The sequence below is a fragment of the Tachypleus tridentatus genome, chromosome 7 (genome assembly GCF_004210375.1).
Source record: "Tachypleus tridentatus isolate NWPU-2018 chromosome 7, ASM421037v1, whole genome shotgun sequence".
Taxonomy (NCBI): domain Eukaryota; kingdom Metazoa; phylum Arthropoda; class Merostomata; order Xiphosura; family Limulidae; genus Tachypleus; species Tachypleus tridentatus.
The window spans coordinates 17,741,619-17,885,797 of record NC_134831.1 but is presented as its reverse complement, the minus strand read 5'-3'; the positions used below and the strand labels follow the sequence as shown (position 1 = coordinate 17,885,797).

Here is a 144,179-nt window from a genome sequence, read left to right as displayed (position 1 = left end):
GTTTGACTAATAAAAACATGTTTTGCGCATATTTCGAAACACAACTTCTCTATACTATTACTTCTGTAGGAGAGACAATACATTTAATTACTGCTCATATTTTATGAAAATGAAAAAACAAGAACGAAATAACATTATCAAAGTATGTTGGTTTTTTTCACCAGTTATTGAAGTTTGTCACTAAGGAAATCAATTCTCTTTTAAATGGCACCATTCATGATCAAACTGAAATGTTCGAAAAAAATCTTCAGTTGCTAAACTGTCTTTCAAGTTTTAAGCCTATTCACAGTAATTTTGTTGACATAGTGGGGGATACCGACGAACAAAGATGAAACGTGGTTTGTCTTTGTTCGGTAACGTTGCTTGAGCTCATGGAAAGTGCCTCAAAGCTCATAAATACCTCTTACCAGTTCATGGGGGAGGATCTAAAAATAAAATCCCATATACCTGAAAGCTGTAGTACACAGAAGGAGAAAGAAATCTTACTCGTACACGTGACAGCCACACTGAATGCGTTAACCTTATTCTTAAGTATGCTGACAATCTATTTTGTCACTGTTGATGATTCTGAACAGGTACATCAGTTTGTGGTGTAATTCAGTAACGGTTTGTTTGTTCGTTGTTAGTGTTATCTGCTATAGCGACAGAGGGAATCGAACCTTATATTCTAGCGTTATAAGTCTATAGAGTTCCCACTTTAAACCTAAATAAACTCTACAATCGTGTAAAGTTTATTGGAGAACATTAGCAGGGTCATGAGCTTGTCTTTTTGGATGAACCAGTACTCAATAATGAAGACGGATGTAAATGTGAAGTGTATCATAAAAACATTCACCAGTTTGTACTTACATGTTGCAAGTTTTACGTTGTTGCTACAAGGAAAAAAACTGTTTAAAAACTCGACTCATCGTTTTTACAAGATGGCGAGCACATAGCAGTGCTTAAATAAGGAACTTTAAGATATTAGCATTGTATAAAAAAATTACTTGCCTACATATATCTTAGACAAATCATACATAGTTATCTAAAGATAGTCAATGTGATTGTAGCTTATTTAGGTTTAAAGTGGTAACTCTGCGGACGTATAACGCAAAAATTTGGGGTCCGATTCTCGCGGTGGCCACAGCGAATAGCCCAATGTAGTTTTGCACAAAAAACAAACCGTTACTGAATCCCTCCACAAACTAACGTAGCTGTTCAGAATTACCAACAATGACAAAAATGTATGTACACAACTGAATTAAAATGTTCCAAAATATATTGTATCAATGTTACAGGCCCGGCATGGCCAAGCGTGTTAAGGCGTGCGACTCGTAATCTGAGGGTCGCGGGTTCGCATCCCCGTCGCGCCAAACATGCTTGCCCTTTCAGCCGTGGGAGCGTTATAATGTGACGGTCAATCCCACTATTCGTTGGTAAAAGAGTAGCCCAAGAGTTGGCGGTGGGTGTGATGACTAGCTGCCTTCCCTCTAGTCTTACACTGCTAAATTAGGACGGCTAGCAAATAGCCCTCGAGTAGCTTTGCGCGAAATTCAAAAAACAAACAAACAATCAATGTTACTATTATACAAACACTGGAAAATATTCTTTGTTAGTGAAATGGTAACTAAATACATTTCTCTGTAGAGTTCATCCATAAACAGATTTACATGTTATTTTTAAACCTGGAAGTAGAATTTAAGATTTCTTAAGATTTAAAAGTAACATGTAATGTTGTTTATGAATTTAAACCTTAGATGCGGTTCTAGTTGTATTATGAATACCGCTAGATGGCTTCAAAATCAAACCTAAAAGGTCGTGCTACTCATGAATGTGACAAGGTAAATACATCAGATAGCGTTTAAAAGTTTTCAATGAATAATGACAAGAGACCTTACTAATCAGTATATGAACTCTATGATCGAATTTTCCCTGGGATTCTTATGCAGATAAATAGACACAAAGTTAACCAAGAGAGCAATTATAACTAGAAAATTCTTTTGAACTCAAACTCAGTGTGGAGATTTTCTAGCATAAACCCTTATTAGTCGATCACAAAGCACGAAATGCAAAGCGAGGCTAGATCACAAACGAACTATTTCAACCAGACGCAGTATTTATATCTTAAACATTTTACAAAACTTATAAAAACAAACGTTACTTTAGCATGAATGATTAATGAGATGGCTTATCTATTGTGTACTCTTTTATAGCTCGTGCCTCGTGCAAACAGTGAAATATGGTGTATTAGTTCTATTGCCTTTTTATCTTTCTCTTCTACTTGTTTCTACGCTCGATTGGTAAAAGATGAGTTGGTTGTAGAAACAGGATTTACTTCAGAGATGATGAAGAATACTGGTTGTAATAATCTAGAATCTCCTTTGTTCCAGATCACCCTACTGTAAAGACAATGAATGTACGAACACGCGTTGCTAGGACATATTGAACTTTAAATAACTCTTAAAAGGAGATATACAATCTTATTCACAGAAGATATTCTATGAAACAAATGTGACTTCTTAGAGACAAAAAGTACTATTATTCATTTAAATATACCATAAGCAGAAACATATATCAACATTGGCGGTATCGACTGATAACGAAATGTTTCTCATTACCTCTTAATTTTTTCATTTTTTTATTAAATATCCTAATGAAAGACGTCGTGATTTGCTTGTTTGTTTCGAATATTCGCGCAAAGCTACAAAGTGTTACCTCCGCTAAGTGTCCCGAATGTTCAGCTGATCAACAATAGTGTGATCCAGAGAGTAATTTTGCGGCAACGAGTCGCAAACCAGGGACTCTCAATTTTATTGCCTGGTGCGCCAAACGTTATAAAATAATCATCTTAGAAATGACAATCAGTTATAAATTCATTACTAAAACAAATAACAACATTCAATTCAAAATTAGAGACGGTTATGTACGAACAGCTATTTGTATAACTATGCGCGAAATTATCCTAACCACTTCACTTCTGTCGTTAGACACTGACATAAACGCCTGCTACAACATTAAGAGATCAAATTTTCCACGTATTTAATTTTGGAGAGGTTTTCGTCACAAAATAATGTATTTAACTGAAAACCTTGCATCTTTCTAACAAATGACTGAAGGGCGATTTTGAAAACAACAGTCGATATAATAATATGATCACATTAAAGACACAGTCACACACAAACACATATATGATTATCTCTTGACCTGGTGGTTGGGGTGCTCGAATCGTAATCTCCGGCTTGAGGGTTAGAGTTCCATCACTGAACATCCGTGTGAGCGTTATAAAGTAATGCTCAATCCCACTTATCGTTTGTAAAATAATAGTTCAAGAGTTTCCTACGACTGCAAAATTATAGACAGTTAAAATCCTTGAGTACATGTATTCTGCAACTAATATTTGCTTTACTTTAGAATGCTTGTTTGTTTTTTGAATTTCGTACAAAGCGATAGCTACCCCTAATGTATAACTGTAACACCAGAAAGAATGCAGCTAGTCATCACCACACACAACCAACTCTTGAGTGGGAATTGATCGTAGTATTATAAAGCCCCCCGCAACTCTCAAATTGCGAGCCCAGAACCATAACCACACGATCATGTCGGGCTTACATTAGAGTGTCGACTCTAGACCATAACCACACAATCGTGTCGGGCCTACATTAGAGTGTCGACTCTAGACCATAACCACACGATCATGTCGGGCCTACATTAGAGTGTCGACTCTAATGTATTCTATAAAAAAAAAATTATTTAACTGAAAAAGCAATCTCAATTTTCGAAAATTTGTTTGATTTCTTTTGAATTTCGCGCAAAGCTACACGAGGGATATCTGTGCTAGCCGTCCATAATTTAACAGTGTAAGACCAGAGGGAAGGCAGCTAGTCATCACCACCCACCGCCAAGACTTAGGCTACTCTTTTACCAACGAATAGTGGGATTGACTGTTACATTATAACGTCCCCATGGCTAAAGGGGCGAGCATGTTTGATGTGACAGGGATTTTAACTCGTGTTAACTCCAGAATATGAGTCGAGCGCCTTAACCATCTGACCATGCCGAGTTTAGCACAAACTCGAAATATATTTCATGAATTAGGTAGAAACGTACGTTCGTGCGTTTTTCGTATAGCAAAGCCACAAAGGGCTATCTGCTCAGCCCACCGAGGGGAATCGAACCCCTGATTTTAGCGTTGTAAATCCGGAGACATACCGCTGTACTAGGTAGAAACACATTCCAAAGTACAACATTAGAAGTAGCAGCTAGTGGTTATGATTATTAGCGCCGAACAGAACTGTGAGAGAAAGCAGGAAGTGAATGAATATGCGATATTAATCAAGTTATATCCATACTTTCCGAAATAGTTGACTCAGAAGTCTACATCCATGTCGACAGACAACTTACAGAAATAATTCAACATAAACTAATTAAAAAGTAGTTATGGTTTATGGTTTGATAACAGGCCGCAAGAGTGCCAGTCTAATTTTAAAAATCTCGTGCACAATTCAGCAAACTGAACTTCATGATGAGTCGTAATTAAACTAATGAAATAGTTTAAATGCTATGATTTTGGCTCTGGGAACAGCAACTCGCCAGTTTCTGACTTGTTCAGCTATCGTGTGGCTTCCCAACTGATCCAGTATTGCCCTGGATCTCCACTACACCTCCGGATCCAGAATAGCCATAATATAAATTTGTACATATTTTCCACGCAAACTTCAACTTAATATTACTGTTATCTCTCATCTAGTCTAATGATAAATTACAATATCATAAAAAACAAACAGGTTATAAACATTAATTTTTGCACGAAGATTTAGCTACGCTGAAATAAGAAGTATTAGAGTTATTATAAACATGTTAAAATAAAATGTTATTACAATTATATAAGCACAATTATGTCCAAAATATTATCTCAGGGTAAATTGGTAGATAACATTTTACTGTAGTTTTAGTGTTAATGAAGCTAATAAAAATGTTCACACGCTAGTACAGCAGTAAGTCTACGACTTTAAAAGTCTAAAATCACGTGTTCGATTCCCCTCAGTAAACTCCGAAGATAACTTAATGTGGCTTTGTTATAAGAAAACGCACACATACTTTAATAAAAGGACTAATTAATTAGTATATTCCCGTTAATAATGAATAATTTAATAAATCTAATATCAAAATGTTTAAATACATTTTCGGGAACTATGGTGTTGAATATATTGTATTAAAATTATTCTGTGTCTGTTTTAAGTCTTCGAGTGCATTTCTTTATTCCAAACGTAAAATTTCTCGAGTTGGTAACTTGTGTGGTTAACCTACGGCTTCATAGGCTGTAATTAAACAAATTTATTTATAAATAATATAGAATCGAACCCAAGCATTAACCTCACGGCTGCCCGTTAGATGTCTTACCTCAATCACAACACACTCCTATAATTACTATATGTAATTTGGCGTTTTCAACCATAATAGCCTTAGAGAACACAGCAGATAAGTGATCAGATTGGAGAACCCACGGATCACGCAAACAATCCTTAATTTTGAAATTCTAACCAGAGAAAATTTTTCAAAGACATATCGCGTATATAAAACCTGAACCTCCGACATGCATCCCAGTACGCTGTTCTCTAGACCACGCCTGGTCCTACAAAAGAGAGAAAATCCTAAACCTTAGTATCACACTATGCTTCTCATAAAATTAAAAAAAGTTAGCCATAGGTCGGTACACAACTTACAAAGCCTCTAAACTAACCCAACAATCACGTTTAATTAAGAGTGGTTCCATTACTGCTGTGTCTTAATGAGTTTATTTATATATATAAAATAATAAAAGGGTCTGACTATGTGGGTGTAAACGCCGTAACTTCAAGAAGACAAAACCTAGAAATCTGACATTTTACACACATACTAAGTGAACCCTAAGAGTTGCACCTTGGTGATGTTACTTAATCATGTGCGCGCGCATCTTTTTATGAGGTAATCAAGCGATAAACCATATAAAAAACAATACGTGACCACTATAGTTCCAAGAACACAGTTTGTTTGTTTGACGTTAAGCACAACTCTAAACAATAGACTATGTGTGCTCTGCCCATCACGGGTATTTTTAGTGTTGTAAGTCCGCAGGCATACCATCGTATCACTGGAAGACGCCGAAGAGCAAAGAACCCAGAATCCAAGTAAAAGACCCTGAGGTTGCGCATCTAATTATTACTTATGTTATTCATTCGCGTGCGCATCTTTTTAATGAGGCAAAGTAGCAAAAAATACATAAAAAAACAGTGATTCCATATATTTTTAAATCACAGACAGACAAGCACGTGGTGGCGTTTGCGCATACACGTGCAAATCTTTTTAATGCAGCAAACTAGCGAAACAACCATATAGAAAACAAGTGATTCTTTATATAATAACCTCCAACGTATAATAAGTCAGTGCGTTCCCAGTGCGTGTCATGTTGCTTAGCAACAAAAGTGTATAAGTTATTCTTTTATACTAAAATTGGTTCAGGTTACACAGAATGACATAGTCAACTAGAATACATCAACCTAATCACCCAAGCGAAGCAGGTTAACTTTGCTGGTATATATGTATACACATACATATATATATATATATATATAATCAATTTTTTTTTAAAACAAGGATTTTTCTGTGAGCGAGAAAACAAAAAAAAAATGAAAAGGTATTAGCACCAGTTCTGTACGTAAGATCACCTTTATTGTCTGAAGATAGATTCCTTGGACCAAAAATATATCTGATTACGGTCTTACTCTACTGTGTTATAACAAGAGATATCAATGGACACAATGATCAAATCTATGATCCAACTAGCACGTGTATTAACCGCTAGGATTTTAGAACAACGTGAAAATCTGTACTTAATGGAAACCTCATTTAACTAGAAATATTGCAAAACTTTCTTAAGACATTATTTTTTTTACAAGTGACATTATATTTTACGAATCCAATGATATATGTACGACGTTCAGACGTTCTTGAGAAATTTAAATCTTTAAATTTTATGTACCTGAGAATGATCGAAACGTTATATGTGATTTTAAAACATTCTTCCTTACTGCAGTGGGAAGACAGTCAACAGCATCCCCTGCAGTGGGAAGACAGTCAACAGCATCCCTCTTTCTGCAATAAGAGCATTTCCCAGCTCTTTGAAGCTAATAATGGAATTAATTGTCATTCTTATCACGCGCCCAAAGTTGAAAATCCACGTTTCTCAGTATCTAAGTTTACAGAGCGATAATGTCTATATACAAAAGTGGAGAGAAAAGTGTACATGCTTAATCTGAGAATTCTTCAAATCATGTTATATTTTAAATGCTAATTTCGATACACAGAGATGCACTAAGCTATGCAAAAATCCGCTGCGTTTAAAAGTGGCAGACACAGCTAATCTGTGGACTGTAGCATAACAGTTATACTCATAGCCAGAATATTTTTTTGTTCTTTGTATTTATAGATATATCAGGGGTGGCCAAACCGCGGCTCATATAATGTGCGGCTCGTGGAAATATGTTGGTTGAGCTTATTTTTGCATCACAGTTGATATAAAAGGTAAATAAAATATTTTCAAGCTTTATAATTATTTACCGGGTATAAACTGAGAGTCCACTGGATTGAAACGTAAGCGTAATGTTCATGGTGAGTGAATATATTTAATCATTTAAATCCTACGGTCATCCAATTCTTGAACCTCTGGTTACAGAATCATCTGCTGTAGAAATGGAACTAATAGAACTACAGGAGAACCTGGGTTTAAAGATGATCCATAAATCCCATTCTACAATTGAGTTCTGGAAGCAAGTTCCAGAAATAAAATATCCTGAACTGAAGAAAACCACTGTGCGACTCATTTCAATTTTCAGCACAACATACTGCTGTGAATCACTGTACTCTGTAATAAAGTTTGTGAAGTCAAAGCATCGTGCAATCCTTACAAATTAACACATGATGGAGCTAATTCGTACAGCCTTGACAACATATCAGCCGGAATTTCAACGACTCACAACCATGATGGAAACTCACAAGACCTCTATTAGCAGTAAATAGCCTGATAATCGTATCAATGTCTCTTTGTGTCAGAAAAGTATTATGATAAGACTAACATTTTGTAAGGTGGTATCTGATTAACATATCTCTAATGTTATTGTTTTACGTATTTTCCTCCATGTTTTGACCAGATATTTACAAAAACAAATAAATACCATTGAAAATATAATTTTTTACCCCTTTTATTTTTATTTTTGGCTGTCACATTTAATATTAATAAAATGCAAATTTGCGTATTTTTCTCAGGTGTTTCCGTAGTTTATTACCGTATGAAATATACTTAATGTAGTTATAACAATAATCAGTCAGGATTATTAAAACATTTGGTATGTATATGTGTACTTTGTGATTATTAAAACTAATACAAATTAACAGTTTAAAAACCACATCATGAATAAATATTATTACGTACATGTATTTCTTAATATTTATATAAAACTTATGTAACAAAATGTACATGTAACAATAAAACGTGTGTAATATTTATTCATGTCTTGTTGCTCTCAAACATCTGAAGTTTATCGTATGTGGCTCTTACGTTAAGCAAGTTTGGCCATCCCTGACATATATCAGAGATGAGACATATAAGTATTCTTTAATAACAAAAACAACCTAGATGTAAGAAATTATTATCGTTTCTCTGCTTAGAAGTTTTGCGATGGTTATCTACCATTCCCGGTCTTGTGTGCACGAAAAGTGTGTTTTCTTATACCAAAGCCACATCGGACTATCTGCTGAGCCCACCGAGAGGAATCGAACCCCTGATTTTATCGTTGTAAATTCGTAGACTTACCGCTGTACTAGCGGGGACCTGCACGAAAAAGTTAAAAGCGTGTTATTACTGTTATAATCTATAGTGTGTAGCGCGTTTTTATAGCAACGGAAGCGAATTCATAATATAAGTTTGATAGTCAGAGCACCCTAACCACTAAACCAATCATAGCCTATGAAAATAATTTTGTGGTTTGTTAGTGAATTTTGCGCAAAGATACATGAAAATAAGGTGCACTAGTCGTCCCTAATTTAGCAGTGTAAGACTAGAGGGAAAGCAGCTTGTCATCACCACTCACCGCCATATCTTGGACTACTCTTTTTAGTGACGAATAGTGGGATTCACCGTTACATAACAACATCTTCATGGCTTCAAGGGCGAGTTGTGACGGGGAATCGAATCACCATCCCGCAAATTGCCAGTCGAACGTACAAACTATCTGGCTTGCCCCCAGTAGCACAGCAGTATGTCTGCAGTCTTACACCGCTAGAAACCGGATTTCGATACCCGTGACGAACAGAACACAGCTAGCTCAATGTGTAGCTTTATGCTTAACTATAAACAAAAAACAAACAGACCACTTGGCCATGCCGGGCGTAACATAGCTTTTTTTCATGTAATAGTGAAACGTTATAAGCCAAATATTCGGTCCGGAATGGCCAGGTAGTTAAGTAAGGCACCAGACTCGTAATCCGAAGGTCGCGGGTTCGAAACCCCATCACACCAAACATGCTCACCCTTTAAGCGGTAGGGACGTTATAATGTAACAGTCAATCCCACTATTCGTTGGTAAAAGAGTAGTCCAACAGTTGGCGGTGGGTGGTGATGACTAGATGCATTTCCCCTAATCTTACACTGCTAAATTAGGGACGGCTAGCGCAGGTAGCTCTCGAGTAACTTTGTACGAGATCGAAAACAAATAAGCCAAATAATAGAATGCGTTGTAAAAAAATTCAGTTAAAAACATGAGCTGTAACAGAAAAAAACAGTGAAATAATATTCAGAATATTTCTTATAACTATTCTGCTGTACATCGTTGATAAATAAAAAAACAAATATATATGTACAATTTTTCAATAATTATTTGTTTTAAGTATAATAGAATATCTTTCTCTGACTAATTATTTTTGGATAAAATTCTGCATTACATCCTTTCCTGACCGTCCCTCCGGTTAAACAGCATTAATTTTATGAACTTTCACCGCTCACACCCGAGTTTCGATTCCCAGAAGATAACCCCTTATAACTTTGCTTTAAGACAAACAAATCTTTTTTATCATATTCTTTTTACAACAATCAGAAAAAAAAGAGAAAGTTTAAAATGTTTAAGAAACGGAGAATACTAAACTAGAAAACTCGAAATTAAGAACTAATAATAGAGGGTTCCATAAAATAACACTTTGTGCGTTTCGTGGATAACTCCTAAAAAATCAGCGAAAAAAACGTCTGTCATTAAACAAATCTTGCTCCAAAATCGTTAAGAGAAGTGAAGACAAATAAAAAAACTTATCGTCTACTTATTTATTATTGATATTTCATTGGAGGCGATTTATTTCTCGTCACAAAATTCGCCTAGTTCAAGTACAAGCTTTACGTAAGATAAAATATGAGTTAGCGTGAGAAAAGAAATTTTTAGAATACATTATTAAGCGCGTTATGTCTATTTCTGCAAATATTTGTGAACACTATCGTATCCACCCACGATGTTGTTTTTCTTACAAGCTGATTTTGGAGGAACATTTTCCCACGACGCAGTTATTTTGATGTGGTGCTCGTAATAGCGTACAGTAACTTCCTAAATCTCTAACATGCACAGTTGTAACGAATTAACTTATATTTTTTTTCTTACAGGTTTTGATCTTGTATTATAGGCCTGATCACATCTTACTCACCTTAATTCAAGTCTTATTTTCAATTTTGAGATGTACCTTAAAGCTTCACCGCCCCCTTTGTGTATTCCAGTTTCTAGTGACCTTTCAAAGAAATTCACCTTTATATGTACGTCAGCGAAAAAATAAATACAAATCAAACAATGCTTTGATCTCAAGTTGAATGTGCGTCATCGAGAGGCATTCAACCTAATGTTAGTCAGTTGCACTATGATATTCAGTTTCTTTCTTACCTCTTAGGTGTTGCGATGTGCTGTTTTGTAGTATTATCGATGTTTTCTTTTATTCGAAGAATGAACAATTCTCAAATGTACTGTCTTTAAATACAAACAAAAATGTGTGGATTTATTTATCCTTTCAATTGCGATTTGTTTTATTTTTTATTTTTATTCTTTCTTTGTATCAATGAAAGAGCCAATGATCTTCAGAAAACCTCTGAAAATGACGTAGTGAAACAGCAGAAAATTGTATCATTTCTTAATTAACTTGAATAAGAGAAATGTCAATAATCAGTATTTAAAAGTTTGATTATATAATTAAAAAATAAAGTTAAACAAACTTCACCTTTCACAGTTATATTTGAAACATCTGAATTACTTAACATATAAGGACGAACTAAATAAACTTTGAATTTATATATTTTTACTGAAAAAAATTCTTTTGTTTGTTTCGAATTTTCGAACAAAATCACACAAGAACTAACTACCTTATATTTCCAACTACTACACTAGAGGGAAGACAGTGGGTCAACAGCACTCACCATCAAGTCTTGGCTTATTTTAATAGAATAATGATATTTAATTATCACTCTTACAACGCATCCAGGGACCTAAATTGTAGAATTCAATTCTTCGATGATAGGATAAGAACCATATATTTACAGATTATATTCGAATGTTACAAACCACTAGGTCAGAACACAATGATAGAAATAATTTCTCAAAAAGTTCGAATATTCCAGTTTGAACATTTTATTTTTACTTTACGCAAAACTATTAAATCAAAATATCGAGACTTATTTGTTCTATTTTTATCCGACTTTATGGTGTAGCAATGAGCGTTCTAACAGTTTATTTATCATTGTGTGAAATATATTTCGTTACGCGACACCTATGTACATTACGAAACATTAAGAAAGAGTTCAATTCACACGAGGGCCTTCGTTGGTACAGAGGTAAGTCTACAAGTTTACAACGCTAAAATCAGGGGTTCGACTCCTCTCAGTAGACACAACAGATAGCCCAGTAGGCCTTTGATATAAGAAAACACACACACACACACTGTTTGAATTTTTTTTTTTGAATTTCGCGCAAAGCTACTCGAGGGTTATCTGCGTTAGCCGTCCCTAATTTAGAAGTGTAAGACCAGAGGGAAGGCAGCTAGTCATCACCACCCACCACCAACTGTTCGGCTACTCTTTTACCAACGAATAGTGGGATTGACCGTCACATTATAACGCCCCACGGCTGAAAGGGCGAGCATGTTTTGCGACCGAGATTCGAATCCGCGACCCTCGGATTACGAGTCGAACGCCTTAACACGCTTGGCCATGCCGGGCCCACACACACACTTCACACGACTGTATACTACAACTATCGCACACAAATACACTCATATACACTGAGGTTTTATAACGCTAAATTTCAGGCTCAATATCTGCCGTTGACAGAGCAATGATAGACCATTCTGCACTTGAACAAAAACAAACAAATAACATTTCGTTAGGTGAAGTTATCTTCATCCACACTGTACGCCTTTCCACAACCATAACGTAAGATGTCAGTATCCATACGAAGGCTTGGCATGGCTTGGTGGTTAAGGTACTCGACTTGTATTCTACGAGACGCGCATTCGAAATTGTCACCGAACAAACTCAACTTTCCAGTCGTGGAAGCATTAAAGTGAGATTGTCTATCTCACTCATCGTTGATGCATTTCGTGCAATAGTTGTTGGTAGATGGTGTTGATTAGTTTCCTTCTGTCTAATACACAACACCTTCAGAATTAGGTTTGCTTGTTTTTTTAATTTCGTACAAAGCTACACGAGGGCTATCTGCGCTAGCTGTCCCTAATTTAGCAGTGTAAAATAGAGGGAAACAGCTAATCATCGCCACCCACCGCCTACTCTTTTACCAACGAATAGTGGGATTAACCATTACATTATAACACTCTTATGGCTGAAGAGGCGAGCATATTTGGTGTGACGGGGATCCGAACTCTTGACCCTCGGATTACGAGTCGCGTGTCTTAATCACTTAGCCATGCCCGGCCATGATCTAAAAACCGTACATGTGTGTGTTTTACTTATAGCAAAGCCATATCGGGCTATCTGCTGAGCCCACTGAGGGGAATTGAACCCCTGATTTTAGCGTTGTAAATTCATAGGCTTACCGCTATGCTAGCGGGGGGTGCATGCCTGTGAGTGTTTTTCATATAGCAAAGCCATAGCGGGCCATTTGTTGTATTTACCGAGGGGAATCGAACCCCTGATTTCAGCGTTATAAATTTTAAGACTTACCGCTGTCCCAAAGGGGCCCCTCCAGAATTAGGATATGCTAGCGAAATTCAGGCTAATGAACAAATAAAATAGTTTATTTTCAAATAAGCCCCTTGTGTGCTCCCCGCTAGTACAGCGGTATGTCTACGGATTTACAACACTAAAATCAAGGGTTCGATTCCCCTTGGTGGGCTCAGCTGATAGCCCGATGTGGCTTTGCTGTAAGAAAACAGACACACACACAGCCCCCTAGTGGAGCAGCGATATCAATGCGGACTTACAACGTTAGAAACCGGGTTTAGATAGCCGTGGTGAGCATAGCACAGATAGCCCATCGTATAGGCTTGTGCTTATCGTAAAACAAACTATTCTCGAATAAATTAGCATTATTGAAATCTTCGCTTTTGACGTGTAACAAAAGTTACTTTGGCGGCTTCGTGATGAGTTTGAGCTTCTACGACGCTAAACTTCTGGTTCGATACCTAGGGTTTCCTCAGAATTTATAAAGTTAAATATGAAGTATTGTCCCAAAACAAAAGTTACCATCTAAAGAAACGAGTGTATTTATACTTGTTCGTTTAAACTTTCAAATTTTACACTTCATGACTCAATTCTAACATTTTTGAAAGCAATTACTTTAGTTCAATGTAATTATATTACGCCAAACATCCAGTTAAGATACTCTTGGTGGGCAGATTGCTAACAGAATAGACATCCCGAAATGAGGTAATGAGGGCATTCCCCCTCCCAGGAAATTTTTAAGAAAATTTATTTGGATAATTTATTTTTTTAAAATGCATTTAAAAATGATATTATTTGAATATAAATGACGAAATTAAATACGTAACCTAGAACATCGCATTCAAGCTTCAAGGCAGTGGCCTGCGCTTCGGGTTAGTTTACTTTCCTACATGATGAAATAACTTATGCTGATACTCACCATTCAAAGAACAGTGTATTTGTTTTGAAGTCTGCGCAAAGCTACGTGTAATATCTGTACTAACTATCCCTCATTTAACAGGGAAAGACAAGAAAGAAGGCAGCTATTCATCACCGCCTATGGATGAAAAGGCGATAATGTATAGGGGGGATTCGAACGATCGACCCTCAGATTGGAGTAAAGCACCCCTAACCACCTTGCCATACGAGGTCTATCATTGCATAAACATTATAATCCTAAAGTTAAAGTGCTTAAAAGGACTACAAACTTTATTTATTAAAATTATAATCAATTCCATAATACTATTTTTTGACTTTCGAAATAAATATTATTTTTTTATATGCAGAGCCCCTCAAGAAAGTAAAATTATTGTAGACATTATGTTTATTTTTTTTATTCCTCAGTTAAATTAGGTATCACAATTTTATCAAATGTAAATTGCCAAATACCTAAGATGACGAAGAATCCTGTATCACAGAAATTATGTTCAAAACACGGTACTGCTCGCGGATATTAATTTTTTGAAATTCAACTGAATATGAAAATTTTTAAAAAAGACAATATTTGTATTACTGGTAGAGTGTAGAAAACATTATTATGCATACAATGCATGCAGATTAAATATGTACATCAAGAGAAGTTATTATATGTTCCCATAGTTGTAGCCCCCCGCTAGTACAGCGGTATGTCTCCGGATTTAAAACACTAAAATCAGGGGTTCGATTCCCCTCGGTGGGCTGAGCAGATAGCACTTTGTGGCTTTGCTATACGAAACACACACACCCATGATTGTAATGGAGTCCACGCTCAAACAGTTTCCAGTAATGTATGTATAAAGATATGTAATTGCTAGTATATGCCTACAAACTTCCAGTGATCCATATATAAAGAAGGGCAATGGTTATTATATCCCTGTGTATAACCGGGTTTTAACTACGTGTTTTTTCATTCATTTGAGTTTAATGTTAACTTTGTTATTTCTTTTCACTATCATTTCAAGAAGTTTTATAACTTTAATGTTTTACAGGGGATAATTGGGTTAAGTTGAGATTAGAAGCCTTTTTATCTGAGCTCCTGACAGGAGTAACAGAGTACTCCTTAATTAGCATGCTAAATATTTTTGTCAGAAGACAGGGCATTAGTTGTGGAGTATTCACCCATTATCTCAGCAGCTCTTTGGCCAACCAATCTATCAGGCACCAATGTAACGGATGTATATTAATTCCCCTAGGCTTAACAAGAATTTTACAGGATTTTCTTACCTTGACACTAAGATTTCTGTAACGTTCACCTTTACACAAGAACTCAATAAAGTTATCATTTTCGATTACAGGTAACAGATTTGTATTTTTTTTTCCGAAAATTCTTCAAGTTCTCACGTAACATTACAGTTGACTTTCATTTTTGTTTGTGGTGTTACCATTTCGCCTATAATTTAGTGAAATATTTGTTTATGTCTGCCAGTGAGTGAATAATGCATAACTTGTTACAAATAATGGTAGAGGAAGGTTTTGTTTAAAGTACTAATTTTGTACATTTTTTTAATAAAGTACTAATAATACTAATTTTGATTTTCTACAACTCTACAAACAAACATATGGGATGGCGCAGCCATATGTTTTCTGCACAAAACAGTTTTAAAATTTATATTTTATTAAACAGACACATACTACATATAGAGCAAAAATTATCTTATGAAGAGTTATATACACCAAAATTCTAGAGCATTTCTTTTATAATTAAAAAATCGTTATATATATTTTTCTATAAATATGAAAATTTTGGACTCATTTCAATTTTGTACAAACTTTTAATGACTCATATATTTAGTGATAATAATCGTTAAAGAAATCGATTTACTATAACTGAATTTTTTCGTGTTTTTTATCAATAAATTAATTGAAATATTCGCTATTTAAACTAAATGCTAATAAAAGTAAAAGACATTTATAAATTCATTCAAAAATATAGTGGAATTTTCAACCTCAACTGTAACTTATATTCATCTTCTCTATAAACCTCAGTCCGAGACTTCTACAGTTCTAATTTAAGCATTCATAATTTTGGACTATTGACCATAGGATATCACCTACCACTAAAGGAGTTTCCGAGTCGAGTAAAGAGATTGGCTTTCGCTTTCATAATGTTGCTCTAGGAAGCAAGTTTTGAGAGATCATACCATTGGCACAACTTAACAACATGACACGGGCACACGATGTGTGCAAAACACTACCATTATGAAAAGTATGCCATATCTGGAGGAGTCTGAGGCATTTGCCCCAACGAAATTGTTTGAAAATTTAATGTTAAAAAGTTGAATCTTTAACCATTTTAACTACAAATACTACATACACACAACATAATACATTATATTAAAAGAAGCGAGTTTTAATACAAAAGTTATAGCTATACGTGCCATGAAAAAGTAATCAGGTCTAATCTACTTCAAATGTTATGGAAAGTGTGAAGCGAACCATGACTCCTTCGATCAGCAAGCCAACTATTATGCCACTCATGATGTCTGCTAATACTTAACCATGAAAGAAATTAGTGTTTGATACTTTTTTTAAAACCTTCACCTTTGTGTGTACATTATTTTGGATATACTAAATTTATCTGTGAGGATTAATAAATTGTGATTATTAAAATAAATCAATTATGATAATGTATTACACCTCTAGAAGCAACTCACTTTTATTCCGTAGCCACATTAAAAAAGTACTAAAAAAGCGACTAGAATTTGTAAGAATTTTAAACATTCCAAGTAAAAACAATAATTTTGTCAAATTAAAATTCACATAATCGTCCCGAGAAGATCGTATTTAAAGATAGTTTCTTCTGTCACTTCGTATTCAAGCTTTGCCTGTACTTCTCGGTGGGCACTCGATTAATTGATTGTTTGGAATTAAGCACAAAACTATACAATGGGCTGTCTGTGCTCTGCCCAACACGGGTATCGAAACCTGGTTTCTAGCGGTGTGTGTCTGTAGACGTACCGCAATGCCATTGGAGAGCCATTGGGCGCTCAAAGCGCATTTCCAGATCGTGGGTTCGAATCTCCGTCACTGAACACGTTCGACCTTTCAGCCGTGTGGGCGTCATTATGTGAAGGTAAATCCTATTTTTATTTAGTGAAAGATTAACCCAAGAGTCGGCGGCAGATGGTGTTGTGGAGTTGTTAAGTTGAGGTTAGTCATCGATAGTCATACGCGCAATTAGAACAAACCAAAAACACTTTATCATACGTCATTTCCCGTTTTCCATTTAATGTGGAAACAAGTTTTTAAAAAGAAGGAAATTTCTTTTAGATACTTGTTCTTTACATAATTTATCTTCCTCGATTGTAAATCCAACCTGATTATACAGTGTAGCATTTGAATTTCTGCCAGTTATATGTCTATACATGGTTATCATATTACAAAACAAGATTCAACAAGTTAACTAATATTTATAGGGGTTTCACACCCTTTTGAACCCCAGGAATATAACCCAAAGCTATTTTGGGTTACTTTATTGGTTATTGCATTAAATTATATACAAATCACTGTTATAAGATGCCAAACTGTATTTCTTTGGTTTGATAGCCCAAGCTTTGCTCATGAGCCTTCAATAGACGAAACTGCAGTACACAGAATACCAATCAAAGTTAGCATTAGACATCTACGTCACAGATTTTCTATTCAGTTTTACCTTTGGTGAGAAAGAAGAGAAATATGTAATAAATATATATATATTAAAAAATAGTTTATCAAAATTACTCTAGCGTGAAATGCTGCAAACATACATTGAAATTAATCTAACTCCTTTTGTTTTCTATTTATATACTAACTGGTGGTCTATATAATGCATGGAGTAAACATTGTAGTTCTCAATCAATGATATAGGAGGAATGAATCCGAACGCCGACCCTCAATGTCATTCTACTTGGAACCCCAAAGGATACATTCCAGATCTGGTGACAGTCAGTTCGCCAGTTACTTGCGAACATAAACACGCAGAATTTCATTAAATGAATATTGTAGTATAATTCATTAAATTTACATTATTAACAAAAGTGAAAACAGCTAGTCAGAGAACCCACGGCTGAAATGGTGAGCATGTTTGGTGTGACGAAGATTCGAACCCTCGGATCGAGTGCCTTAACCACTTGGTCATGCCGGGCCGGCGGGTTCTCTGACTAGCTGCTTTCACTTTTGTTAATAATGTAAATTTAATGAATTATACTACAATATTCCTTTAATGTTTATAATGTTACGGTCAATCCCATCATTTGTTGGTAAAAGAGTAGCCCAAGAGTTGGCGGTGGGTGATTATGACTAGCTGCCGTCCCTAATTTAGCAATGTAAGACTAGAGGGAAGAACTAAAAGCTTTGAGCGAAATTCAAAACAAATAGAACCCGCACTATTTGAATTTCAATCCACAAATGAAAGAGACGGACTTTTTATTAAGTAGCATATTTGTTTCTTTGAAATGTTGCATGTTATATACAACAATTAAAACTAGAATTTTACTGCCACTCCTATGACGCACACAACACACTGTAAATGTAGAACACATTTTTACGTGTCAAAAGAGCTAAGAAGCCTCAGATTCACAATCCGAGCATGCTAATTATCAGGTCACATCCGGCTCAATTGAAAAAAGTAGACAAGCCTCATAAAATAATATAACCTAAAGGCTTCAGTATTTACAAAATATTCACGCTTTTCTGAACTTTTCTAAACAGTTCTTTCAGTTAGTTATCGTGTTTTCCTAGTAAAATTCAGATCAATTTCTTTAAATAAGTTTAGAACAAATTAATGATTGTTAAGAGGGCTATTTGCGCTAGCCGTCCCTAATTTAACAATGATAGATTAAAGAGAAGACAGTTATTCAACGCCACTCACCGCCAACTCTTAGGATACTCTTTTTACCAACGAATAGTGAGATTGCTCATTACATTATACAAAGCAAAATATGACAAAAATATTTTCGATTTCCATTTATTTATCCTTTCACTGATAGAACTTAAGATATATGAAGTATTTTACTCTTTTATATCGGTTTTTCTTTATTATAATAAAAATGTATGTTTTGGAGAGTTCTAGTCTTGTGTCTAGTCAGTTTAGAATCAAGACCAAATCATGTATTGAACTTAGTCCCTGATGTTAATATTAATGACTTGAGTCTGTTGAGATCACGAAATATTTGTATTGTATCAATATTACTCTGAAATTAAGGCTACTCTACAAGCAGCAGAGATAATTCCAGATTCTTATGGTCAAAATTGTAGTTTCTCAGCTATGGAGAGAGAAAGTAAACTGTAGGAACAGCTTTCACCGTATCAGTAGAAAGATTAATTCCAGGTTTAAGAAAATCGAAACTGATCAGAGCTGCACTGCGTGTTTCTATCCATTGATCTTTTTTGTCGTCGTTTGTTTTTTTCATCTCGTCCACTATTGAAATAATACACGTTTGTTTTGGCCGATAAGAACTCAATCACGTTGTCTTTCATCGATTAAGTCCTCGAAGCCCTCGTTAAAGTATTGATCAAACATCTACGAGTTCTGTATTCAGAGTCACGAACGCGAAAACTGTTATTTGATTTCTTTGATAGATTTTTTTTGTTCTGTGTGAAGAAATCTTTTGTCTTGCATAAAAAAACTGTTGCACCGCTGTAAGTAGGGCTTTCATCCAGATGTAAATATCATTAATGAAACATTGAGTGCAAGTCATTGAACTTTTACAAAACCTAAAGTTAATTGCATTTTTTAAAACAACATAAAATGATAGTAATACCGCAAACTTTCAGACACAAACCAAAATACGAAACGATCAACTTAATCACGGACTTGAATTCTAAGAAAGTGTGAAGCGAAAACTGACCACTTGAAACTTATATACTTACTAGTTTAATGAAGATACAACTAGTGAAGTAGTAACTGAGTGACCGTTAATAAAATTATTAAATAATATTTTATGTATTAACTATTACAACAGCTTACATAGATTGTTAAAACGGTTGCTTCTTTGTTATGAAGCAAAAAGCCACTCAAAGAGATATCTGTGCTCTACCCATCACGAGTATCGAAACTCCGTTGCTAGTGGTATAACTCTATAGACGTATCACTGTGTGATTGAGGTGCCAGTGTTAAAGCAAACAACATGAAACATAGATAGCTGTTAATGTTACAATTTCGTAGCAAATAATATGTTATAGTTTTTAACGTGATAAACGTCATAGTATATAACATAGTAAAGGGCTTTTGGTGTGGTAAATACAGTGGAACGCCGTTAAGCCGCGGTATTAGTCAAAAGTGGTCCGCGGCTTAAACCTTGTGACTGAAAAGCCGAAGTCGACGAGGAGCCTCATCCGGGCCATTACGTGATCATTATATCGGATTATCGAATTAAAAATAATACTTTAATTATTGATCACTTTTTTCACGAATTTACCGCGGATTAACTTTAATGTATGGAGAGGTGTGATTCGGTAACAATGGCGGCCTCCATAAAACTGACATAGAGAGCGGATAAGGTAGATTAACGGTCGATTTCTATTGTAATATATTTTATTTATTTCCCAAATTAAAGCAACTCTCCTTTTTTAATTATCCCTTCAAGTTATAAAGCCAGGATTAAATTCGTAAGCCGCGTTTTTACACGTTCTTAAATTAGCGGTAAGCCGCGATAATCCTCGCTTACAAGACTTGCTACAGCGGCTTAAGCGATTTCGCGGTTTACTGGTCCGCTATGTAAATATGGCGCTCACTGTACTACATTAGACAATGTGATAAAGGAAAATTGTTAGCATGGTAAATGTTACAACTGTAATCAGTTCGTAAAACCCTAATTAAAACACATTTGTGTCAATATATAAGCCGTGCGTGTGTGTGTTTTCTTACAGCAAAGCCATAGAGGGCTGTGTCCACCGAGGGAAATCGAACCCTGATTTCAATGTTGTAAATTCGAAAACTTACCGTTGTCCCAAAGGGGTTGTATGTAAACTGTACTTTTGTTGAAAATTAGTAATCAAGTAAATATTTTATAATGGTTATTTATTTTGTTTTTAGGTAACGCGATATACAAATAAACAAAACGTTTACGATATGAAGAGCTTACTTGTTTGGAGAATAGGTGAAGCCATTTAAATTCTATAATACGTTTGAATACAATTATAACACTTCACCTTATATGAAAATTTCAAAACTGAAAGATAAATATTCTGTTCTAATATCAATATTTTTGTCCTTCGCTGGAACAGCGGTAAATCTCCGGATTTACAACGCTAAAGCCAGAGGTGTTTTTTTTAGTTAACGTTAACTCAGAGATAATAAATAAGATAATCAATGATAATAAATGTTCAATAACAGTAATAATGTAGATCGATGGGGTTGTTGACCCACTAATAACATGCCCCATGTTCCAAATTATCATCCCACTAAATTTAGTTGAGATTGGTCAAGCGACCTAGAACTAGTTTAATAACAGACAGACAGACAGACAGATTTTTTGTGATTTATTGATTATTGCAAAATATGCATATACATGCGTGACAGATTAAAGGTTTTGGTTTGATTATTAATGGAACTTAATGCGTGTTATGTTTTTGCCAAAACGTGTCCATACATGTTTTTATAAACCTCGATGCATATTACGTTTCTTATTCATTTATAACCATGGAGTAAAAAGAATAGATACTCAATACTAATGTAAACAAAACAATCTTTTTACCAGGGATTCACCGGTATTTAAAATGCTAAGAACACCTTCAAATTAGTTGAAGTCACGATTGACATCTTATAAAAGAAAAAGTATGAAATGCTATTTTTGTCTAAATAAAATAATCCTTGGTTATTTCAATAAAAAATAGGCCTGAAAACTTTATAAGTGAACATGTTAAAGGTATAAGAAAATCACTGAACAATAATATCGCACATAAACTACAGCTATTACCCGCTAAAAGTCTTCGATGTGCGACCAACAAGTTTGTTAGATATGTTTATGACGCTGTAAAATACATAACTATTTCCTGTTTCTCTCTGAATTGATCAAAGGTTTCATTCGCGAGCGTTTAGAGGAAATCGTTAGCTACACATTTATCACATCAATAACTACTATTCCTAGTATAATCCCGTTAATGCTTTAGCAACGCCTTTTTAATTATTTCTGTTAAGAAAGAATCAATAAAGATGTAAGCAGACAATTCTAAAAGTTATTGTAACCTATTTTCAAATAAATTCTTGATCATTTTAACCATTTTGTAAAACATTACCTTGAACTTAAACCATAAAACTGTAATGAGTACCAGTATTCAAGCTACAAATAACTTACATAAATGTCGAAAATAATGAATATGTAATTATAGAATTTAACTTGTTGCATATGTGTTGTTTTTCATTTCCATGTAATTAGATATATTATTTAATAGTTATGTTTCCACTTCTGAAATAATCAAAACAATACAACAAAAGAATAAGTAACAAGATATACAAACAAATTTAGAATTTAAAAACTGACAAGAAAGGATCGTAAAAATCAGTAAATGAGGCTGGAGATACTATAGACATTATTCACTGAAACTACAAATCCCTATTTGCTGACTTCGGTTACACTCATGGGACAAAAGATTATTTGATATGGTAGCTAATTTATACATTGTAATGATAATAAACGTAGTCAGTAACTAGCTTATACGGTTCATGATGATTTACTATAGCTAATGATTATTTGATAGCATTAGTTCGAGTTATAAAATGTTAAGCTGCGGACAGAGATTTGTTTGATAACGTAGCGAACATCTACAGTTTCTGTTTAACTAAATTCTGTATATATAATGCATGGCAATGAGCAAATATATGAGTAGATTAATACACAGCCCCCACTAGCGCGTATAAAAATTTGCCAGTAAAAAACAGCCTTTTCCAATGAAATATATATCTCTAAAACATCGCTTTAAATAAACCTGCATTCCTTTTAACGTAATTATTTTACGAATATGTGTGATAGAACTCAGTATTATGTGTATTGATTTTTTTTTAGTCCTTCACTTTCTACATAATATAGGAATTGGCTCCCTAAACAAATCAGTTGTATAGTGTACAAAGCATCACGTATCTACGCATTACAGTCATCTAATCTTCATCTACTATTTGCTGGTAATTCCTGTTTTACCTTGTACCTAAGCTTCTTAGAAAACATAAGATGTTTGTTAAAACACAAACTTCACGGGGTAATGATGATATCGTTTAAACTAGAAGTATTATGTTTATAACTTATGTAAAATATAGAAGAAACAAATCGACTTTGGAATTCCCCTACGATCATCGCTGTTCCTTTCTTAGTATTTTAAAAAGTTTTGATGTAATATACTAAACCGTTTGTGTTAAAAGCTGATAAAAGCATAATAATCAAAAGAATTATAGACAAACCTTTTTCAGCGGACTTTCTTCACCTTGAAAGTCTAACATGCGCACTTTTGTGCATTTGTATATATGTACAATTAAATTTTTCTGTTTGATGTGCTTTTTTCCAAACAATATATTAAGGTTTTGTGCAATTCGTTGCGACTCCTATTATGAAACACTAACATGGTTCATGATAACTGCTTTTACGTTTTGATCATATACAACAAAATTTGTAACAAAATGATATAACTAACAAATTGATTGCTTATTTATAAACTAATTGTGTAACTGTATTCTGAAATAGCACGTTCCTTGATGGGATAATGGTAAATCCACGAACTTTCAATGCTAAAATGCGGAGTCGATCCCCCCGCGGTGGACACAACATGTCCTGTGTAGCTTGAACCCTGTGATGAACAAATAAAAAAGTGGAGAAGCATTAGAATGTTTTAAAATATAATTTGATAGTATTATTTTTGAAAATAGACAAAATTACACAAATAAACTGTTTCTTTCTTTTATAGTTGAGCCACATTGAGCTAGCAGTTGTGTCAACCGCTAGGAATCGAAACCCAGATTTTAGCGTTGTAAGTCCAACAGAGGAACTAAATAAACTGTAGTGCTCACATTATGCATTACAATACAACATCCAGACAATGTTGAGCAAACATCTGTACTACAGGTTGTTTGTTTCTGATTCTGGTGATGAAATATTGTGGATAATAACAGTAGATAATCATTCATCTTAAGGTACCACAAAAAAACTAATATAAGTAGCCTTTCAACCAATACTTTATAATTCATGAGTTTCAATTTTGATGGCAATAAGTGACTTACAACAGAAGAGAAGCAGGAAATGGGTTAAAAATATAATTAGTCTATAATATGATTAATTTTAATATTCTATCCACTTATCCACTACGATATAATACATTTCACCGGCTTAGACTTTATTACCCACTTGGCTTCCCGTCTAACAGAAGATTTTTAAAAAATACCATTTCAATTAGAACTTTGTGTGCCGTTATCCGGTTGACCTGATAAGCCCTAATATGAACAAAAGGTGCTATTACACTACAAAGGAAATATAGTGACATGCTGTTACACTTTCTAGAAGATCTTAATGGATCAATGTGAAATGGCGTTATCAAACATTGTTAGCAGTATTATTGTATTACAGTCAAAAGTACCAGTCCCCAGTGACCGTAAACGTTTATCTTTCATTTTAAATTATTTCATGCACTTTAAAAACGTAATTTTGTTGCACTCTTGGTTTCACTCAGGTAACTAATTGTCGAGCATTTCACTTATGCTGAGAATCACTTAACAATAACATATAATAAATCTATATTTTTATTTTTAAAATTACATCATATTTTGATGTCTTCTTTTAATGTAGAATATCCTAGTTGAAAATGTTCATTACAGAATATATTTGTGTACTTTTATACATGTATGTGTGTGTGTGTGTTTTAGTTTATTAACAAAGCTACATCAAGCTATCAGCTGTGTTCGCTGAGGAGAATGGAACCCCTTATTTTAGTGTTGAGACATTTTATGTGTCAATTCCCAAAGAGAAAAATAAGGTAAAAGTTGACACCGTAAGAAGAAGTAAAAAATAACCAATTAAAAAATAAGCTGATATGAAGATTGTTTATTTGTTTTTTGAATTTCACACAACGCTACACGAGGGCTATCTGCGCTAGCCGTCCCTAATTTAGTAGTGTAAGTTTAGAGGGAAGACAGCTAGTCATCACCATCCACCGTCAACTCTTGGGTTATATTTTACCAACGAATAATGGCATTGACCGTCTTATTATAACACCCCAACGGCTGAAAGTGAGAGCATGTTTGGTGTGACGGGGTTTCAAACCCACGACCCTTGGATTACTGATAATAAAAGGTAATAAAAGGATTACTAAAGGTAATAATTAAAAACATTATTTAACATAGTGGATATTTATTGTGTGCTTTATTTTGCTTTAATATGGAATCGCAATAATTCTTTACTTATAACGAGAACATTAAAGCAGCTCTATTATTACAGTAAAGTGCTTATTATCATTTAAAGCTTAAAACCCAAAAACCGACGAATATTTTAAGCCTAACATACCTAAGAATTAGAATGTAAACAAGTCAACTGCATTTTTTTATTATCATTCCTAGTTTGCCCGTTTGTAAAAAGCAGCCTTTCAGTTCTTTTATGTTCCATAAGTCAGTGCCTGGCAAGCTTTTCGTTCAATACCAGAGCTCATCAGTTAAATATGGTTATAAGAAACAAAATGCATTTTTATATCATTTTATTTCAAACTGAGAGGCTGGTGGGCTATTATAGGGTTGCACTCTCTCTTCGAACAAAAGGTGTAAAGTGAGTGACAATTCATAAAGCATAATGGATGTGAAAATGTATGAGCTTGTAAAGACACGAGTGTGGATGATGTTGTGGGTTGAAAATGAAGTTTATTTGTGCACCATAGACAAAAGAATTGAAAAAACGTGAAAAGAAGAAGGAACATTCAGTTATTCAAATGCAGTTTTACTGAAAGACAAAAGTGACAAAGATCATAACATGGAAGTTGTTTAATGTGCAAATACAAGAGTTGATAAGTCGGTGGTATGACTTTCTTCTGGGTTTATCAGAAAATATAACATTTGAGAGAGAAAACATCCGGGAACGTATTTGGTACGAATGACGCATTGATGTAAAGGTAGATAGAAAAGGGATTCTATTGTACAGTTCCTTTGTAGAACTAGGAAATTTAAATATTGAAAGATATCCTTAGGGAATATCGTTTCGACACCAGAAGATAGCTATAAATGATAACAGAAACAGGAATCTAAGCAGTATGGTCACATATAACACACGGTTGTACAAAGTACTTGTATATCTATGTAAGAAATAAAAGAGACGAATTTACATCCCGGGATATTCCTGTTATGCAACACAAGAGATTAAGAATTTGAATGACATTGTTGAGAGCTGTGATTTGGATCTTCCAAGTAAGATATTTATCGAATATGACATCTATAACAGTGCCAGTGAGCTGAAAAAAAAATGTTGACATTGGTGGCAAATAACAAATGGTTGCAGTGTGAGTGAAACATTATCTTACTGAGGCCGAAACGTATTATTTTTGTTTTAGTGGCTTTAATGGTAAGGCACCGACGACTACAAACAAAGGTGTTTATACCACAGCCTGAAGAGCTAAACTAAAAGTAACAATAGTATTACAAGTGGACATAAGATCAGAATCGTCGCCACATTGGTATGTGTGAACTGGAGACGTTGGCTTAAGTATATCAGCAACATAAGTAACACACAGAATAAGTGGTAGAATTAAGCCTTGAGTATAGATCGAAGAACCATGGTTGACAAGAAACATCAACTCAAGTATTTCAGTGAGAAGTGAGTTGATAAGTCGGAATTAATTGAGTTATAGTTGTAAGTTTCGGTGTTTTTAATTTTAACCCCTGAGCTAGAGCCGAGAAGTAGTTCGAAATCAAACGGTAGCATGCAAGGAAGCTTCTTAGTGTTACAATCATTGAACACATAATCCAACAGTTTAAGAAGACGATCCTCATCCACTGCTATGGACAAAAGCATCACGTAATTTGTCGTAGAAAAAGGTGGTTAAATGCACCAAAAAACGGAACATTACATTTAATCCTCTGATGACAAAACTTTATTTGAAGTGCATGGTTATAGGTTATTCAATAGGGTAAGAATAGTAAATAGAGGGGGAGAAGTGGCTCTATTTGTAAAGTGTGAGTTACATTCTGTTGAAGTTGGAAATATTAAGATAATAACGAGGATATTGCATCCATTTGGGTTTATGTTTATGAATATCAAGGTGAAAAGCTTGTAACAGGAATTTGTTACAGACCACCAAACGAAATTAGTGACAGTTAATGAAGTCATAATTGTGGGTGACTTTACTTTCAGAGACAATGGTTGTATAGTCAACATGGTTTCACTAAGGGAAAATCTTGCTTTACAAATTTTTTTACATGCATTAAAAATGTACTCATGTGTACACGAGAGTAAGGGTTTGAACTTGTTGTGTGGGAAATTTTAGAAAGCATTTTACAAACTGCTACATAAATGGCTGGTAACGAAACTTATCTCTATAGGTTGGGAGGATAAGTTAACTAATTGGATAGAACAGTGGCTTGATAAAAGAAAGTAAAAGGTTGTTACAAATGGAATTTGAACAAACTGGATTAATGTTACAAGCTGTGTACCTCAGGACTCTGTCTTAGGACCATTGCTTTCTTGATTTACATTAATGACACAGATGAAATAATGGTCAATAATTTATTTAAATTTGCTGATGACGTGGGTGTTTCTGGCTGTGAAGAAGATGCTGTTTCTTTAAAAGATGATTTAGATAATTTATTGAGTTTGACAGATGAAGTTTAATTATGATAAATGCAAGATAATGCATGTGAGATATCATAATTTGAATTATAAGCATAATTTGGATAGGAATAACCTTAACAGTGTCATAAAATAAGAGAATCTTGGTGTAATGTTTGATTAGTTTCTTAAGCCATCCATACAGAGTACTGTTGCTAGTGGTAGGTCAAATAGGAATTTATATCTAGTATCTGAAGAAATGTTGAAAACAATTCTAGCGCTTATAATTTAAATGTATAGCTCACTAGTTGAGCCGAATTTGAAGTATTGTGTTCGGTCTTGGACTCCTTACCTTAGGAAAGACATTGAATTGTTGGAATGGGTTCAGCAGAGGCTCACTAAAACTGAATCTGGGATCAAAGGGTTGTCATATAAAGAGAGATTAAGACCCTCAAAACTGTTTTATCGCAAAAAAATTAAGAATTTGGGAGGATCTGATTGAAGTGTTTAAGATTTTAAAAGGAATTGATAATGTTGATGTATCAACGTTTTTCATACTTAACAGCAATAATTGTAGAGCTAGGGAACACAAATATAGATTTGGTCAAGGTAGAAGTCGTTTTCAGCTAAGACAATTTTATTTTTAAAAAAGGGTGTTTGGTCTATGAAATGTATGGTCTTCGTATAATAGTTTTAGTTTGTTTTCGAGAATGGGACACCCGAGACGAACCAACAGGTCCTTTGTTGTTTCTCAACATTATGTATTATATATCTACACATTATTCATACCTGTCGCTTGCTTTACCTTTTCTTCAAGTACCTTCGAATTTATTTTGTCTTTTCAAAAGTGGTTGGATCTACTTTAGGAATGACACAAGAAAACAGTAAAGGTCGAAGAGGTGGTGATTGATGTTTAAGTAAAAATGATCGTGTTATGTGGATAGTAGTTTTAGGGCCTAATTTGTGATCCCAATATTAGAGCAAAGGATGTCAAATAGCTAACAATCAAAAGTAATTAAACTAGGCTGGAAATAATGCTTACACGTTTTTCTGAAACTACAATTTCCTATTTTGACTCTATATTTGCAGAATTTATCAATTTTTGTAGCCAAGTTAATTAGAATAATTGACACAAATTAATTCTTCGGATGCTCAAACAGTTATGTTCATTTCGTCAATTATAACATTATCTATTTTAACTTCTTCTTTTCTATTTAATATTATAGTTTAAATCAACTTAAAACAGTACCTCTTATTCCAATTTTATAAGGAATGGAAGTTCGTGTGAAAAGCTTATGACAGCTGGAAAAACGAATATGTTATTTTATTATAATACATAAACTGATTTAATTTATGAATTACTGTAATTAGTGTATCTTATTTATGTTTTCGATAAGACAGTCTTACATTTCTCAACATGGGCTCGATCAATTTAATCGACCCCGTGACCTCTTTGTACTTGTTTAAAGTCTTTGTAGTTTTGATACTACTAACATTTAATATAGTGCGCATATCTTCACAGAGTTTGGCAGACTTTCAATTAACATTATAAGTCTTTCACACACACAAAAATTATATTTTTAGGGGAGTATTTTAAATAAACTGGAATAAAATTTGTCCATGAATACATAAAGTATTTATCATGCATCGTTACATTTTTTCTAATCTCCTTATATATATCTATATAATTTCAAGTATATTGTAGCAGGAGGGCCCACCATTCTTATACCCGAGTTTCCTATACCCAAGGACGGGCTCTGGGTAAAATAATAAATTGTATTCGTATACTCAATTTTAACCCTCTGCCACAAGTAATTTTTTGTAATATTGTTATTTTATGGAATTCTGTAAACTTATAATATTATCATTCTGTTTAACCTATTTTTCTCAAATGTTCCTAAGTTACAAGTACAAAGTGTGTTTAGGCCCGGCATGGCCAGGTGGTTAAGGTTCTCGGCTCGTAATCCGAGGGTCGCGGATTCGAACCCCTCTCACACCAAGCAAGATCGCCCTTTCAGCCGTGGGAGTGTTATAATGTGACGGTCAATCCAACTATTCGTTGATTAAAAGAGTAGCCCAAGAGATGGCAGTGGATGGTGATGACTAGTTACCTTTCCTCTAGTCTTACACTGCTAAATTAGGGATGGCTAGCACAGATAGCCCTCGTATAGCTTTGCGCGAAATTCAAAACCAAAGTATGCTTAAGACTTGTATTCTGAATCTAGAACTTCACGTTGTAACTACTGGACAAATAAACTCAAGCCATCTATTTCATTTTAACTTCTAACAATTCTATTTTATTTAGATATTTGTTGTTACAAAACTCACTTATTAGCAAAATACTAGGTCTTTTTCAAGTCACGTGTGTATTTTATTCTAGCTTTTACTGGGGTATTTGAAAATGCAATGGTGTAAAGGAATTGTAAGTCCTTAGTGTTTACTCAGAAATGGAATGGAATGATGACTAAAACACCCCAAAGGACTCAGTATTGAAAAATACCAACATGCTTTTCTTAGAGGGTTGCTTCTAGGAAATACCTTTGTAGGCTTAGTTTAGTATGTGTGAGTGTGTAATGGATAGTTTCAGTTCGACTGTAATTTAGTTCAAAGAAGAAAAAATAAAGAAAGCCTTTTGCTAGGATGTCTTATTTTCACTGCAGTAGTAATCAACGTAAAAGCTACATAGTATCTACTCAGTATTCTATCAATTTTACTGAGCAGTTTAAATGACAGTTTTCTCACGATATTTACTGCTGGTGAATGATTCAGTCTACCATTGATAACTTATATGATTATGTTATTTCTTTAAAAAAAAATTTGTATCTATATAGGCTCACGTTTCTCACTTTATAAAAATCTGTATGTCTATGTTTAATAACGATATTTGATATAATTTTATGATGGACAAGAGAAAAAATCTTTTTTTTCCACGAATGTTTTTGCACTTTCATTGGATTACTTAAAAAGTGTGAGTTATTTAATTCGTTTGTTTATAAGCATAACGTTTCACACGAAGAGCTTACCTGTTCTGTACCCACAAGGGGTATCGACACCTAATATTTTAGCATTATAAGCCTTCAGTATTATCGTTAAGTCGTTGGGTTAATTGGTTCTTTAATCATCTAACATTGTGAGCGTTCCACGATACTGAATCATATAAACATTACTTTTTTATTGTTGTTGTGTTGTTTTTTTTCATTTGCTTCTACCTTGGTGAAGTGATTGCTATCTAAAACAGCACAGTACAATTCTAAATAATAAATGCTTTAAATAAATCAGAATTTTCTTGATGACGAGAAACCCACTTGAAATTAAAATGTATCTCAGAATGGCTGGTATGGATATTAACACTTTTATTGCTGAGCAGAGAATAGCGTTTCGACCTTCCTAGGTTAAGAAAAAGGTCAAACGTTGTTCTCTGCTTATCAATAAAATTGTTAATACACATACCAGCCGTTTCGAGATACATATCAGAACGTTTGTTTTTAGTGGTTTAAATTGCACTAGTTTTGTGGACATTTATAACCTAACAAAAATCCCAACAAGTTGAAGATTACTGATTACAGATATTATTCTTTTGAAAAAAAAATAGACAGAAATATATTTCAAATATTTCAATATTTCAAATATTAAATAAAATATTTCAATTTTTTTCAAATTCTACAAAGTAAAATGTAAAGTCAAGTGTTAATGGTCAGTTGTTGTCCATATTCTATTTCTGAAAAGTTTGGTTTAAATTTCGCGAAAAGCCGTCCCTAATTTAGCAATGTAAGACTAGAATGAAGGCAGCTAGTAATCATCACCCACCGCCATATCTTGGATTACCCTTTTTAACCAACGAATAGTGGAATTGACCGTCACATTATAGCGCCCCTACATCTGAAAGAGCGAGCATGTTTAGTGTCGGGGATACGAACCCCAAGCCTTCAGATTGCGAGTCGATTGCCTTAACCACTTAGCCATGCGGGGCCGATTTATGAATAGAGCTGAATGTGGTCAAGAAGTCAGGATATTAGGACTATGGATATGAGTGTTTATGGTTTGCGTCCCTTTTTCCCTAAACCCACACTATTTGCACTTTGAGGGCTTTGAACACGCTATAGACTGGCACTTAAATTCCACCTTTTGATCAGCTCAAAAGTCGAAGAAAATGTTATTGACCACTCTATCAATTCTATCAGTATAGTTAAACTTAAGGGACACTTGAGGCAATCAAAAGACTCAAGAGCTAATTAATAACATGCATGAATCACTTAATACAAAATTCACTTTATCGATGGCCCGACAGGATCAGGTGGTTAAGTCACTCAACTCGTAATCCGAGGATCTCGGGTTCGAATCTCCATCACACCAAACATGCTCACTCTTTCAGCCGTGGAGGCGTTATAATGTGACGTTTAATCCCACTATTCGTTGGTAAAAGAGTAGTCCAAGAGTTGGCGGTGAGTGATGATGACAACTGCCTTCCCTCTAGTCCTACATTACTAAATTAGGGACAGCTAGCGCAGACAGTCCTCGTGTAACCAAATCACTTGTCGACCTACTACCTAACAAAACGAAAGCCAAACGAACGAGTTTTGTGTGAAAAAGAATCTGAAGCAAACAAACAAACTTTCCAAACATTTCTAATGAGAAGAATTCATAACAATTAAACAAGAACGGGTTAGCTAAAACAACAGCAGTTTTGTATGTTATAACAAGAAATCAAAATATTAAACACCTACACAACCTAACAAACGCAACCGCCACTGTTTGAATATAACTTATCAATGTTATTGTTTGTAATGAAAATTAAACAGTACAAATTGTAATTCGAGTATTTTTATAATTGTTTTTACTAATAATCTTACAATTAAGTTGGTTTATGAAGGATAATTTCTTACAATAATTTTCTGTGAAATTCTGATTTACTCCCATCCATTGACATAACGGTATGTTTGCGGTCTGACAATACTAAAAACCGGGTTTCGTTACCCGTGACGTGCAGAGCACAGATACCCATAGTATAGCTTTGTGCTTAACTTCAAACAAACCGTATCCTGTGTATGTATAAACGTGTTCTAAATACAATAACTTTTATAACATTAATACTCAACATTTCAGTTATGATATCTTTGTTATCTCGAGGTGCTTCATATGGAGATTGATTATAACATTTCGATATTTTACGTGAATTTCCCTAGAGAACCATTCCACCAACATAAGCATAACGAGAGTAGCTTTCATTGTTACTTAGAAAAAAAAAGTATAAGTAACTCGGAGAAATTTCATAATAAAGTCATTACTCGGAGTTATACGAGATTTACCGGAGACGAAAAAGTTCGAAATGGAAAACAAAGTTGGCAATTTTAAGGTCCCAAATATTGTGTTTTGGCTTTTAATGGTGAATATAAGGTAACTGGCAACATACTGAAAGCTTAAATTACACGTTTGAAAAACTTACTTCATTATAAAACGTTTCTCATAGATTAAACTCTCATGTAGCTAATAATCAGTTGTTTTATTATATATAATTTTTCAACCTCCAATTTGTGTTACAAAACTAATCAGAAAATATAAATCAGCAGATGGCGTGTAATAAAAAAGAAAGAAACGAATAAATTAAACTGTAGTTTATGTGTCATTGGTCATTTATAAAATGAAAAATACAGATATGTGTGATTCAGAAGGGCAGGGCCAAGCCCTGTATTAGATCTCTGAATACAGATATGTGTGATTCAGAATGGGCAGGGGCTAGCCCTGTATTAGATCTCTGAATACAGATATGTGTGATTCAGAAGGGGCAGAAGCTAGCCCTGTATTAGATCTCTGAATTTCGGTTCGATTCCATGTATTAGCACAAAATATTTCCCGCAGTTTAGCAACGGGTGTGTTATAAGAGTGAAAGTCAAACTCTAGAATGTTGTTGACTGATTGCCTTCCCTCATAATTAAGGATCGCACAGGTATGATATAAATGGAAAATTAAAATACAGGGACTCGATAAATATTATTCAATTTAGTTCTCTTATTTTAGGTAGTAATTACGTTCACACCCTGTGTAGAAGGATCCATATATATATATATAGTCCAGTACATTGTGTTGTCACGATCTCTCAAGAGATATCGTTCATGTTCTAGAACGTTAGAATCGAATATAATATAATATTGTTGCTATAAAGAAAAACATGGGTTATATTCACAGATTCCCTTGACGTTTATTACATTTTATATTAATACGAGGGCCTGACATGGCCAAGCGTGTTAAGGCGTTTGACGCGTAATCCGAGGGTCGCGGGTTCGAATGCCGGTCGCACCAAACATTCTCGCCCTTTCAGTCGTGGGGACGTTATAATTTGACGGTCAATCCCACTATTCGTTGGTAAAAGAGTAGCCCAAGAGTTAGCGGTGGGTGGTGATGACTAGCTGCTTTCCCTCTAATCTTACACTGCTAAATTAGGGACGGCTAGCGCGGATAGCCCTCGAGTAGCTTTGCGCAAAACTCACAAAACAAACATATTAATACGTATGACCACATGTTTATTTTAAAATAAATCTGTAAGTAGATTCAAACAACTACTGTAAAGGCACCTATTTTGAACATTTTTCAGGATAGTGTTGCAAAACTAGAAACAAATTAACGCTCATCCTATTATTCACGTATGATCAGAAGGAAAAGATAATGAGCAATGCTCTTTGCAAAAAAGAAAAAAGCTGATAATCAAACATGAACATAATTCATGTTTTGATCTCAAATATTAAGCACTTCTTTTAACACGTGTACGGCCCGGCATGGCCAGGTGGGTTAAGGCGTTCGACTCGTAAACTGAGGGTCGCGGGTTCGAATCCCCATCACACCAAACGAGCTCGCTCTTTCAGCCGTAGGGGCATTATAATGTGACGGTCAATCCCATTATTCGTTGGTAATACAGTAGCCCAACAATTGGCAGTGGGTGGTGATGACTAGCTGCTTTCTCTCTAGTCTTACATAACTAAATTAGGGACGGCTAGCGCAGATAGCCCTGGCATAGCTTTGCGCGAATTTCAAAAAACAAACAAACACATGTACAAATAACTTATAGCATAAACAAAAATAAACAATAATAATTCCAGCTTTGCCGAAGCAGTAGAATTACTATTTTGTAAAGTTTTTGTACACACACTAAAATAATATGAGCAGTAAATCTTTCGTAAAGTCTTTAAGTTGATATCCGACTCAAATTCATGCTGATACATGACGTCACTTGGAACAGCAGCTTAGAGATAGTGTTGAGGCCATTTTATAGCGCTAATCTTCGGTATTTATTTGAAAGCGATCTTCCTTCTGTACACTGTTTTTGCACGAGTTATTTGAGCAACGAAAGGCCACTTTCTTGTCTGCTCCTTGGAGGACTTACAAAGTATTGTTAGAATACAATCACTTTACAGACGTGAAGTTTCTGATCTTTACCGGCTTAGTTAACGATTTCACATAAATTGGCTTCCTCATAGTTCCAATGCGGGTTTAAAAATCAATTTGAAAATCACATTTTAAACCAAGGTCTGAATTTAAAAACAAACGAATTGGTCACCATCTAACTGTAATTTCATTATATTTGTAGAAAATCTTTTAGGCCCACCGCTAGTACAGCGATAAGTATACGGATTTACAACGCTAAAATCAGCGGTTCGATTATCCTAAGTAGGCTTAGCAGATAGCCCAAAGTGACTTTGCTACAAGAAACCATACTCACACAAAATACTTTAGACTAATAACAGGCAATCTGAAATTCAGGCACCGCAAGTTTTTATGCCTTTACTACTTCAAATATTATACATAACGCCAATATAATTCTCAATTTGAAAATATTTTTTTTACAATTTTCAAATATTGTGCTTTGACTAATCTACAAAACTATTGAATATCTATCCAGACTAGCAGAAAAACACTCTTTCTAAAATTCGGAGGCTTTAATATCGAATTGGTGCAATATAAGTTGTATTTTTACTAATGTTGTTTTTTTTCATTGCACAATTTTTATACATTATTTACTGTACTTATTGATAAATCACCGCGTTAAGGCGTGCACTTCGTAATCTGAGGGTCGCGGGTTCGCGCCCGAGTCGCGCCAAACATGCTCGCCCTCCCAGCCGTAGGGGCGTTATAATGTTGCGGTCAATTCCACTATTCGTTGGTAAAAGAGTAGCCCAAGAGTTGGCGGTGGGTGGTGATGACTAGCTGCCTTCCCTCTAGTCTTACACTGCTAAATTAGGGACGGCTAGCACAGATAGCCCTCGAGTAGCTTTGTGCGAAATTCCAAAACAAACAAACGATAGGTCAGACCAGGTATGGTTTAGTGCAATTCCACTATTAGTTACTAAAAGAGTAACCCAAGAGTTGACATTAAGTTGTGATAACTACATGCCTACCCTCTCGACTTATACTGGTAAATTACGGACGGCTAGCGCATCGAGTACATGCGGCTCTTTGACACACAATGTGCGACTCCTGGAAATATGTTGGCTGAGCTCTTTTTGCACCATAATTAATATAAAAGGTAAAGTTTAAAAAAATTTAAGTTTTGTAATTATTTACCGGGTATAAACTGAGAGTCCACTGGATTAAAACGTAAGTTTAATGTTCATGGTGAGTAAATATATTTAATAATTTAAATCCTAATTTTAATGCTGGATTTGAGCCAGGGATTAAAAAAAATTCGGATCAACAAGTATCACAGAGGAATTGTGCTGGAGTAATCGTACAAGCCGATGCTGACAATATCAGTTTTAGTGGACGTGGTTTGCGATCGCGTGATTGTGGCGTGTGTGGCTGTGTTGCAGGCAGTGATATTAGTGGAGTGTTAGTGTGATACTGGTCGCTATAGAGCTTGGTTGCGTTGCGCATATTGGAGCTTTTTTTTTTTCACTTTAATTTTTAGAAGTGTCTGAAAATTTTGTGAAGGAAGATGGCATCATTAAATTGTAAGAAGCGAAAGTATGAAGATGAAAACAGAAGTTTTAAAACAGAATGGGAAGAAGATTTTGCATTCACCGTTAAAGGAGGTAAACTTTGTGTCTTATCTGCAATGTGTTACTCAGTCATTACAAAGCAAGTAACTTTAAACGCCACTGTGAAACAAATCACAAAAACTTCATGTCTGATAACCACCTAAATCAGAACTACGGAAAAACAAATTAATTGTGTTAAAATCATCACTAAATAGCCAGCAGACACTGTTAACAACGCTCAGTAAGCAAGTTGATACAATGACTGAAGCTAGTTTTGTTATATCATGGTATATTGCTTGTGCTAAACGCCCATATTCTGATGGTGAATTTGTTAAGAAGAATATAGCTGAAGTTGTTGCAGTGTTAGATCCAAATAACACAAAACTTCAGCGACTAATAGCACAAACGCCAGCTTCACTCCACACTACAAAGAGATGTATCTATCAGATCAGTGCTGATGTTGCAGGCAAAATACAAACTTATTTAAAGAATTCACTTAACTTCAGTTTAGTCCTTGATGAATCTACAGACATACAAGACAAGCCACAACTGGGGGTATTTGTTCGCTATGTTTCCTCTGATGTAACTGTGAAAGAAGAGATGTTGGACTTAGTGGCACTAAGAGAAACAACTCGTGGTGTTGACATTAAAAATGTGCTTGACAGAGCTTTAACAAATGCTGATATTCTACTGGATAAACTCGTCAGTGTTGCAACAGATGGAGCACCTGCAATGGTGGGAAAAAATGCAGGATTGATTTCACTTATGAAAAGTGATCCCAGCTTTTCAGAGTTTCTCCTTGTTTATTGCATCATTCATCGTGAATACCTGGCAGCCAGATACTTTAAGTATGAAGATGTTATGAAATTTGTTCTTAAAATTGTCAATTTCATACGCTAAAGTGGAAAGACCCACCGATAGTTCAAAAATGTTATTGAAGGACTGAAGCTTGAAGATAAACCCAGTGATGACTCTTTTTACTGCATTGTGAGGTGCCTGTCAACCAGCAATGTCTTAATTAGGTTTGTGAATCTGTTGGAGTTTATTATTACTTTTCTTGAAGAAAAGAAAAGATTTTATCCTCAACTGGGAAATCATGAATGGATGCAAGAACTAATGGCCCTTTCTGATACAATGAGTCATCTATAAACTCTCAACTCAACTTGGCACTCCAGGGGAAGGATAAAATTGTTTCTGATCTTACTCATACAATTTTCAGCTTTCAGAATAAAATAAGACTTTTTCAAAGAGACATATTGTCCAGAAACCTCAGTTACTTTCCCTCAAAAGGAGAGTAAATACAGTCCCTGATATTGAAATAAAAGATCACAAACTGGAAGAATACAAAGACAAATTACAGGAACTGCTTGATAATTTCCTAAACAGGTTTGAAGACTTGCAAAAGCTGAAGTCCTGCTTCACCTTTCTTGTAAATCCATTCATTGTTCATGTGATCAATAATGGTTGTCCAATTCTCGAACCTCTGGTTACAGAATCATCTGCTGTGGAAATGGAACTAACAGAACTACAGGAGAACCTGGGTCAAAAGAGGATCCATAAATCAACCCATTCTACAATTAAGTTCTGGAAGCAAGTTCCAGAAATAAAATATCCTGAAATGAAAAACCCAGTGTGCAACTTATCTCAATTTTCAGAACAACATACTGCTGTGAACCACTGTACTCTGTAATGAAGTTTATGAAGTCGAAGTATCGTGCAATCCTTACAAACCAACATCTGACGAGGCTAAATCGTACAGCCTTGAGAATATATTAGATACCGTTTTCTCCACCGTTGTTTATAATTTAATAGCGAAAAAGAAAGAGGGTGGTTCCCTTTGTTGTTTAGAATCAACTACTAAATATGGAGTAGGTTAATCATCATATTTAATGGTTTTAATGTTGTCCGGTTTCAAGTATTAAATACAGAGTAGACTGATCTTTTTAATGATTTTAATGTTGTCTAGTTTCAAGTATTAAATACTGAGCACACTGATTTTTTCAATGATTTTAATGTTGTCTGGTTTCAAGTATTAAATACAAAGTAGACTAATATTTTAAATGGATTTAATGTTGTCCGAATTTCAAGTGTTGCATACAAAGTGGTCTTTGTCTTTAAATGATTTAGTAAACTTAAGTTAGTGTATCGTAAGTGCTAATATTATTTTGTTTTTGTTTGTTATCAAGCATAAAGCTACCCAAAAAACTATCTGTACTCTGCCCAACATGGTTATCAAAACCCATTTTCTAGCACTATAAGCCCGCAGACACACCACTTTGTCGCTGGAGGACAAGCACTAGTGTGTTGTTTGTTTTTAATAATTTCGCGCAAAGATACTCGAAGGCTATCTGCGCTAGCCGTCCCTAATTTTGCAGTGTAAGGCTAGGGAGAAGGCAGCTAGTCATCACCACCCACTGCCACCTCTTGAGCTACTCTTTTACCAACAAATAGTGGGATTGACCGTCACATTATAACGCCCCATGGCTGAAAGGGAAAGCATATTTGGTGCGACGGGGATTCAAACACGCGATCCTCAGATTACGAGTCGAACGCCTTAACCCACCTGGCCATGCCGGGCGATTGGTGTGTTGAATGAGTTTATTAGTAACTCGAAGTGACAACAGTATGAGTACTTTAGTAATACCTAAGTAGGTGCCTTAATTCAGTAGTTTTTGTCGAAAGGTTTCTTGTACCCTTGTATTAAAATTTCTTTTTACAGCCTTTCCTTTATTAAAGCTATTCTCTTAATCAGTAACAAAAAAAAAATAAAACAAAAGCCGGGATAATCAAAGGCAAAAGGCTTATAACAAATATTTTACAGAAAATAAAATTTATTTTATCTACGTTTTGAGATTCATTTCATATTTCGTTGTGCTGCTACAGATTAATAAAATGCAATGTTCGAGATATTTTTAAATCTAATCAGTCAGTGTCCTATTGAGACAGCAGTAAGCTTATGGATTTCAAAGCTAAAATCCGAGGTTCGATTCTCAGCAGCGGTTACAGCAGATAGCCCGATGTGGCTTTTTTCTAAAATAAACTTCGTAGCGCCAATCATAAAGAACAAGAATGACTAAATCAGTTTGTTCGTTTTACAGCAAAGTCAGATTAGGCTGTACCTACTGTGGAGAGTCCATTCTCGAATTTTAATTATCATATTCATACTGTTCCATTGTGTTTGTGAAACAATGTTGCATTTTAAGCATTTAGGCTTCTTTTTAGCTTTTACCCAAGGTCTTTTTCTACTTAATTTTATGCTGTGTCTGCTTACTTTTATATTTCAATAAAATAGTTTCATATTTATACATGTGTGTGTTTGCTTTAGGCATTTGATTTATTTCTAGCCCTCTCTTTAGAGACTGAAATACTGTGTTAAAAGTGATATATATGCACATTTAAATACGTAAAGAAGGATCTACGTCTCCTGAGAGACCTGGGTTTTCGGTTCTGATCCATCTCTTTCTTTTTCTTTTTTTTTCAGTTGTCTTCTCGTATACATTAGAACTGTTTTTTTTTAGCTGAACAACATATATTTTCTACAGTTTGCAGAGTAGTCACTAGAAATAAAATATTTTTGAGTAAGCTCAAACTTTTAGAATTCTAAGAAAAATGTGGATTAGGAAGAAAGAATTAAGAAAGAATTCCAAAAAAACAAACAAAACAAAATGTGGCCCAAGGGACTAACTGATTTCGAGAAACAAAGTGCCACCAAGTGTTGTGAAACAAGCCTTACGGAATTAGCTACATTTATGCCGTTTGATTCCGATAGCGTGACATTCCCTGAATACCTTCTGTATTATTCAAAATCACCAAATAATCGTGAGAAGGTAAAAGTAGAGTGGTTAACTTGGAGCAAAAGTGAAGGAACCTTATTTTGCACTTTTTTGTTTGCTATTTTCTAATGAGATGGAAAAAATATCTTGTACTGCACTGTGCAAAAAGATAAAAAAGTTCAATGAGGCAAGTGACATACGTTATATGACAGACTTTCTGAGCAAATGGGCAGTGGTCAGCATCGGAATTTTTACTTGGAATGGAGAATTTTAAAAGGAGATGGATCAATAACCGGCTTCAGAAGCAAATACAATCAGTTACAGCAAAGAACAAAGTTTTACTGGAGAAACCTTTGGATGTGGCCTTATTTCTAAAAATTTGACATTTCGAGAAAACAATTCCAAATATATACATATATTTATTTCGTACAGAACCTTCTAATTATAATTTATTTTATTTATATATCAACAAATAATAACAACAATTAAATATAATTTATAAATGTTCATATGCCAAAAGACAATAATAACACTAATTACATTCCTATATACATAATTTAATTAGAACAAACTATTTCTGCCTGTATGTTTGTCGTTTCTTCTGTTCTGATCTTTGATGATTTCCTACGCTGTATTCACAAGCCTTTGTATTTACTTATTCACAAATCGTGAATGATGTTTCTGAAATCAATTTTACAAGCAAGTTCACATTCAACTGACATTATGGCAAAGCTGTTCAATCGGTCCAATTCAGGAATTGGAGAAAAAGTCTACTAAAAGCTCTTTCTCCCTCAGAAACAATTACAGGCAGTGTGCAAAAAATCCTAATAGCGATATAAATTTTCCTTAAATTAATTTGCAGCTTAATTTTGTAGATTGTGCTTAGGTAGGTCCAAAGGCTTTAATTTCTTCAGATGGTGTACCTCGCACGACTTCACAAATATACTGATTAGCTTCTCACACGATATATGATTGCATCAGCACTCATGCTCTGTAACTTTATAATTTCCGCAATGTCGTCACAAGTTGTTCTAAAAGACTTAAATCGACTGCAGTATCTGCTCTTTCACTTGTAACATCATTTGCAACTTCTTCATAAAATCACTTTCTTTCCTTATCGGATTGATACAAGAGTTACTTCCATTACATTTGCCACAGTTTTAGCCTCGAAAATAATGACATTCCACTTATTTGTCAAAAACACAATTTTCTCTTGTAGTTCATTTATATTGGACCCTTCTATGTCTAACGAAATTTCTGCAGACTGAAGAAGCAAGCGTCTCTCTTCGAAACTCTTAGAACTTTTATCTATAACGTAGCAAGTACAATTGCAATGAAATACAACATTAAAACTATACAAAACGATCAGTCTACTCTATATTCAATACTTGAATACAGACAACATTAAAATATTTAAAAAAGATCAGTCTACTCTGAAATCCAGTCAACATTAAAACCATTAAAAAAGATGAGTCTACTCTGAAATCCAAACAACATTAAAACCATTAAAAAAGATGAGTCTACTCTGAAATCCGGACAACATTAAAACCATTAAAAAAGATCAGTCTACTCTGAAATCCGGACAACATTAAAACCATTAAAAAAGATCAGTTTACTCTGAAATCCGCACACCATTAAATACAATGATTAACCTACTCCGTATTTGAAACTTGATTCTGAACAACAAAGGGAACCACTACCTTTCTTTTTCATTATTAAAATATAAACAACGCTGAAGAAAACGACAACTAAAATCAAGCTATCGTAATATTATTTATATTAATAAAGATTTACTCTATTTTATATTGCAACGCAAATAATATAGAAACTACATATCTCTTTAGCCTCGAATGATTTGTAAAAATTTCCTTTTCTGGTCACACGATATCGTATACTAAACTTCATAATTTTTATCAACGTTAAGGATAATTATTTCAGGATATACTAATTTATTAAGGTAATTTTGAAGCGCCTCCTAACTAGTGATAGTTTTGTGGGAAACACTTTAAACAATATCAGTTCACTGCAGAGATGATAGAAAAAAGTCAGTGATTAAATGGCATATTTTCGTCAGCTTTTGTTTAGAATCAGAGGATGATTTCATTGCATGGTAAAACAAGGAAAGCAGCGGCGAACTTTTTTGTTCTTCTGTTTTCCCAAATATTCCAGAAATTCTCCTATATGAAAACCCGGATGCATAAATGGAAGATGCTTGTTTGTTTTGAATTTCGCGCAAAGCTACACAAGGGCTTTCTGCACGAGCTGTCCCTAATTTAGCAATGTTAGACTAGAGGGAAGGCAGCTAGTCATCACCACTCACTGCCAACTCTTTCACCAACGAATAGTTGGATTGATCGTTACATTATAACGCCCCCGCAGCTGAAAGGGCGAACATGTTTGGTGTGACGGAGATTCGAACCCGCGATATTCAGAAACAAACTAGAAGAGTGTTTTTCATCCACCAGGAGAAGAAGTAGTCAAAAGCACCCGACACTTCCAGGCTCTTAACGACCAAATTCTGACAACAGACAGACTCAACCAACGGTCTGTGGACAGACGCCAGTAAGTCATAACCACCTTGCCAGTACGATGAATTTTATTAAATCAAACAAACAAAAACAGACAGAATATATATAAACCATAATGTTTTTGTTTTGCTTGCATATTATTGGTCTGCAACAGTTCAATGAAGCAGTGAGTCGGTTCCTTATGTAGCAAAGATCGAAAAACATTTCACAAAACCATACTTGGTCTGACCTATTAGCAAGTACAGTAAATACTATATATAAAAACTGTGCAATGAAAAAAAATTAGTAAAAATACAACTTATGTTGCACCAATTCGATATTAAAGCCTACGAATTTTAGAAAGTGTCTTTCTGCTAGTATGGATAGATATTAAATAGTTTTTTGTAGATAAGCAAGAGCACAATGTTTGAAAATTGTAAAATAAAAAAATTACTTATTTTAAAAATGAGAATTATATTGATGTTATATATAATATTTAAAGTAGTAAAGGCATAAAAACTTGCAGTGCATGAATTTCTGATTGCCTCTTATCAGTCTAAAGTATTTTGAATATGGTTTCTTATATCAAAGCCACATCGGGCTATCTGCTGAGCCCACCGAGGGAAATCGAACCGCTGATTTTAGCGTCATAAATCCGTAGACTTACCGCTATACCAGCGGTGGACCTAAAGGATTTTCTAACAATATAAGGAAATTACAGCTAGATGGTGACCAATTGATTTTTAAACCCGCATTGAAACTATAATGAAGATCATTCATGTAAAATCGTTAACTATATATGCACACACACACACGAGATAGAATAAAATTAGAAAAAATATAACCATGTATGATAAATTCTCGATATGTTCACGGACAAATCTTGTTCTAATTGATTAAAAATACTTAATCAAAAAATATGATTTTTTTGTATGTAAAAGACTAACAATGTCAACTGAAAGTATTTCCAACTTTGTGAAGAAACACACAATACAATAAAAGTCAGTAGTATCAAAACTACAAACACCTTAAACTGGTACAAAGAGGTCATGTGATCGGTCATATTGACTGAGTCCGTGTTAAGAGAGTTAATTAAAGCTGTCCTATCGGGAGACAAAGAGAAGATGCATCAATTGCAGTAATTAATAGATTAAACCAGTTTATTATGATAAAATAACATAGGCTCTATTTCCAAATATATCAAAATCTTTTGACATGAACTTATATTGCTTATAAAATTGAAATAAGAGGTACTGTTTTAAGTTTATTTAAATCATACATATTAAATAGAAAAGTGATAGTTAAAATAGACAGTTATAATTGACGAAATGAACCAAACTGCTTGAGCATCTGAAGAATTTGATTGTGTCAATTATTTTAATTAACTTGACTGTATTGAAATTGATAAATATTACAGATATTGACTCTATGTAGGAATTTGTAGCTTGAGAAAATAGTTTGGACATTATATGCAGCCTAGTTTGATTACTTTTCACTACAGACCTCGGTTGTAGACTTTTTTGTAATTAATCGCAAAGCAACACAAAAGGATACCTGTTTTCTGCCTACCATGGGTATCAAAACCCGGTTTCTAATATTTTAATACAAGAGATATGCAGTTGTGCTACTGGGGCTTTTAGGCTTGAAAATATAATACTTGCATTTTGTCTGAACTTGTTTCTATAATTTGTCTCTTCTTTCTTTATAAAGAACTTTTCTACAGTTTTTTCATTTACTCTCTATTTATATACTTGTTGTATTTTAATTATTATTATTATTATTTGGATAAATTAAATTTGAAATAAAAATAGTGTTTCATAGAGTATTCAGTAATTTTTCATTTGATTGTTGGACTTTAATTAATGAAACTTCCGACCACTAGGTGCAGTTTTCTTGGTCTTGAGTTGAATGTTTTTCTTTATTGTTGTTGCAAACAGTTTCTTCAGTTTATTCATGGAAACTATTAGATATTGCGATTCCATTTCAACGCTGTTTTATTATCCTTTCTGGTTTGCCTTCTATCTATGGTAAATCGCCACAGTATAGCTGAGCTAAGAGGGTTATTGTTGTTTCTAATTTAGCACAACGCTATACATTGGGCTATCTGAATAGCGTTATAAGTCCGCAGACATGCCACTGTGGGGCTAAAAGGATTGTCTCCTACTAATTACAATGCTAAGCAGTATTGTCGGCGTTGACTTTTTTACTGGGTGCTCCACTGGAATTCGATCATCCTACATTACCTGCTGCATCTCTCTCTACTGAATCTTCTATCATATCATTTTATGTAGAAGTCCCCATCATCTTCTGTGCTTAATCCAGCAATCTACAGTTGGCATCAGTGCCTGTGGATACCGGTTTTGTACTAAATTTTTCTATGGCTTTTGGTACTTCAGATGATCTCTTGACTAGTTCACTATTTTACAATACCTCTAAATATTATATTCGAGCAGTCATCCACCAGTTGATATGAACTCTTAATTGAAGAACTGTTTAGATTTATAATTCTTAGCTATTTGACATCCTGTGTTCTAATATCGAGATCACACAAATTTAGGCCCTAAAACAATTCAACTGACACAAAGATCCTTTTCTTTTATGGCACTGTTAAGGCTATTCCTATCCAAATTATACTTATAATCCAAATCATGATAACCAACATGCAATATCTTGCATTTATCACAATTAAAACTCACCTGTCATTTACTTGTCAAACTCAATAAACGATATAAATCCTTTTGTAAAGCAGCAGCATCCTCTTCACAGCCAGCAACAATCAAGACCTTAATATTATCGACAAATTTAAGTAATTCATTGACCATTCTTTTATCTATGTCGTTAATGAATATCAAAAAGAGCAATGGTCCTAAGACAGAGCCCTGAGGTATACCACTTGCAACATTAATCCAGTTTGTCTCAACTCGATTTATAATAACCCTCTGCTTTCTTCCGTCGAGCCACTCTTCTACCCAGTAAGTTAACTTTTCTCCTACACTTTCAGAAATAAGTTTCGTTACAAGCCTTTTATGTAGCACTTTGACATATTCTTTATAATAATAGACATACACCAAATCCATACCTTTACTCTCGTCAACATATGCAGTAACATTATTAAAGCATATAAAAAATTTGTAAAGCAAAGTTTTCCTGTCTCTCCAATCAAAATCTCTCATAATTGTAACTTCTTTAACAGCTAAAATCTTAATCTCACTGACATTCTTAAAAATTTCACCAGTTTCATCTGGTGGTCTGTAACAAATTCCTACTAAGAGCTTTACCCCTTGATGTCCATAAACAGAAATCTAAATGGATTCAATCAATTATATTAATATTCTCAACTTCAAGAGGATGTAACCCACTTTACAAATAGAGTCACTCCTCTCCCGTTATTTATTATTCTGTCCCCATTAAATAACCTATAACCATATACTTTAAAAAGTTTTGTCATCAAATAACCAAATTTAATGTTTCATATTTTGGTAGAAGACGGTAATGCATTTAACCACCTTCCTCAACGTGATGCTTTTATCCATAGCAAATGGATGAGGATCAGCTTTTTAAACCGTCAGATTCTATGTTCAATTATCAAAACACCAAGAAGCATCCTTGTATGCTACAGTTTGGTTTCGAGCTTTGTCCAAAAGAAGAACATTAAATTTTGTACGGTATACTAATCAGGATTCAAATATTATTTCTCTGGAGAAAAATGCATTTATTTAAAAAATGTTAAAAACAACTAGACCAACTTTTATTAAACTATTTTAGATATAATATTTTAGACGAGCACTTTTACAAACGCTATCATTTAGTTTAAACGTCTTGTGTTAAAAAAGGTCATGTTATTTATAATACATAACCAAAAACTCATAACAATTACATCCGATAGTAGTTTAGAACTTATACTGTGCACAACTACATAAAACTTCTTAATACTGTGATAATTTGTTCTATACCACAATTACTAGGACCACTATACAAAATATGTTAAAAAATGACATAATCCAGTTGCTTGTTAGCGCCCCCAAATTGGACAAAACAATGGCAGTTACGAGCTGGTCGTTGAAGAAATCCCCCCCCAAAGTTACATAATACGATGTTTATTTTTATTCTGTTTCACTTACTATCCTATGATCACCGAAATGATAAAATTATTCTGTTAAGCTAAGTTCAGTGACTAAAATACACTGAAATCCATTTTCCCAGTAACTTCAAAGGAATATTATAATACTGGTATTCAGAAAACAGTAACACTTATGTACAAGTTTACAGTTGCACACTTATGTATAAATCATATATATAAATTAAGATCTTCAATATTATTAGGAGCTTCTTCAAATAACAAGTTTCTTCCTCCACTGACTGAAAGGAATGATGTTTGTTTTTAAAAAGTCATACGTATGAAAAGACCAGTTCTGAATTAGCCTGATACAAGTGTCATGTTCAGTACTGTCCAGGTTTTTGTTTAACACAGACCTGTCTCACAATTTGGACCTCCAGCTACTTACTTCATCCAATATCTCTCTACCTATAATACACACTGTTTGATATCACACTTCTCCAATCTATTTCTTCAATAAAGGCTAATCATATAGTTACTATACACCTCTGAGTACATTAACGATTCTTACTTGTAAATGTTACACACATTTAAGCAGAGTTTGAAGGGGAGGGGGTCCTTACTTCCACAATAAAAAATAACCTATTTACCATAGAGATGTATCATTCACCACAGAGGTAGTATGAATTGTTACTATGTTTGAGTATATTTTAACATTGATGCAAGTAGCACATAGAATAAAAACAACACTTTAATATACCTTGATTAATAATAAAAACAAAGCAAACAACCTTTTCCTCTTGCACATGAATTTTTATTTCTTCATTCAAGAACATTATAAATAAAGAATTAACAGTTTATTTTCAAATGGAAAGTTTTAAAGCTTATATTATTATTTAAAAAAGTAATTAAACCTCAGTTCTTCACACACACAAAAAAAGATGGAATTGCAGTAAGATGTTTTAAACTAATGGTGAAAAAAAAGACAGAGCCTTCATTGTCCATTAATTGACAAGATTTCAATTTCAAACTGCAGATCAGCATTTGGTGGTATAGTAAGTATGTTAAGGAAAGAAAATAAACCTTATATCAGAACAAAAAACTAAATGAATTACATATATAATAAATATTCAACAATTAATGTGTTCATGAAAGTGTGCTTTGTAAGGATTTTAGTCAGTTTGTATTATCAGATTTCTTAAATTCTTTAATGACAATGAAAACAAAACAAAAATAGTAGGTGACACTTTATGACAGAATAACAGACTGAGTTTAAGTCTAAATAAGAAAATGTTAACCTAGTAAAAACGTGAAAACTTAAGAAAAACTATAATTAAACTTTTGATAATATGCCATAAAATAATTCACAATAAACGACTTTGAATGTCATTTTAACATTGCCTCATAAATCAAGCATGAAGAATTAGAACCTAACCATGTAAGCATCATGTAAGTTTCATCAATGAAACTTGTGACTATGAATGTTAAGAACTTCTAGATCAACGTTTCTCAAGAGTAAAACAATTCATTTGTAATAAGCAGTTATAATTAAAGTACCAAATTTAAAGAAAAACCAGAATTATTTTTAGTGTGAAACACTTACTACACAATATGAAATGTTTTTTTATATCAACAGTACTTTAGACATAGAAAACTTCTATCTCAAGCATATACGTAAACTACAACAGTGGTTCCCACTATCATTATAAAATATTATCATGACAGACAACAATGTGGCTGGTTTATCCTAACTTCTACTTCCATTAATCATTTTAGAGATTATCTTCAAATTTAACTTTAAAACATTAAACACTGGTGAAGCATACACCAAAATATAATTATTTAACCTTCTATATACAGGGTGGCCCATAAGTACTAATCCATCTATATATCTTATGTATCCAGTGTATCTGTGTGCTGTCCCTCATTCTCACTGCATAATATTATGCAATGTCATGTCCTGTAAGACTTTTTCAAGTGTAAATGGGCTTACATTGACCATATTTCTCTGAAAAAAAAGAAAAATTTATAATACATGCGTAATTGAATATAACATAATAACATATGGATGAGTAAGGACTTACGGGCCACCCTGTATGTTGAGCTCTATGACATAAGCATCATAAATGTTAACTCATTTAATACAATCCCTCTTTCTATTAAACATTATTCTAAGAATGATTTACTTTACAAGTTTATATTGGGGTCATAATTTCAACATTTCAACCAATGTTGGATCTCTGTGTGTTAAGAACCATCTCAGAATAAGTGGGATATAAACTAAAAATAAGTTTCAGCACAACACCATTAATTAATAATGGAATTAAAAACAGCTACCAACATTATAACCCACTACAGCCATTAATAAATTAAAGCAGAAAATGTATTAGTAAATACCTTTACATTCTGAAGATCTCCACAAGCTAATGAAAGTAAACTCTACTGATTCTTTAGAAACATAGAAAGAAAAAATGTTTAAATTGAGTAAGGATAATTGCATGGGATTACTACTGTTTAATAAAGCAGACGTCTATAGTATTATGTGTCACATTCAATATGTAAAAATTGCATTACCTGTCAAAACAGAAATAATGCCCACAGTTGCTTATTGTTAACTGTACTATGTGTGACAGTGAGACTGCTATTTCAAATTACATTATTCTTAAGAGTCCAACACAAGTTTCTAGTAAAAATAATTAATAAGATAATTTCAGTTAAACATTATATGAAACTGCTGATGGGTCATTTCAGTCAATGATAACTCTCATCAGATTGGCTGGGTTGGAACATACAATGTTTATGATGTGCAATGTCTCAACTGACGATACATGATCAGTTACCAGTTGATAAACTTATTTGGTTGATTTTATTCTGCATACAACTTTGTTCTTTTATGCTTGTGTGTTTGTGGGTTTTATGATTTTTACACCAAAGAGCATCTATAACTATGAAACTGGTGAAAGATAAACTTTTTTAGATTTTGCACTTTACAAAACATGCAAATAAATTAAAAAAGTGTAAAATAAATGAAAAACAAAACAAATAATAAAAATTAATGTAAAACTCCTCCCTCCTGCTAACTCTCAGCCCTAAAAACAGAATAATCATCTCTGTCATGATATTATCTTATTTCACCTCCTGAATGTGGAACAGTATTCCAGACTTTCTGTTGTAAGAAACATAAATCTTTCCACTTTCTTCTCAGAGAAGAACTTCTTTGTTTTGACTTGATTTCAACAACTGAATCCTTGTTCTATAGGTTCATTTCTCCACAGGAATCACAGCCATGACTGCTGCAAGATTAACAAAAGGCAGGAAGTGGTCAACATTACCTGTCAATAGAAGATGGCATGCATTGAGAAATCCATTACACCTTATATATCAAAGTCAAAGAGTGACTTATAGTGTGAAGATTCAGTCTTTTCCAAAAGCTTGTATTTCACCGAATACAAGCAGTTAGTGTCCAGCATTGTCAAAAGATGAGTACAGCCACACAGATGCACTAAAAATAGGTACACTCCCCTTTAGTTGCACAGGAATTTTTTTTTTTTTCTTTTCTGGTCATCATAGATGTTCTATCTCGAACAATCCCCACAAAGACTATTGATTTTACTGCTTCCTTAGTAGATTGGTGTTGACTTCCCACATAATCTATTATTCAAATATCTGTGCAAGAGATTCGAAGTTTTTAATACTCTGGTGATAAGTTTAAAATTTACCTCCTAGCAGTAGTTGAAATCCATATTTTCTACGAATTATATAAACAATAAAGAATGATTATTCAGAAGTTTTGGCTTCACCATGCCATAGTATATAAGCAGCATTCCAATGATTTCATTAGTTTTCAGAGCATTTTCACATGACCAGGGTGGGAATTTGGGGGTAATCTAGTGGACCAAACAAAACTGTGGGCATACCAAAAACATACATTTTTATAATTCTTGGTACTACTGATTTTTATTAAGTAGCATACCAGTTTGAATACCTGGGAGTTGATGTATATAGTACTTCACAGTGGCATACAATTTTAATACAAATGAGGATCCATTCAACTGATCATCCAGATACCACTAAAACTCCTACATTTGTGTTGGAAGACAGAAAAGATGCCTTTAACCTGTAGTTTTATAAATCATTTTTATAATAATGCAAACACATAAACTTGTGTTATTTGTCTGTTGTAACATAATGCATGCACCAAGCAGAACACTTCATATTATTATAATGGTGTAAAATAAATGCACATGCTGCAGCCAGGTGGCAAGGAAAATTCTCTTACTATGAAACAAAATAAATACCCCCAAGACATATATGGTATATATCTAACACAGTGGAGAAAATGTGGTAAAAGTAATACTTCATTGTCTCAATAAGGGAGATAACCTCACAAAAATCAATTTAAATTGCAAACTTGCAATGGCTAAATTGGCTATTCCTTTTGGTTGATTGGTTGATTTAGTGTTTTATGGCACAAAGCAGCTAGGCTAGCTGCACCAAACATCCGGTTAAAAGGTAAAAATAAACTATATGTAGTAAAATTCATAAAAGAAAATGAAGGTAAAACAAAAATGCATAAAACCAATGATGACACCTAATCTACAACGTTAAGAAAGAAACCGGAATAAGTGAAGTTGTAAAAGACTTTCTGTGGTATAATAGTTATTATCATAAACCACCACGAAGACTAACAAGTAAGTACAAGAACCACTGTAAGTCACCTGAAGTTGGCCTTTCCAGTCGTGGTTCAGGGTTATGTGTCATTATGGCCAGTATCAAAAAGTCGAGTAATAAAAGTGTTAAAACCCATGCAGCAAAATTATAATAATCACTATCCAGGACAACTAATGGTGTTAGTCACCTGAAGTTGGCCTTTCCAGTCCTGGTGTCAAGTCATTTAATGTTCTGGCCATTTTCCAATTTCAAATTAAACTAGAGAGATTGTGACTCTTAAAAGGGAACCACAATTATAAAGGTGTAATGAATAAATATCAAACACTTAAAAAACGAAAAACTTTATCAAGGTGGATAGTGTCACTGTCACCAATAACACTGTCTAATGTTATAGACAAACCTTGGGACAGAACATGTTTAATATAATAGTGCCATCATTGAATCATAACAATGGCAAGAAAGTAAAATGTGGCTTACAGTGATCTGAGTATTACACAAACTACACACACTGATGCATCAGTTCAAGATAAAAGAAAACGATGAGTTAAAAAACTGTGATCAATGCATAGTCTAGTTAGAACAACTTCCTCCTTCCAAACCTTACGGAAGCTAGACGACCAAAGTCCAATATAGGGTTTTATTTGGAAAAGCTTGTTGTCGTGTTGCTCACTCCAAGTTGACTGCCAGCTGGCATGGAGCCAAGCCTTGAATACAAGACCATAGTCCATGTATGGAATAGGCACAGTGGTGTTAGTGCCGGAGCAGATAGATTTAGCTGCTGTGTCTGCAAGCTTGTTCCTGCGAATACCAACATGGCCTGGTATCCAGAAAAACTGGATAGAAGTAAATGTTAATGAAAAATGGGTCAGTCAGTTTTGAATATCAGCAAGAACAGGGTGTGAGCCAACATGAAGCGATTCCAGGGCCAGTAGAGAACTAAGCGAGCAGATAGATTTAGCTGCCGTGTCTGCAAGCTTGTTCCTGCAAATATTAACATGGCCTGGTATCCAGAAAAACTGGATAGAAGTAAATGTTAATGAAAAATGGGCCAGTCAGTTTTGAATATCAGCAAGAACAGGGTGTGAGCCAACGTGAAGCGATTCCAGGGCCAGTAGAGAACTAAGCGAGTCAGTATAAATAGTACAGTTGGAGTACTGATTAGCTTCAATATGATCTAGGGCAAGAGAAATGGCATACAGTTCATCAGTGAACACAGAAGCTGTAGAGGGGATTCTGCACACAACCACTGAATCACAACAAACCATGGCAGAGCCTACAGAGTAACCTGATTTGGAACCATCCGTATAAATTGGAATGGAAAGATTGTTCAAAAGATGTTTAAAAAAATAAAAGACGGTACTTCCAATCGAGAGTATCTGCCTTTCTCAGATTACTTAAAGAAAGGTCACACATGGGGACTGTAATAAGTCATGGTGGGATGGGCTGACCAGTGGATTCTGCAATGTTATCCAAGGACAAACCCAATTCATCCAATTACACATGGATGTGAAGGCCAAAAGGAACAATGGCAGATTGTCTGGTCTGAAAAAGTATGGCCCATAAAGGAAGTAAAACACATCCCCAGGTGGGATGCTTTGGTAAGGAATGAAGTTTCAAATAATATAATAAAGACAGTTGCAAATGGCAAATGTGCGTGGAAGGTTCATGAGATTCTATGTATAAGATCTGAACTGGGGAGGTGCAGAAAGCCCCAGTGCAGAGTCAAAGTCCTTGATGATGAATGGGGTCCAGCATCTTTAAGGCCGAGGGTCTGGCAGAGCCATAGACCAGTGATCTATAGTCAAGTTTCGATTGAATAAGAACATGATATATCTTAAGCACAGAACATCAATCTGCTCCCCAAGTGGTGAAGGAGAGGACATGGAGGATGTTTAGCACTCTTCTACATTCAACCTGTCGCTGCATGATGTGTGGTATAAAGGTCAGCTAACGGTCAAAGATAAGCCCCAAGAACTTGGTCTCAGGGACCACTGGCAGCAAAACTTCACCGACATGGAGTTCAGGATCAGGGTGAATACCCCGTTGGTGGCAAAAGTGCATGCAAATGGTTTTAGAGAGAGAAAAATTAAAGCCATTTGCCGTAATCCACTTCAGTACACGATCGAGGGCAGTTTGTAGTTGCCGTTCAATATATCTCATGTTCGACACGAGATGTGAAAGTCATCGACACAGAGCCCGTTTGCAACAGTGAGAGAGAGTTTTTCAGTGATAACATTAATCTTTATACTGAAAAGTGTGACACTCAAAACACAGCCCTGAGGGACCCCAAGTTCCTGTAGAAAATAATGGGAAAGTGTCGAACCCACATGAACTTGGAATCTCCTGTCCGTTAAAAGATTTTTAATAAAAATGGGTAAATGGCCACGTAACCCATATATATGAAGGTCTCGCAAAATGTCATACATCTATGTTGTGTCATAAGTCTTCTCAATGTCAAAGAATATTGATGCAAGATGTTGTCATTTGAGAAAAGCTTCTCTGAGGGGGCGAGAGGAGGTTGTTTGATTCGAGGAACCAAACAAGACGAGCATTAACCATCCTTTCCAAGGTCTTACAGAAACAGCTTGTCAAAGCAATTGGATGGTAGTTTGAAGGAATCTTGGGATCTTTCCCAGGCTTAGAGAAAGGTAAGATAATAGCCTGGTGCCAAGCATTAGGAAAAATATTCTTCTGCCAGATCCGGTTAAAAACAATGAGAAAAATATCAAAAGAAGCAGGAGACAGATGGTGCAAAATGTCATAGTGTACATCATCTGTTCCAACAAATGTACTGCCAGACCGATGAAGGGCCAGTTTCAGTTCCACCAGTGTAAAGGAACGATTATAGTCAAAGAGATAGTCAGTTTGAAAGGAAAGAGGTGAACGCTCTGCTTGAGTCTTGATGGCCAAGAAGGTGGAGGAACAAGCAGAAGTGCTAGATACCTGGCAAAAGCTTTCATCTACAGCATCAACAATACTCTGGACATCAGCTACTTCTTGGCCATCAGAGAGTAAGATCAAGAAGGGAGCAGAATTGTAGTGTCCATTGACCTTTTGAACCCTGTCCCATATGACCTTGGAACTGGTGGTAGAAAATATGCTAGTTGTGAACTTAATCCAAGATTCCTTCTGGCTTTGATGTCTTACTCACCTAATGTGTGCATGGGCATGCTGGAAAGCGATGCAGTTTGAAAGTATGTGATATCTACAGAAAGTATCCCAGGCCCGTTTTTGAGCCTTCTGTGCCATGTGGCAAACAGGATTCCACCACTGACGAGGATATCGTAGAAAACGTGTCGAGGTTTTAGGAATACACTGAAAAGCTGCTTGTATAATACAGTCAGTTATCGCTGCCAAACAGTCATCTATTGATAGCTGACTGATGAGAGCAGTGAAACTGGACCAGTCTGCCTGATCCAGCTTCCACCAGGGAATGTGGGTAGGGTGGCATTGACCATGGCCAGTCTCTCTCAAAAGTATAGGAAAATTATCACTGCCCAGTGGATTATTGTCAACCATCCATGAAAAATGGGAGAATGATGAAGAAGAGCAAACCAAAAGAGATCAATAGCGGTAAAGGACTGACTAGGTGCGTGAAAATAAGTGGAAGAACCAGCATTGAAAAGAGAAATGGTGTGATCAGAGAGAATACGCTTTACAGAGCAACCCTCCTATCAATAACAGCACTTCACTAGAGGGTATGATGTCCACTAAAGTCCCCCAGGATTAGAAAGGGAGATGGCAACTGTTCAATGAGAGCATCGTCTGATTGATCATATGTCTCTCCAGGTGACAGGTTGAGAGAACAAACAGTGATGGTATGACCCAAGGAAACATGGATGACTATGGCCTCCAATGGTGTGTTGTGTTGAGTGACAGGGTGGGCACATGCTGATCAAACAACAGTGCAACCCCTTAATGTACTCTTCCATCACACAGCCTGTCATTTCTGTACAGAGAAAACTGAAAAAAGGTGACTGTATCAGCAGGTTTCAGAAATGTTTCTTGTAAGGAAAGATATACAGAATGGTAGAAAGCAATTAGTGTTTTGATGTCATCAAGATTAGAACGTAAACCTCGACAGTTCCATTGTATCAAGGTAGCCATTTTTAGTGACACGTAGGTGAATTGGCTGGAGAACCTTTCTGTTTACGACCACGTCTTTTTTCCTTCTGTCCTTATATCGGAGGAGGTCTATCAACCTCCATGGATCCTGCCCTGGGTCAATTGAGCAGGTCTTTGTTGTTGGAAGGGGATTCCAGTGACTGAGAACGTGAACGAATTATTGTTTTGCATCTTAGAGTGGGAGAAAAAGATGTATCTGAAGAAATGCCTGTATTTGGAACCAAAGGATGTAGATTTTGGGGTTTGTTGAAATGTATGGGAGAAACAGAGATGGGTGTAGAAGTTGATTCATCAACTTTTTTAACTATGGAGATCAAAAGGGTTTTAATTTTTTTGAGAATGATTCTCTTGGAGGCACTAAGAGATCTGTTTGCACTCCCACTGCAGTTGTGGAACAAAGTGCAGCAGCATATGTCTGAGATGAAGTAGAGGACAGCAATTTCCAAGCCTCAGGATAACTAATATTATGAGTCTTTTCAAATGCTGCACCTCTTTTTCCTCCAACCATTCAGGACAAGAATGAAAGTAGGAAAGGTGTGAATCGTTGCAGTTGACACAATGTGGGTCTGTGTCTCACTCATAGACATCGTAGTCCTTGCCACCACAATGAGCACATGTCAGGGAACCACGACATGACATCTCTGAATGGCCAAACCTCTGACATTGGAAACATCGGAGAGGGTTTGGAATGTACAGCCGTACCCTGCAATTTAGATAACCTGCACTGATGGTGACAGGTGCACAAGGTGATGTAAATGTCAAAACAAGGATATTTGTTAGCAGTGTAACTCCATCTTTGCGAGTGGAGATGCACCTCACTGAAGAAACTTGAGTGGAGAAACCACCAAGAATCTCTGATTCAGGGACATTCTTCAAATCCCTCTCAACAATAACTCCTCATGATGAATTCAAGGTAACATGAGGGGTAACCTCAACAGGTACATCCCCAATTGCCTTTGAATTCAAGAGGAGTTCATTGTGTTGGGATGTGTATGTTTCAACCAATATGTCTCCAGATCAATGCTTCTTTACTGACTTTGGAGAGCCAGAAAGTCCCTCCAGTCCCTTTTGAATAAAAAAAAGAGGGACATTTGCCCTAATGTATTTTCAGAAAGAGAATGTAAGATGAGAAAATGAGGTATAACTGGTGGTACAGACATTGAAGATTGCTGATCAGAGTCTTCAAGATGTGGTCCTTTACCTGTTGACTGTTTTTTCATTATTTTATTTACATTTTTATCAGAAGGATCCATAGGAAAAAAGGAAAATTTTGATGCCCACTGACCCCACCCACCATGGAGCCTTACGAGGGGACACACTACAATGTCAAGCAATGACACTGCAGCAATGCCAGGGTTTCATGAGCACTATACCCAAACACCAGCATCAGACACAATGTCCACAACACCTGTTGAAAACTTCCAACACTGGTACTTGGTTGACTCTAGCCCTAGTGGACCAGCCAACTGACCCAAGGGGAGCCACCCAAAGGTCTACAGGAATTCAAGACCTAAGTGGTGTGTTAGGGTTGTACCCCTCAACCACCAGGATCCTCTCCTCCATTTCATGGGTGGCAACACATGGCAAACATGTGGGTGGATGTTTAGATCCCAGAGGAGGTAACTTGAAAGAACAGAACCTTCCCTGGGAGGTCCACTCACCACATACAAGAATCCACACCGAGGGGCCCATTCCTTTTGCTACACTTACACAAACTTCCTAAGAATATCCTACTGCAGCAATATCTTGAATGTTAACACATCTGGGCTTCTTTTGAAAAGCAATTTCTAATTTGGCCTTAAGTACCATATTTTAATTTTCTCCTCACAGGGTATTCAGGTACTTGTCCAATGAGCAAAATGACAAGATGGAAAAGTTTGAAAACTTTTATAGACTGGTAAGCCCTTTCAGAAAATGAGTTTATCAGGTTCTCACTATTAAGTTACCACCCATGCATGACAATACTTGTTTTCTTTTACAGAGGCTAAAATTTAACAGCGTGATTACAGTTGTTTTTATCAACACTTCAAACTAAAGCAATATGTCAAATGCCATGCATCTTCTGGTGAAGACAGTTTTTCTTAATACTGCTTTATCAAATAAAGAACAATAAAATATGATCTTGCCATTAAAATATTTGTGAAATCACAAACAAATGTGGCTTCATTTTTCATGAAACTAAAGCATGGGTTTGGCTTTTGTTGTCAATCTTGTATCAAAATAAGATAAACTCAAAGGCATTTCATTTGAACATAGCAATACTTTCTTCTGTGGTGGTTCTGGTCATTAAGTTGTAGAAAATATTGATTTATTCCAAAATTGTGAACATAAAAGACTGTTTCTAGTTTCCTCTGAACAAGATAGAGATAAATCCTGTGGCACAGGTGCACTTGTAATACCTACCAAATAAAACATGCATGTTACGTACTACTGACCAATTAAATTGAGCCATATCTCATGCATGAATATGTACAACATACTCTTAGTTATTGTAAGGGATACAGGAAATACTGTCACTGGGATTTTTGGAATGTTAGAACTGCTTTATGACATGTAAAGCTGCATTTTTACAAGTATGCAGTTGTGCAATTTGAATTGAAAACCTACCTTAAAAATATAGAATTCTGCATAAACACAAGAAGCTTCATATAAGTTTACAAGTATTAACAATAACTTTTTCAAAAATGTGAAAAAAACAAAGGATATCCCCATGCAGGAAACCCACTTGGTCCATAACCTTTGTCTGATCTGATAGTGAATCTGGAATTTTCACCTTTTTGCATTGTCAAGCATCCTTCATCCCAACCTGAAGAGAAATAAAAAAATTAATTTTAAAGACAATAAAATGCTCTTGTACTTCAGTTAAAGACTTATATTTGACATTTTATTTAAAACTAGAGTAACAGTGAACTGGGTACAATTTGTTTTGTTTTTTTGTTGTTTTTTTATACAAATTTGAACAAGAATATTTCTTTACAGATGAAAATACCATTATAAAAATATATATACATAATTACTTTCTAATTTCAATCTGTTTCAAAACTCCTAGTCTACAGTACAAAAAAGTTTGCATCACTGGCACACAAAACCAATGTATCAAACTGCTAACTATGAGAAAATGTGAAAAATTTAAAAGATTCTAAAAGTTTGTCTCTTTTATCTTACCAAATGAACATATAAAAAAATTGCAATACGTAAATAAAAAATAAGTATATTTTTATCACTACAGTAGTATAGCTCCATACTTTTGTTTTCACAAACACAAGTTTAATAGCTATGTACTGTAAAAAAACAATGTTTATTATTGAATACAATGTCTGTCTCTAAATGAAAGACAAGAACCAATGTCATGTTAAGAAATACATAGTTTCTCAAACACTTCTTTCAATCCACGTGTCCTTGGAACTTCATGATTACATTTGTTATTGCATCTATTCTAGTGAGTTTCATGAAAATCTTACCAAATTAACTAAGGATGAAATAATCTGTTTACTGATGCGATGGCTTAGATAAGGAAAAACTAAGGAGTTCTTATTGTATATAAAGAACGCATTCCACTTAATGCATTCTACCATGTACATGAGTAGAAAGTCAAATGCAAGACCAATGAAGTATTATAACAGGATATTATAACACAATTTAATAGTAGCATGGGTTTGAAATCAATATGCATTCAACTACTATGGTGTTAAGCATCTTGATACAATATCTTTCATGGCAACATATTTCCTTAAATACCTCTATCACACAGAATCTTGTTAAAAATTTCTTATCCATGGTTGTTTGGTCACATCACCATAACAAAACTACCAAAATTAAAAAACAATTCTAATGGAATTTGTATGGTTTCAGACTTTGGACCTCTTATGGCACAAAGTTTACATTTTCACAATTAACACCCCATCATATGCAAATTGGATAACATTTTGTACAAGGGGCAAGATCACCAAAAATGGACATGGTAATTCAATTGTTGAAATTATACAAAATGAAACTAATATAAAGATTTTACAATTATTTTAGAATAAAATATTAACTACAGATGAAGACATACCTACATAAAGATCAATGTATGAACAAATATTAGCTATGTTAGGAATGTAAGATAACGAATACTGCATTTATAAATATCCTCACATGGAATATGTTTACTAGATACAGTATCAAGCTAAAAAACAGGTAGTTTATTGAGCTCTGCAATTGAATTTGCATAAACAGAAATTGTCATCATTCTTTAGTGAAACATATAATGGAGCTAATAACAGTCTTCATTGAACAGAATGCAATGGAAGTTTTGCTTGTAATTCAATTATATACAGTTTTAAACTTGTCACTGAATATGATTTCTCTTATATTTGGCAAACATTGGTCTACATCCCTGGGTAAAATAACAGCATATGTCCTTTAATAGTAAAATGCTGAAAGCAATTATATAACTTGCTTTATTAACAGAACTGAAGGACTCACATTCACATGATTTTCACCTTGTTAAATTTCTCATTGAGGAAGTATCTATTCCAAACCCACCTCTGATATCTTACATATTCATGTGTTCTTCCACAACACATTCACTTGTTTTGTCATCATCACTATCTTCATGTAAGGATAAAACATTATGATCAATACAATTCATATAATCATTTCCATCACTTATAGCTTAACATTCACAATATTATCATTGTAATTTGGCTGTGGTCATTTACCTTTACTATTTTTTGCTTTATGGATACTCACCAATACATTTTTTTGCTTTTTTCCCTCCTTTTCCCCAACTTAATTTACCACAACAAGTGCATTCTAATAATTTTGAACATTTACAAAATAAAGTTCAGTTTTGAGCTGGAAATTTCTCAACAATCATTAAAGTAGCCAGTTAAAAAAATTTCTGCAATGAGTCTTTTTTATTATTATTATTATTACCAAGACAATCTCACCCAATTTCCAATTTTTCAATAATTCAGAGGTAAATACATGTCAGAATTCATCTTAACCACACATATTTGAAAATTGTGCAAGATTGTCTTGGTTAAAAAAAAAAGACTCATTGCAGAATTTTTTATTAAAAATTTCAATGTCTTTTTGTTTTGAAGAATACATCACTTACCTATAAATCTTTACTTTCCTACCTTCCATATGATTTTTTTTGCACAAGTTTAGGGGATCTTACATAAATTCTGCTTTTGCATCATAATTTAGTTTTTTATTGAATGTTACATATGTAATGAAACTTCAACAGTAGGGAGGTGGGAGGGTAGGAATGTCAAAAGTAAATACCCATGTGAAATTAATTGTAATTCTAAAACAGTTAACTTCATAAAATCCCAAAATACACACACTGTATAGGAAATTGTAATGGATAAACATAATAAAAAACAAAATATAAAACTACAGGCTACAAAACTGGAAAATAATAATATAAAACTACAAGAAATGATTCAGAAAATTTGTGTTGGTTTTGAAGGTGATGACGGTGGCATAAAGAGGTAGGAGAGAGATTATATCCTACTCCTGCAGTGGAAGATTCTGGGAAAGTATCCCAGCTACATATTCTAAAGTCAGTACCTCTCTTCACAGATACTGAAAATGGCCAGTGAGTCACACAGCTATCCAAGTCATTGGAAGCTCAAGAAGAACTAAAGGAAGATTCAAGCACGGTTTTATCACTGTGAGAAGAGAAAAACAAAAACAAAGATGACTGCCTTTCCATTTGGAGCCAACATGTTTTGTGATATTGATGGTTCTGTTTCTGCTGTATCCAATTCCATGCAAAGACATGCCCAAGAAGGTGATATAGAGGGTGGAATATTGTCTGGGACACATCTAGTTGTTATAGAATATGAAAGAGTTCAGACTTTAAGAATAAATATTATAAATGTGTAAGAGAAGACCTGCCTTTAATTACTCTGCCTTTCTTGTTTTGTAGCTAAAATTATTCACAATCCTAGACATCACAGAAACTGTTGACAACAAGCATTAAGCAAAATATACAAAAACATATACGAGACAGACTTCATAGTGCCTGGAGAATAACCACAGATACAGTGATATTATAAAAGCAAAAAAGCATGCAAATTCCTCCCCTGGCTGGCTCATAAGATGTCTGCTAAAAGGTACAAAAACCAGAAAGACAGACAAATAAAATAGTTATAACATGTAATATAAATCCATACTTTATGTGATGTGGAACATTACAAGAACAAGGTAGATAAACTACACCTACCAATTTGTTAATTTTAATTGTGTTAAAAAAGATTCAAACAGATTGTTATAAGGCTAAAACAACAGATACCAATTCAACTTGAAAAAGATTTTTTTCTTGGAATATAGAGAAAAAAAGAGGCCATTATCAAATATAAAATGTTTTTTATCCAAATAAATATTAATAACACATTGTAATCATTTCTCAGTCATCCAGCTAAGAGAAATTACAATGTCATTGGGAAAAATGTATGTTGTCTTTGGCTCCACAAAAATATGAGAGCAAAAACCTCAACAAAAAAAATGTGCAACATCAATATTCCTTTTCTTGTGGAAAAGATTCAAAATTGAATAGAAACTCAGAGAGTCAAATCTGGATGAGAATAGACATAGTCTTTGCAATCATAACTATTAGCTTCTTTATGACCTTCTTACCAAAATATTTAAAATGCATGCAATATTTTCACAATTGAGTTATCTACAAGTGTTCAGTTTTGACCACTATAAACCTATGCCTCGAAACTAATACATTCTCCATAGGATGATGAACTTGCTTTATATTAGAGAACTGCTGAACTAGAAATTATATGAAGGTGGTCTTCACCTGTTACTAATTAAAGAACAGGTTAAAAAATTGTCAAGTTTTTTTCACATCTAATTTTTAAGAGATGACATTTTGAGCTAACACTCTTCGCAAGACTTTACAGTTCACATTCTCTTAAAATATCAAAAACAAAAACTGATTATTTAACTTATTCTTTAATTTCAATATCTTTGTCACCTATATCACTTATTTTACCTTGAAATAAAAATCCTATAACCTGAGCACTTTCAAAAGTTGGACCTTTCTTCTTCAGGGACAAACCATAAAAAATTTAGTAAACAAATATAAATTATGCCTTTCTTGTTCCAGAATGACTACAAATTATAAAACAAAAACAAATGTTTAGTCTAAATAGCTTAAATCTCATAACACAGATTTAAGTACATTTATTATACTGACCTTTCAACCCCGACTGGCTAACACCACAGAAATTAAAATAACATGACACACAGGCATGCACGTTACCATATCCAATAATATAAAACAAGCCTTTGGTCTTCACAAAGTGACCTATCTTTGCTGTGTTTTAGTGGACTAGTATTTTGTAAAATACAGTCACATTTCAATTATTATACATTATTATGATTCACAAACAAGTTTTTAAACTTTTTTTTTTTTAAAGACAGAACAATAAATAAAGGAATTTGTACTTGTTTGCTGCTTGTTATAGATTCCTAAGGCTTATAAAATTTTGCATATGGAAGATAAGAAACAAAATAACTTTTCAGGTTTTATATATATATTTTAAATAACCACAAAAATAAATTACTATACCAATGCCAGAGAATTTCACTACAATTTATCAAGCATAGTAACTAAGCTGTGTTTGAGTCTTAAAAAAAAATAAAATTTTGAGCAGTCTGAAGACTCAACTTACCAGTTTAAAGTTTTGTATCAAAAGAACATGATGATATCGTAATATTTGAAAATGGTTGAGAAATCCACCAGAGGGACATTAAGAGCTTTCAATTAATAATTCCTGTTATAAACAGAAGTGTATATAAAAAGGGTGTTTCCAAAAATGGAAAGAGGTGAATGGGGGCCACTGTGTTTGATTCAGTAAATGGGTGTTATCTCAGCAAACAGAAATGACAGGAGGCTCATATTTTATATTCTTATTTCTCAGTGTCAGTAATACAAGTGTCTAATTTGACAAAGACTACATATTTTGACATTACAAACATCAAATGTGAACTAGTGCTGCATACAAGGTACCAAGTGACAAACAAAAATTGTTGCTTAAGTGCATTCTTTTTTATACTTACATTCAATTAAGAAATAAAATAATGTTTAATACTAAAACTTGAATTATAATCTATAGTTTGATGCTAAACTTATTGGCATAAATTCATGGAATGGTAGTTCAATAAAATGTTGATGCGAGTCAACAAATGTAATGACATGATCTTTGACCTGCATGAAGAAGATCAAAGAGAACCTAGATTAAGCAACATGAATCAACTTTGCACCCAACTTTGCCCATGTAACTGGAGATAAGTCATCAGAAAATGAATGACTGAAATGGGAAAACAAAACCTTCAATAAGCATAATTATGATAGAAATATGATTGGTGATATGTGAGAAAAGGATTTATCTCCTTTCCTGGCTGACAGTTCGTTAGTTCAAAAATTTCAGTCTCAAGAAGTAAGTAGAATGATAAAGCATCCTGTGTACAATCATCAAATATCTCTCTGACTGGTGACACCAACAACAATGAAAAATAAACTTTCTGGTAACGAAGACATATGGCAAGTGAAACTAAGATCACAAATAGGTGTTCATAAAGATTATGTAATGTAACCTTAGTATACCAGTTAGGTAACTAGAATAGTCATTTGGGACACAGGACACAGAACAACTTAAGGAATCTGGAGAGTACTTGAGATGCAAAGAATTTTTATCACAAGTATCAAATGGTAGTCAACAAGGCCATCATATAGAGAGCAACTTTGGAAGATGCAAAACCCTTGCCCAAGAGTCATGTAAAAAAACAAACAAGTTATGATTGGCACTTCCAATTGAAGTTGGTTCAACTTCCTTTTAATACAACACTGCTAATATCTTTCTAATTTCTGTTGATAAATGTACATTGCTGGACTAAGAAAAATCGAGACATAAACATTGCAACCTTAGAAATTAAACAAAAAATGCATAATCTCCATGCCTCAAGCTTGAGCTTCTGGACACCTTGGCATACCATTTCAGATCAAGACTTCCTCCATTTAAATGGCCAAAGAGGAAGAGGAATATAATGGAAGACCCAGAGTTGTAATCCCATTCTCTCTTGATGTTGGAATGCATCCATTGCCAAAGCATGAATGTGAGGTTCCAGAGACCAAACTACCAGTGGTTGGTTTTTCCCACAACTGACCAACTCAACAATGATCTACGATTAAAAATGAAAGCTCATCCAACAAAACCTTGTGATGCAGCATCTATTCTGTTGGGAGAATTTGTTTGGGTTGTGACAACTGTTCTATTATCACAATCACCACCTGTGGAACATGGCAAGCTAGTAGGTTGAGATAATAAGTGGTCCCAAGAAAGGACATCCAAGGTTTGAAAAGAAGCTGTGGACCAACTATGTCCTTGACAATTTTCCTCTTAATAAGTCCACACCATGAAATATTGCCATCTGTACAGCAAAAAAGAAAATATTCTGTAGAGACGCTTTCCTGTCCATGTGTAGGTCCTGGAATTTCTCACTATTAAACATGTGTTAAGAGATAAATCACTGGAAAAGGTGGTGTTAGAGAAACTCATATGTCAGTTGCATACCAACTTAACAATCCCTTGAGGTTCAAGAATTTGTGCAGAGGGAGAATGACAGGTAAGAGGATTGCCCTTAATTGCATCCTTGAAACCCCATGGAGGAACACCACCAAACTGAAAATATATGACTTCATCTCAATACGAATAAAATTACTGACAGTCTCAAGGTAGCGTAACTCCCCACTCCCTGCCAAATTGTGCAATGCCAGGTATCAGAGGTTGGATAGCAAAAACTTGAATTGCTTTCATGAAAGAAATAGTAATCCAGGAATTCATGCTATAAATTAGCTTGCTAATATTTTTCTTTTTCTTTATGAGATCAACCAGGTAAGAGGAAAAATACTCAAAGCATTCATGAATGAGCACTGATAAAGCTGTTAGTGATGCTTTTTCAAGAAAAAGTGATATTTTCTGAATGAGATGCTGATGTACAGTACCAGGATTGAGGGTGCACTGATATATTTGGAGAGTGTCATACAGAAATATTACAAAGTGCAATTAAGTGGGATATAAAAGACTGGAACAAGCAAGAAAGAAAATCTGACCAATGCTTAGATGGTCAAAGGAAAAAATCCTGATGGTCAAGTAACAGCTGTAGCATGAGGGAAGGTAAATTAGATTTGGAATTAAATTTTGAAATAACTTCCAAAACATAGTGAGATGCACACTTTAGCTCTACCTGCACTCTGAGAGTTAACCATATAACAAGAAATAAGCAAACAGTGAACACTATTATACAAGGTTCTTAAACAAACTGCAAAATTATAGCCCCTTAGCTGCAGAATGCACTATGTGGTGCAACTGTAAACTAATAAGCAACTGCTGAATACACCAACCACAAGGTGCACTTTAATTTCTTTTATGCAACAGCCTGCAGAATGCACCCATTTGATTACTGTGCTGTTGTTTTCAATGAAAATCTCATCAACTAATGGGTTAAAATTAATGTTACCTCCAAACAACACCGAGTTAAATTAAGATTCATTATTTCAATAAATATTGGTAAAATAAGCTTCAAATGTTTAGGATTTTATTCAGAGATAATCCTGAAATGTTCACAAAAAGATACAAATCACTATAGTGATTAAAGTGACAACATCACAGGAATTAAAATTAACATCCAATGTTACACACCAAAATTGATTTTCAAAGTGGATTAAAGTATACAAAAGAACAGTACAGTACATTTATTTGGTCAAATAATATTGTTTTTCATGCAAACTGTTAAGGTAGCACTGACCCTTAAAACTACTAATACATTGACAAATCACCGTTAAGTGTGGTTAAATGAACACATTTATTAACATCTGACTGACATTTAAGTGCTGAAAAATGTTTAATGGCTGTTTCCTCAAAATGCAGTTTTCATCAGTGTCACCAATTTATTAGTATAACTTCACTATTAAAACCAATATCAACATCAAATTTAGATCACTTGTTGATATTACTCTATTAAATACTTTGACTATTTTTAAATTCAAAAAGCTTTTCAAATTGTCTTTTAACAAGAAATTACCACAAACAAAAGCATTAATTAAAAACTAACTGCCCAGAGCTCATTCCTATTTTAGAAAATTTGTAACATTTTTAATTTAAGCTTTGAATATGTTCACAAAGAGCATGTGTATTAATTTTCATGTTTCCATTATTCTCAAGTAAAGTTATGGAGTTGAAACAGTTAATGTATTTCTTTATTCCTGCTGGATATGACATACATATGACTGAAAGTGTAGTTTCAAAAACTGTGACATCATACTTTGGTTTGTGCTCAACTTGAAGGTTACAAATGTTTCACAGTTTTCTCAGCATGTACACTTGCCCAGTTTTAAAGGTCAATGCTTATTAAGGTCAGCTAACACCTGTGTTGTAGGAGGAAAAAAGATTGATCTTTGCTCACTGTTTTTTGCATTGATAAAAGGCTCAGATATTTACAGTTATGATAATATTTGATTCCATTTCCTTAGAGTAACATAGCAAATTAAAAAAAAAAGTTTAAATTACAAAATTAATAGACAATTTGCAGCCGCTGATTGTTGAATTTAATAATTTTTATGGTAAGGTGAAAAATTTTCATAGAATAGAAATGTTAATGTCTAAGATTGAAAATACATCCATTTTTTAATCTCAGATTGTAAAATTAAAAACAAATATCTAAAGTTATTAGTATATTAATGAAAACTGTTTTTAATTGAGGTAAAATAATGAACAAGTAACAATGTTTGTCACTAAAATAAATTTAAATATATTAGTATACACAAGTTATATAATTTTAACCATTACAGCAATAAGTATAAAGTTTAATAAATTACATTTACAATTGTAGTATTTTTAATTCTTTTGGAAATCACTAAAACAGAAGGCCCAGCGTTGCCAGGTGGATTAAGGCATTTGACTCATTATCTGAGTGTCACGGGTTCTAATCTCGGTCACACTAAACATGCTCATCCTTTCAGCTGTGGGGGCATTATAATGTGATAGTCAATCCTACTATTCATTGGTAAAAGAGTAGCCCAAGAGTTGGCAGTGGGTGGTGATAACTAGCTGCCTTCCCTCTTGTCTTACACTGCTAAATTATGGACGGCTAGTGCAGATAACCCTCATGTAGTTTTGCATTAAATTCAAAAACAAATAAACTAAAGCAGAAAGAAGCAATTTTATGCCTAAATTATGAGAGAATTATAAACAGTTACAAATTATACATTATCTAGATGATACATTAATTCAGAAACTAATAAGAAAATATTACCTTTGATTACCTGTCCAATTCCAACCTGAAAGGAAAATGGTTTCTGACCAGGATCTTTAGTACTAATACAGTTCATGAAAAAGATTGAACACAAGATTTTAAAATCTTCTTTTACAAGTTGTGATTTTAAAACAACATCTAATATCTTGCAAACTTAAGTTATCAATAAGAAACATGCAAATAAACACAGACCGATTAAATTACAATCACAAATATATTTTTTCCATATAAATTGCCCAAGAATTAAATTCCCTTAATACTCACAATACTGTTACACTAAGATTAGGAACAGAGGCGGTTGTTTACAACTGAAGCCAGAGTTTTGTACAATGATGTTTTTTAAGTTTAAATTTAAAATTAATAAACAAAAGCCATTTTGACAAAATGTTAAACATGAAATATTTAAAGACCTGGGGTATTGCCACTGCTTATTAACTACAAATATATTTTATTACATATGAAACAGTTTAAGCCTGTTAGAAACAAATGGGTGTCATTAATTGGTAAAACTTATGAAAACAAACAGTAGTGCATTATGGTTAAAATATAAATTACCAATATTCATTACATCCCACAGGAAAGAGAAAGAAAATTATGATAAAACAAAAAAATCGTATCTGCCACCAGATGCTACTAAACAAACTTTGTAATATACCGTACAGACAGTGTAAAGTTTCCGTATATTTACTTAATAAATTCTCAAAAATATGATGTAATCTCATTCAAACATATCTTATTTTGATGACAATAAGTAAGGACTAAAATTAATATTACCCAAAACATACTTGGAACAATTAGAAACAATGCTGAACTGTTTTGCAGTTGCACATTTTAAAAATACCAACAAGTTGTAGCTACATTTGATTCCTAATGTTATAATAATTAATATTGAAAATTTATTATTTACACCAGATCTTGCAATCACTGGTAAAATGTTCAACACTTTTTTTTCCTCTTTATTATCTATCAAAACAAAGAGGGTGTTTTACAGATATATAAAAATGAGTAACTAGGAGTAATAAAAGAGTTGTTCTTTATTGATTATATAACTTGCAATACTAAGAAAAGATATAATATTTATTTTAGACAATTCAGTTTCAGTTCACTAAATGCAACATAAAAACTAAACACAAAACACATTATGACAAATAACACAAGTAGCTCTTCATTCTCACCTCCAGAACTTTTTAGATGTATTTCTTAAAAAACCTGTACAATGTACAGTAATTGTATCCCCTGGTTTGGGGCGATCTCCAAATCCTGGAATCAAAATCTCCTTGGTAACACCATCACTAACTTGTTCTACTCCCATGGCTGCTTTTCACCTAAATCCAAATAATAAATATTAAAAAAGATACACCAACTGCATAATACAATTACACTATAACAAAGATGTTTTACACTTGTAAACAGATAAATTCAACAAGAATATATTAATAATCACAACAAATAATCAATAAGTTATGTAAAAGTCTTATTTCTTCCAATATTTCTATTTAAAAGTTGTGACCATTACATTTTCTACCACCTCTGATCTTTAATGACAAAACATCTTACAAATATGGTACTACTAAATAACAATAATGTAGAGTTTCATCAAATAGCATAGTTTTTATTACACATGCCTGAAACAATTATAGAGCCACAACTGAAATATACCTCTTGAATTTTGTCTGTCCATAACTAGTTTACAATGTCTTCATTGAGTGTATTCTGATCATTTGTATAGATTTCTAAATCTCATTTTAAACATTTTGCACATGAGAACATTTTAAAAGTGGAGATTGTGAATATATCAAATGGCAGTTCATTACTAACTTTCACAAACTACAACAATGAGAAGGTTTACATCAATGAACATTCAACTACAGAGGCAAAAAAATCAAATACAACTATGCAACATTAGTGTTAAGTTCAATGTGACTAAAAACTTTGGCACAAAAGGACTGTTTTCTAACTTGAAGGAAAATTATTCTATGGTTACATTTATTCAAAGATCATATAAACATTTACTTTTAATTCCAGAAACCCAACAGATAAAACTTAAAAGTGTCAATGAGTTATTTTTGAATGCATCCCTGTTAGAAACAGAATATTGTATTTTTCAGTTAACAAACCATCACTGCACAAAGATAAGCAATTTGACATGAAATATCATTTATTGATATTTTTTTCCATTTCAATCCAGTCATCCAATATATATGACACTTTAATGCCATCATCTTGAATTTCCCTGATGTAACTTTCACAAATTAAATCAGGATCACTTGGAACTCTCTTTCTTTTTGCTGTTATAAGCTCATACTGATTATAACAACTGTACTGTTCTACAGATAGAGCTGTGAAGAAAAATTTATAACACACCTGTATTCTGAAAGAAAGAAATATTTGAAGTTGTAACATTTCTATGGAAAAATATTATTTCAGTACTTTTAAAGTCTATATTTGTTATCTTGGTTAGCTGAGATTGAATTGAATATTTATTACTATAGGTACAACTAATTGTAAAGTTACAGCTTTAGAATTAATGCTAGATTAAGTTTTTTTCTGTAATTTTTTTTGTTAGGTTTCAGGTAACTACCAGAATTGGGTTATACGACAATAAAGCTATCAAATACTAGATTTAATTATACAATTTTCCCTCGCATTAGCTAAGTAGAGATATATAATTTAACTTAAAATATTATAAAACACTTTATAATTCATTTCCACCTAAAATGAATATAATGGAGGTGTTACACATGTAGAGTTTTGCAGAACGCAACAGGTGTAATGAGTGGATTTTATATAAGTACTCTTGACTAGAATTCAGATTTCAGAAACCTATGATTGAAAAGGTGCAATTTCTAAATATAATTTGTAGGTTGGAGGAGAAACTGCAGGTTACCCTAAATAGGAAAGAGGTAAAGGATAAAAAGAAAAGTTAACTGTAAGAAATTACAACAGGATTTAAAGTAATGATACAATGGCTAATGATGAATATTGATATGTTAAAAACAATACTAACAAAGCTAAGTTGTAGTGGATTTAATTATAATGAGCAGTTTCTAATAAATAACAGATTTCAGTTTTTAGCTTGTGCAGATAAAGAACTATGGGGAATGAAAGATAACAAAAGGAACAGAGAAGGATACAAATGAACAATATGAGAATGTTATTACCATAGGTAACTATTTAGTATAGCACATAGATAGGTGCTGTACTACCTATTTACCTACTGTGTGGTAAATAGGGAAAAACGTATTAGATGATACTATCCAGAGACAATGGATAAAACTGACAGAGCAAATAACATTACAAAGGATTGTAGTGATGCTATGTATGTAATACAAATAGGGGATAATGATACTGGTGAGGGTAAGTCAGAGGTGTATAAGAGATAAAGGTATTCAAAGAAAAGGTTAATAATAACTTAATGCTGTCAGTGATACTGCAGTGACTTACACAACTTTAAGCTAAGTCTACAGTGATGAGGGCTAGAAGAATAAAAAATAAAAATGTTGAGAAAATTGCACTTTGGGAATAAAGTACAAAATGGTTTTGTTACTGTTATGATGCTAAAATCATAAGAAATAATACAGATGACTATTAATTGGAACAAAAAGGTTTGATGCAATGAGAATAACTGAAATCTTGTTAATGTAGTTTTGATTACAAACATTTCTTTGAAATACAGGGTTATAGGTTGTTTAATATGAAGAGTAATAAAAACAGTTGTGGTCTTCTATATAAAATGTGAGTTACATCCCATTCAATTTGAGTATATCAAACCTAACTGCAGAAAGATTTGCTTTTTTTTGGCTTTCTGTTAGTGATCATTCAGGGAGAAAGCACACAGTTAGAATTTGTTACAGACCACCAAATCAAACTGATCTGAAACTACAGTGAGATGAAGATTTAATATGTTGATGAGGATACAATTATGGTATACTTGAATTTTAGACATAGAAATTGGAAATTCTTGGAGTTGCATGATGAGGAAGATAGAGTTTCAGAAACTGTTCAGAATGGCTTTCTTCACCACTTGGCTGGGGAATCTACTAAAAACTTCTAATATTGAAATGTAGTGATTGGAGTCCAAGTGATCATTTCTCAGTAAGATGTAATGTTTTGCTACTGACAGACATAAGTAATAATGAGATTTTTAATCTAAATTTCAAGAAAACAAATTCTGAAGAGATGAGAGAAGTGTCTGCTGTGAATTGGACAACTGAATTAATTTGATATTGATAAAATGAGAAAACTGTATTTAAATAAATCTGAGATAGGCATATCCCTACTGAAAAAAAAAAAGTGGCTGTAAGTAAAAAAAAAACCCAGACTAGTTCACAAATCATATAATTGATAAAATTAAAAAGAAGCATTATAAATATATTTAAATTGATTGTCACAGAGATTTGTAAGATTATAGATCAAGACAACTGGACAAACAGAAAATTAGAATATTAAAAGGTTGTCTGAAATCATAAAAGTTATTAACAATGATCTCTTAAGATACATTAAGGGTAAGCAAAATGTACGGAGGGGAGGGAGATCATGACAGAACAATATTTCATAACTTTTTTAATTAACAAAAAAGACAAAACCAAGTTTAATTAAGAGATCAACAAGTGTATCATACAAACAAGTTTTGACAGGCTTCTGTTTCATAAAAGATACAAACACATCATTTTGCTAAAAAAATCAGTAAAAGCTGTATACAAGTAAAAACACCAGAAATGCATTTCTAATTTTATTTAAGCATCACCAGATTTGAAATGAATGTAATACAAATATATTTATCAACAGTTTTGTGCTATTTTAAAACTAATACTTGCATTGTATTTTCAAAATAATTAATTTTACCAGACTTGTATAAGCTTATAACAAAATCGATAGCATAGCATACCATTACCATAATAAAATAAACAGCAACACAATTTAGTTTCTGTTCTCTTTATTATTACATTACAATGCCAATACTAAAAACAAATATTATTGCACTTTATAATCTACTAACCAATTACCAGTAAGGTCTGTGCTCACTTGGGGTGCCAGCAATTGGTAGGGCTGGCAGGGCATGGTAGCTATGAGTGATTTGCAACTTTGTATAGTAATCTCTATTTTGTTTTGTTTTTTTCTTATCCAAAGGCAAAAACATGCCAAATAATTTGTAAATGTCCAATCTGCATGTAAGTTCTTCTTTATTTTGTTATACTACATTCAGTAAATTCAGCTGCCAAATTTTTCTATACATTTGAATGGAGACAAATAATGTTCTTTATAATGGAAAATGGGGGCAAAAGAGGAAAACCAAGACTTATTGCTAATCTGCATGCACACAGAATAAGAATTTTACAAAACTGGGAGTTGCACATCATGTAATAAAAAGGTTTCTCCAGTATAATACGTATTATAAACAAGTTTCATTATTGTATGGTTATATAAATTATAACAATATTATTAATACAGCCATTTTCATTTAAGAGTCACTATAAAATTTAAAAAAATTAAGAAGCACATAGTAAAGGGACAAAAATACCATTAAAACGAATAGTGATAGCATCATGTATTGTGTTGAAAAGCATTTCAAACACATTGATTCCCCTGACATAAACGCGGTTACACTCAATTGAAAAATCAACAAGATGCATGGCTACAATGTAGCACAAAGCTACACAATGGGCTATCTGTGCCCTACCTACCACAGGCATTGAAATTCCCTGTTTCTAGATATACAAATCCACAGAAATATTGATGTGCGAATACAATGACATTGGAGAAATATAAACCCATTATTCAGCTCATTGTACTTATGTATATAACGATAGATTAATGGTTTCGTCAAACTATTAAATTGATCCTCTCTCCGCTTACAACTCAACATTTCTAAATCTTAACAATTTTCTGTTTACCTTACCTCTATATTCAATTCCCAGACGTAAGAAGCAATACAATTTATAAATATTACAATAATTTATAAGTAAAAATAATACGTACCCACGTTACCGGCTTATTTAAAACTACTTTTCAAATAGCGCAAAAAAAGGCGTTCACGCTGCCAAGCGGAAAGGGAGCAAACTTTAAAATTTTGATAACATTTTTAGTTGATATGGAATTTTATCTTTTATTGTAATTATATTCTTTAACTTAGCAAATAAAATATTTTATTTACTTTATAATACTTGGAACGTAAAGTTAATTAAAGAAACATAATGTAGTACACTTATATTTTCATTTGTAAGTTTTTTTCATTTTTACAATCCTTGAAAATTGAACAAATTATATTTACAATAATTTTAATTCTTAACTGAGTGGGGTTACTCAAGTATTTTTTCATAATATCCGAAGGTTGTGTGTTTTACATTTCTCAGGAAAGCGATACTTTATTTGAATATAAACCCACTTGAGTAACTCCAGTCTTTTAAGAATTAAAACTACGACAAATGTAGTTATTTCAGTTTTCAAGTATTATAAAATATAATTACATTGAGCATATTATAAAAAATAAATCTTACAAATGAAAATATAGGTGTACTACTTTCTGTTTCTTTTATTACACTAACGTACCAAATATTACAAATTAAATAAGATATTTTCTTAGTTAAAAAAATATAATTATAACATTGGATAAAATTTCGACATCAACTAAAAATGTTTTCAGAATTTTAAAGTTTGTTCACTTTTCCGCTTGGTAGCGTGAACGCATTTTTTTTTTTTTTGCACTATTTGAAAGATAGTTTATGTGAAGCTAGTAACGTGGGTGCGTATTATTTTTACTTTTTTTTTTTATAAATAATAGTAATATAAATTTTATTTTTTCCTACTTCTAGTAAGTGATTTTTTTATAAAATAAAAGAAACTGTTATGAGTTAGAGGTGTTGAGTGTTAACTTGTAAACAGAGAGAGGATCAGTTTAAAGAGTTTGACGAAACCATTTATCTGTCTCTGTATACATAAGTGCAATGAACTGAATAATAGGTTGCTGTTTCTCTAGTGCCATTGCATTGGCAAATCGATATGTCTGCGGACTTATACCTCTAGAAAATGAGAGTTTCAGTACATTTGGTGAGTAGAACACGGATAGCCCACGGTGTAGCTTTCAGCAGACAACAATGGTAGTAGGCGTATTGTTGGCCCTTCAATTGTTGAGTGTAACCTCATTTATGTCGGAGAAATCTAAGTGTTGTTTGAAATGCTTATTCACACGCAATATATGATGCTCTTACTATTCGTTTTAATTGCCTTTTTGTCCATTCACTATTTGTTTCTTAGTTACTTTTTTTTAATGTTGTAGTAACTCTAAAATGAAAATGGCTGTATTAATAATAGTTATAATTTTATACAATAATTATAAATTGAAATAATATTTAACTTTAGAATTGCCATTGTAATGTAAAAATAAAGAGAACAGAAACTGACTAGATTGTGTTACTGTTTGTTGATTTAATTGTGGTATGCCATGTTAATGATTTTGTTATAAGCTTATAGAAGTCTGGTAAAATAAATAACTATAAACACAGTGCAAGTATTAATTTTAAAATAGTATAAAACTTGATAAACAAATATATTTGTATTCCATTCATTTCAAATCTGGTGATGCTTAAATAAAATTAGAAATGCATTTCTGGTGTTTTATCCTGTATACAACTTTTGCTTATTGTTTTTAGCAAGATGATGTGTTTGTATCTTTTATGTAACAGAAGCCCTTCAAAACTTGTTTGTATTGTGTGATACACTTATTGATCCCTCAACTAAACATAGTTTTGTCTCTTTTGTTAATTAAAAAAGTTATGAAATATTCTGTCATGATCTCCCTTCCCCTCCTTGCATTTTGCTTACCCTTAATGTATCTTAAGATATCATTGTTAATAACTTTTTATATCTTCAGCCAACATTTTTAATATTCTAATTAACTATTACTCCAATTCCTTTAATCTATAATCCTACAAATCTCTGTGGCAATCAATTTAAATATATTTATAATGCTTCTTTTTAATTTCATCAAATTTATATGATTTGTGAACTAGCTGTTTTTTTTTTACTTACAGCCACTTTTTTTTATTCGGTGAGGAATATGCTTATCTCAGATTTAAATACAGTTTTCTTATTTGATCAATATCAAATTAATTCAGTTGTCCAATTCACAGCAGACACTTCTCTCATCTCTTCAGAATTTTTCTTGAAATTTAGATTCACAATATCATTATTACTTATGTATGTCAGTAGCAAAACATTACATCTTGCTGAGAAATGATCACTTGCACTCCAATCACTACACTGTCAAACATTTCAATATTAGAAGTTTTTAGTAGGTTCCCAGCCAAGTGGTGAAGAAAGCCATTCTGAACAGTTTCTGAAACCTTATCTTCCTCATCATGCAACTCCAAAAAATTCCAGTTTCTATGTCTAAAATTCAAGTATACCATAATTGTATCCTCATCAACATATGAAATCTTTATCTCACTGTAGTTTCAGATCAGTTTGATGTGGTAGTCTGTAACAAATTCTAACTATGTGTTTTCTCCCTGTATGACCACTCACAGAAAGCCAAAAAAAAAGCAAATCTTTCTGCAGTTAGGTTTGATATACTCAAATTGAATGGGATGTAACTCACATTTTATATAGAAGGCCACAACTGTTTTTATTACTCTTCATATTAAACAACCTGTAACCCTGTATTTCAAAGAAATGTTTGTAATCAAAACTACATTAACAAGATTTCAGTTATTCTCATTGCATCAAACCTTTTTGTTCCAATTAATAGTCATCTGTATTATTTCTTATGCTTTTAGCATCATAACAGCAACAAAACCATTTTGTACTTTATTCCCAAAGTGCAATTTTCTCAACATTTTTATCCTTTATTCTTCTAGCCCTCATCACTGTAGACTTAGCTTAAAGTTGTGTAAGTCACTGCAGTATCACTGACAGCATTAAGTTATTATTAACCTTTTCTTTGAATACCTTTATCTCTTATACACCTCTGACTTACCCTCACCAGTATCATTATCCCCTATTTGTATTACATACACAGCATCACTACAAGTATCCTTTGTAATGTTACTTGCTCTGTCAGTTTTATCCATTGTCTCTGGATAGTATCATCTAATTCTTTTTTCCCTATTTACCACATAGTAGGTAAATAGGTAATACAGCACCTATCTATGTGCTGTACTAAATAGTTACCTATGGTAATAACATTCTTATATTGTTCATTTGTATCCTTCTCTGTTCCTTTTGTTATCTTTCATTCCCCATAGTTCTTTAACTGCACAATCTAAAAGCTGAAATCTGTTATTTATTAGAACCTGCTCATTATAATTAAATCCACTACAACTTAGTCCTGTTAGTATCGTTTTTAACATATCAATATTCATCATTAGCCACTGTATTATTACTTTAAATCCTGTTGTAATTTCTTACAGTTTATGTTTCTTTTTATTCTTTACCTCTTTCCTATTTAGGATAACCTGCAGTTTCTCATCCAATCCACAAATTATATGTAGAAATTGTACCTTTTCAATCATAGTTTTCTTAAATCTGAATTCTGGTCAAGAGTTGTCAAATAAAACCCATTCCTTACACCTGTTGCATCCTACAAACTAAAGTGTGTAGCATCTATGTTACTTTCATTTTAAGTGGAAATAAATAATGAACACTATTTACAATTAGCCAAGAGTAACAACACTCTTAAACCTGACACTAAAGTTAAACATATTGCAATATGTATTACCACCTTTTCATTTTACTGAAGTAAAGTTTATTTTTCATATATGAAGTACATGGTGAGGGGACCTCCCAGGGAAGGTTCTGTTTTTTCAGTTTACCTCTTCTGGGATCTAAACATCCATCTACGTGTTTGCTGTGTGTGGTGATCCGTAAATGGGTGGAAAAGATCTTGGTGGTTGAGGAGTCCAACCATAACACACCACTTTGGCCTTGAATTCTAATAAATGGGTGGCTCCCCCTTGGGTCAATTGGCTGGTTCACTTGGGCTAGAGTCAACCAAGTACCAGTGTTGGAAGTTCTCAACGGGTGTTGTAGACATTGTGTCTGATGCTGGTGTTTGGGTATGGTGCTCATGAAACCCTGGCATTGCTGCAATGTCCTTTCATGACATTGTAGTGCGTTCCTTCATAGGGCTCTATGGTGGGAGGGGCTGGTGGGTACCAAAATTTTCCTTTTTTTTTATGGATTCTTCTACAAAAAATTTAGATGAAATAGTGAAAAAACAGTCAATAGATAAATGACCACGTCTTGAAGACTTTGAGCAGCAATCTTCAACATCTGTAACACACATACCTCATTTTCTTATATTACATTCTCTTTCAGAAAAACCTTTAGGACAAATGTCCCTTTTTTTTTCAGAAGGGACAAGAGGGACTTGCTGGCTCTCCAAAGTCAGTAAATAATCTTCGATCTGGAGACATATTGGTTGAAACATTCACATCTTAACACAGTGAACTCCTCTTGAATTCAAAGGCAATTGGGGATGTACATATTGAGGTTACCCCTCATGCTACCTTGAATTCATCACAAGGAGTTATTGTTGAGAGGGATTTGAAGAACGTCCCCGAGTAAGAGGTTCTTCCTGGTTTCTCCACTTAAGAAGTTTCTGCAGTGAGGTGCATCTCCACTCGCAAAGATGGAGTTACACTGCTGACAAATATCCTTGTTTTGACATTTACATCACCTTGTGCACCTGTCACCATCAACGCAGGTTATCTAAATTGCAGGGTACGGCTGTACATTCCAAACCCTCTCCAATTTTCCAATGTCAGAGGTTTGACCATTCAGAGATGTCATGTCGTAGTTCCCTGACATGTGCTCATTGTGGTGGCAAGGACCACGATGTCTATGAGTGTGACACGGACCCACATTGTATCAATTGCAATGGTTCTCACCCTTCCTATTTTCGTTCTTGCCCAAAATGGTTGGAGGAAAAAGAGGTGTACCATTTGAAAACAACTCATAACATTAGTTATCCTGAGACTCTGAAATAACTGTCTGCCACTTCATCTTGGACATATGCTGCTGCACTTTGTTCCACAACTACAGTGGGAGTGCAGATAGATCTCTCTGTGCCTCCAAGAGAATTGTTTTCAAAAGAAATGAAAAGCCTTTTGATCTCCATGGTTAAAAAAGTTGATGAATCAACTTCTACACCCATCTCTGTTTCTCCCATACATTTCAACAAACCCCAAAATCCACATCCTTTGGTTCCAAATACAGGCATTTCTTCAGATACATCTTTTTCTTCCACTTCAAGATGCAAAACAATAATTCGTTCACGTCCTCAGTCACTGGAATCCCCTTCCAACAACAAAGACCTGCTCAATTGATCCAGGGCAGGATCCATGGAGGTTGATAGACCTCCTCCGATATAAGGACAGTAAAGAAAAAAGACGTGGTCGTAAACAGAAGGGTTCTCCAGCCAATTCACCTACGTATCACTAAAAATGGCTACCTTGATACAATGGAACTGTCGAGGTTTACGTTCTAATCTGATTGACATCAAAACACTAATTGCTTTCTAACATCCTGTATGTCTTTCCTTACAAGAAATATTTCTGAAACCTGCCGATACAGTCACCTTTTTTCAGTTTTCTCTGCACAGAAATGATAGGCTGTGTGATGGATGAGTAGATGAAGGGGTGGCACTGTTGTTTGATCAGCATGTGCCCACCCTGTCACTCAACACAGCACACCATTGGAGGCCATAGTCATCCATGTTTCCTTGGGCCATACCATCACTGTTTGTTCTCTCTACCTGTCACCTGGAGAGACATATGATCAATCAGACCTTGATGCTCTTGTTGAACAGTTGCTGTCTCCCTTTTTCATCCAAGGGGACTTTAATGGGCATCATCCCCTCTAGTGAAGTGCTGTTATTGATAGGAGTGTTTCTGTAGAGCGTATTCTCTCTGATCATAACCTTTCTCTTTTCAATACTGGTTCTTCCACTTATTTTCATGCACCTTGTCAGTCCTTTACTGCTACTGATCTCTCGGTTTGCTCTTCTTCATTATTCTCCCATTTATCATGGAGGGTTGACAATAATCCACTAGGCAGTGATCATTTTCCTATACTTTTTTGAGAGACTGGCCGTGGTCAATGCCACCCTACCCAGCGTTCCCGGTGGAAGCTGAATCAGGCAGACTGGTCCACTTTCACTGCTCTCGCAAAACTTGATCCTGCCATCGTGAGTCGTCATCAATAGATGACTGTGTGGCAGCGGTAACTGACTGTATTAAACAAGCAGCTGCTCAGTGTATTCCTAAAACCTCTATACGTTTTCCATGATATCCTTGTTGGTGGTGGAATCCTGCCTGCCACATGGCACAGAAGGCTCAAAAACTGGCCTGGGATACTTTTCATAGATATATATCACACTTTTGAACCTCATCGCTTTTGAACAGGCCTGTGCACATGCTAGGTGGGTAAGACGTCAAAGCGAGAAGGAATCTTGGATTAAGTTCACAACTAGCATATCTCCTACCACCAGTTCAAAGGTCATATTGGACAGGATTTGACAGGTCAGTGGGCACTACAATTCTGTTCCCCTCTCGATCTTACTCTCTTATGGCCAAGAAGTAGCTGATGTCTGGAGCACCAATACTTTAGGTGAAAGCTTTTGCTGGGTACTTAGCACTTCTGCTTGTTCCTCCACCTTCTTGGCCATCAAGACTCGAGCAGAGCATTCACCTCTTTCCTTTCGAACTGACTGTCTCTTTGACTATAATTGTCCCTTTACACTGGTGGAACTGAAAATGACTCTTCATCGGTCTGGCAGTACATCTGTTGGACCTGATGATGTACACTATGACATGCTGCACTGTGTCTCTCCTGCTTCTCTTGATATTTTTCTGATTGTTTTTAATTGGATCTGGCAGGAGAATGTATTTCCTCGCACCAGGCTATTATCTTACCTTACTTTAAGCCTGGGAAAGATCCCAAGATTCCTTCAAACTACCGTCCAGTTGCTTTGACGAGCTGTCTCTGTAAGACCTTAGAAAGGATGGTTAATGCTCATATTGTTTTTGTTCCTCGAATCAAACAACCTCCTCTCACCCACCCGGTGTGGATTCCGATGACAGCACTTCACCATGGACCACCTAATGCGACTTGAAACATCAATCAGAGAAGCCTTTCTCAAACAACATCTTGTATCAACATTCTTTGACCTTTAGAAAGCTTATGACACAACATGGATGTATGGCATTTTGCGAGACCTCCATATATATGGGTTACGTGGCCATTTACCCATTTTTATTAAAAAATTTTTAACGGACAGGAGATTCCAAGTTCATGTGGGTTTGACACTTTCCCATTCTTTTCTACAGGATCTTGGGGTCCCTCAGGGCTGTGTTTTAAGTGTCACACTTTTCAATTTAAAGAAAAATGCCATCACTGAACAACTCCATCTCACTGTTGCAAATGGGCTCTATGTCAACGACTTTCACATCTTGTGTCAGTCGTCGAACATGAGATATATTGAGTGGCAACTACAAATTGCCCTCAATCATAAACTGAAGTGGACCACAGCAAACGGCTTTAATTTCTCTCTCTCTAAAACCATTTGCATGCACTTTTGCTGCCAACGGAGTATTCTCCCTGATCCTGAACTCCATATCAGTTAAGTTTCACTGCCAGTGGTTTCCTGAGACCAAGTTCTTGAGGCTCATCTTTGACCGTAAGCTGACCTTTATACCACATTTATAGCAGCTAGTGGTCAATTGCACAAGAGCACTAAACATTCTCCATGTCCTCTCTACCACTACTTGGAGAGAAGATTGATGTTCTATGTTAAAGATGTATCGTGTTCTTATTCAATCGAAACTAGACTATGGGTCACTTGGCCTCAGACATGTTGGACCCTGTTCATCATTAAGGACATTGGCTCTGCACCAGGGCTTTCTGCATTTCCCCAGTTCGGAGCTTGTACACAGAGTCTCATGAACTTTCTTTGCATCTTTGCTGTTTGCAACTGTCTTTACTGTATGCTTCGAAACTTCGTTCCCTACCGAAGCATCCCACCTGGGATTGTGTTTTCCTTTCTCAATGGGCCATACTTTTTCAGAACAGACAATCTACCATTGCTCCTTTTGGCCTTCTTATCAAGGTGCAGTTGGATGAATTGGGTCTGTCCTTGAATAACATTGCTGTATCCACTGGTCAGCCCATCCCATCATGGGTTTTTACTGTCCTCAAATGTTGGCATATCTTTAAGTCATCTGAGAAAAGCAGACACTCCTGATTGGAAAACCTGTCTGCTATTTGCTGAACATGTTTTGAACCATCCTTCCATTTCTATTTATACAGATGGTTCAAAATCAGGTGACTGTGTGGGCTCTGCCATGGTTTGTTGTGGTTGTGCACAGAATCCTTTCTACAGCTTCTGTGTTTGCTGCTGAACTGTATGCCATTTATCTTGCCTTGGATCACATAGAAGCTGAGCAGTACTCCAATTGCACTATTTATACTGACTCACTTAGCTCTCTACTGGCCGTGGAATTGCTTCAAGTTAGTGCACACCCTGTTTTCTCTGATATTCAAAACTGACCGACCCATTTCTCTTTAACATCTTTTTCTATCCAGTTTTTCTGGATACCAGGCCATGTTGGTATTTGCTGGAATGAGCTTACTGACACTGCAGCTAAATTTGTCTGCTTTTGTACAATCACTGCTGTGCCTGTTCCATTAATGGACTATGGTCCTGTTTTCAAGGCTTGGCTCCATGCCAATTAGCAGTTGACTTAGAGTGACTGATGTGAAAACAAACTTTTTCAAATAAAATCCTCTATTGGAGTTTGGTCATCTTGCTTCCATAAGGATTGGAAAGAGGAAGTTGTTCTGAGTAACTATGCATTGGTCACAGTTTTTTAACTCATCATTTTCTCTGTGACTGATGCACCAGTGTGTTGTCTGTGTAGTAACACTCAGGTCACAATAAGCCACATTTTATTGTCTTGCCATCGTTATGACTCAACAACGGCGCCATTTTAAACATGTTTTGTCCCAATGTTTGTCCATAATGTTAGACAATGTTATTGGCAATGGTGACACTGTCCACTTTAGAAATGTTAGTTTTATAAAGGCCTTTAATCATTTTAATGCTGTTTAGGTTTTTAATTTATACATTAGATTTTTTTTAATGTGATTCCCTTTTAAGAATCAAATTAAGTTTAGTTTGATTTGAAATTAGAAAATGGCCATAATTTAAATAACTTGAAACCAGGACTGGAAAGGCCAACTTCAGGTGACTAACACCGTTGTTTGAAATACCCATTAGTCATCCTGGCAAGTTATTATTAAAATTTTGCTAGAAGTCTTATAAACTTTTATTACTTTACTTTCTGAAAATGGCCATAATGTCAAATAACTTGAAACCAAGACTGGAAAGGCCAGCTTCAGGTATCTAATGCTGGTGTTTGAACTTACCTGTTAGGCATCCTGGCAAATTATAATTTTGCTATAGAAAGTCCTTTACAACTTGTATTACTGTAATTTTTCTCTTACTGCTGTAGATTAGATGTAAAAATTGGATTTAATGCAATTTATGTTTTTAATTAAAAAATTAAACTTTGTTTTGCTTTACCTCAATTTCCTTTTGTGAGTTTTACTAATTTTAATTTTAACTTTTTACTGGATGTTCAACACAGATAGCCTAGTTGCTTTGTGTAATGAAACAGCAAGCCAACCAACCATATATAAAGTGATAAATAACAAATCTTTAGATTATATTCATGGAAACAATTCATATAAACTGTTTTATAATTTACAAATAACTTAAGTTATAGCTAATCTGTGCTATAATTACATAGCCAAACTATATATATATATATTACACCAAATTCCTCTATCAAACTATGCTTATACAATTAATTATCAACATGAGTACAACAGCTGTAATGTACAACTTGATTCTAGTTAAAATTAAAATAAATTCTAACTTCAATAGTTTAGTGATTTGTTAAATTCTCGACTGCTGTTGAGTAATAATAAAAACTAATTTAATATTTTTAAGTTAAATCATTTTTCTCTACTTAGCTGACACCATGGAAAACTGTATTTAAATCTAATGTTTGATATCATTATTATTCTATAACCCAGTTGTAGTAGTTATTTGAAACCTGAAAAAAAGTCTTGACAATCAAGTATTAAGCCTAAAGTTGTAACTTTACACTTAGCTGTACGTGTAATAATAAATATCTAATCCAACATAAGCTGACTAAAGTACATCAAGATTACAAATAAATGTTTGTGATTTCTGTATAAATGTAACCACAGAATAATTTTCCTTAGAGTTAGAAAACAGTCCTTTTGTTGCCAAAGTTTTTAGTCACATTGAACTTAAAACTAATGTTGCATAGTTGTATTTGATTTTTTTGCCTCTGTAGTTGGATGTTCATTGATGTAAACCTTCTCATTTTTGTAGTTTGTGAAAGTTAGTAATGAACTGCCATTTGATATATTCACAATCTCCACTTTTAAAATGTTCTCATGTGCAAAATGTTTAAAATGAGATTTAGAAATCTATACAAATGATCAGAATACACTCAATGAAGACATTGTAAACTAGTTATGGACAGACAAAATTCAAGAGGTATATTTCAGTTGTGGCTCTATAATTGTTTCAGGCATGTGTAATAAAAACTATGCTATTTGATGAAACTCTACATTATTGTTATTTAGTAGTATCATATTTGTAAGATGTTTTGTCATTAAAGATCAGAGGTGGTAGAAAATGTAATGGTCACAACTTTTAAATAGAAATATTGGAAGAAATAAGACTTTTACATAACTTATTGATTATTTGTTGTGATTATTAATATATTCTTGTTGAATTTATCTGTTTACAAGTGTAAAACATCTTTGTTATAGTGTAATTGTATTATGCAGTTGGTGTATCTTTTTTAATATTTATTATTTGGATTTAGGTGAAAAGCAGCCATGGGAGTAGAACAAGTTAGTGATGGTGTTACCAAGGAGATTTTGATTCCAGGATCTGGAGATCGCCCCAAACCAGGGGATACAATTACTGTACATTGTACAGGTTTTTTAAGAAATCCATCTAAAAAGTTCTGGAGGTGAGAATGAAGAGCTACTTGTGTTATTTGTCATAATGTGTTTTGTGTTTAGTTTTTATGTTGCATTTAGTGAACTGAAACTGAATTGTCTAAAATAAATACTATATCTTTTCTTAGTATTGCAAGTTATTATATCATAAATAAAGAACAACTCTTTTTATTACTTCTAGTTACTCATTTTTATATCTGTAAAACACCCTCTTTGTTTTGATAGATAATAAAGAGGAAAAAAAAAGTGTTGAACATTTTACCAGTGATTGCAAGATCTGGTGTAAATAATAAATTTTCAATATTAATTATTATAACATTAGGAATCAAATGTAGCTACAACTTGTTGGTATTTTTAAAATGTGCAACTGCAAAACAGTTCAGCATTGTTTCTAATTGTTCCAAGTATGTTTTGGGTAATATTAATTTTAGTCCTTACTTATTGTCATCAAAATAAGATTACATCATATTTTTGAGAATTTATTAAGTAAATACAGGGAAACTTTACACTTTCTGCACGGTATATTACAAAGTATGTTTAGTAGCATCTGATGGCAGATACGATTTTTCTGTTTTATCATAATTTTCTTTTTCTTTCTCTTTTCTGTGGGATGTAATGAATATTGGTAATTTATATTTTAACCATAATGCACTACTGTTTGTTTTCATAAGTTTTACCAATTAATGACACCCATTTGTTTCTAACAGGCTTAAACTGTTTCATATGTAATAAAATATATTTGTAGTTAATAAGCAGTGGCAACACCCCAGGTCTTTAAATATTTCATGTTTAACATTTTGTCAAAATGGCTTTTGTTTATTAATTTTAAATTTAAACTTAAAAACATCATAGTACAAAACTCTGGCTTCAGTTGTAAACAACTGCCTCTGTTCCTAATCTTAGTGTAACAGTATTGTGAGTATTAAGGGAATTTAATTCTTGGGCAATTTATATGGAAAAAATATATTTGTGATTGTAATTTAATCGGTCTGTGTTTATTTGCATGTTTCTTATTGATAACTTAAGTTTGCAAGATATTAGATGTTGTTTTAAAATCACAACTTGTAAAAGAAGATTTTAAAATCTTGTGTTCAATCTTTTTCATGAACTGTATTAGTACTAAAGATCCTGGTCAGAAACCATTTTCCTTTCAGGTTGGAATTGGACAGGTAATCAAAGGTAATATTTTCTTATTAGTTTCTGAATTAATGTATCATCTAGATAATGTATAATTTGTAACTGTTTATAATTCTCTCATAATTTAGGCATAAAATTGCTTCTTTCTGCTTTAGTTTATTTGTTTTTGAATTTAATGCAAAACTACATGAGGGTTATCTGCACTAGCCATCCATAATTTAGCAGTGTAAGACAAGTGGGAAGACAGCTAGTTATCACTACTCACTGCCAACTCTTGGGCTACTCTTTTACTAACAATTAGTAGGATTGACTGTCACATTAATATGCCCCCACAGCTGAAAGGATGAGCGTGTTTAGTGTGACGGAGATTAGAACCCGTGACACTCAGATAATGAGTCAAATGCCTTAATCCACCTGGCCACGCTGGGCCTTCTGTTTTAGTGTATTTCCAAAAAGAATTAAAATTACTATGATTGTAAATGTAATTTATTAAACTTTTTACTTATTGCTGTAATGGATAAAATTATGTAACTTATGTATACTAATATATTTAAATTTATTTTAGTGACAAACATTGTTACTTGTTCATTATTTTACCTCAATTAAAAACAGTTTTCATTAATATACTAATAACTTTAGATATTTGTTTTTAATTTTACAATCTGAGATAAAAAATGGATGTATTTTCAATCTCAGAAATTAACATTTGTATTCTATGAAAAATTTTCACCTTACCATAAAAAGTATTAAATTCAACAACCAGCAGCTGCAAATTGTCTATTAATTTTGTAATTTAAACTTTTTTTTTAATTTGCTATATTACTCTAAGGAAATGGAATCAAATATTATCATAACAGTAAATATCTGAACCTTTTCTTAATGCAAAAAACAGTGAGCAAAGATCTATCTTCTTTCCTCCTACAACACAGGTGTTAGCTGACCTTATTAAGCATTGACCTTTAACCTGGGCAAGTGTACATGCTGAGAAAACTGTGAAACATTTGTAACCTTCAAGTTGAGCACAAACCAAAGTATGATGTCACAGTTTTTGAAACTACACTTTCAGTCATATGTATGTCATATCCAGCAGGAATAAAGAAATACATTAACTGCTTCAACTCCATAACTTTACTTAAGAATAATGGAAACATGAAAATTAATACACATGCTCTTTGTGAATATATTCAAAGCTTAAATCTAAAATGTTACAAATTTTCTAAAATGGTAATGAGCTCTGGGCAATTAGTTTTAATTAATGCTTTTGTTTGTGGTAATTTCTTGTTAAAAGACAATTTGAAAAGCTTTTTAATTCAAAAATAGTCAAAGTATTTAATAGAGTAATATCAACAAGTGATCTAAATTTGATGTTGATATTGGTTTTAATGGTGAAGTTATACTAATAAATTGGTGACACTGATGAAAACTGCATTTTGATGAAACAGCCATTAAACATTTTTCAGCACTTAAATGTCAGTCAGATGTTAATAAATGTGTTCATTTAACCTCACTTAACAGTGATTTGTCAATGTATTAGTAGTTTTAAGGATCAGTGCTACCTTAACAGTTTGCATGAAAAACAATATTATTTGACCAAATAAATGTACTGTACTGTTCTTTTGTATACTTTAATCCACTTTGAAAATCAATTTTGGTGTGTAACATTGGATGTTAATTTTAATTCCTGTGATGTTGTCACTTTAATCACTATCATGATTTGTATCTTTATGTGAACATTTCAGGTTTATCTCTAAATAAAATCCTAAACATTTGAAGCTTATTTTACCAATATTTATTGAAATAATGAATCTCAAATTTAACTCCATGTTGTTTGGAGGTATCACTAGTTTTAAAATTTTGCTTATTTAAGAGCCTTGAATAATAGTGTTCACTGTTTGCTTGCTTGTTTGTTGTTATATGGTCAACCCTCTGGCTGCAGACTAGTCAAAAGGATGTATGTCACAATATTTTAGAGTTATTTCAATATTTATTTCCAAAACTTACCTTCCTACTGTCATGTTGCAGCTCTCTCCTCTGTACTTTTACTTTACTGTCAGGGACTTTTTATTTGACCATCTTAACATTGGTCTGACTTTTTACTTGTTTGCTCCAGTCTTTTATACCCCACTTTACTGCCTTTAGTGATACATCTCATGACGCTCTCCACTTATGTCAGTACACCCTCAATCCTGGTACTGTTTGTCAGTATTTTATTCAGGTAATGTTATTTCTAAACAAAATGTTATGATCATTCACAAATATTTTGAGCATTCCTCATGTTACCTAGTTGACCTTCATTAAGAAAATAAAAATTTTATTTGTAAGCCAATATATGATATGAATTCCTGGATTATTATTTATGTCACAGAAGCAAATCAAGTGTTTCCTATCCAATCTCTGATGTCTGACATTGCACAACAATTGAGCAGGGGCAGTATTCACTCTAAGTTGAGACAATTCGTGATTTTGTTTGTAGTGAGATGTAGACATATTTGATTTAGTGGTTTTCTCCATGGGTTTCAAGGCTGCAATTGAGGGCAATTCTGGACATTCTTGACAGAATCTAGATTTGTTGACTCCTTTTGTGACAGCAGTACGTTAATGGACCTTAAATGCTAGAATCCAAGTCTCAATTCCCTGTAGTGGACACAAAAGATGTCCTAATGTTGCTTGATTCCAATAAAACAAACTTATATGATGAAATGTTGTTCCAAAAGAACAGTTTTGAAAAGAAATAAGAAAGATGGCTACTTTGTAATAAGCTGTCTCTGATTGGTTTTCTTCAGTTGGTCTATTTAAAGCATGATGTTTTGGGTTTTTCCCCAGTTGTTTTTGAGCCTGCATTTTACTTAATGGCTAAAAGGTTTGGAAACAAATATTTAATTTTCTCTCCATAAACACTGTGGTTCCTGTGTGAAGGTTTACTGCTTAATTATGTGAAGGGACTGTTGTGCCTTATCCACCAAAGTTGTTGGAACCACATGATTTAGCATGTAATCTCTGTCAGTGTTTTTTTTCTCCACAAGAGTCAGGTACCATAGTTCAGGGTTTTACCCTTTGGATGAACATCTGAACCAAGTGAGTTCTTCCAAACTTTATAAGCTTCTTTCTCTTCATATCTATTCCCTAACCCTGTGCATAAACCATTCCATGAACAACTAGTTACTGCAAGCATTTTCAATTGTCAGAACATCACATCCAAATTCTTTCAGAAACAGCCAAGTGAGACTTCATTCTTTGAGCTGAAATATCTATTCTTGCTCCAACTCAATGTATCATCAGTGTGAGTATTATTTTGTTTGTCAGGTATCACATTCAAACATAACTGACTTCCATCAAGGTATATGAAATGTTAAAAAAAAATTAGATTTTGTAGGTCCAAGGGGATAAGGAAGTGCCAACTGTTTAATGAAAATTATAGCTCTGAAGGATTGACTACTTTTTTTTTTTATTTTAGAAGATACCAGGCTCAACTATCTCATTGCTATGGAACAGGAAGCCAAACTCTAACCTGTCCTACTCCCTCTGCACAGATTCTTCAGCCTCATAGAGTTGGGAAGTTAATATATAACTAGGATATGGGAATAGTCAGAAATTCCAGAATCTACACAAGGAGAGAAAGGCATCTCTACAGAGTTTTTTCTGCTCTATGGAAAGTATCAGTCCATGTGTTGGGTTTATTAAGGGAAAAATTGTCAAGCTTGACTCTGAAAATTCCATGGTGGTGTCTTGCATTTCTTGTTTAGAAGGCACTTGGTCTGGGAGTTCTTCTTTTTAAACTTTTGATCTCCTTTCTTTGAGCCACTCTTGTCATATGACCCGACTAGCTTGTCATGTTCCACAGGTTGTGATTCTGGTAATAGAACAGTTGTAGCAACCCAAACAAATTCTCCCAACAGAATAGATTCTTCAATGCAAGGTTCTGTTGGATTGGCTTTTATTTTCAGTCACAGATGATTGGTGAATTGGCCACTTGCTGGAATAACCAACAACTGGTAATTTGGTCTCCAGTACATCACTTTCAGGCTTTGGCAGTGGATGCATTCCAACATCGAAAAAGGATGGGAATATAACTATGGGCCTTCCATTAAATTCATATGTTACCCAAGGCACTAATTATGATTTGTTTCAGTCTATTATTGGGTCCTGTTGATAGTACTATATTGGTGGCTACACTTTGGTTTCTATTTCTGTGGTATCTTCATGAGTGCACACCTTTTCCTCTTCCTCTTTGGCCATTTATATGGAGGCAGTCTTGATCTGAAATGGTATGCCTTGGTGTCCAGAAGCTCAAGTTTGAGGCATGGAGATTATGCAGTTTTTTGTTTAATTTCTATGTTTGCAAGGTTGCAATGTTTATGTCTCAATTTTTTCTTAGTCCAGCGACGTACATTTATCAACAGAAATTAGAAATATATTAGCAGTGGTGTATTAAAAGGAAGTTGAACCAACTTGAGTTGTAAGTGCCAACCATAACTTGTTTGTTTTTTTACATGACTCTTGGGCATGGGTTTTGCATCTTCCAAAGTTGCTCTCTATATGATGACCTTATTGACTACCATTTGATACTTGTGATAAAAATTCTTTGCATCTCAAATACTCTCCAGATTCCTTAAGTTGTTTTGTGTCCTGTGTCCCAAATGACTATTCTAGTTACCTAACTGGTATATTAAGGTTACATTACATAATCTTTGTGAACATCTATTTGTGATCTTAGTTTCACTTGCCATATGTCTTCATTACCAGAAAGTTTATTTTTCATTGTTGTTGGTGTCACCAGTCAGAGAGATATTTGATGATTGTACACAGGATGCTTTATCATTCTACTTACTTCTTGAGACTGATATTTTTGAACTAACGAACTGTCAGCCAGGAAAGGAGATAAATCCTTTTCTCATATATCACCAATCATATTTCTATCATAATTATGCTTATTGAAGGGTTTTTTTTCCCATTTCAGTCATTCATTTTCTGATGACTTATCTCCAGTTACATGGGCGAAGTTGGGTGCAAAGTTGATCCATATTGCTTAATCTAGGTTTTCTTTGACCTTCTTCATGCAGGTCAAAGATCATGTCATTACATTTGTTGACTCGCATCAACATTTTATTGAACTACTATTCCATGAAATTATGTCAATAAGTTTAGCATCAAACTATAGATTATAATTCAAGTTTTAGTATTAAACATTATTTTATATCTTAATTAAATGTAAGTATAAAAAAGAATGCACTTTAGCAACAATTTTTGTTTGTCACTTGGTATGTTGTATGCAGCACTAGTTCACATTTGATGTTTGTAATGTCAAAATATGTAGTTTTTGTCAAATTAGACACTTGTATCACTGATACTGAGAAATAAGAATATAAAATATGAACCTCCTGTCATTTCTGTTTGCTGAGATAACACCCATTTACTGAATCAAACACAGTGGCCCCCATTCACCTCTTTGCATTTTTGGAAACACTTTTTATATACACTTCTGTTTATAACAGGAATTATTAATTGAAAGCTCTTAATGTCCCTCTGGTGGATTTCTCAACCATTTTCAAATATTAAGATATCATCATGTCGTTTTGATACAAAACTTTAAAGGTGAATTTTACAGAGAAAAGAAAACTTTGCAGTCAAAAGAACTACTCTTACTGATTAATGTTGCAGGTTACAAGTTTTTATAAAACATTTGTGCTAATAAATGAAACATAGAACTTGGTGCAGAAAGAGCCCTTTCCGAGCAGCAATCCGAACGTTTTAGTTTTTACATTTGCACTAAGAAAAGTACTGTGGTGTAATAGTTGCGAAACAAACTGCCAACGCCAGCTCATGTAAATAAACATGGTCAGTGCATACAGAGAAACAGAGGCGGAGTCTGTTTTGACTTTGTGTTATGAACAGTGTCGAGTAGTGCCATATTGATTCGAACCTACTCTGAACAAACCTAGAACAGTTACTTTTGACACAGATCTGAAAAGTTCTAATGATGAGGACAGTTCCACGAGCAAGAGTAGCGCAAGTAGTGGAAGAGTGAGCGATACTGATAGCGGCCAGGCCGGTTGCAAGTCGGTCATACCTCCAGTGGAAGAATGGTAAGCCTAAGTCATGACAACAAAAATGGTCTGTATTATTTCACATGCAATTTTAAGCATCTTGAAACCTGTCTGGTGTTTATAAATTATTTGTATCACAGACTGGGTTTTATTTGTTTATACTTTGCCGACTATGGTAACTAATACTTGGCCCTTCCACGATCATTGTACTGAGTATTTATGACTCGTAACAAAATGAATTTCAATTATACGTCATAATTCTGTCTAAAAAATCAAACTAAATGTAGCAATCTGAATAGTCAATTTATCTTGAAATGTTAAATTTGAAAAATGGAATTCTTCAACGTTTCAATTTTTAAAAATGATACGAAAACATGTACAAAACGATTTGCCAACTTTTAAACGTGGAATATACTCTATTTGGGATAAATTTGTCCAGTGTCTAGACTAGGAAATCAAGATTTCACTGACTTTCAGGTGCCACAAATGCAAAATGCTCATGAATGTAAAATGTGTATGTATAGTTACATTCTTCAAAAACTTGTACTTTATAAATTATTATATTATACTAGTTATTGTTTATCGCTTTATACTGCACACATACCTTTAAGTTTGTTCTTTTCGTGATGGCAAGGGGTGGCTTCAAAGGAGTGAAACCTGTACGCTGCAGGCTAAGATCAGTCCTCAGCTCTACATGAGGAAAGATGGTGGGGACGATCCTGTCTACTGCCGATGTATTTTTCAGTCTCAACCTGCCTGATTTAAAACCCACAGAATCCGAAACAGTGGGATCCAACACAAAACATGAGTATTCAAAGTGATCTTGACAAAGCTTTGCATTTTGTGAAGGAGTCCAGTTCTTCCTGTTGACCATCCGCACCCACTGTTGCCACCTTGCCGGTTCCTTCTCCTTGCACAGAAACGAAAAGAAGCTTTTCCCCAATGCCAAACCATTTTTACAACCATAAGCAATGCAGTCAACCATGTTATCATAAAACAAACATAAAGTAGCAATATCAAGACAAAAAATAGTCTCACAAAGTATGTAATCTGAAAAAAGCACCGATAGATTTACATAAAACACCAGCACTGAAAGGAACACAATGGTCGGCACGCAACGAAGCATGTTTGGTAACTATTACATCATAGTTGTAAAATGTCACGGAAACAGCCAAACGACTAAGAGGAACTTGAGTTTGAGGACCCGCATATTTTGTTTCATTTTTTACTCAAAAACTAAAGTGTTTAAAAATATGGCAACCACACAGGAATTATACCTAACCAAAGTACAGTTTCTAAGGCAATTATTAAATTTGTTGAAAATTCACCTATAAAATGGTAAGTTGAGTCTTTAGACTGGTCAAAATTTCATTTTATTTTAAGACTCAAACACAGCTTATTTACTAAACTTGATAAATTGTAGTGAAATTCTCTAGTATTGGTATAGTAATTTATTTTTATGGCTATTTCAAATGTATATGTATAAAACCTGAAAAGTTATTTTGTTTCTTAACCTCCATATGCAAAATTTTATAAGCCTTAGGAATCTATAACAAGAAGCAAACAAGTACAAATTCCTTATTTATTGTTCTGTCTTTAAAAAAAAAGTTTAAAAATTTTATGAGAATCATAATAATGTGTAATAATTGAAATGTGATTGTATTTTAACTAAAACACAGCAAAGATAGGTCACCTTGTAAAGACTAAAGTCTTGTTTTATATTATTGGATACAGTAACATGTGTGCATGTGTGCCATGTTTTTGTAATTTCTGTGGTGTTAGCCAGGCATGGTTGAAAGGTGAATATAATAAATGTAATAAATGTATATAAATGCATAGTGTTATGACATTTAAACTATTTAGGCCAAACATTTATATTTTAATGTTATAATTTGTAGTGGCTCTAGAACAAGAAAGACATAATTTATATTTGTTTCCTAATTTCTTTTACAGTGGTTACAATATCAGTTGGATCAACCAAACCTGTAGAAAGATTCATTAGTGAAAATATGGAATAAAGTGTAGTTTTTCTTAAAATGTTTGATAAGTATCTGAACATTATAAAGACTTAGCTTGTGAAATTTGATTATTTTGTAAAGTGTAAAAGTACTTGTAATGTTAAAATGAAGATTATTTTGTGGATAATGTGAAAAGAGAAAAGGCATAGAAAAACATTACTTTATGAACCTTAAGGCTTAATAAAAAGATATTGTATTTTGTTTAATGTTTACTGATTTAAAAGCTATAGCATGAAAACTAACAAGTAGTTATGAAGTTGGTCCCAGGGTTGAAGTGCATGTCAAATGACTTAAGGAAAGAATCATCTTGTGCAAGTTGTATCTAATCAGATTTGTCACATAACTCTGTCCTTAATGGACTGGTTTAATTACCTTCTGGAGGATATTGTGTGAACTGCTATGTGGACCTTCCCCTAAACATTTATATTATTTGCATGATCTGGCAGTATATTCATCTGAGGGTTTTTGACAACCTCCTGTAATGGTTTTTAACCTCTTCGACTATTTTATACAGGAAGATAAATATTTTCAATGCTATGATTCTCTCTCTGCCTTTCAGGATACCTTACCTCATTTTCATAGGATCCCACTCTGTGGTAATTGTGCCCAGGCAGGTGTGCTTTTATTAAACCAATTCTATGCTAATAACCACTAATTAAGTATCCTTCATCTAGATTGGAAAAGGTTCAGTAGAAATAAGGTTTTCTATAAAACCACTTAGAGGCTGACTAGGTGGTTTTTATTGTATTATACTAGACTGTTACCCATGGATTATTATGTTAAGTATAAGAGGACTCTGCCCATCCCTGCTGACCATTGGATTTAACAAATTGAGGTAAATTTTATTTTAGAAATTTAGAGAACTTGGTTCATCCATTGCACTGTTTGTAGATCACTGTTCTTTGGAACACCCCAATCTGTAGTATCCTCTAGATTCTATTAGTGGAGCTAAGGGAAACTTACCACACACAGTTTCCAGTCATTGGGGTAGCAGACAAGGTTTTTCTTCAGAGTGGTAGAGTGAATTTTCTCCACTCTTGGAGAAGAGGGTAAAGATGAGTGATTTTCCCCCTTTAAGTCCCTAAATGTTTTTGTGTTGTTTTTTATCTCAGATATCAGTGGAAGAGCCACCAGGCTGTGTGGGAGCTTACTCATAATACCAGTTTGTATTTGGCATTAGACTGTCTGTTGGAATGTGCATGACCCTTCTTTTTTATCAATATTGATTCAGTGCATTATTCATGGTTCCAAAAAAGTCAGTTTTCTCCTTATAATTCCAGGGACAAGTTGTGATTTCTCAGATTGAGTAAGGCATAAAAGATCCTGTAATCCTGAGCTTGGGGGTATTTCTTCAAATTGAGGAGAAACTTTGTCCATCTCAATATCACTTACCTTCCCATCATAATTCTGGTAACTCAGAACACATCGCTGTATAGCTGCAGGTTGGGAGCCATTCATAATTGTGTGTGTGTATTCCCAGTGCTGCCAAAACTTTTGACCAGATGGGTGGGCTCTCCTCCATCCTACCATTTGTCAGATGTCAGAAGATCTGGTGTTAGTTGTATTGGGGATATGCATATGTAAAGATCGATTGCTAGTACATGAGCTCCTCTTCCCTGCCATTACCTATTTTTAAGGTGGAAGGTAGAGGGCCTTTACCTAACACAGACCTGATGTGCAGTTCCAAATGCCCCCAGATGTTGATTGAGGTTGAACTCCTACTTACAGTTTGTCATGTTTTAGCCATTATACTCCAGCGGGGCCCATTATTTATGAATTTTGTGGGGACTCTTTCAAAGTTCTCACTTTTTGCATTTTGGTGATGCATTGTTAAAGGGCAAAGAGTATTCTTGGTGTAAAAATCATGTTGTTTCCCACTGGTGTGTAGTTTTTAATTCCTTATCACATCTCATGGCCTTTCTTTGGGTGCTTCCTAAAGGAGAATCTTCTTTCTTACCATCCAACAGTTAAATTTGAGATTCTAGCTTTTTGTGAAGGAGGTAAGATGTCATATTTGAAGTTAATATTTTCCTAATCTCAAAATGTATTTCTGATAGATAATTATCTACACTAATGTATTCCATTTACCCTCCCACTTCTGGTGTGATTTGTTTAAGTTACTTATGACCAATCTCAAAGTAAGTTGACATGTGCATGATTAGAGAGGGCTAACAGTTATGATAAGGTAATGTTGCACTCTTATTGGTGGAGGATTGGAACATGATAATTTCCATGTTAGTATACAATTATAATTGGGATTGGCAAACTTAGTAGCAAGCAAAAAATATGTGTATCAAAAGAAGGCAGTAAAAGGTTAGGAAAGTGTTAACTTCACAATTTCATTCTCAATGCTAGAAAAGGTAGAATAATACTGTTGATCTTGTTTCACATTTCTTTAATGGTGGTTGTGTTGGCAAATCAACCAAATGTATGTATAGTACAAACTGATAAAACATAACATTTTAGTGAAAAACATTTATCTGTGTAAGAGACTAAATATTACATAATCTTTTTTATAATTTTCTGATGGAAAAAATATTTTTAGCTTTAAATTGAAAATCACTTTGCACTCGACCAGTCAGCAGTTTGACTCCATATATTTATGGAAAGTTTTATGTAAATTATATGAAGCTTCTTGTTTATGCAGAATTCTATATTTTTTAATTATAAATACATAATTAAAAATTCTATCTCCTCTACAGAATACTTGTAATGTTTACTACATTTTTAAAAATTTCATTAAGCTGCACAAAACATTGAAAATTATAATATGGAACCTGATGATCTTTACAGGATCACATGGTTGGTGTATACCACAAATACAGCAGTGAAAGGGTTAAATATGATATGAGCATAAAATAAAACCAGGTAGGATTTCAAAATCCTGAATCCCTTTCATTTTCAGTTTGCTCGCATGCTGCATGTTGCTTGTGCATTGTAGAATGTGCATAATTTACCAATAACACTCCATTCTTCCATCTTTCACATGACGTATTGTGCAGGTGTCAGGAGAACTTATACATGACGTATATTTTTCTGATGCAATTTTAATTTACTTGTTGATGTCCTTGCTGTTAACTTTGTTACAATGTTCCTTCCAATGCAACTATTTCTGCCACTATCAATGTTTCTCTACCTTAATTTGAGACCTTATCAGTTATTTATCCAATTTGTCTGCAATGTGCAAGGTGAAATTGTAACTTTCTTGTCAGCCTTGTTTCCTCACTGTATTTGTGTCTTTACATTCTGACATTTAATGTGGATATAATAATTGTGTAAATAATTGATTTGGATAACACTTCTTTCTTGTGAAGGTACATTTTTTGCTCAGAGTTAATTTCTTTCAGAGCCTGTATAATTGGATTTGTCTGATGTGATGACAGCTATAATCCTGAAGACACTTCTGCTGGAGTCACTTTTTTTATCATTGTTATATGGTATCAATATTTAACCTATTTACACAACCTCTGAGGCACTTGGATCAGTACTTCAATCTTAAGTTTCCACAAATACTGGGTTTGTGGATGTTTTCCTTGACTGTCTCCCTATCTGTGCACTTCATATTCCCCTTCTACTGTATCTTTTAAAAACATTGTACCTTCAGTGTGACTATTGGGTAGGAGAGGGTGACTTTCCTTGCAGTCTGATACGTACATTGGTTTTGTGTGCGAGTGACTCAAATTTTTCTGAACTATTGACAAGGAGCTCTGAAACAGATTGAAATTAGAAAGTAATTATATTTTTTCTTTTATAAGATATTAGCTGTAAAGAAACATTCTTGATGAATTTTGTAAAAAAAAAAAAAGAATGAAAGAATTCAACTTATATCACCCAGAATGTACAAGTTTTACTCTTACTCTAGTTTTAAATAAAATATCAAATATAAGTCTTTAACTGAAGTGCAAGAGCATTTTATTGTCTTTAAAATTAATTTTCTTATTTCTCTTCAGGTTGGGATGAAGGATGCTTGACAATGCAAAAAGGTGAAAATTCCAGATTCACTATCAGATCAGACAAAGGTTATGGACCAAGTGGGTTTCCTGCATGGGGATATCCTTTGTTTTTTTCACATTTTTGGAAAAGTTATTGTTAATACTTGTAAACTTATATGAAGCTTCTTGTGTTTATGCAGAATTCTATATTTTTAAGGTAGGTTTTCAATTCAAATTGCACAACTGCATACTTGTAAAAATGCATCTTTACATGTCATAAAGCAGTTCTAACATTCCAAAAATCCCAGTGACAGTATTTTCTGCATCCCTTACAATAACTAAGAGTATGTTGTACATAATCATGCATGAGATATGGCTCAATTTAATTGGCCAATAGTACGTAACATACATGTTTTATTTGGTAGGTATTACAAGTGCACCTGTGCCACAGGATTTATCTCTATCTTGTTCAGAGGAAATTAGAAACAGTCTTTCCTGTTCACAATTTTGGAATAAATCAATATTTTCTACTACTTAATGATCAATAAGTGTTCTGCTTGGTGCATGCATTATGTTACAGTAGACTAATAGCACAGGTTTATGTGTTTGCATTATTATAAAAATGATTTATAAAACTACAGGTTAAAGGCATCTTTTCTGTCTTCCAACACAAATGTTGGAGTTTTAGTGGTATCTGGATGATTAGTTGAATGGATCCTCATTTGTATTAAAATTGCATGCCACTGTGAAGTACTATATACATCAACTCCTAGGTATTCAAACTGGTATGCTACCTAATACATTTCTGTAGTACCAAGAATTACGAGAGTGTATGTTTTTGGTATGACCACAGTTTTGTTTGGTCCACTAGAATACCCCCAAATTCCCACCCTGGTCATGTGAAAATGCTCTGAAAACTAATGAAATCATTGGAATGCTGCTATGGCAGCATTTAGCTAGTATGCTAAACCATACTATGGCATGGTGAAGCACAAAAACTTCTGAATAATCATCCTCCATTGTTGATAGAATTACTAGAAAAAATGGATTTCAACTACTGCTTGGAGATAAATTTTAAACTTATCACCAGAGTATTAAAAACTTCAAAAAATCTCTTGCACAGATATTTGAATAATAGATTATGTGAGAAGTCAACATCAATCTACTAATGAAGCAGTAAGGCCAATAGTCTTTATGGGGATTTTTTGAGATCAAACATCTATAATGACCAGAAAGAAAAAAAAAAGAATTCCTGTGCAACTGAAGGGGAGTGTACCTATTTTTAGTGCATCTGTGTGGCTGTACTCATCTTTTGACAATGCTGAACACTAACTGCTTGTATTCGGTGAAATACAAGCTTTTGGAAAAGACTGAATCTTCACACTATAAGTCACTCCTTGACAAATTTTCTCAAGTGCAGACTTTCATATATAAGGTGTAACAGATTTCTCAATGCATGCCATCTTCTATTGACAGGTAATGTTGACCACTTCCTGCCTTTTGTTGATCTTGCAGCAGTCATGGCTGTGATTCCTGTGGAGAAATGAACTTATAGAAGAAGGATTCAGTTGTTGAAATCAAGTCGAAACAAAGAAGTTCTTCTCCGAGAAGAAAGTGGAAAGATTTATGTTTCTTACAACAGAAAGTCTGGATTACTGTTCCACATTCAGGAGGTGAAATAAGACAATATCATGACAGAGATGATTATTCTGTTTTTAGGGCTGAGAGTTAGCAGGAGGGAGGAGTTTTACATTAATTTTTGTTATTTGTTTTGTTTTTCATTTACTTTACACTTTTTTAATTTATTTGCATGTTTTGTGAAATGCAAAATCTAAAAAAGTTTATTTTTCACCAGTTTCATAGTTATAGATGCTCTTTGGTGTAAAAATCATAAAACCCACAAACACACAAGCATAAAAGAACAAAGTTGTATGTAGAATAAACTCAACCAAATAAGTTGATATCAACTGGTAACTGATCATGTATCGTCAGTTGAGACATTGCACATCATAAACATTGTATGTTCCAACCCAGCCAATCTGATGAGAGTTAGCATTGACTGAAATGACCCTTCAGCAGTTTCATATAATGTTTAACTGAAATTATCTTATTAATTATTTTTACTAGAAACTTGTGTTGGACTCGTAAGAATGATGTAATTTCAAATAGCAGTCTCACTGTCACACATAGTACAGTTAACAATAAGAAACTGTGAGCATTATTTCTGTTTTGACAGGTAATGCAATTTTTGCATATTGAATGTGACACATAATACTATAGACGTCTGCTTTATTAAACAGTAATAATCCCATGCAATTATCCTTACTCAATGTAAACATTTTTTCTTTCTATGTTTCTAAAGAATCTGTAGAGTTTACTTTCATTAGCTTGTGGAGATCTTCAGAATGTAAAGGTATTTACTAATACATTTTCTGCTTTAATTTATTAGTGGCTGTAGTGGGTTATAATGTTGGTAGCTGTTTTTAATTCCATTATTAATTAATGGTGTTGTGCTGAAACTTATTTTTAGTTTATATCCCACTTATTCTGAGATGGTTCTTAACACACAGAGATCCAACATTGGTTGAAATGTTGAAATTATGACCCCAATATAAACTTGTAAAGTAAATCATTCTTAGAATAATGTTTAATAGAAAGTGGGATTGTATTAAATGAGTTAACATTTATGATGCTTATATCATAGAGCTCAACATACAGGGTGGCCCGTAAGTCCTTACCCATCAATATGTTATTATGTTATATTCAATTACGCATGTATTATAAATTTTTCTTTTTTTCAGAGAAATATGGTCAATGTAAGCCCATTTACACTTGAAAAAGTCTTACAGGACATGACATTGCATAATATTATGCAGTGAGAATGAGGGACAGCACACAGATACACTGGATACATAAGATATTTAGATGGGTAAGGACTTATGGGCCACCCTGTATATAGAAGGTTAAATAATTATATTTTGGTGTATGCTCCACCAGTGTTTAATGTTTTAAAGATAAATTTAAAGATAATCTCTAAAATGATTAATGGAAGTTGAAGTTAGGATAAACCAGCCACATTGTTGTCTGTCATGATAGTATTTTATAATGATAGTGGGAACCACTGTTGTAGTTTACGTATATGCTTGAGATAGAAGTTTTCTATGTCTAAAGTACTGTTGATATAAAAAAACATTTCATATTGTGTAGTAAGTGTTTCACACTAAAAATAATTCTGTTTTTTCTTTAAATTTGGTACTTTAATTATAACTGCTTATTACAAATGAATTGTTTTACTCTTGAGAAACGTTTATTGATCTAGGAGAAGTTCTTAACATTCATAGTCACAAGTTTCATTGATGAAACTTACATGATGCTTACATGGTTGGGTTCTAATTCTTCATGCTTGATTTATGAGGCAATGTCAAAACGACATTCAAAGTCGTTTATTGTGAATTATTTTATGGTATATTATCAAAAGTTTAATTCTAGTTTTTCTTAAGTTTTCACGTTTTTACTGGGTTAACATTTTCTTATTTAGACTTAAACTCAGTCTGTTATTCTGTCATAAAGTGTCACCTACTATTTTTGTTTTGTTTTCATTGTCATTAAAGAATTTAAGAAATCTGATAATACAAACATTGACTAAAATCTTTACAAAGCACACTTTCATGAACACATTAATTGTTGAATATTTATTATATATGTAATTCATTTAGTTTTTTGTTCTGATATAAGGTTTATTTTCTTTCCTTAACATACTTACTATACCACCAAATGCTGATCTGCAGTTTGAAATTGAAATCTTGTCAATTAATGGACAATGAAGGCTCTGTCTTTTTTTTCACCATTAGTTTAAAACATCTTACTGCAATTCTAGCTTTTTTTCTGTGTGAAGAACTGAGGTTTAATTACTTTTTTAAATAATAATATAAGCTTTAAAACTTTCCATTTGAAAATAAACTGTTAATTCTTTATTTATAATGTTCTTGAATGAAGAAATAAAAATTCATGTGCAAGAGGAAAAGGTTGTTTGCTTTTTTGTTATTATTAATCAAGGTATATTAAAGTGTTGTTTTTATTCTATGTGCTACTTGCATCAATGTTAAAATAGATTCAAACATAGTAACAATTCATACTACCTCTGTGGTAAATAGGTTATTTTTTACTGTGGAAGTACAAGTTCATTATTATCCTGAACTATTTTTGTTTTATCTCTGTCACTGTTGTTAAATGTACAGGAGCAAAGCCTGTATACAGTTTTTGTATCCTGCTACTTCAGACTGTGACAGGTCATCCATTAAACTGAGATACAAATTCAGTAAGGTCCTCCTCCCCTTCAAACTCTGCTTAAATGTGTAACATTTTCAAGTAAGAATCGTAAATGTACTCATTAGAGGTGTATAGTAAATATATGATTAGCCTGTATTGAAGAAATGGGTTGGGGAAGTGTGAGACCAAACAGTGTGTATAATAGGTAGATATAGGATGAAGTAAGTAGCTAGAGGTGAGCCTAAGAAACTAGATGTCCAAATAGACAGATCTGTGTCAAACAAAGACATGGACGACAGTACTGAACATGACACTTTTATTAGGCGAATTCAGAACTGATCTCTTCACACACATGACTTTTTAATAAACAAACGTCATTCATTTCAGTCAATGGAGGAAGAAACTTGTTATTTGAAGAAGCTCCTAATACTATTGAAGATCTAAATTTATATATATGATTTATACATAAGTGTGCAACTGTAAACTTGTACATAAGTGTTACTGTTTTCTGAATACCAGTATTATAATATTCCTTTGAAGTTACTGGAAAAATGGATTTCAGCGACTAAAAGAAAAACTTAGCTTAACAGACTATTTTACCACTTTGGTGATCATAGCTTGTAAGAGAAACAGAATTAAAATAAACATCGTATTAAGTAACTTTGCGGAGAATTTCTATAATGACTAGCTCGTAACTGCCATTGTTTTCTCTGTTTTGAGAGCGTACCATGTGTTCGATAACAGGTGATAGGATTAATTTTCACACTGTTGTCCAATTTGAGGGTGCTGACGAGCAACTGGATTGTGTCATTTTTTAATATATTTTGTATAGTAATGCTCGTAATTGTGGTATAGAACAAACTATCACAGTATTAAGAAGTTTTATGTAGTTGTGCACAGTATAAGTTCTAAACTACTATCGGATGTAATTGTTATGAGTTTTTGGTTATGTATTATAAATAACATGACCTTTTTTAACACAAGACGTTTAAACTAAATGACATCGTTTGTAAAAGTGCTCGTCTAAAATATTATATATAAACTAGTTTAATAAAAGTTGATTTACTTGTTTTTTGCATTTTATTAATAAATGCATTTTTCTTGACAGATATAATATCTGAATCCTGACTAGTATACCGAACAAAACTCCATGTTCTACTCTTAGACAACGTTGACCTTGAACTTGGAGGTAGTCGTGTTAACTGTGACCTAGCTGTAACATGGTGTGTGTGTATATGTGCATCAATTGTAAAATAACTCAAAAAATGTTATGGTGTATTCGTTCCTTGCACCTCCAACAGTGTTGTCATCTTTGGTTCTGTCACATGTGGCAAATAAACACTGATATATTATGTAAACAAAAACTTCACATTTCTTTGTACTCTAGTGGGTTTTCTATATTTTGGATTGCTATACTTTCATTAATATTATGATTTTGCGAACTAGAAATCTTAATTTTGTAACATTTGCTGGCCTCTTTGTTAACTTACACATATATTTTCATGAGGCTAATTTCTCTTTTTCACCTAAATTCTTAATAGCAGGACCTGGTCTCTCTCCAAAGTTGATAAGTTGGTTTCCCTGTTGCACTTCTTAACTGTAGTTTACAATTAATATCAGTTATTACCTTTTTATACACAGTTCGTGATGCCAAACCTCTGACTTATTTTGGTATTTTCAGTTTAAGAAAATAAATCCCTTCAAGTATAAGGTAAGAAAACCTACAATTAACAGTAAACTCGATCAAGACATAAAGGGAGTGATGTATAGTTAATAACTAAATTTCAAGTTGTTTGAGAAATAAAAGACTTTACATGTTTCGATAATGCAAAAACAGGCCCAGCATTGCCAGGTGGTTAAGGCACTTGACTCGTAATCTGAGGGTTGTGGGTTCGAATCCCCATCACACCAAACATGCCTGCCCTTTCAGCTATGGAGTGTTATAGGTGACAGTCAATCCCACTATTCGTTGGTAAAAGAGTTGACGGTGTATGGTGATAACTAGCTGCCTTCCCTCTGGTTTTACACTGCTTAAATTAGGGACATTTAGTGCAGGTAGCCTTTGTGTAGCTTTGCACGGAATTAAAAAAACAAACACAAAAACCATTTTTTATTCAGACACAACATGAAGAGTACATGCATCTGCTTAGAGAAGTGGGCAGTCTTCTCTCCTGGTTCACCGCTCTTCTTTGGTCCAGATTATTGTGCATAACGAATTCAACAGAGATTCATATCGATAGATGGTGAACTGTTGTAGATTCTGGCTTACTACCACACTGATATATGTGGAAAAGTGCCATTTAGAGTCTGAAACACGGAATTATATAAACAGTTATTTACGTTTTTCTGACTGCTCAATATGTTTAGAAGATTACTTTCAAAAGTAGCTCTTTTAACTTAATTAGTACAAGTGGAATCTTCCAGTAACAAATGGTTTATTCTATCAGATTGTAACTAAAATCCATTTTGTTATTGGCTGTCACAGAACGTATTGGTTTAGCATGGCCGGTAGGTAAGGCATTCAAGGTGTAATCCGAGGGTCGCGGGTTTAAATCCCCATCGCACCAAACATGATCGCCCTTTAAACCTTGGGGGCGTTATATGTGACGTTCAGTTCCACTCTTCATTGGTAAAAGAGTAACCCAAGAGTTGGCGGTGGACGGTGATGACTAGCTACCTTCTCTCTTGTCTTACACTTCTAAATTAGGGACACCTAGCATAAATAGCTATCATGTAGCTTTGCACAAAATTTCAAAAGAAACAATGTATTTTGTTGTCTTTTGTAAAATCATCCAAGACAATTAACTTTAGGTGTATAGAGACAAACCATGTAACTAGGACTCTTCACTAGCAGCATCACACCAGTGTTTCCTTTCCATTAATGTTTTCTTACCTTAACTCACTTTTTCATATGTTTTATCTAACTATTGGAGTTTTCTCAACATATTAAGTATGCAAGCTGTGAATTCATGCCCCTGAAGGTCACAATTGGAATGTCGCAGACAGCTCTTACCCATGGACCTCAGCTTGCATCTTCCCTGTGTGGTATTGCTGTTCATGAGTTTCTGCCCACACTTTCTTATAGCATTTTTTCTCTGCCATTTTTTCTGTACAGTACTTTTATATGTTATCAAATTAGCAAGTTTCATGAAAACCTCAATATACTTATTATTTGTATTCTGCAAGTACTTCAGTAGTTTACAATGCAAGAGCTTCCATCATAAGGTGTTTGTGTCCAAAGCACATGACCTTTCCTTAAATTCCTTCTTATAAATGATCTAGTTTATGTCAATGGGAGTTTCTCATTATCTGTTTTGAGAGTCTGATTACAGAGCATTGCAGTTTAGACATTTTTCCTACGTTACTTGGTAGAAAATGGAACATGATTCATTATGGTTATCAAGGTATACATACACTTCGATGAGTGTCACTAAGTACTGTCATTACTAACTTGGTGAATTTCTTTTCTGTAGATTTAACTTCATACAGTTGGTCTTTCTTTTATTGTTATGTTGTGTCATATATATATATATATATATATATATATATATATATATATCAAAATGAATGCCCAATCAGATCAAATATCAGAACATTTTTACAATTCACCTTAGCAGCTAGATACTTTTATAGAATTTTGGGTTAGCAAATAGTTAGTGAAGATTAAAGAACAGTTTTAAATGTGTTATTAGATACAGAATTCCTTAAAATATATTTTGTGCTGGTCTGGATATTGAATTTTTAGATACAAATATACTGTTGTAACAACTTCTATCACTTTGATGGATTAATTTTATAACAAGTTAAAAATAATTGCGATCTAATAGGATACCTGTATCCACACATGATCACACTTCCAGGTGTGGGGACATTACAAGGTTATAAAACAATCCCACTATTCATTGGTGAAGAATAGCTGTAGAATGTATTGTTGGCAGTATTAACTAGCTGCTTTGGAAAATAGGATCCACTAGTAAAGATATCTCAAAAAGTTTTGCACAAAATTTAACAAAACAACCAGTCCACTTAGCAATAATGAAACCATATCATTTCTTCAATTGAAACTTGTAAGTAAAATTTAAAAATCACTTACTTGAAAATTGTAAATTTTGCTGGAAAAGAAATTCAAAATTGACAATACTGGACTGAGTGAGTAGTTCATATTTTGTTTGGAAAGTCACTGTCCACTTGTATATTTATTAACAGAGATGTTTCAATATAGAATACAGGAGGTAAATATGAATGACAATTATAAACTGTGACCCCGTTGGCAACAATACAGGCTTGGATCCTTCTTATTTTGTTTCTAATCACCGCTATCATTTGCTGGCTTGAAATAGACTGAATGAATGCTGTTATCGCTGCTTTCAAAACTGCACAGTGACTTACCGAACACCCTCTACTTTTCCAAATATGTGGAAAATTTGGAATATTGCATCACATCCAGGCTCACTGAAAATTTATAAATGCCATACATACTCGTTACATTATATTGGAATTCACTCAAGGAAACAATAAAAGATTCTAAATTAAAATATTAAAAACGTGAAGTCCTGCATTGCGAGATCTCCTGAACAATACTGATAAAAACTACACTTTACAATTAGCATCAATTGGTGTGGTTTGAATTTCGCGCAAAGCTACACATGGCTATCTGCGCAAGCCATCCCTAATTTGGCAGTGTGGAGGAACTAGAAGGAAGGCAACTAGTCATCACCACCCGCCGTCAACTCTTGGGCTACTCTTTTACCAACGAATAGTGGAAATAACTGTCACATTATAACGCCCCCACGGTTGAAAGGGCGAGCATGTTTGGTGCGATGGGGATTCGAACCTGTGACCCTCAGATAACGAGTCGAACGCCTTAACCCACCTGGCCATGCTGAGCCAGCATTGATATTCATACATTTAACATTACAAATATTGAATAAATTGTTAGATATACAAAACAAAATACAATCTTAATTTTGATGAATAAAACAAATTATTTACTGTGTCTGAACTCTTTATTTACCAAATCATTTTAGTGAATTTCTTTTCCATAGATTTAACTTAACTTCGTTTGCCTTCAGTCACAACTGGTTGCAGTGTATACCTTACATAAAGAGTTGCCTACTCAGCCCCGTTTGTAAAAGTCTATCACTATTAAATATATAGGGGCCTGGCATGGTCTAGCGCGTTAAGGCGTGCGCTTCGTAATCTCAGGGTCGCGGGTTCGTGCCCGAGTCGCGCCAAACATGCCCGCCCTCCCAGCCGTAGGGTCGTTATAATGTGACGGTCAATCCCACTTTTCGTTGGTAAAAGAGTACCCCAAGAGTTGGCGGTGGGTGGTGATGACTAGCTGCCTTCCCTCTAGTTTTACACTGCTAAATTAGGGACGGCTAGCACAGATAGCCCTCGAGTAGCTTTGTGCGAAATTCCAAAAAAAAACATTAAATATATTACATGTTTAAATATCTATTAGTTGTATGCAGATATTTCGTATCACGTTTTCTAACTGCTTTTAATGATATCGAAAACTTCAAAACTTTATTCAGTTAAGTTCTATGTAGTTTTAGCATAAATTTATGATTCGAGAAACCAATGAAGTTGCTCTTCTGTAGTTGTCTTTGTATCTTTTATTCTATATAGCAAGTAATATTTACTATGCCCCAGGGGATGTTGAGTACGTCCTGGTCAAAAAGGTCAACCATTACAAAGTCCTTTGCTAGTTGAATGGATAATATCTGTATGTTACAACCAGTGAATGCTGTGAGGGAGAATGGCCAGTCACGATCTGTGTTGTCATAAACATAACAACATTGAGTTTTTTTGAAGCTGTGACAAAGGTAAATACTGTTTCACTCCTCTTAGTTGAAGTTTGTACTATAATGGCGTCAGTATTTCCATGGTGGTTTTGAGTACTGTAGAAAAAGGTTTTATATGCAATTAAATATAGCCATTGATTACATATTGAGTTCATCATCATCGTTCATTGAATCACTGTCTGTACGTGCGTAACGACATGAACTTTATAATTACTAACAAAGTGTTTGTTTGTTTTTGAACTTTGCGCAGAGCTACACGAGAACTATCTGCGCTAGCTGTTCCTAATTTAGCTCTTTGAGACAAAAGGGAAGGCAACTAGTCATCACCACCCACCGCCAACTCTTGGGCTACTTTTTTGCCAACGAATAGTGGGATTGACCGTAACTTATAACGTTCCCATGGCTGAAAGGACGATCATGTTTGGTGTGAAAGGGATTCGAACTTGCGATTTTCAGATTACAAGTAGAGTGCCTTAACCACATAGCCATGATGGGCCAACAAAGTGAAGTCAGTGTCTAAATTGTGTGCTTGTGATTTCCTGATAGTGTCTTAACACTAGACAACCTTTAAAGTTTTATGCAATTTCGTATTTTAAATAATAGTAATGTTAGACAGTAAATAGCTCTTTTGTTATATATATATAATTATTGGGCAATACAAGTAAATAATAGGTTATAATAATATCTCATTCAAATAATATATATATTTTACTTGTGAAAGTGAAAAAGTTAGTGCCCCACAGAACATTCTCTGAAAGAAGCTATGAACAGTTTAGAAATTTATTACCAGTTCCACAAGAATTGTGTATACAAAGAAATTAGGAGGTGTGTTTGCCAGTGATCACTTCCTAAGAGCGTTACAGTCTCAAAAAGTTATGCAATTCTATTCATCAAGAAAACGTTCAATAGAAAATTGATAGATGAACAATGTGCCATTCATCTATTATTTTTGTTGCAACAGATTGTATTATTACAGATGCTAAAATATTCAAAATAATGGTTTTAACAATTAAATGTAGACATGATCACATGTTGAAGTATATTAACACTGAAAGAGCATGTTTATTAAAATCCTATGGATAGTCATTAAAATAATGGTTTAGCATAATTAAATATAGACATTGATCATATATGAAAGTGTAGTGTTCGTCCTTGTAAAACTCGTGTAAAATAAAACTATAAATTATCTTGTGTGTAGTGAAGTATTTTGTCGAATTATAGCACAAAGTCAAAATGGTCAATAATCTTTAATTATTGCATGATATTTAATAAATGTGTTGATAACGTAATAATTGCATACTTAGACGCATTTAAAACAATTTGCTTTAGTGACATAATGTATGTGAGAAACACCATCTACCTTTGTAAAGCGTGTAAACGAATTATTTTGAAGGTTATATAGATATATTAATGTATTCAAGCTAGTGAAAGTGTACGTTATAATTAACGCACAATATTTAATCAACGTTTTGTTCTTAACTGTTTACATATAAATAGTCAGGAAGTATAATTAACGAATTAATTAATTAATTATATCTATGGTTATAGGCATGTTGATCAAACTAGTGCTGGCCTCACTTGGTGGAATTATGACGTCATGACTGCCTATCATGATGGATCAGAAATGTCCTCTGGCGACAGTTTGTGAAACTATGACGACACCATCCTTTATGACATTATTATATCCCACTCCCTAAGTGATGTAATCAGCACGTATGTCTGAAGTGCAGGGATAACTACAAGCATATAACCAAATAAACATTACTGGAGATCGCAATGTAATCTTATACAATTTATTTAATGAGCGAGCTGTCTCATATATGTTTGTTTCTCATTACTGGAAGTGCTCCTAAATTAGTCTTTGGCTCTTGGTAACAGAATAGTCCCAAGAGTTGGCAGTGAATGATGATAACTAGTCTTTTACTAAATTAGAGGGCCAGATGGGTTAAGGCGTTCTACTCGTAATCTGAGGGTCGCTGGTTCGAATCCCCGTCGCAACAAACATGCTCGCCCTTTCAGCCGTGGGGTGATATAATGTGATAATCAATCCCACTATTCGTTGGTAAAAGAGTAGCCCAAGGGTTGGCGGTGGGTGGTGATGACTAGCTGCCTTCCCTCTAATCTTACAATGCTAAATTAGGAAGGCTGGCACAGCTAGTCCTCTGTAGCTTTGCGCGAAATTAAAAAAAAAAAAAACAAATAAAACTAATTAAACAGCGTGGATATCCCTTGTGTTGCGTTGCACAAAATTCAAACCAAACCTTAGTACAGTTAGTATTTATCACTTTTATTTATGCGTTATTGAATCTTAAGTGATACACTGTTAGAATAGGTTAAAAATAGCGTACTGACAAGGGTTTGTGCGGCAAACTTCTTGTACATTCTGGATTACTACCATCTTCTGGAGTCATATCGTGTCCTGGTAGCAGTTTCATAAATATGTAGAAGTACCGCTTAGACTCAGAAACACGGAATTATATACACAATATTTTGTTTTTCCCACTGTTTAGCAGATCTAATTTTTAAAAAGTATTTATTCTTAACTTTTAGATCAGTCATTCTGTTGTGAGTTGTTGTTCGGTCGGTTCTTTTGAATTATTTAGTAAGACCAATGCCAAGTTTAGTTTACATTATAATAATGAAGTAATTTAATTTTTCACTAATGTTTTCTACAACCTACATGCACTTCTAGGCCTCACTTGAGAAACAGCATTTCAACAAAAATCCAGAAACTGTTGTAATTACAACTCAGTTACCCCCCCCCAGTGGCTCAGCGGTATGTCTGCGGACTTACAACGCTAAAAACCGGGTTTCCATACCCGTGGTGAGCAGAGCACAGATAGCCCATTGTGTAGCTTTGTGCTTAATTCAAAACAACAACTAACTCAGTTACAAACTTGCTTGCAGAAATTCCTCTCTGATCAACTCATAACAAACACACATGACTATCTCACTCTTTAGTGTGCTAATTGAAACACAGAAGTGAATAACTCATTGACTGGCACTGAACTGATTTACTCATTAATTTCATAAAAAAATTCTAATAACTCGCATAGTAATTTTTATGTCATTATTCCTTTTCTGCTTAGTAAACATAACTTTTAAGATTTTAAGTAAACATAAGCTTTTTAACTTCAATGACACTTCCAGGAAATATCGGGAAACGCACCCTTTAGCAACAAATGTGTAAATTAAAGTATTAAAAATGAAGCTAACAACAAGTTCATATTTTGTGAAAAACGTATTTGCCTAAAAGCAATTTGCTCTACTTACGTGACTGCTCATTCTCACTCAAACAAAGGTAAAAGTGTAGTTTTAAAATATTACCTAATCTACCCTTGAATGACACTTCTGTTAACATCCTTGCACAATGTACGTATAGTATCCCATCTGTAACAGATTTACTATTATATATTTATTTTAATATTGATGTTAGTTTTAGTTAAATATGTGTAGCTTATATTGTTAAATGAGTACTGTGAAATACCCACCTATTCACTAAAATTGTAGAAGATTCTCAACTACAGGAATCAACAATGTATGTTTGTAAATACTAGTGACTGCCAGTATTGTTGCCAACTGAACTTTCGAGAAACTCGCTTAACGTTTATAAACTGATGCGCCAAGTGACAGTGTATATAGCTGGTTTGCTACAGTTGGTATGCTATAAACCTTGAAAGCTATAACTGTCATTTATGCTGTAATAACTAGTGCAACCAATTATTATTTTTAACCAAAAGGAAGTTTTCGCTAGTAAAGTTTAATCAACACTACAGCCAACCAGTTTTAACCAGAACTTAACTATCATTTACAAGGTGTAATTGTTTGTTGTGAATTTCGCGCAAAGTTACTTGAGGGCAATTCTTTTACCAACGAATAGTGGAATTGAGTGTAACACTATAACGTCCCTACGGCTGAAAGGATGACCATATTTGGTGTGATAGGGATTCGATCCCGCGACCCTCAGATTATGAGTCGAGTACCTTAACCACCTTGCCATGCCGAGCCAGTTGTAACGTATTTACCGTTGTACATTTATTTTAGTACCGACGCTTGTTTCTGTATAATTTTTAACTCTGCATCTAATGTGTATCTTTAACTGTGTATTGCCCAAGTCCCAATTGTTCTCGAAATTTGTAGAGAATTCTTGAAAGCTAGAATCAACAATATTTTGTTTACGAAAGCGTTAGAATATTGTTGAAACGTTGAAAATCTTGTATGATTCTTATATAAAAACCTACTCGTCAAGAGACAAAAAGTATTATTATCAGTGGATAGCTACAGTCAACTTACTATAGGCCTTCAAAGCTATAATTGTGAACAACGCTTATTAATTCTAAAGCTACAGAACTGGACCGGGAACTTTTGCATATTTTGAACATTACAAATTTTCAACCTCAGCGAATTACTTCGTACGTTAGAATTGCTACGCGACAGTAAATGTCTTCACCAGTAAGAAGTGAACTTGAAAACGATTTGAGGCCAATCAAGAAACGACAGACAGTTAGCTTAAGCGAGGTGTGACAATATCAAATCAAAATTAATAAGCTCGTCGTGGACCTGAATCATCGACAAAATATTTACTTCCAGATCGAATACAAGATTCGGTTTTGTCTGTATGTTTGTAAAACTTGTATATAAGCCATAATTTGTAATAACTATGAGTAACAACTTATTATAAGTTGTATTTTTGTTTGTACATTAAAATAAATTTGTGTTAAAAAAATTGTGTATCAATCTTGTTAGCAAATAACATAAATTTCATACATGTTAAGATTTATTAATTTCTAGATTCAAATTTCCGGTTATGTGAAATCGTAGTGCATTAACATGCGTAGCATAATAAATCGGAGTCTTGTCCGAAATTAATTATAATATATAGCAAAGCTTTTTAATCTGGAAACTACAAACACTTGATCAGAAACGTTTGTAGATTTCAGACATGACAAACCATTTAACTTCAGCAGATTAATATTAGAAGTTAGTATCTTTATAAAAACAGTAGACAAGTTCAGCGATAAAATAACTCTCATGTCATATGTGAAGAGCTAGCTATCTGTCCGTTAACTGAACTGCACAAATATCAACTTGAAATTACTTTGCTTATCGTAAACCGTCGACAAAATATTCAATTCCAGACCAAATATAACGTTCTCTATTGCTTGTAAAACTTTTGTATGTAAATTATTATTTGTAATAACTGTTATTATAAATTGTATTATTATTTATATATTAAAATACATTTGTATTAAAAAAGAAACTGTGTGTAAGTATTGATGATAATGTCATAAATTTTATACGTATTATCACTTATTTAACTTCTAAATCGAAATTGCAATTTAATTCAACATTAAGACTATTTCAAATTAGAAAAGCCGACCCGGCATGGCCAGGTGGTTAATGCACTCGACTCGTAATCTGAGGGTCTCAGGTTCTAATCCCCGTCACACCAAACATGCTCGCCCTTTCAGCCGTGGGTCGTTATAATGTGACGGTCAATCCCACTATTCGTTGGTAAAAGAGTAGCCCAAGAGTTGGCGGTGGGTGGTGATGACTAGCTGCCTTCCCTCTAGTCTTACACTGCTAAATTAGGGACGGCTAGCACAGATAGCCCTCGAGTAGCTTTGTGCGAAATTCAAAAACAAAAACATTTCTATTTTCTTGTAATATTACAATATTTACTCTGACCTTATCATTTTTTTCGTATACGTACAAGTTTTAGGACAATAGTTGCCGCGAAAACCAGCAGGTTGATTTTGTTATAGCTGCATTTGTTCCTTTGTTATTATAGAGTGTGTAATACTTGCTCTGTCAGTAAATGAAGGAGATGCGTTACGTATCATAATTGATTTCGGATGAGCCTCCAATTTATTATGTTGAATATTATAATTTGATTGGTTTGTTTTAAATTTCGCGCAAAGCTACATGAGAATTATCAGCGTTAGCCGTCCCTAATTTAGCAGTGTAAGATTAAAGGGAAGTTAACTACTCATCACCACCCACCGCCAACTCTTGGGCTACTCTTTTACCAACGAATAGTGGGATTGACCGTAACATTATAACGCCCACACGGCTGGGAGGGCGAGCATTTTTGGCGCGAACCCGCGACCCTCGGATTACGAGTCGCACGCCTTACGCGCTTGGCCATGCCGGGCCAAATAGAAATGCATGACACTGATGCAGCATACAACAGTTATAATTAAAGAAATTTGGTAAGTGGCAATTAGAAATCAACATGGAACAAGACGTACTTTTAATCCATAAAAAGATTATTATATATCGTGGAATCACCCCATTTCTTTGTGGTTCAGTAACAAGTTTACGGTCTTACAACATTACGGGTTCGAATCCCTGTCACACCAAACATGCCGTGGAAGCGTTTTAATGTTTCGATCAATTCCACTATTCATTGGTAAAAAAATATCCCAAGAATTGGAGGTGGGTGGTGATGACTAGCTAGCTGCCTTCCCTCTTATCTTACACTGCTGAATTAGGAACGGCTAACGCAGATAGCCCTCATGTAACTTTGCGCGAAATTCAAAAACAAACAAACAAAAAACAAACAGCGTTAAATTCGGGGCTCGATTCTCCATGGTGGACAGAGCGTTTATAGCCATTTTGTTGTTTCATATTAATAAAATAATAACGCTTATAATTTATTCTTCATTATAATTGTATGGCTGTAAATCATGGTGACAAATGCTACTCGTTTCGATTTTTCTTATCTACTACAAGGCGCACATAAAGATTTTCTTAAATGAAATTTATATAAAAAAAAAAGAAACAACAAAAATATTGCTACAGCGTTAAATGTCACTTAATATTCAACATTTCACCATAGGATAAATTTTTTCTAACATTCAGTGATTCCTGTTAGTAAAAGCCTCGTAACTTAGTTGACTCGATTTTCACTTGACCTTGAATTGTATCCCTAGTCACGTGATACTGGCGACTGAATATTTACAGAATAACTAAATTTAGCACAGTGACGGAATATATGTAGTTACGTTGTGTTGAAAACAAGTTCATAAGTTTTAAGTTTATATAAGCGAAAAAGAAAAAGTTAAATTACAAGTGAAGATGGGTGAGATAATTTGAAATGTTTACTCATTAATCAGACTAATGTTGTTAGTTGTAGTAATATAACTTGTAAATTTATTACATAGTGTACTTCGTTTTCGATAGAAGTCTTTGTAAACAACCTTAACATTACACTGAACTGTATTATTCTCTCGAAAGTAACAGTGGAACGAGATATTTAGAAATAATGATACAGCTTTCTCAACCACGTGTTGTGTGAAGGCCAGCATATATATGGAATAAATAAATAAAATATTGCCGTGAAAGATAAATTCACATAGCAACATCACGTGATTTTTCGTGTGTTTGATTCTCGTATATAGACTTTTTTTACTTTGAACAGCTATTGAGTTGTAACAAATTACATAAAATCATGTGATCCTCTTAGTAAGAGCCAAGTGTATTCAAATTTTCATTTGTCTCTGACATTGAAGTATTATTCTGGTCACAAAATATAGGGGGCTAGCAATTCATTGTATTACCAGATTTAAGTCAGTGACAAAATAGTCGTATTAGATTATGCAAATACATTATTGAAAGCAAAGTCTACTCAATAAATCGAATGTTTTTTATAAGTGAAAAAGTAGAAAGTAAAATTTATAAGTGAAGATGGGTAAGATACTGTTTAGTGTTTAATTGGTAATCAGACTTATATACCTTGCAATTGTTAAGACGTTACCTGTTATGCCACGTTTTGTGTAGACATCTTTCTTACAACTTACAAATGGGTATTCTGAATTGTTAGTTATAACGCAGCAAAATGCAACTAAAAACTTTCTTCTTCTTTTCACTTCTGTAACTTCGAAGTGTAAATATGACAAATAATTTCTAGAGAATGAATCACTTTGGCGTAATGAATTTTATTATTTTAAAAGTTAAAAGAAATATAGCGATAAGGTAATTGAGACTAACTTATTTTACAAAGGACTTGGTGTGGCAGTTTTTCTGATGATGGATAGCTAAATAACCCATTCTTTTTAAGATGTCTGGAGGGATCTAATAAACTAATGGGTTATTAGTTTCATTTTTCTTCTAAGAAAGTTACTGGGATCTGTTATCAGAAGTAAAAGGCCTTATATTTTTTAATTATTAAAATTGGTTGTTCAAAAAATTACTCTAGAAAAGGTTTTTTTTGTTCTTGTTGTTTTACCTTGTTTTTGAAATAGTGCGTTTTTAGATCATAGCAACTTTGTTTTATTTCTCAAAAAGAGAGTCAAAGGCAACCTGCAGGGTCGCCTGTTTTAAGTGCTTACACCTCTGTATATGAGTGTGTTATCTGTCAGTCAGTAAACACTAAAGTGACATCGTGTAGGGATGTGTAACATTTCAGTATATACTTTTATGATGTCAGTAAGACATGTACATGGCATAAATTGTAAGAAGAATCATGCACTCACAAGGCAACAATGCAGCATGACTTGTGAATGTCAAAAGCAATAAATAAAAATATTTGTTAGTCTTGATTTTATCTGCTCTTGAAACATAATGCTTTCAGTAACCCTATGGAACTTGTTCAGAAAGATTGATAATGTTACTTGTAAGTGATTGATTAGTAAAATGGATGTATATGAGATTAGTGGAGAAATTCCAAAGTGGATAAGAAGAGAATGATGATAAGGGGAGAACACATCTTAAAAGTCTTAAAATCGTTATTCTTCAATGTTTGTGTTAATAATTTGGATAATGATATAGGCAGTAGTGTGTATAAATTTGCTAATATTACTAAAATGCTGGAAATAATTAATTTGGTTGTGAAACACTGTGGAGTTATACTGTTAGTTATTCTTACTTGATGTTATAGAGGGAGTTTTAGACTTTTTTTTTCTGAGGGGGTACAAATGAATTGAGGGGATATATGCTTGAGGTTTATAAAAAAAATTATTAGAACTGAGTTTTCTTATGGAATTGACTGTTAGAGAAGTTAAATTAAAAAGATTGAGAATACAATTTTAAATATATTTTTAGTAGGTTTAAGCATCAACATTAGACCTGGGTGGTCTATTTAATTAACAATGAGCAGTGGTTAAATCAATCATGTAAACTAATCATTTAATCAAAATTACTTTCTAATTACTGTTTTCACTTGTTTCAACTATTAATCAATATTAGCATTTCTGATTTATTTTCAAAACAAGACCCAAAACTCAAGTATGTTTGAATAAGTGATTATTCTTCTTCAGGATTATTTCTGATTGTTACTGTTCATCATTATCCCAGTAGTTGATTACTTAAAATTATAATTCATTTATTGTCAAAACAATCAAATAATAAAAAATTGGGATTTCCAGTTTTTACTGTTTCTTTTCATTATTTTAATTATTATTTATTAAAAAAAATTGAGATATTGTTATAAAACTTCCTAACCCTGCCTTTCGTGATGGCAAGAATCCCACTTGAAGTAAAAATGTATTCTCAAGATGGTTGATATAGTATTAAAACTTTAATTAATATAAAGTACAGAACAATATTTCAACCTTCTTAATCTGCCTTTGTTGTGGAAAAGCTATCTCTCTCTGTTACTAATGTTTAACCACCCAATATTTGAAGGTTGGCAACAAAAGTAAAACACTTTGGAGGACTTGTACTTACCAGAATGGAAGAGCACTGAACTAATTGATTAATGGGGCTATTGCTTTATAGATGAGCAAATATTGCTAGTTACTCAGCTTTGATCAAAAGACCAGATAAAAACTTGTTTTTGATTTTTGTTTTCTTGCTTTGTCATTTCACAATGCATGACTTGCTATTTCAGTAAAATGGGTATTATTTTTTAGCCTTGGGCTGAGTGTGGTCTAATTAGCATATCAGACTTCAGGTTCAGGGGTTCATTATTTCACATTTAGTTACTGTAACTGAAAGATAAATTTTTTAAAAAATGTCCTCTTATCTTTGATGCCTTGGGTGCATTAAAGTTAAAAAACTTTTATTTCAATATTAATTCATATGGTTTTTTTCTGTTCTTCTTAAACATATGATAAAAGAAATTATAATAAAATGATCACACGAAAAACTAGTATGCTTAGGTTACTGTTGAAAATTTTGAGCATAGTGTCACCTAAGGGCATGATTGCACTACACTGTCTTCAAAAGGCATTACCAGGTTTGCCAAGTATAATTTATTATAATGAAATCTTATGTACAGTATACAAGATATAATTTAATAAATGTGGGCAATTTTTTACATTTAAAATAATACAATTCAATCAAGATATATATACCTGTATAAAATTCAAGTGGTCAATTATAGAAAAACTTATAATTTTTTTGTTACTTAATTGCAGGAAATCTAGATATGTATAATATTTGTAGGAATCCTTTTTACTATTACTTTTTACTATACTATGCATTTATTTAATTGCAGGAAAAAGTTTCACAGCCAGTTTCAGAATTGAAAATTTAATGAAATATTCTCTGTTTGTTTCCAAGTATCTACCAGTATTTTGATAATTTACTTCATTTATTTACAAAAAAATCACCAAAAATCCTTTAAATTTCTTTAATACAACTTAATAAAAAAAAAAAAAAACAGCCTGCACCAAAAACCACATAAATTCCATTCTGCTATCAAGAATAACTAACACTGGAGGGGGAGTGGTAAATAATTAAAATTGTAGCCATCGATCAAATGAGTGTGTTAAAAATTGCACACAGAGAAACTGATACCAATGCTGAATTACATCACAAACAAGTTGGTAGGAGTGTTTTTAAATACAATTTGTGTTGAAGTTATTAACAACATAAATTTAGCAATTTCTTTACAAAAAAAAATGTAGGTGGGTTCAGATATACATCTTGCTGGGAGAATTTTCCTTCATCATTCAAGCAGTATTAGAATGTAGTAGCCTGGGAGTTAGGGGTGGGCTCTGCTTCCCTCTAGTTGTTTGGCTCAGAAGTTAATGTATTTTTGAGATGTATGTTATTCAAACAATGAATTTTGTAGCTTTTACATATTTTGATTTAACAATAGTGAACATCAACAGCCTGAGAACTGTTGGTATTTGCAGAAATTAAATAAAGAATATACAAATACTGATTATCAAGTGAAGCAACATGCTGTTGTTACATGTCAGTTTCTATTTATCAAAACAGTAACAAAACAAATGAACAGTCAGATATTATACATTTACATTGAGTATAATGCTTCATGTTCATTCTTGTTATGAATATGTGAGGGTTTGGAAGAAATCATATGGTTCATAATGTGAAAAATTTATTAGTTCCATTCTAAACATTTGGTAAAGCATAAAGTCTTCCAGTTGTACCCTCTGTGTGTGTGTGTGTCTATGATAAATGAGCGAGTTACATAAGAAAAGTGTAAGCATTAATTTAACTTACACTGGTATTAATATGGTAATGAGTACAGTATATATAATGAATTACTAATAATACTAGTTGAATAATATTTACCATGGTATTTATGATTAGAATAAATTCACAGCTTGATGAGGTTTTAATACATTTACAACATAATTTTGCTACATGTCTGGTTTTAATAAAAAGTGATTTATAGTAACTGTCATAACATTACAGCATGCTCATATAACTGATATTTTAGCAGTTTTTGTTGTATCTTTTTAAATACACGTGTTTTTAGTATAAATTTCTTTCTTGGTTTTTATCAAGTAGAATACAAATGATGGAACTAGAACTTGCTGTATTACTTTAAGTACTTATTTCTGTTCTCATATATTACATTTGTGTTATCCTAATAATTTTCTCTTTCTTTCTCATTTCAGAGGGATTCCGTGACGGAGTAACATAAACATAAACTTTAACATTGTCACTGAAAAGTGCCTACAACAAATTTGTAAGATCTGATTGTTTTTGAAATTGTTGAAAATTCAGTAATATACCATAGTTACTGGATAGTAATAGTAGTAGTTGAATTAGCTATTACTGAAGTCATCACAAAGAAACTTAGAACTGGAAAAAAGGTCTTCTGACATTTGTTGTCAGTATGGCTGACCATATAAGCAGTGTAAGTATGGTAAATTGATATATTCTCGTTGTATTATGTACAGTATTGTTGGAAACAAAACAATTTAAAAGTATCATTACATATGACATTTAAGACCTCTCTAACCCTACTATTATTAAATTTAAATCAACTTACTAGTATGATAACTAATGGATCCAAACATTTCATGAAAATGTGCTGACATACTCTATCTTGAAGCACCTCTACTTCTCATGTGTCTTTTCCAAACCTTTATGTATAATTCATGTTGAAATGCACTTAGAAGCTTGACATCAAATCTTAAAACTTTCTAGGACTATCTTTACATCATCAGTATGAGTTGCAGCTTCTTCTGGTTAACAAATAAACTACAACCTTAAAAATGTAGCTTCAAATACTGATTTTAAATATGAGAGTCTGAGTATATAAAGGTCCAGAATCCATAAATAGTTTTGTAACCCAAATTTCTGTGTGATGGTTAAGATATTATTTCATAATGCATGTGTGTGGATTATGCAAAATATAATTCAAGTGTTAAGTTAAGAAAAGCTTGTTTTCTTATAATATGTATATATCTCCCACCCTCAAAATAAACATTAGGAAAGAGTCTAAAGGTTAAAAGTCTGTACCCTGAAGATTTTGATGATTATGTAGACTTATTTTCCAGAAGAGTTTTGTTTATTTCACAGTGTGTTATTGGCTTACTGTAAATCACTGTAGTACCAGCATTGTTCTCCTATCCCCTCTTGTTCCTCTTTTGGAGTGCATATTGAAAATATTTTGAACATTTTTGTATCCTTCTCAGCTGAGGGAAAATTTCAACTTAATGTTTTTGCAGAGATAAGTAGTCAGATCAAGTGATTATAAGTGCTGTGTAAGTTTGATGTATATTGATATAGTTATGTTAGTTGTTTTGTACTGAACCAGGGTCATGTTCAGTGTTTCCAAACAATTTGTTCAATAGTAACAAACAACATGCTTCAGTATATGTATTTTAAAACATTTTTTCTAAACAGCTGAAATGTTTTGGTAGGCTGCTGTTTTCCTATTGTTCTGACAATAAAATTGTAACTTCTATTAGAACTCTTACTGAAATATCCTGGGAAATGTAGATCACCTTCAGTGATAGTTCTATACTAATTGTACTAAACATCAGTATTAGGTTGTGTCTGTTGATCTTGTATGGTCATGCATACATTAAGTGAGATGGGAACCTATTGGGATTGTATTTCTTGGCTATTTTTATCAACAAAAGTTTTGTGTTTATTACTTGTTTATGTGAATTTCACTTTGCCTTTGTATTCATATTATTGAACCTAAAGTAAACTTGTATGTAATCTTCAAATGACTTCCATTTACTTAATGCATTGCTTATGTTTCCTTTACAACTTCACAATTTGTTATGAAGTATTGAAACAGTATACCTTTAATTTCTCACTCGATACCATTTTCTTTGTTTCAGTATACTGAAATAACTTATGATTAACATTATGACTTGAATATTGATACTGTGTGTTGTTAGTTGTACAGGGTGGCCCGTAAGTCCCTACCCATCCATATGTTGTGTCTAAACAACATTATAATACTAATGATGAGTTGAAGGCAGCTGTTACTGCAGCATTTGGAACAATAACCCCTGCTATATTGAGGAAAATGTCTCGCAGAACATGGCGTTGCATAATATTATGCAGCGAGAATGAGGGACAGCGCACAGATACACTGGATACATAAGATACATGGATGGGTAGGGACTTACGGGCCACCCTGTACATATATATAAAATATATATATATATATATTTGTGTTTAGGTAAGTTGCTTGATTTAAATACACAAGCCTGTGATGGTTTTATTGTCTTGAAATGTTTACATATTCCACAGTAATTCCTGTACACTGAATCTGAAAATATCCATTTTTCTCCATCATCTACAGATATTTCACAAAATGTCATGTGTACTTTTACATAAGTGAATCATTTTCATTGAAACCTGAGTCACATCTTATGTTCAAAATGTTGACAATCAATAGCTATAGATTTCTCTGTATCAGTTGTGACAAGTCTTGTCAATTGTTCTTGAACCCAAACATATTAAAGAAAAAGGTTTGTTGTAATAAATTAAATAATAATTTAATCAAAGTAAGTTTGTTTTTTTCCCTTCCTGATTTGTAAAATAAAAAAAAAATCCTTGCACAATAGAAGAAAAAAATTATTTTCAAAATCTGTCTCACAGAATTGTGGAAAATCTGTTATTAAAACCAAAACTTTTATGAAGTTTAAATTTGCAAGCCAGTGTTACTATGCAAACAGTTTTTTTTAATGCATACATCTAATGTATAAAACTACAAACCAGTCAATGTGGTACCTTTATGAATTTTGTGATATATTGAAGGTTTTGGAAATCATGTGCAGCCTCCTACTTACTCTGGCCAGATGTTTTTTTATTGTGTTTTCAGTATTTAATGTCAGTCTGTGGTTACCTTAATCACCACTGTGTTTTTTATATAATTATAATCTTGTTAAAAAATGTTATTTTCATTTTTACTAGCTTTTCTGTTTTAACCCCCTTCTTCATCTGCAGTTTTTATAGTTTTTAATTTTTGAAAAATGAAATGTTATACACATATTCAGTTTTTAAGTGGTATGTTATCCCTTCTTATAATTTTGTGGGCTATTATAATTGGTATACCATTTTAGTATTTTATACAGATAATGGTCTACTGGAATACTTTTGCATATACTTGAGACACGTCATAAAGTTTGTTGTTTTTTAATAATTATCATACTTCTATCTTAAGACTAGTTTCTTTTTTGTTTCAAGCATTTTTACAATTGAATGTGCAAAATATATGATTTGATAATTTGATTTCAGAATAATGTATATATTTTTATGCAACTGTAAATGCCTAGAGCCCAAAAGTACATAATTGATGGCGAGGAATGGGCAAGTGCTACTCCACTCTGAATATTTTGTAACAAAAAATTTTCTAGCCTTGCTTCACTCACCAGTTCTTCCTCACCCTCTGAACAAGGTTATATGTCCATGCAAAAACATTATTTTACATTTTAAGATTTGGTTAACCATTGTTTTAAAATTTAGTGCTGATTAAGATACAGGAATTATAACCGTATTTCAAAGATAGCAGAATTGCATTCCATAGTGATCGAATCGGATAGTTTCTTCTTGCATTAACTGTAATGCTATATGTTAATAAGGTTTAATGTTTTTTTTAATTTATGACTTGTGAGATTTCAGTTAGTGATTTTCATTGTATTTTAAAGCATGTTTGAAGAATATGGTAGTTGTAAGTAGTCAAAGTAAGTATTTGTATACATTTGCATATGTTTATGTGAATATTTAATGGTGTTGTATTAAAACTAATACAGTTTTTCTTTTCATATGCTTTACTAGTATCCTGTCCTGAAATCATTTTTAGCAGGATCATTCAGTGGCACTTGTTCAACCCTACTGTTTCAGCCACTTGACCTCATCAAGACTCGATTACAGAGTCCTTTCCAAACAAGGTAAGTCACAGTGAGGACTAAAAACAAATCATCAGATACACATGTTCAATACATGGTGAAAGGTTTATGAAATTTAACAAATCACTTGTGATTCCTTTTCTGATTTTATAGGTAAATGAGATGTTTCATTTAAGTTATGGCTACATCTTTACTTGGATCTGTAGTTATGTGTTTAAGAAACCTTTCTAGGATATCTCCATTTAAAAGTATCTCATGTAAAGATGCATTTGATTTGTTTGTGGCAGTTAATAGTACTGCATTAACAAAAGAAATAGTTGTATATTACTTATTACATGAAGATTAGAAGTTGTATAGTAATTGAATTTTAAATACCAGCTGGAAGTTGTGATTAACCATCTACAGAAAATCCCACATTGGAGGAAATAATTGTTCATTAGACCTTACAACTTCTTATCTTTCAGTCATCCTTTCTGTTGTTGTTAAGCTACTCTCTCTAGCATGATCACAACCTGACTGACATGCAATATACAAGAAAGAAATAATGTATATATTTAGGTCTGTTGTAATAAAGTGCATGCTGTTGATAAGTTTTATGAGGCATTTATATCATTGAATGTAAAATCCTTAAATTAGTGTTTTTCAAACTGACGAGAAAATGAGGACACACACTGGTGGCTTGGAGGTGCTGCCTTTTGATGGGAGCATCCAAAAATGTTGACTTTTTTTTCTTACAAAAATTATTTTAAGGGGGAGGAGAGAGGGGGTGTAATAGAAACTTTAGAAAACACTCATTTAAATGATTAAGGTTTGAAAACAAAATCTTTAACTATTGTGAATAAATAAATGTTTGTTTCTTCATTTCATAACAAAAATTTAATAAAAGAGGAAACTAGTACCCAATCTGATCTATATTTATCCATCACTCTAATGATGTGAACTCTACACATTATGTAAGAAAAATAACATTTTGACACATGGTGAATCATTCTTAGTTGATTAAATTATTTGACAGGTCAACATGTGAAAGCCTATGAGAAGTTGGAGAAGAAATAAACACACTTCTTCACAATATTAAAACAAGTTTGTGGACTAATAGACTAGTTGGTGTTTTTGCTTAGTACCATCTTTGATTTTTCCAACTATTCAAATACTTGAAATATTGACATTAGATTTGTTTGTTGTTTACCAGAAAGCTACATAATGTGGTGTTGCTTCATTATCTAAAGGCTTTAAAATTCAGTTTTCATTGCCACTAAACTTTGTCATTGAAAGCTACAAAGACTATTTATCAATGTCACTAGTTTTAAACTGTGGATTAAAGTGAAAGCAACTGGCTGGCAGCACCCATCACCAACTTCTGTCTATTGAATTGTTAGAGTACAATTATTGTTTGTTTACATTGTGTTATGTTTTTAATATATAATTGCATAACTGTATTCTTTTGTTTTATAAGTAAATGCAGATGTATGGACAGGTGATATTATTTTTCTTTTCAGAACTTAATAGAAAAGACGGCCATACATTCTTTTGCTACTGTGTAGTACAGAAAGAAATATTAGATGTCACTGTTTGTTTGATCATAACAGTTTTTGTTTTTTTGTTTGTTTTTTGAGGTTTTATGAAGTCTACACAGCTGGAGTCTACAGCAGTCCAACTAAGACCTCAACCAATAATTTGCTATTTCTAAGATTATACAAGAATTTCCATGTTAAATTTCATGCTTTGACAATTCTCAAACACTTAGTACATGTCTAGTTTTTGAAGATTTATTTTTATGAGTTAGAATTGTTTAGGACACCTATAGTTCTTATAACTTTTTTGCAGAATTAATTTTTTTTATGGTTTAATTGTCAGAATTCTCAGGAGAAAGAGTGTGTATGTATGTGTGTGTGTGTGTGTGTTGTTGTTGATGTACAAGTGAAAATACAAGTGGTATGACTGTGTAAGTAATGACTTTTAAAAGAAAATTTTAAAGTCTGTGAGTAATCATGATTTTAACTATCTCATTTTAGGTAGAATTTAAAATTAATTAATCTAATGGATTCAGTTAATAGCCTCTTGATTAAGCAATTGACAGTTACTGCTAGTTATACAGTTCTCGATTTGAGTCACGCAGAAAGGGTTGCAAATTATGAATCCTTGGAGTCACAATCTTGGCATACTAACCACTAAGAAACAACAAATTTCTTGCAGTAAAAGTATTTTGAATTTAGTGATTATACATTTATTCAATTCTATATGGTTTTTATCTCTTGTTAATATATATTTTCGATCTTTTATTATCGTTATACTGTAATGAAATTTTATCCATAAACTTGTTCAACTGAAAACCTTGTTTTGAATTTTTTAAGACTAACTAAATAGACATTAGTTTGAGCTGTTGTGCATTTATCAGTGATTCTCTGATGTTTGTTTTAGAACTACAGGATATGGAATGGTCTCTCTGGTGTACCATGTGGTAAAAAATGAAAAAGTGATTGGTCTGTGGAAAGGAACTGTTCCAGTAAGTTTGAAGGAAGTGTAGTTACATAACTATATGTTACTAGAGTGTATACTTACTCCTTTATTTTGTCTGAAAACTATATGTGTATTAAGATTTAGTGAACACTGTCATTGCATTTTTAATTTGTCTAGAAAAAAAGTGACCTTAAACACAGCCTTCTCCAGACCCTTATATTGAATGAGAAGTGTCGGTGATGTGGCTTTAACTCCAACAAGAAAATATTCTCAACCCATGTTAACAACAAATATCTCAATGTTCATACAGTTCAAAATGTCTAAAAAAAACTTGCTAAATGCTATTGCTAAATTTGTAGAAAAGCAGGAAACTAAGAATAATGCCTTAATTAATTGAAAATCCACACACATTTTATACTGTGAGTGAATTATCATAGTTTTGTTTTATCTGAATCTGACGATGACCGAAGAAGGTAGAAACATTTTTTGCTCCTCTACGTAAAAAATTTTCTCAACCAAGACAAGCCATTTTTACACATATATTTTTCTCTACAAGTGGATTTTCTCGACATCACTGGGTATTCAGATATATTTCTTTCATATAAAGCCAGTACCTTAATTTATTGAAATCAACTTGTAAATTCTTTGCCAACTTTCACATAAATATCAGTTACAGTTAAAGTTGTGTCACTTGCATATTGTTTTATCTTACTCTCTAAATATGTATTTACAATATCATTAACATACAAGTTAAACTGTATTGGACCAAATATATAACCTTCAGGAACATCACGTTTTATACTCATTGGATCACTTTCTTTTCAAATTCAAACATCTTGCTTCTGTTTGAGTATACTGGTACTAAAGATATTAATAATTTTAAATTTATTGTTTGTTACAGATTGGCTAATGTTTTTATGATTGATTTCTGAATGAAATTATGTTAAGTTCTTATTCATAGGTTAAGTTGTATTTAAAAAATAAATTATGCTTTTTACTGCACAAAATTCATGTATTTAAAGAACAAGTAAATTGATATTGAAAGTTCTAATGTGTAAATAGAATTTGGTTTATTTTTGTAGTTAAAAGAATTATTACATACAAGAAAACTATTGCAAATAGAGGTTTTGTTTCCATTCATATTATTATTAAAATGAAAACAGCCTCTGCTCAAATTCACAAATCATATGGAAATTTTCAGACTAATTAATTTCAGAATTTGTATAAATGCATGTTTTTTATCTTAGGTAAGCATAAAATAGTTAAACTGGTGTGTAGCTATTATATTTTTAATATTTTTGTGCTAGAACATTTAACCCATATGCCTACATTGGTCAGGCTAATATAGCATTATAAATAATTGTTTTTATATTTGTTTAGTCAATGACTCGTTGTGTTCCAGGGGTAGGACTGTACTTTTGTTCACTCAACTGGTTACAACGAACACTAGCGTAAGTTTTTAACCTGTGACACATATTTTGGATGATGCGGCTATAGAATTGCATGTGTTGCAGGACTAGAGTAAAATTTAAAAGTAATATTTGCAATTTTGATTTCAGATGCTGTAAAACGTTTATTTGGTGTCAAAATAATTGCATACTGTTACAATGGCTTGTAGAAAAAGAATTTCTCAATGCTGAATATATTTTTTGTACTCTACATATGTATCACATATTTGTGTATGTAAATTATAACTGAAAATAGTTTCATTGTAGGATAAATGTTTTGTGTAAGAAAACAAACATGAGTTTTTCTCGTACATGTTGTTAGGAATTATTTTGCCATGTTCTATCTTATATTTTCATAGTGACTATTAAACTTTTAAAATAAATATAGCCTTATCATCTTGTATTTTGTTGTTATCTTGTTTTATTTTTTCATCTGTGTTTTTGTTATTCCTTAAGAGAGTTGGGTTAAAATTAGCCAAGAATTAATACTTTTTATTTAGGTTTACATATTAGAAGTTAATTTTTGGAACTTTTGTGAACATTAAATCCCATATATCAAATATAAAATGATAGCTTTAAAAGCATTCATGATTTATTCAGTGCAAATGTTGGGGAGAAAAAAAAAACATTTAATAAACTAATATGTATCTGTAGACAGGAAAAATGTATATAAATGCATTGCCTTTAACAGAATAGACCTGATAGTGCTGCACATAATTTAAGGAGTTTTTAACTACCAAAATAGTTTTTTTTAGACAGCATGTTCATGTATTAAAGATACCAAAGAAATGCACGCACGCACGCGCACACACACACACAGTTGAGTGATATTGGACAGACAAATTTCCATTTTTAACCAAAATGAATTTCTTTTATTAATTTAACTAAGAACATAGAGTGAAATTGCTAAATATTTATTTTTTAGCAAACTAAAAATAATTACTGCAGATAATTACTTATAATCTATAAATTTGTATAATATAAGTTTATAACTGTATAACTTTTTTCTTGACCTTCTACATCATTGTACTTTATGTATGGTCCCTAATTTTATACAGGAAAAATGATCCATCTCCTTTTGATGCAGTTTGTCTGGGGATTTCAGCAAGATCACTGACAGGAGTTATTCTTTTACCTATAACAGTTATAAAAACAAGATATGAGGTATGATGCATATTGTAAAAGTGAAGTTTCAGATCATATGTTTAAACTGTAATATTTGCACATGTACAATAATATGGCAGTTGTGATTTTCACAATTAGACAGAGCTTTGTTATAGCAGCAAACAATTTACCCAGACTTCTCTAAACTTTTCAATTTTGAAACAGATTATTTTTAATAGACTTTATTGGCTAGTGTACATTTGTTTTGTTTTCTGAAAGTTAACATTTTTTACTAAAGAAGAAACATCCACAAAATTAAGTTTTGGAATATGAATGAAAACAGTGAAATATAGCAAACTTTTGGCATAACTAATTTTGTATTCAGTTTTAGTAGAATTACTTTTCACAGCAAGTAACTGGTTAGGTTTCTCTTTATTTGAATTATGGTGGATATATACCATCAGCCATTATTAACTTAGGCTTTGCTTTGTTTTTATTGTTTCACTTTTAAAATAAGTTTGGTTTTATGTATAATTGTTTGTGTTTTGGATCTGCCTGTTTCTTTAGTTTTAAAGTTCATCTCTGTGAAATGCCTATTTTATTGAAGTTCTCTAACTGGTTACACTTGGTGTATGTGAATTTGGATATCACTTTAAAATAAATTTCCTTGTTCAAATGTGCAAATACATAACAAAACATTTTAATTGTTTTTCTTCTTGGGAACTGAATTTTGTAATTTTATTAATTTTTATTATTATAAATGATATTGCTTCACTGATATATAATGTGGGTTATATAAATGTTGTTGATTTATTTTTCTGCTAAGACTAAATATTGACGTATTTAACATACTGTGCTGTAGTTGTATTTTGTATGTGTCATGATACATACATCAGCTGCAACTGTAGGCTTAAAATTAATTACATTATTCTGTTTTTATTTCCAGAGTGGTGTTTACAGTTATGGTAGTGTTGTACAAGCTTTAAGAGTTATACACACTACAGAAGGTTTCAAAGGTAAGTGAAGTATAACAAGTTTCTATGTCTTATTTTTAGTAGTGTGTTGCTTAGAATTTTAAGTACTGTATAGTTTTGCCTTTTTTTTTCCCAAAAAGCTGTGAATTGGTTTAACTAAAAGACATTCTGATGAACCTTTTGTTTATAAATTTCAGTTTTGTTTCCAGAGTCTACAAATAACTGCATTGATCGTCTCATGAAAAATTAGTCAAGTATTTGGTTTTGAAAGCTTTCAGTCTTTGAAGTATTAGACTTCTTAGCTTTGTTTCTGTTTCCTGTTTTTTGAAGAGTGCTATATTAAAAAAGCATGAATTTTGTAGAAAGTCCAATACAAGTCCTGAGAAAAAAAAAATCATTAGGAGGGTCAACTGAGCTTTCCTGCAAAGCTTGTTATGGTTACTATCTGCATACTTAAATAGCTTGTTATACCAGGACAGTCTTAACAGAAGTTCACTCAACTTCTTTTACCATCATAATGTTGTTATAACTGAATGAGAAGGTTGGTATTTACCACTGATTTTTCATACAATCTTCAATATACTTTCCAGCTACCTCACTGATTTGATCCCAGTGTATTTCAGTAGATTTATGGTAGTGTGTACCCTTTACATAGTGTTATTTAGGTGTTGGCCTTTTTATCAGAGGGGAAAAAAATCATACTATTCAGAATTGTGTATTCTGGCATATGTGTAACATAACCACTGTGGTTAATTTGTATATTATTAAAAAAAAATCTCATGTTTCTAATAACTCCTACAAACATGAATGCTTCTGAAAATGGATTCAAACCTTAATGGGATGTGAAGAACTAGTCAAATTATGGCACCAGTCAATATATATTTTCTTTCTTGTATGCATAGTTTGACCTTTGTGATTGAGTCATCAATGAAAGGTTATTGGCACAGTCCATTACTTCTAAGAAGGTATTAAGAATGCAGCATTTTGATAAACAGAGGCATAACAGACAAATTAGTTAAAAGTGCTTTGAAACAAGAAGAGAAAAGCTATTTTGGATCATGTTGGCATGGGAACAATGTAAATAAAAGCATTTAAATGGAAAAACCTTTTTTCTTATTTTTTAAGGGTTTTTTGTTCAACTAAGACTCTTTGTACTGGACATTAGAAGTAAAACATTTAAGGATCCAGAAAAACTGTGATAAAATAAGTTCCATATTATTCGACATTTTAAGGGTATATGCTACTTCAAAAAATAGGATCAGTTTTATTTATTATAATTGAACAAGTTTGGGAATGTTTTTCCTTAACCATATATGAATAAGTAAGGGTCAAAGTGTGCAAGTCATGAATTTTACAGATTGCTATTCAACATGATATATCAATGCAAGAGTTCTGAAATATTAAGGTTACACTGTTAATTTAGTACATCATGTAGTGGAGGAGAGCATGTACTAGATACAGTTTACTAAAATACTGAAAGCAGTGTATATGTCTCATTGCACTTAGGTGCACATGATTGATCCAGTGCACCAAGCCTGTGCACATTTGAGTAATAATATTTTTAAATAAACTCCATAGTCTTTGTCACTGATGGTATTACAGTTGAACAAGATATGGAGATTTTTTTAAGATGTAAAAATTCAGCTTAAATATTAATAAGGCTAAACAGATATTGCATTATGAACTTGCTTGTTACTTTTTGTGGTAATTACTTGTACTGTCATACATTGTAGTTAATGTTAATATATTGGTTCATATTGTAGATAATGTTAATATATTGTAAAATCCATGTATATATTAGTGTTTCATCATAAAATTAAAAAAAAATTGTGTATAACAATCTTATAAAATTATATTATTTGTTACTAAGACAAATAATGCATTAAATAAAAATTAAAAAATAATGATTTTTTAATTTATTTACCTTGCTGTATTAAACTTCAGTATTGACACATCTTTGCAAGTTTGTTTGTTTTTTAATGCTTATCTGAAAAAATGATTTGGTCTTATATTTATGAATTTTGTTTTTTAAACTTTTCAGTTTTAGTGTTTTTTGTTTTGGTTTTTGTTTATTTATTAAAGCTTGTGTATAAGATAAATTACTGAAAGGTGTATGTGAAGCAAATGTTATCACAAGCTTTTGAGTCATTTGCTAAAATGCTTTAAAATTTATCTAGAAACGAGGGACCTGGCAACACGTTAATTAATACCTCTTAAAGGAAATAACATGCCTAATATTAATTTCTTTTTAACATAATGTCAGAAGCCATACATATCCTAATGGTTAGTATATCAGACTAGATCTGCAAGTCAAGCATTCACATCTTGTAACCGAAAGAGAGAAAAAAAATTGAGTTTAGTACTTCAGGGCCATGGGTGTGTTGTAAGGGTCAAATACCACTTTTTTTTCTTTTCAGACAAGATTAGCCTTTATGTTCACAAATTGTTATTCATATATGATATCTATTCCACCAAAGGTTATATTAAAAGAAATAATTATAATGGAAACTTCTTAATCAATCACGTCAGTATGTACCTGAAGAAGACTTACTAATATTGTTGAAACATGTAACATTGTTTTCTACATGAAATAAATTTTCATTATTCTTAGGAACCATGCAGCTTATGTTTAATTAGTTTGAAATTTGAAGGGAAAAAGTAACTTTAAAACCATTTAATGAGTCACATAAGTATGTGAAGCTGTAAAAAACAACAACATTTAACTGTGTATAGTTTTCTGTACTGCTAAATATCTTTCAGCAATTGTGAAAAATGTTTAAACAGTTTTACAAAAATAAATAAACATTTAGATCATTATTTAATCAGTTAATGTAGTTTATATCAAAAATTAACACTTCTACTATTTTTGCAGCCAAAAATAGCTTAATTTGGAGAAAATGTAAGAATACATTTTATTTCAGTAATTATAGAGGAGTGAGTTTGTGTGAGTATGCGTACTGTGATACAGTTATGGATGTTTTTTACTGTAGGTTTGTTCAGTGGACTGATTCCTACACTGTTACGAGATGCACCCTTTTCAGGCATATATCTAATGTTCTACACCCATACCAAAAAAGCTATGCCCGAATGTAAGTACACTGAAGTTAGTTATTCTTTGTTGCATGTTGTGTGTGTAAGTAAAGTGGTTTTATTATTTCATAATTGATGTTTTCATAATATTTACACATACTGTTCCACAGTGTCACAAACTAGAATGGTAGGAAATTCAACTTAAGTAATAATTATCCTCTGTGGGAGAGAGAACAGTGAAATAATTTCATAAAGGATATTAGTAAACTCTGCTGAGAAAAGTTTTCTAAAATGAATCTTAAATATGTCTGTTTTCTGTTTTTTTATAACAATATTATATCTCAGCTGGCCTGAAGAGTCCTTGCATTGAGCAAAAAAGGCCTCATTGGTACTGGATATAACAAAAATAGTATGTAAAATAATTATTAATCATAACTGTCTCATTAAAATCAGAATATTTCCTTTGTTTCATAGCATGGAGAGATGGAGTGACTCAAGTTCCAACAACATTTCTCTGTGGAACATTTTCTGGATTATTGGCTTCTACGTGTACCCAGCCAGCAGATGTTATCAAGACTCACGTGCAGTTGTACCCGAGCAGGTTCAGAAGGGTCTCGATAGCAGTTCTATACATCTATAAGGTATGGAAGATGTGATTAATTACATTACTTAACACACATTTTTTTCATTCCTTTCTATTTTAGCCAGTTTACATTTCTTCTTTTGTTGTTTTTTTTGAGAAACTTTGTTTTGTTACTTAAATAAAAACATAATAAATTTCTGTAGGAAAACTGTGTATTAATGGTAGTAATCACTATGGATCAAGCATATGGAACATGCCACAAGTGGACTTGTATTGTGTACCTATGTGTTTTTGCGTTAGTACTTGCAAGATGATGTTACTATTGCATATAACTTTTCATTTCTATCTATCAGTATTACTTTATGTATCTGTCTTATGTATATTTCTGTATGTCTCTCTTCTGTATATTTAACTTATTATATCATTTGCATTATCTCTCTCTCTCTCACGTTTATAGCGTGTGTGTGGCAGCAATAGTATAATGAATAGACAAAATGAAAACATAAACTGGAGAGAAAATTGACAGCAACTAGGAAACATGCTGTTAAGGGCAAGTAATTGCTAAGTACTAAAATATGTTAATCTTGTTGTACAGTCAGATTCTTACCTGCATTGGTATGCAATTGAGAGATCCTCTCTTCAGTGCTATTTGAATACTATTATGCAGCTATACACCACTTGTGACTAACTAGGTTTTGACATTTATTTCAGTGTGTTTTGTCTTTGTACTCTTTAGATGTATGTATCTCTTAAGAAACTTTACCTTGTATATATTTGTTTTTGTTTTTTTTGTATAAAGTTTTCTTCCATATACCTATGCAAGATTTTGTTTAACTTGTTGTTTATGTTTTACATAAAATAATCAAAGTGATCAATACAGTTTTTGTAACAGACATGAAAATTTAAGAGTAAATAAACATTTACTGTGTGAATATCCTATGTGTTGCACGTCTGTTATTACTATAGGAATATGGACTGGCAGGATACTTCAAGGGACTTGTGCCTCGAGTTCTCAGAAGGACTCTCATGACAGCTCTGGCTTGGACTGTTTATGAACAAGTATGTTACTATGTTCAGTTACCTGAAAACATCAAGTATTAATATTATTTTCTTTACAACAAATCCTCTAACCATAGTATGGAGATTTCTTTAAAATTTCCAAATTCATAACACTAAATGTATTTCTTTTTAATATTTGTGGAATATAAAATTTATTTTTGTCTGATAAATTAAAGGGAATTAGTCTTCTGGTACACAGAGCTACATACAATAGAAAATACACAAAAATTGAATAGTTACCACTTTGTTTTGTTGTATAATTAGTAGATAATTGCTTGTGCTTTAATTAACACTTCTTTTTGTTTTGTCTCCATTACTAGCCTTTAGAAGGTTTAATACGTATGGTATTGAGTATTATTTGTTTGAATAAATTTCGTTTCCTGCACTTCTTTGTTGTTCTTAATAATAAAATTCTATTTTCATTCCTGAATATGTATCTTGGAAACGTGATTTCGTGTTATTTAAACCTCCAACAACATTAAATAAATTTTGTATTAAAACACTTGAGTTTTGTCTTTAAGTAACATATTTTTCATGGTTTTTAACAACTTGTCAGTTTTAGGCTCATACATAGTTTTGTTTTCAAATTTATTGTTATTATTACTAACTAATATTCTCATAATCCTGTAGGTCTCACGTGAATTGGGGCTAAAGTGAAAGAGACCACAAATGTGTTCAGAACATAATTATATTTTGTACTGTTATATAATATGGTAATAGATTTTGGAGTATATGAAAATATTGTCTCTGGTAGCACTGACAACTTCTTCTTCCCCTTTAGTTCTTGAAAACAAGTTGATTTAGGAAGAATTGTGTGAATTCTTACAGAACTTTAATGTTTAAACTTAAGTGTTCTGTCATATGAACCTATAGCATCACAAGTGTTTCACACTAATGTGTCTTCATGTATAAATATTTTCCTTTGGTTTTTGTTTATGTTGAGATACTGTTTTACTGTATTTTTAGTAGCTATTTATTATTTGACATATATCTTTGCAATATGTTTTCATTACAATGTTTTCTTAACCTAGTAAAATATATATCATTCTTCAATAAAATGTACAATAAGAAAAACACTTTCATACAGTCACTTTTCTTAGGATTTTGGTAAGAATGTTGTATTATTTCATACTCGTAGATTATTGTGAAACATTTACTTAATGTTGTCACACTGTTCATCATTGTTTTATGTAATATTGTATCATATAAACATCTATACTCTTGCTTTGTTTTGAAATATTGAATTAAAATACTTATGGCAGAATTGGATTTTCTTTTATCTTTAAGCCTAGCAATAAGTGCCTTTGAAATGGTGATAGTGATTTTAGAAAATTGAATGTTTTTGTGAACTTGTACTAGATTGTTGTAATAAACTGTACATTACTATTATTATCATTATTACTTGGGGGTTGTATTATATTTGATTACAGAATTAAGAGAACATGTATTTAATTAATTTCCTTAGCAATAAATACACTAAGATAATGTTTTCTTGGTGGGGAAGCATAGCTCAGTGGTCAGCATACTAAACTGTGAATCTGAAGTGTGCATCCAATCACCATAATAATAATAATAATAAAAAAAAAAATCTCCCCTCTGCATTTTGGAGCCACTGGTGTGTTCATAAGAGTAACAGGCAAAATCTTTTCTGTCCAACAAAGGTTAGCAGTATTTAGTGGTAACTAGCTGCCTTCTTTTCATCTACTATTTCAAAATCTGGGATGGCTAAGGCCTAGAAAAGAAAATGCTTTGTTCATTGTTATCTCACTGATCCTAATTTTTCAAAAAATCCCTAGATTAATTTCTTTATTTTCATTAAATTATTGCATCAATCTGCTTCCATACTGTGTAACATGAAGGTTATAAAAAAACCTTGTCTCTGGTTTGCTAGTAGGTGCAGTGTGTCAAGGCCTTCAGCCAATAATAACTGAGCTATCATTCAGGCAGTGTCAAATATTTCATCATGGCAGTTAGAATATTGCCTGTCGTTTTTAACAATTGCTTCCCCACAAAACTGTCACAGTTTAATAGGACTCAAACATATTTTGACTGTTATACCATCCTGAACTAGATTCAAATGATTGCGTTTAAGACATCAACACATGCTTATATGGGTAAAATTTCAATGAACCCTGGGAGAGACCAATTAGTAGACTTGTTTAGTGACAAATCAGTTGAATTTCACTGTAGGCTTAAATCAAAATGCTCTATGGAATTGAAAATGCCAACAGACCAAGAGGATATAGGGATAACATCAAAGAATCAAGATGTGAGCAAAAAAATTGTGAGACATAATAATTTCTACTTTGTGAGATGTTATCAATAATGCCACTTGTTATAAAATCATCCTATGATTTTCATATTCTGGTAAATTTAATTTAGCTTTACTCTCAGCCTAAAAAATGGAAATGCTAAATTGGCCCACACATTATTTAATTATAAAAAATTAAAAAGACAAATGGACCACATAAGGTGATCTGCATGCTCAGAGGACTTTTTAGGAACTTGCCATCTCTAGATGGAATGACTCCTGATTTTTTTAGATGACCTAGAAATGGCTGTTTCAGAGAAGTTGGTTTTCAAATCATAACCTGTGCCAAGAAGAATCAAACTAAAGGTTATGCTAAAAGCAAACAAGAGAAGTGATTTTGAAGTTTCTCAAAGGATTCACACCTCAACCAATAGCTGTTGCATGAGATAAAATGACCATAGAACCAGGAACCACATCAATCCCATTTCACTACATTACCTGTGAAGGCCCTGTGGGACATTTTTTCTTTGAATCTAGTTAAGTGTGTGATTGGAAGTATCAGATACGAAACATTGTCTGGTTTACATTAATACAGCTGTTCTCAGAAGAAGTCCAATCTCAAGAAAACATCACAACATTATCACCAGGAAAATATTTGGTCTTCTGTACCAATTCGTCAAACTTGACTTTAGCTTCCAAATGAGTCCTAAATGATGTTTTGATTAGTTATTAATGTTATCTGCACTCCCAAGAAAATAGACTTTGTGTGAGCTTAAATGATTTGAAACTTAATTATTAAAAATAAGTTTTGCTCTTGGTTTTTAATAATTTGAATAAAGTACAAATTTTCCTTTAGTGTTTTCCTACTTTTTTTTATTTCTTGCATCTAAAGATGTACATTCCTAGTAATCGCTTGTAGTGTTACAAAAACATAAACTGAAAGTTTTATCAGAATTTGTGAAAAGTGCAAACAACATGATGTTACCCAAATAACAAGTTTTAATTTTTTACTAAGCTTTACTTCTCATAGAAGAGGGTAAAAAAAAAAAGAGACTATATGAACTTCATTAATTAACAATGGCTAAATCTAAATTTTGTCGAAAATAAAGTGGCTTGTTACAATGTCTCAAAAACATTATAAATATTTAACTGTTTGCTTTTTACGAAAATAATAGCAATCACCCAAATTAAGATAATGAGATACATGTATAGTTATGATTTAACTTATTTTTTAGGATCTTCATTAAATGTTTGACAATTAAAAATTGAGGTAACGTTAAATTATTAATTTGCAATGAGCTTTTGTATTAAAACAATTGGATTAATAACATACGACTATCATCTTTGTATTGTGTATGATACCAAAGTAACATTTGTGTGACGTCAGCATTTTACTTCAACTTTGCATTGACAGGGTGAAAGCAGAGTTGAAAAAGAAACATTTAAAATAATTAAAGTTAACTCTATTTCTTCTGGAAAAATAAGTTACATCAGAAACACATCAAGAACCGTACGTTTTATTCAGAACGGTTTGGATATGTATAAAATGTTTCAAAACTGTGAGAAGTGATGTCAATCACCATGTTAAATAATAGCTTCAATCAGAATAAGCTACGGTCTTGGACGAACCAGTTTCGGTCGTAATCCTAACAGAGTACGAGGTTCGAACACTTTAGCAAGTCTAAGTTCTAAATACAAGTTCTTAAAATAAGAGTGCAAAAGAATATTTGTAGCTAAAGTACAATAACCAAAGCTTGTTTTTTGTTAGGCTTACCTCCGAATAGAAATTACATCGGGTATCGTTTGCACTGGTCAAATCGGGTATCGTTTGCACTGGTCAATTATCATTGATCATCGTTAACACTCTGTGCACACCTAATTTTGATACCCTGGGTTTAAACTTGTGTGGTGACTATTAATATAGAAAAGCTATTGTATTATTCATTTACAATAACTACAAGACAACTGTTTATAAGTTATTAACCAGTTCTGAAGTGGAGTTGCTGTCTGGCATGGCCAGATGGTTAAGGCACTCGACTCGTAATCTGCGGGTTCGAACCCACGTCACACCAAACTTACTTGTGGGAGCGTTATAAAATGACGGTCACTTCCACTATTCGTTGGCAAAGAAATAGCTCAAGAGTTGGCGGTGAGTGGTGATTAGAAGATGCCTTCCCTTCTTACATTGCTAAATTAGGGATGGCTAGCGCAAATAGCCCACAAACAAACTTATGTTGCTTACAAGTGAACGCAAAATTATGATTAAAACACATTAACACATCTTGTTTCTCACTTCGTTCGTGTTCACTCGTAAAAAATGGTTTGTTTGTTTTGGAATTACGCACAAAGCTACTCGAGGGCTATCTGTGCTAGCCGTCCCTAATTTAGCAGTGTAAGACTAGAGGGAAGGCACCTAGTCATCACCACCCACCGCCAACTCTTGGGCTACTCTTTTACCAACGAATAGTGGGATTGACCGTCACATTATACACCCACGGCTGGGAGGGCAAGCATGTTTAGCGCAACGCGGGCGCGAACCCGCGACCCTCGGATTACGAGTCGCACGCCTTACGCGCTTGGCGTAAAAAATGGTCCATTACATTATTTGAGATAATATACGTTTCAAAAACTGCCAGGTAATTTCCGTTCAGTGTGAGAGATACACAGAAGTAATTACATGTACAAAAAACGGTAGTACAAATGTGGTATATGTGAGAGGTGTGTGCGAAATGGTGTAATATTCCGATAAAAATATGTGTAGTGTTTTTATTTACCTCTCACCCTCTACAATAGACGAATAGTGACGACATCTGTTAGAGATAGTCACTATTATACGGTAAATGCCTTGAACTTCACGATTTCAACGATGAAATAATATCAGGTAGTTTCCCAAACAAGTCAGCAGTAGGTTTAAAACGTTAAAATCCGAGGTTCTATTCCTTGCGATAGTCAGTTGTGTAGTGCTAGGTAAAAGTAAGATTACGTGAATATTTTGGTAAAGTTGTTTTCCTGATGAATGGAAGTTCAGAGAATACTTTCATTTTAAAGCAGAGCAGAGAAAACGTAGTTAAATCGCCGTGAGTTCTGATGCTTTATGTTTTAATAAAGATTCGTATTCCTGCTTTTTTGTTTTTTGAAATTTCACGCAAAGCTATTTGCGTTAGCTGTCCCTAATTTCACAGTGTATGATTAGAGGGAAAGCAGATAGTCTTCATCACCCACTACCAACTCTTCGGCCATTATTTTACAAACGAATAGTAGAATTGGCCGTCAAGTTGTAAAACCCCAACGGCTAAAAGGGGCCAGCATGTTTGTTGTGACAGGGATTCAAATCCGTGACCCCTGATCACGAGTCGAGTGCCCCAATTCCCCGTTCATAGTATTGAATCAGTATTACTTTCTTTTCCTAGGATCAAGCTATTATTCTACAAGCAACTGTTCTCAAACTTCACGTATAATGACGTTACTACAAGCTTATTACATATATTACTATTATACACTGATATGCAGCTACCATTTATGTTTGTATGCTCAGGTATTGACGTCATGTTCATGTTTGTTTTAAGATATATAATATATATTTAATGTATGAACATAAAATATGAACGAATATAAAAGTAAGCCTTCCCATTTATTCATTCAGATTTTATTCCGATATATTACTGGTTATAACGACTTTCCTTCCAGACCTTCTCCCCACCAGGGCTTCACATCTAATGTAGGCAGCGTTTTATTATCATTTTTTCCCAAAAGACTGCGAGTTGATTTGTGAATTTTCTTATATCTTCATGACCATCTTGTAAGTTGTTATATTATTTTTGCTTGCGCCAGTTAAAATATCAGTTTTTTTTTTTTTTTTTCTATTAGAAGGAATTTCCTATCGGCTTATCATAAATTTTTTACATTGAATGACAAGGAAAGTGGGTAGCATTATTCTACAAAAAAACATATCGTAAGTTTTTATGTTTTAAAGTTACAATAAAAATATTGAGATCAAAATATGTACATTGTTGTTTACAATACGAAACCGTTTTATATTCAACTGAATACAAATTATACAATTTGTCGTCAGCATTGACTTAACGATAAATATTTCACAATTGCGTTATAATGTGACGGTCAATCCCATTATTCGTTGGTAAAAGAGGAGCTCAAGAATTGGCAGTTGGTAGCGATGACTAGTAACCTGCCTTCCCTTTAGTATTATACTGCTAAATTAGGGACGGCTAGCGTAGATAGCTCTCATGTAGCTTTACGCGAAATTAAAAACAACAAAAAACTTCACAGTCGTTTATGAATAAGTTTTGTTCCCTCAAGGAGCCCTATAGCATATTTAAAATATATTTTATGTTATTTTCCCGACCCCAAACTTTAAAATTTGGCTATTATTAAACATGTCATGACAGTCGTGTTAATACGATTTAACTTAATTTGTTTTTCAAATACAATTGTAAAATATTAATAACTTCTATCAAAAGAATTACTAAAATCGTCAGTGAAAAAAGAGAGTACAATTATTAATGTATAATCCTAATTATGAGTGACAAGCAAACCACAAAAACCTCAATTCCTTTTAACCTTTAAAAATGTTAAAACCTTTTAACATTTCTTAGGTCGTCAACTGAGTATTCTCGCTCTTGCCGGTGTTTTCGGCCATTATCCTAAGAAGACCTGACAAGATTGAGCCCGCCTAGTGAAGCAGAAGCGTCACGTGTACTGCTTCGTGTCTCATGCTTATCATATTTGGCTAGAATACTTAATATTTTAAATATTTATCACTATTTTATGTTTTATAGAAATCTGTCTGATAATAATATACGTTGCTGTTTTTGCTACGTATGATTAGATCATAAGAGAAGAATTTGAAAATATGAAACTAAAATATATTACAATTATGCGATGTTTTACACTGTCTGTGTGCTTCTCTTTGTCTCTTCTTTTTATTTAATATACCATACACATATAATACTTGGATCATTACTGAAGGCTGCATTGAGATGAGAGCAGATGTTTCGTTAAACGGGGAACATGACGCATGCGCATTAACTCACTCGTTAAACCTGTCATAGTATACGATATGCACGTGTGTAAACAGACAGGTTCTACATACAAAAACGCGTGTATTGTAAGCAGGTGTTCAGATAGAAATGAACTAAAGACTTATACCCAACCTTATAGCCTACTTTCGATAAAGATGAACTGTTGGGATTCAATAGCAACTAAACTGTGTCAGTCCCCCCGAGTTTGTCCTATTTATTTAACATTAAATTTTATTTTCTTCTTACTGCTAATGTGAAGCTCACAAAAATGATACCGAAGTGAGATATGAGTTTATAATGAACCTCCTGTATATCTGTCAAACTTTGTTCAATTCTATATCCTTGTGTTTAGCTACCCAGTGGCACCCCAGTACGTCTGCGGACTTATACTGCTAGCAACGAGGTTTCGATATCCATGGTGGATAGAGCACAGATAGTCCTTTGTGTAGCTCTGTGCTTAACAACATAACAGCAACAGCATTGTTTTAAATTGGTCAGTTTTATACGAATGATTAATGTAAAAGTGTTTAAACTTAACTAGTTAGTTGAGAACATTGATATAAATTTTTCTCTTTATCTTTTAACAAACAGGAGTTTTGGTAACTATATATTTTGGTATTTTCATGGGCCATTATAAGCAATTTTATATTTGTGTTTCTCTCTACCCAACAGTGGGTCAGCGGTAAATTTAAGGACTTGAAACGACAAATTCGGGGCTCGATTACTCTTGGTGGACATAGCCTTGCGCTAAAACAAAGGATAAGACCCCTCTAATAGGCCTAATTTGCCTTTTCTTTTGAAAAACCAAACTGTAGAAATACGACATGGTATTCACGTTACCAACTGCTTGTAATAAGCAACATGTGAATATCAAAACAATTTTCTTATAATAAGATACTCTGGTAGTCGTGACACATTTACGTAAGAAGCGAAGAATGATCGTGACGAACGTTAAGTGTGTACAATAGCAAAGAAGGATATCGGAAAGGTCATTGGAAGTAAGCTGACCGTGAAGTGAGGCGGGGTATCCATTATTTAAGATGTAACTACACGTTATTTTGAAGGTCATTTTTAGAAACGTAACCAAATGTAGATCCTTTCTCTCGAATTTCTGTGAGATACAAATCCTTCGGCAGAGGCGTACTTCATAACTTTCTTTCTTATTTTCCTAGTTTTAATGATGTAACATAAATTCGAGGAGACTTAGCAAGTTTGTTTTCTGCGCAAAGGCACGAGAGGGCTATTTGCGCTAGCCGTTCATAATTTAGCAGCTAGAACTAGCAGATGGAACTCAGCTAGTTATCATTACCAATCGCCAACCCACGTGCAACTCTTTTATCAACGAATAGTGAGATTGACCGTCACATTATAACGCCTCCACAGGTGAAACGACGAGCATCTTTGGTGCAACGGGGATTCGAACCCACGACTCTCAGATTAGGAGTTAAGCGCTCTAACTGACTTGCCATGCAGGCCCGGATTTAGTACGCATATATAACTTACATAATGCCACTAAATAATCATAATACTAAACACCGTATTATTATTCTCGGTTGCAACACGGTATTTTTGAATGAAATCTTCCAAAAAGAGATTTATCACATTAAGTTATCTTCTAGTACAGTATAGTTCAGTTTCTTAACGCAAATACATCAGTTTTCTTGCGCGTTTATGTAGCGCCAACAAGTGGCCTTCTTGTTCGTTGGTGCTTCAACCATGAGATACACCGTATAAATATTTGGCAATTAATAAAACATTCTAGTAAATAGGTGTGTTTTTGTAAATAATATTTAGTTAACGTAGAACTTCCTATATGGTTTAGGATATCTGGAACAATACTTACGACGTTAAGTTAGCGAATAAAAGCAAATCATACATCAAATTATAAATTTAGTTGTTTTGAATTTCGCGCAAAGCTACACGAGGGCTATCTGCGCTAGCCATCCCTAATTTAGCAGTATAAAACTAGAGGGAAAGCAGTTAGTCATCACTACCCATAGCCAACTCTTCGGCTACTCTTTTACCAACAAATAGTGCGATTGACCGTCATTTTATAACCTACCCACGAGTGAAAGGACGAGCATGTTTGGTATAACGGGGATTCGAATCCGCGACCCTCAGATTGCGAGTCGAGCACCCTAACCACTTA

The 144,179-nt window shown here is 33.3% G+C and overlaps 3 protein-coding genes across 16 annotated transcripts; 2 read left to right on the top strand and 1 right to left on the bottom strand.

Annotated features, from left to right (window-relative positions):
* Positions 1–47,971: 47,971 nt before the first annotated feature.
* On the bottom strand, positions 47,972–74,423 carry LOC143255224 (uncharacterized). 2 transcript variants are annotated; one of them, XM_076510549.1, is made up of 4 exons: positions 74,276–74,423; positions 69,472–69,621; positions 68,297–68,358; positions 47,972–58,781 (listed from the first exon to the last, which is right to left on the bottom strand). In XM_076510549.1, the coding sequence occupies exons 2-4, from the start codon at positions 69,606–69,608 to the stop codon at positions 58,654–58,656; spliced, it is 327 nt and encodes a 108-aa protein (XP_076366664.1). In that variant the 5' UTR covers positions 69,609–69,621; positions 74,276–74,423; the 3' UTR covers positions 47,972–58,653. The 2 variants fall into 2 exon arrangements, with proteins under 2 accessions (XP_076366664.1, XP_076366665.1); XM_076510550.1 differs by having other exon boundaries at positions 74,196–74,287.
* Positions 74,424–74,936: 513 nt separating this feature from the next.
* LOC143255222 (uncharacterized) lies at positions 74,937–102,512 on the top strand. 3 transcript variants are annotated; one of them, XM_076510548.1, is made up of 5 exons: positions 74,937–75,038; positions 85,219–85,368; positions 86,475–86,536; positions 98,507–98,606; positions 102,257–102,512. In XM_076510548.1, exons 2-5 carry the CDS (start codon positions 85,232–85,234, stop codon positions 102,267–102,269), a joined length of 312 nt encoding a protein of 103 aa, XP_076366663.1. In that variant the 5' UTR covers positions 74,937–75,038; positions 85,219–85,231; the 3' UTR covers positions 102,270–102,512. The 3 variants fall into 3 exon arrangements, with proteins under 3 accessions (XP_076366663.1, XP_076366661.1, XP_076366662.1); XM_076510546.1 differs by having other exon boundaries at positions 102,252–102,512; XM_076510547.1 differs by lacking the exon at positions 74,937–75,038 and adding an exon at positions 75,130–75,343 and having other exon boundaries at positions 102,252–102,512.
* Positions 99,451–136,139, top strand: LOC143255221 (mitochondrial glycine transporter-like). Of its 11 annotated transcripts, XM_076510541.1 has the most exons (14): positions 99,451–100,161; positions 100,851–100,901; positions 103,866–103,980; positions 108,389–108,585; positions 120,381–120,622; positions 124,012–124,124; positions 126,504–126,588; positions 127,923–127,993; positions 129,049–129,154; positions 130,041–130,110; positions 133,059–133,157; positions 133,573–133,739; positions 134,648–134,740; positions 135,371–136,139. In XM_076510541.1, the coding sequence occupies exons 5-14, from the start codon at positions 120,602–120,604 to the stop codon at positions 135,395–135,397; spliced, it is 852 nt and encodes a 283-aa protein (XP_076366656.1). In that variant the 5' UTR covers positions 99,451–100,161; positions 100,851–100,901; positions 103,866–103,980; positions 108,389–108,585; positions 120,381–120,601; the 3' UTR covers positions 135,398–136,139. The 11 variants fall into 11 exon arrangements, with proteins under 11 accessions (XP_076366656.1, XP_076366658.1, XP_076366657.1 ...); XM_076510543.1 differs by lacking the exon at positions 100,851–100,901 and having other exon boundaries at positions 103,866–103,946; XM_076510542.1 differs by lacking the exon at positions 100,851–100,901.
* Positions 136,140–144,179: the final 8,040 nt, after the last annotated feature.

Bases quoted from the DNA above. Each gene is read 5' to 3' on its own strand.
- LOC143255224 (XM_076510549.1), bottom strand. From the start codon at position 69,608: ATGGGAGTAGAACAAGTTAGTGATGGTGTTACCAAGGAGATTTTGATT. The intron at 68,359-69,471 runs GTGAGAATGAAG...GAACTGTATTAG, and splicing joins ACATCTAAAAAGTTCTGGAG to TACTAAAGATCCTGGTCAGA. The intron at 58,782-68,296 runs GTAATATTTTCT...ATTTCTCTTCAG, and splicing joins AATTGGACAGGTAATCAAAG to GTTGGGATGAAGGATGCTTG.
- LOC143255222 (XM_076510546.1), top strand. From the start codon at position 85,232: ATGGGAGTAGAACAAGTTAGTGATGGTGTTACCAAGGAGATTTTGATT. The intron at 85,369-86,474 runs GTGAGAATGAAG...GAACTGTATTAG, and splicing joins CCATCTAAAAAGTTCTGGAG to TACTAAAGATCCTGGTCAGA. The intron at 86,537-98,506 runs GTAATATTTTCT...ATTTCTCTTCAG, and splicing joins AATTGGACAGGTAATCAAAG to GTTGGGATGAAGGATGCTTG.
- LOC143255221 (XM_076510545.1), top strand. From the start codon at position 120,602: ATGGCTGACCATATAAGCAGT. The intron at 130,111-133,058 runs GTAAGTGAAGTA...TTTTTACTGTAG, and splicing joins CACTACAGAAGGTTTCAAAG to GTTTGTTCAGTGGACTGATT. The intron at 133,740-134,647 runs GTATGGAAGATG...TTATTACTATAG, and splicing joins CAGTTCTATACATCTATAAG to GAATATGGACTGGCAGGATA.